The sequence below is a fragment of the Propithecus coquereli genome, unplaced genomic scaffold (genome assembly GCF_000956105.1).
Source record: "Propithecus coquereli isolate 6110/MARCELLA unplaced genomic scaffold, Pcoq_1.0 Scaffold7, whole genome shotgun sequence".
Classification (NCBI taxonomy): domain Eukaryota; kingdom Metazoa; phylum Chordata; class Mammalia; order Primates; family Indriidae; genus Propithecus; species Propithecus coquereli.
Genome location: NW_012153062.1, coordinates 13502298 through 13646476, shown reverse-complemented (window position 1 = coordinate 13646476; position 144179 = coordinate 13502298). Strand labels below are relative to the sequence as shown.

Genomic DNA, 144179 nt, shown 5'->3' with positions numbered 1-144179 from the left:
GAAAGGGTAAGTGTCTCATTTCTGGTTGCCCAGCTTAGGTGGGGGGACAGGGACTTATCCCCCAGGAATCCCGACCCCCAGTTCTGGACTCCTCTGGTGGAGGGCCAGAGAGACTGGAAAGGGCAGTAAATAAGGCCATTTGTTACGTGATCCAGGTTTTAAGTCCTAGACTATGGAAGCTTCAAGTAGGGAAGGAAAGGCATGGATGTGAAAGACAAGTCCCACAATCAACGTGCGTGGGAGACCGGGTGGACCCAGGAGCACCAGCTCTTCCTCCTGAGGTCAGCAGGGGCTAGTAAGAAACACTACACTGACCCTCCCACCCCAAGTCCAGTAACCCACAGACAGAAGGAACTGGACACTTTCAAGCTCCAGCACGAAGCAGAGTCACATTAGCAGACCCCAAAGAGGGCACAGCAAAGATGCAGGGAATGCTTTTACGAGGACAGTCCAGTATTGCGTTAACAAAGCAATAAAGGAATGAAGTGACAGAGCAGGAAGCAGAGACCTGGACTCAGGCTCCCGCCAATGGTCCCAGAGGAAATACAGCCCCGCCTATTAACATCTTCAAGACCCTGCTTCCAGGAAACTGGTAGAATCATAAATAAGCTCTGCGATGGCTCAAAAGGAATGTTTAGGATCTTGGGGTTCTCTAAGCACGCTTTTCAATTGTCAGGGTATTGTTACCCTGGGACAGTGTTACTGGAACATTGTAGTGACTCGTGCTTTATTACAATACACAGGTGATATAAACAGTAAAAAGGTTTTGGTGAATTGATAGTTCTTTTGATTCCTATGGTTTCACAGCTCATCTTCAAAGACACCTTTTAAAAGTTTTCAGATTCATGGAAAACTGTGATAGCTCTTATCCAGATTGTTTTTTCCCTGACTCCAAATCTATGTATCTTACTGCTTTCTGGACACTGCACCCATGAGTTCCACCCTCACCTCCAGTTCAACTTGTTCAAAGTGGAAACTCAACCCCTTTCACTCCCACCTTGCTCTTCTCCCTCCTATATTTTGTACCTGGGCAAAATGCCCTTTTACCCTTTTGGTCATACGAGTTCAAGTTTCCAACCCAAGAAACAAGCCCAAAATTTGGAGAGTCACCCTCATTCTTTTATCTTCTGTCCTGTCTCCTACCATCACTCTTTACATCCATATAACATCAACCACGACCATAACAATAAATTATAGTAGCAATCATTTTTTGAGTACCTATTACATTCTAGACATCTTAGATATATTATTGCTAACCCTCACAAATCCTGAAAAATTTGTATTATTAGCCTCACTTTATGGCCAAAGAGCCTGAGGTTCAGAGACATTATTTCCTCAAGATTCACCTGCTAGTAGGTGGCAGTTGGGGCCAGGATTTGAACCCACATCTGTCTGATTCTAAAGCACATGCATTTTCCACCACACGGGGCTGCATTCAATAGATCACCAATAGTTCTGGCAAATTTTCCTCAGTGTTACTAAAATCTGCCCACTTCTCTCCACGCATAGGGCTGTTTCCTGCTTTACTGTATGCTTCCACTAGTTCCTACCTGGACCAATGGCACAGTCTCCTTGCTGGTCTCCCTACCCCTGGCCTTGTTGTATTCTCTAGTGGTATATTTTAAGCTGAATGACCATAAACACGTTCCTGGGTGCTCACTTGAGCCTACTGAATCAGACTCTCCAAGCCTTCATGGCAGTCTCAGTAACAAGGGCGCCATTGATTCTCATGATGGGCCAGTATTGCCAAAGGCATCTCTAAGAAGGAAACTCTGGCCTCAAAATCTTCAGTGGCTCTTGGTCACCCACAGGATAGATTGAATACTCCTTAGCCTGACATTGAAGGGCCTTTTATGATTTGGCTACAACTCATCCTTTCTAATCACGCTGGCACATAGAAGTCACCCAGCAAACTGATGCATAGTCTGATAAGCAGAATAGTGGACACCAAGATGTCCACATCCTTATTCCCAAAAGCTGTGACTATGTCACCTTACATGACAAAAGAGACTTTGCAGATGTGGCTGAGGTTATGGACCTTGAAAAAGGGAGATGATCCTGGATTATTCGGGTGGGCCCAGTCTAATCACATAAGTCATTAAAAGCAGAGACCCTTTTCTGGTTGGGGTCAAAGAGACACCATAATGGGAGAAGGATCAGGGAGAGATAGAACACAAGAAAGACTTGACCTTTCATAGCTGGTTTTGAAAAAGCAGGAAGGGGCCATGAGCCAAGGAATGCGGTAGCCTTGAGGAGCTGAAAAAGGCAAAGAAACAGATTCTCCCCTAGAGCGTCCAGAAAATAATGCAGCCCTGCCAATACCTTGATTTTAGCTCATGTTGGACTTCTGACCTCTAAAACTGTAAGATGCTAAATTTGTGCTTTACGGTGCTAAGTTTATGGTAATCTTCTATAATAGTAATAGAAAGTTGGCCGGGCGCGATGGCTCACGCCTGTAATCCTAGCTCTCTGGGAGGCCGAGGCGGGCGGATTGTTTGAGCTCAGGAGTTCGAAACCAGCTTGAGCAAGAGCGAGACCCCGTCTCTACTAAAAATAGAAAGAAATTAATTGGACAACTGAAAATATATAGAAAAAACTAGCCGGGCGTGGTGGCGCATGCCTGTAGTCCCAGCTACTCTGGAGGCTGAGGCAGGAGGATGGCTTGAGCCCAGGAGTTTGAGGTTGCTGTGAGCTAGGATGATGCCATAGCACTCTAGCCCGGGCAACATAGTGAGACTCTGTCTCAAAAAAAAAAAAAAAAAAAGAAAGTGAATGCAGTTTTCCCACAGTGACCTGTCCATCCATACTTCCCACATGTACCACTTTCTCTGCCTGGAGTGCCTGACGGGAAACTCCTACCCACTCTTCAAAACCCAGCTCAAATGGCTGGTTCAGACAGGCATTTATGTAGGTTCCTTCCACTCTAGTAGCGCCCAATATTTATTCATTGTAAGTGCTAACGTCATCTTGCTTTGTGTTTACTTGTATGTGTATTTACCTACATTCCCCATTCCCCTTAGAGCTAAGATCTTTTCTTGTTCATTTTATATTCCCATACTGGGATAGTGCCTAGCATTTAGTCAGTGCTCAAAAATATTCTCTGGGTAACAACTATGGACACACTGAAGAAACTGTATTATAGAAGCACCTCATGTAAACCAATCAATGCTGGATTCTACGAATTTTTTATTATAATATCAGGGTTTGCAATATCAAAGGTAATAGTTTGAAAAATGAATCTCTTTGAGATGGACAGTTTATGGTTACCACTTACACTTAATTACTTTCTTTCAAAATCAGATTATTTTTATTTTCCTTATACGAAAAGCATTTATTTCTGTATTTGACTCCAGGCAGAAAAGACAGAAGAAAAAAGTTACTTCAATTAAAGTCAAGTCTGTATCCCAATGTCATTATCAAAGTTGAGTTTACACATGTTCCCAGAGCTTGGTTCTCGCTGGTGCCCTCACTCCACAGGCACGTGAAGAAGTTGGGGCCCTTGCCGGGGCTCCTCTACCACAGGTGAGGATACCCTTGTAGCTGGGAAAGCCCTACCCAGACCTGAGGTAACCAGACACTCCCATAAGGAATCTGTCTTAGTCTGTCTTCTCTTGCCCATAATAAAATACCCGAAACAGGGTAATTTACAAGGAAACAAACTTTACTTAGTCAACCAGATCAAGTCCTGGTTCCACTGCCTTCCAGTTACGTGGTCATAAGCAAGCTAGTCTCCCCAAGTCTTACATCTTCCTCTATGGAATGAGAGTAAAATCCATGCCCCACTTTCTTCACAGGGTTATTACAGAGACTAAGTGAGATCATGGAAATAAAAGTGCTTTAAGAGACGGGGAGTGAGGACTATAATGATTCACTCCCGTTTTCCTACCTAATAGAAGGAACTGTGGGGGTAGCGATTGGGTCAGCTGATCCCTGCTGGTAGAACGTACAGAAAGTACATCCTGGGGAAGGTGTCAGCAGCACCTGACCTCATTCCTCATCCCCACCTGGCTTCGTCTGTTTTCTGTTGCTTAGAGCAGAATAACTGAAACTGGGTAATTTATAAAGAAAAGGAATTTTTTTTCTTACAGTTCTGGAGGCTGAGAAGTCCGAGGTTGAGGGGCTGCCTCTGGTGGGGGTCTTCTTGCTGGTGGGGACTTTCTGCAGAGTCTGCAGGCCTCGTGGGGCATCACATGGCGAGGTGCTGAGTGTGCTGGCTCAGGTCTCTTTTCTTGTCCTTACACAGCCCCCGGGGCCACTCTCACGGAAACACAGTAATCCATTGACCCATGAGTGGATGAATGCATTCGTGAGCGCAGAGCGTAAGGCCCCGCCTCTCACACTGCCGCACTGGGGATTAAATTTCAGCCTGAGTTTTGGAGGGGACAAATGCTCAAACCATAGCAGAATCCTATGGTTTTGTCCCGCAATCCCTTGTTTGGTCCCACTTACTGTCGATAGGAGCCCAGGGCCCTGTCGCACACCTGCCTCGGGGGACAGGACAGGCTGTAAGGTGTCACAGGGACTTATTTTCTAAGTTACCTGGAGAACTGTTTTTGTTTGTTTTAACGAGTTGCTCATTTCTCAACCCTCTACAAATTAGAATCACCTGGAGGGCGATTACATTCTCATGTCACGGAAGAAATTCTTACCCACCTGTCTGTGATAGGTATTTTTCAAAGCTCCCCAATTGACTCTGATGTGCCGCCAGGGTTGTGATTGGCACCAGGGAATGTTTTTCAAATTTCTGTTGGAACAAGAATCATCTGGGCTGAGCCTGAGGCAAGCAGCGTGCAGGTGCCACTGGGCGCCCCAGACCGCCCGCCTCCCTCCGGATCCTCGTCAGCACGTCTAGAGTGGAGCCCGGAAGTCTGCCAGGTTCGTGTGCAACTCTCATGAGTCTGGCACGGGTGGGTCCCTGCCTGCCTCCCCCGACCCCAGCCCTGCAGCCTGCCCCGGGGAGCCCTGACCCTAGAGCCTACTAGTCAGTAGTGCCATCTGTAGGCCCAGCCCCACCGAGGGCTGAGAGGCCAGGACACTGGGAGGAGACACTTGGCTAGGGCCCCTGAAACAAAGGCTGAGGTTCCTCACAAGCACCTCTTTGTCTATACAGTGCTGACAATGCGAAGAGAAAAGGAAAAAGGGTGAGTGTGCGTTCTCGGTGCATTCTTGGTGCTTACACAGGAAACACCCCACCTTTGCCCCCGGCTGGTAAAAGTGAAGCAGGCCTTTATGACGTCCTCTAGTCACCACCAAGGCTTGAAATCCCAGTGCTGCTCCAGCCCCACCCTTTCTCCTAGTCACTGGGTCCTGCAATAACTTACCCTAAATTTAAACAGTAGACTTGAAAGGCTGCATCTCAAAGAAGAGTTAAAATGAGCATCTACACATTAACCCCCACCACACATTGCAAACATCCAATTGTTTTCGATTCATCCAGCTTTTGTTCACCCAGTTTTTATTCATCCAGCTTACATTTTTTAACAGAAATGAGGTTTTTTGGAAGTTTTTTTGTTTTGTTTTGTTTTGTTTTGTAGAGATGGGGTCACAATGTGGCCCACGCTGGTTTCAAACTCCTGGTCACGAGTGATCCACCCACCTGGGCCTCCCAAAACAGAAATGTTTCGACTTTACTGAGGTAAGGATAATGTAAATTTGTGGGTTAGTCACAGTCATGGACAAGGCTGCTGCCAGGCAGGTCAGCTCCACTAGGTAATTTCCAGAATGTTCACATAGGCAATTCTCCCCGTTCAGTGAGTGACACACAAGCATTTCCTTATGTGAGGCAGGACACAGACCTCCTCGCCTCTCACACTCACTTTTCCCAGCCACTCGGTTGGATGCAAGATGGCGTAGAATGAGTGAGTCAGGTCACCCTTCCTGCTGAGACCAGCTTCTGACACAACCAGATGATCCAAACGGAGACTGGAGCCAGTCACACAAGAGTAGGTCATCTCTAGGCTGACTCTGCTCCTGAGAACTCTGGCGATGGTGGACAGATAGCAGTTGGGCCAGGGGTCCTCCGTGACCGAGCTCAGCGGCACCAGAGTTTGTTAAGATCCAAGGATTTGAACTAAACTGTTCGTTGAATCTCCTACAGAAAGATTCAGGAGTCTTGGAATAGAGGTGGCCGTGGCTCATGGTGGGGTCATGGTCTTCAAGACATGTTGATACGGCCAGGCATCTGTGGATTTCCCCAGCCCTCTAGCCCTGGACCTGACCCACAGTGAGTGCTTATAACACAGTCCTTGTGGGCCACTCTACTTATAGCTACATGAGGTCACACCCTTCCCTTCTCCAGGGAAGGCTGTTAAACAGGAGCTACAGCATCGAACATGACGGCTGGTGTATCAGGAATCAATAACATCTAGGAAATCTGAAAGCGTAAAGAGGTGACTAATTGTTCATCTGAATACACTTCACCCGCTTGTCACTTGTTGGTTGCCACTGCCTGACAACCGCCACTGATAGAGTGCAGATGAACCCCGACTCTTTCCCTTCAGATTCTTACTGGCCGCAAGCCGCCTGCAACGTGTGGGAGCAATGTCAGGATTACAGGGGGCCGAGGGACTTGGAGGCATTTCTGCACACACTCGCCCAAGCCTCGCCGCGTTCCAAATTCCCCTGACGTGTTCCAGACAGCACGTAGGCGCTTGTGCTCGTTAATTCTTGACATTGGTTTGGATCTTACGTAAAGGAGGGGCAACTGCTTTACAGTAGCCGCATACCACCTGCACTGCGGATGCTGCGATATATAATCACTGAAATGTCTGTGTCTGTTTAGGAAAGGTTGAGGCTCATTCTTCTTTCCCAGATGTATTGTTCTTCATAGTTCCGTCCCCTAAAGCAAGAATGTCACGGTGACTTGCTGCATGCTCGATGCAACTTGAACTGAGGCAGAGACCATGCTTGACTGTCAACGGATCCCTAACTGAATAAAAGAACAAATCAACTCATGACAAGCTACGCATAACTTGGTTGTATAATCGTGCTGCCATGGTTTCCCAACCTACATGTGGAGGTGAGAATTCGAGGCATGCCCTAAATTCCACCAATAATGCAAAGGCTTCTACGAAACATTAGTGAAGAGGAAAACAGTGGTTTATGGAATCCCACTAAAATCCGTGAGTGGCAAAAGTCACATATTTGCAAACAGTTCTAACAAAATCACCTGGAGGCACTTTAAAAGGCTCCAGGGCTTTGTGAGGCTCTGGGTGACTTCTTGGCACAAACCTTTCGTGGTACTTTGACTTGTATTTTCCTGCCTGACAGGGCGCATTACTCAGAGCGTTGACATAAAGCTTCTGTGGTCAGCCCTGCGAGGACGTGTGCACACACGCGGAAGATGGAGAATTGAGACTATTTTAGTGCCGCTCCACAAAAGACATCTATTTTTAAAAAAAGTTTATGTTTGACACAAAAATATATTCCACTAAATTATGGCATGAAATGACATAGTCGTGGGCTTTAGAGGAGATCTAAGTTTAAATTTGGAGCTCTCTCTCCTCAATTTTATGAAAGCTTAGAATTGCCATGGGAGTAGGGTACCAATACTCTGTCCAGGAAGTTTGTCCCCTGGAGCCCCTCTGAGAAGGATGACCCGGCAGGGCTGCCACTGTTCACACATTATGCTTAACTTAAAAGTTTTCTCTGAATATGCAATACACCTTAATTATTTCTATTCTGTTCTATTCCATTTTTTCAAATGCTGGTCCCATCTACTACATTGATAACCTGAGTCTCTAATGGACTGTGATCTGTAGTTGGAAAAATACTGCGTTAGAGAAACGACCCCAAACTAAAGACTCTAACAGGAAGCCACAAAGACTGCTTGGAAGGTTCAGGAATGTTGTGGTCAGATCCATGCCCAGAACATACTCATCAACTGTGGCCCTGCAGCTTGTGGTCTGGGGTGCTGGCCCGTCTGGATGCACTGGGGTGGCAAGACCCCGGGCTCACAAAATGGGGACTAGGGATAGGACAGAGCTTTGCATTCTTTCTCCTGTAGCACAGTGTGCTCAGGGGCAAGCCATCACTTCCAGCGCTGAGTGGAGGCTCACAGAGCTCTGCCATCCCAGGAGGAAACCTCCCATCCTTTGAGTTGAAACTTAACTGTCACTGTCATAAAACTTTCCTTGACTCTTACAGTTGAAAGTCTTCCTTTATTTTCAACCCTTACAGCACTTAATTTACACCCTGCTTTGTGTACATAACACTACCTAAACTATGGATTAATTAGGCTTCGGGCTTATTTCCTTTATTGACTGTAAGTAGCATGAGGACTGTGATGTCTTATTTTTGTATGCCTGTGTCTGACACAGTGGCTTGCACATATTAGGTGCTCAATAAATATTTGGGACATATACAAAGAGGCCAGAGAATGTTTTGTCTTATTCAGTCATTCCTCAGTATCCATGGTAAATTAGTTCCAGGACCTCCCCTGCAGATACTAAAATGCACAGCTCCTCAAGTCCCTTATATAAGATGGCCTACTATTTGCATATAACCTATGCACACCCTCCTGTACACTGTAAATAATCTCTAGATTACTTATAATATCAAATACAATGTAAATGCTATGTATATAGTTGCTATACTGTGTTGTATTTTTGTTTTTTATTTTTTGGATACAGATTGTTGCTCTGTCACCATGGTTAGAGTACAGTGGCATCATCATAGCTCACAGCAACCTCAAACTCCTGGGCTCAAGCGATCCTCCTGCCTCAGCCTCCCAGATAGCTGGGACTACAGGTGTGTGCCACTATGCCCAGATAATTTTTCTATTTTTTGTAGAGATGGGCGTCTCACTTTCTCAGGCTGGTCTTGAACTCCTGAGCTCAAGTGATTCTCCTGCCTCGGCCTCCCAGAGTGCTAGGATTACAGACATGAGGCACCGCTCCCAGCCTGTGGTGTATTTTATTTGTATTATTTTTATCATTGTATTTTTTTTTATTTTTTTAAAAAACTTTTGATCCAAGGTTGTTTGAATCCATGGATGTGAAACCCATGGATATGGAGGGCCTACTGAACCTGAAAGGTGAAAATTATTTATCTTTGAGAAAGTGTCACAAAAATTCTGTAGAAGACTCACTTATCCAGCATTGGAATTTCCACACCTTTTACCTTCTTCCTGCCCACCTCTTCATCCATCCATCCATCCTTCCATCCATCCTTTTTTTTTTTTTTTTTTTTTTTTTTTGAGAGAGTCTCACTGTGTTGCCTGGACTAGAGTGCCGTGGCGTTATCTTAGCTCACAGCAACCTCAAACTCCTGGGCTCAAGCGATCCTCCTGCCTCAGCCTCCTGAGTAGCTGGGACTACAGGCATGTGCCACCATGCCCGGCTAGTTTTTTCTATATATTTTTAGTTGTCCGATTAATTTCTTTCTATTTTTAGTAGAGACAGGGTCTCGCTCTTGCTCAGGCTGGTCTCGAACTCCTGAGCTCAAACAATCCGCCCGCCTCGGCCTCCCAGAGAGCTAGGATTACAGGCGTGAGCCACCGCGCCTGGCCCTTCCATCCATCCTTGCATCCGTCCATCCTTCCATCCTTCCATACAACACTTATTAAGAGTCTACTGTGTTCCTATGCTAATCACTGTGGCTACTCAGATGGGCGAGACAGTCCATCCTCTGGATCCCAGAGTTGCGTGGGGCAAAAGACAAGTGAGAGAGTAATGACCACCTAGTGTGAGAAGTGCCATGAGGAGTGGCAGTGCTCTCTCACCATATATTTTTTGCCTGCTTCTCTCAAGCTTTTTGAACTCTGCCCCACCTACACGGTTTTGTTAAGCTTTATAGCCAATAGTCTGTATTATGAAAAACCATAGCTGCATAAAAATATTAAATTTTTATAATACTGAATATGCGTTTTTGAAATGTTTACATATATCTAAAACAACAGATGATAAAGTGAGAGCAACAATACAGTGTGGAAAACAAACTGTTTAAGTTGAATAACCTCACTCTACTGCTTAAACTCTTCATAGGCTTCCCTTTGCTCTAAGAATAAAATCTGAACTGAAGTCTGACCATGGCCTAAAGGTTTCTGCATGATCTGGTCCCTACAGGCTCTGGTCATACCCCTCTTCTCCCACTGTGTGGCAGCCATGCGGGCCTTTTTGTCCCTCTGCTTGGTATATTCTTCCTCCATCCCTTCTGGGGGCACGCTCCTTTTTAATCCTTCACGTCTCAGCCCAAGAGCTCATCAGAAGGGTCTTCCCTGCTCACCTTCTATAAAGACTGTCGTCCTGATCTTTTCCTTCATAGACCTAATCACAGCGTGTAATTATTTCATTTGTTTACTTGTCTGCCTTGCTAGACTATGAGCTCCACAGACTGTTCACCAGCCTATCCCCAGAGACTCATATGGGTTCTGGCACATGGTAGACACTATAAATACATTTTGAATAAATGCATGTTAGGGCGGCTCACAGAAAGAGCATCTCCTTGAGAAGGGAGGACTTCTTTCACCAGTGGCGGGGGGAGGGCGAGAGAGAAAGGGAGAGAGCGCGCGCGCGCCCCACGGAATCCAGCAGCGGAACAACAGCGACACCAAGTGGTCAGGCAGCGTCACCCAAAGCATCTGTTCCTTCCCAGAGATCTCAGGCATTAGGCCGCTGTTACTAAGCTTGTTTCTGTATTCATCTCCTCAATATAATAAAATCCAAATACTGCCCTCAAACATTTCCCACCACAGAGCAGGACATTTGAAAGCATGTGGCCTCTAGCTAGACAGCCTTTAGGAGTTGCTGCTGTAATTTTCCCTTTTTTGCTAACCATTTGGAAACCTTACATTTTCAAATCTGTATGCTTTGAAAAGGCCTGCTTGCTTCTACTTTGTTTCTCAAGCTTTGCTTTGATTTACTGTATTTAATTTGCTTCACCTTCTAATTTGTTAAATGACATGTTATTAAAATTCCCCAGGGAGCCAGCAGGATTCTGTGCTGCTGAGAGACAGAATGCATTCTGGAAGAGTCGATGATTCACATCCAAGCACCCCCTTACTAGGTTTAGGAAACCCATTATGTTATTACTGAGGAGCCGCTATGGGGAGAATCAGCACTGGCCTGGGAGCCGCATCAGACAACTCACGTCTTTGGCTAATGCTGAAAAAGCCTGCTCCGTCTTGTTCCCGCTGCTGCTGGTCCTCGGCGAGGAAAGTGACCCTGATTGCTCATCGCACCTGCTTGTTTTCTCTCATTAGTCATCCCTACAAGACAGAAAAACAGAACGTTCTCGCTCAATTAGAATCACGCTAAAATGCATCCCCGAGGTCTGTGCATCGCTGACAGGAGAAAGATACAAGCCGCAGAAGATGCCATTAGGCTGCGATGGCCAGGGCGCCGCCGGCGTCTCAGGACCGGGAAATGAGGGTGATTTAGTGGCGCTGCCAACGCAGGACACCATCGCTGCGGTAGGCAAATGGAAGTAAATGGAAGCGAGTGTTGAGTAAAGGAAATGCAGGCAAACAATGGTTACAGAAAGGCTTCTAATATTTATAGAGCTAACCCTGGAGGAAGGCTGGGGCAAAATTTCTGTACACGGTGAGAAAAGTAGATCCCAGTCCTCTCCTAAACGCTATCAGACAGCTTTAGGGGCATCTTGTCCCTCAGATAAAAATGGAGGCAATTTCTCCCAGCAGAGACCAAAGCCCTGGGGCCTCTTGGTTAATGGCATGTGCTTCTACCCACACCCCCATTTTGTTTTTAAAAATAATAAATATGTGGTAGTTGTTTTATCTGATGTATGTTTCTTATACAAGAAAAAAGTCACGTATCCTGGAACTATATATGAAAAAAAGAAGAGTTCCCTCACTTTACCCTCTTTCTACTCATTTCTCCGCAGGTTGTTTTTTTTTTAAGAGAAATTTGGTATGTGGTCGTGTGTGTGAACACATACCATATATAAATATATATGGATGTATTAATATATACATCTGTACATATACACACGTATTTGTGCTATTTCCCAAGTGCAGTTTTTATTGTTCCTTTGCTTTTGGTCCAGTTGGAATCTCAGGTGCACACCTTCTCTGTCTGTGCTGTGTTGGCCTGTCCCTGGAATCTGACTGCCCCAACTCCCCTGTGCCTAGTGCTGGCCTCCCTACGCCCCATTCCCCTGCTCCTTGCATGTTGGATTTGTGTATCACAGACATGCAGTCTGGATTTTGTGCATGCCTTCCTGCCTCCCTCTGGCTTTCTTTAAAAGCACATATCTTCCCCCGCCCCCCTGAGTCTCACTCTTGTCCCCTACAGCTAGAGTGCAGTGGCATCATCATAGCTCACACCAACCTCAAACTCCTGGGCTCAAGCGATCCTCCAGCCTCACCCTCCCGAGTAGCTGGGATTGCAGGCTTGCACCACCGTGCCTGGCTAATTTTTTTCAATTTTTAGTAAAGAAGGGGTCTTGCTCTTGCCGAGGTTAGTCTCAAATTCCTGACCTCAAGCGATCCTCCCACCTCGGCCTCCCAGAGTGCTAGCATCACAGGCATGAGTCACCGCGCATTCCTGACAGTGACCACATGCCCCCCAGAATCATTTCACCCCAGTACAGTCCACCCCTTCTTTTACCTCACCCACCCACCGTCAGTGTCACAAGTGTCCCCTGGCAGCTTCCAGGATGTCTCCTTACCTTTAGGTGTGACACAAAATTCCACCTGTATTTCTTGGTGTGTCTCCCTGTCCCTCAATCCACCTGCAAACGCTTTTTGCCAAGCTTGTTGTTATCTTGCTGCCTGGACACCCAGGCTTGGCTCTCTCAGCACGAGGGTTCCCAAATTTGGACAAGTGGAGGACACATCTACCCCACCACACACAAAATCTGTTTGGCATTTTGTGTTTATTACATGACGATGGCCACTTTGCTTAAGAATAAAATAAGAAAGAAATGAGTCATTATTGGAAATGTTGTCACAGTAGTTTCAGAATGAAATCATTTTGCTATTTGCTTCTAAGTGGGATTGTAATGTTGGCTTCTACGTCTGTCTGCCTCCCCCTCGCCCCCACTATCTTTTCACATCCTTCATTTTTTACCTAAAATTTCTTTCCCATCGATTGAGAAAATATTTACTCAGGGCACAGCCCCGCCATAGGCACCGTGAGGGATGTGAAAAAGCCATGGGGCCGACTCTTTTGAAAAGGTGCTAATTGAATTTCTCCCACATAAAACCCCCCAGAGCATTTTATTTCCTAACTCTGCTTCTCACAGTCAACTTCATTTGCCCATTTAATGCAATTTGCTCCTCTTGATAAGATTCTATTAAGTGATTATTAAGACATTCTGAGTTACTTCAGCCAAGTACGCGGGTAATCACTACCTGCCTCCTGGGGGTGGTGCGAGGTGTAATTAGTTAAAGCTCACTGTTTCCTCCCAACATCCGGAACTATGAGATGAGCCCACTTCCACACAGCGGCTCGGTCCGTGGGGCCTGAGTTTAGTCTGGCAGCCAGCCCGACGCATCCTGTCACGTTACCTAAATCCCACAGATGCAGGTTTGCTGGGAGCCAGTGTTGGGTCTGCAGGAACAGGCAGAATACTGGGAGTCACCTATCTCTATGTACATCAAATTGTATCCCTGAGGGTTGATTTCCTTTGGTTTCTAAAGCACATTATTTAATAATCCTCGTCTTAGTGTTAATAAAGCAAACACTAAAAACCTCCACTAAGAATTGAGATGTGCTGAAGCAAATCAACTCAGCACTACCCTCAAACCTCTTATTCTTTTATTCTTTCAGAAATATTTATGGAACTCTCACTGCCCGTGAAGCACTGGATTGGGATCTAAGGCACAAAGTTGAGAAAGAAAGTCAGCTCCCTCAAGGGATTTATAATCGGTAAATGACACAAATGGTAGTTTACCTTTACTCAAAAACCTACCTACCCTGGGTGGGGTGGAGAGTCTCCAGGTGGTTTAAATATTTCACTGATGAAAGTACTCAAATCAAATACCAAAGGCCCCAGGGCTCCTGGAGTCAGTTTTCTCTCTGCGAGCTAGTTTAAGTCCAGGGAAGATTAGAAGCATTTAATTAGGAGAGGGAGGCACACTGCTTCAGTAGGCACACAGGCAACAATGAGAAGAGCACACGGATAACATCCTTATAATAAAGGATCAGGTAGAAATACTGAAAAAAGAAATAAGAATTCATGGAGCATTGCAGTGTGGGAACACTTTGTACAAAAGCAAATAGCTTTACAAACCCCAGTAGCTCCTGAGGGTTCCTTGCGTTACGGTGCAGTACAATAATTTATTTTCATAATGACTCCAACACACTAAGAAAAGTTTACAACATGGCTACCAGGCTGGGGAATAGGTAATGGAGAATGATTTCCATCACAGAATATTTCTAGAAATTTAAATCGGTTCTTAAGATGATTTTAAACCAGTTCTTAAAGTAATTCCTCAGTAATAAGATGCAGTAGGCAAATTCTAGTTCAAATAAAGAAGTGCTTTCTAGCTATTTTAGCTTCCCTTAAATGGATTTGGTGACTTTGAGAGGTGGCGAGTTTCCTATGGCTTAGAGGAATTTAAGCGAAGTATGGACAGCCACCCGTGAGGCTGCTGCAGAGGGACTTCAAATGTCCACCTGTGGGTCAAATCCAGCCTGCCACAGGTTTTGCACAGCCTGAGAGCTAAGAATGGTTTTTACATTTTAAATGTGAAAAAAGCTTTTCAGTGAGAACAGTTGCTCAATTTTGCCTCTACCCACAAAGCCTAAGATGTCAACTATCTGGCCCTTTACATAAAAAGTTTGCCAACCCCTGCTGTAAAGAGTTGTTGTTTCCCAACGCTGAGGTTCTAGGGTCCGAAGCACACCTCATTTTCTGATGAAGACTTAATCAAAATGACTCTGTATCAAAACTCCTTCACTACCCGAGTAGAGGGTCCCTTGACAAGACACAGACAGTGTCTGGAAATCAACCTTGATCTAGCGTTAGGTGATGCTTGTTGGGATATACAAATACTGAATCTCCTACTTCTCATTCCTACAAATTCAATATTATACTTTCAGATTGTTCTTATTGGCGGGGGAGAAAGACAACTCCATGTGCTTCACCAGGCAAACAGAAGAAACGCTGTATTTCAAAGCCACTCAGATCTCCCCTCACATCAGTGCCAAATGGGACAACATTTCCTGGGGCATCCCGCACACAGAGGCCAAAGATCTTCGGACCATCATTAGGGGTTCCACCGGGGAAGGTGGCGGAGGTAAAGGCCACCTTCTCTCAATGGTGGGTGCAAGGGCCTGGGACCACTGTATTATTTTTACTCTGAAAGAGAAATGCCCTTAGGAAAACATATATATTCAAAATCTTCTAATTTTTTTGTGTTATTTTTTTTTTCTCCAAGTCTAGGGGGAAAAAAAATCTCAGCTTAGAGAAATGCCATCTCCACCCACTCTGCTTTTGCTGGGGATTAGCAACCCTTGGGAGGCTTTGGTCTCCAGGCATGCTGGGGGCAAGAAGGAAAAGGCTGGTCCTGTGGCCACCACAGGCGTGAGGCGGTGGTTTCAGTAATGTCAGCGTGATCCCTGGGTCTCTGCGAGAAGGAGAAACAAAGCGGAAGAAAAACCTGACATAGCGCAGTTAATCTTAGCTTAAGGTAATAAATACCACTGCTCAAGCCAAGAGAACAACAGCCTTCAGAGGATTTCATAATCTCCAAAGACAACATGTGTTTCGAGTTGATTTTAAAGATGTGTCTCTATATGTATGTTTGTGTCTTTCCTAGCATCAGTGTGCCTAGACACAGGCAAGTCACTCTGGGGACAACAGCACACAGTATGTGACATTAAGAACTACACATTGTAAGTATTTTTTAATTGCTTCAAGAATTGCACACACGCATGTGCACACACACCCCGTCCCAGCCCAGGGCTGTGTGACTTCTGCCCCTGCCTCCCACTCTGCTGTCTGTCCGATCACAGGGGCACAGAGCAAAGTTTACTGCACAAAAGGAGTCTAACTCACGGCACAAGCCCTGCGTGGATTCTCCATCTTCCATTTCAGAACCTCTGAGTAAAAAAAGATGATGGTCATGTCACATTTTACTAAACATTCATTTTGTGACCTGAAGTCACTCCTGAAAACACCATTTTCACTCACTGTGGGTGCTTTCACTCACTGTGGGTGCTTTCACTGTGACCGTTTTCATAAGCATCTGCGAGAGGCTAGAAATGTCCAAATATTATTTGGAGACAAACTGTGGTCAGGAACCTGCAAATAGTTTCCCTTCCCTTCTGCGTCTCAGCAACCCTGTCCCCTGCTCTCCCTCCCCTTCTCCTTACACCTCTGCCCTTCACTGACAGCTCACACCTACGCTCTCACACTCCTCCCAGACACCAGACGTGGATCACACGTGCAGTAAATGACAGCCTGGATGGACACATTTCCTCTGTCGCAGAACCGTGTCCTGTCTCCCAGCCTCTCTCCCCTCCCTCCTTCCGTGGCCCTGTTTCACAATTAGAATTCAGCGCAGAGTGGAAAGAGCTGGCACTCGGCAGATGGCTGCGGGCAGTACCTTCGCACAGCCGGGTCGCCCACACCTCGGCGGAAAGAACCGGGGAGGCATATGTCGTTGCCGCTGCTGTTGCCAGCAGAAGGGAGGCTTTGTTCTTCTGATAGGTTTGTTTTGAAAGGGGAACATAAATAATACACACCCTCTGCTCCTCCCCAGCAATCTGGGCAGAGCTTGCTGGCAGTCCTCGGGGTGGCTCGGAGTGCCCCAGTTGTTCCCTGAACACGGTTGGGTATGAGGGCTGGTCTTGGCCACCAGATGGATTAAGTCTGATTAATTGCCAATGGTAAATAATACTCCTGTTGCTTTTCTCATATTAAATCAGCAAATGAGCTCTTCCCTGAAATAATTATGTTTCGCTATAAAAATTCAGGTGTTTGTTTTCACACAACCCAAAAAGCATCACGCAAAGTGGTTTGGAGCGATGGATGCCCCCCCACCCTGAGCAGTGTGTGTTGGCGTGGAGGGGAGGGCCAAGGTGGGAGCAGCGGGACAGAAGGGAGGGGAGCAGAGTCAGGACGTCCTCACCGCTCTCCAGGAAGAGAGAGTCAGAAGAAGGAGCCTCCAGGTCTGTGCTGCCATCAGCCAGCCGGGTTTGTTTCTCCTACAGAAAGCTGCATGCTTCTGCGTCACCCCTTTCCAGCTGTGAGGGGCACCCAAAAGCCTGAGAAAGCAGCGCAGCCTTGCTCACACCTTATTCAGTCCTAGCAGTGTGGGGCACGCCATAAATTCTCAATAATTTCTGGTGGATAATTGAATGAGTGGTTAAATGACTGCTTCTTTGGTGTATTCTTGATAGTTTAAGATGTGTTTTGGGAACGCATTGTATGTGTTCGCAGACATGCGTGCACATGCACAGATATATATACCTATATAGAGACACAACAAGGATCTACGATAATCTATCCATAGAATGTACAGCATCAAGAGCGAACCCTAATGTAGACTACGGACTTTGGGTAATAGCATCTCAATGCAGGTTCACTGATTATAGCAAATGCGCCACTCTGGTGGAGGGTGTCGATCATGGGAGAGGCTGCTCCGGGGGTAGGTGGGAAATCTCTGCACCTTCTGCTCAGTTTTGCTGTGAACCTCAAACTGCTCTAAAAAATAAAGTATTAATTTAATAAAGTAACATAATCTATCCAGGGTATTAACAGTGTGTAATCTTATTTATTGCTGGTCTCTATTTTCTGCTTTTCATGCATTGCTTTTATTATTAGAAAAAAATTAGCCTCATTTGGAAAAGGAAGCAAAACATGTAACATCTGTCTTAGGAGTCTCAGGGCTGAGGAGTGTGTTAGTAGGAAGGAAAAACGAACCAAAACAGTATCAAGCACCATCATCATAGCAATTGCAATTTAAAAAGAAACTAGAGCGGTTGCCCTGTGTCAGGCACTGTTCTGAGTATTTTACATGCGTTAACTTGTGTAATCCTTATGACCACACTATTAAATAGAAACTATTATTAACCTTTTTCACAGAAAGAAAACCCATTAATACAAATGATTTATTTACATTGTCTTAAACAGTGTGCATAATGCAAAGATGAATAAATGAACACAAAATACAATGTACAACAATTTCTGGTTACTAGCATGTGACTGACAGCTGGGCTCTGAGGTACCAGCAATGTAAAGAAGTCCACCTGAACGACAGCTCCTGCCTTATTGGGTTTGCAAGGAAAAAATGAGCTATGAAAGTTCCAGGCACCGTCCTTGGCTCTGAGATGAAACTTAATGAATATAGTTATTCCCTTCACCCATCAGTCCGGTTTCTTCTTGGGATCCTTCCGGGAGTGAATGATAACATCTCGGGCTGCAGCTGCAGTATCTGGAAATACTAGCAACCATGACGAATGACCACTTGTGCGACCTGAGCATGGGCCAGCCCCATGGTAGTTGTTTTATAGCTGTCAGTCTATCCACTCACTTTGCCGGTTGAGTAGTAGTAACCTGTATCCATCCCATTTGCCGATACACTGATATCAGCTGGGATCTGTGTAAACACCATGAGATTGCCAAATGCCTTCTGAAGCACTACCACCCCCTAAAATTCATGTTCCATGCCATTGTTGTGTAAAATGGATTTTAGTTGAAAAATGTTACTTTTTTCAAAGTCAGTAATCTATACAGAGTTGTCACCTCCATTAATTCCACTATTCGCTGAGTTCACGGATCATGAACTCAATGAATAGGCGAGGCAGCTATGAGTTTTTGTGGAGTGTAGTGAGGAATCAAGTTCAGGAGAGTATTAATCCTGACTCTGCCGCTCACGTAGGGCTTCAGTTTTCCCCACCCTAACACCAAAGAGTTGACTGTTTATGGTTGCTTCTAGCTAGGACACTTTGTGAGGCTGAGCTAACAAAGCCCTTGGGCAAACAAGAGGCAGCAAACCTGAGACAGGGGTGTTATAACGAGAGCACAGTGGGCCCAAAGCCCACAGGTTCATAAGGCCGGTGCTCTGACATGACAGACAGTTCAGTCTTCATTATCCCTTGGGATAAACTTCTTAGAAGAGGCAAGTGTGGATGGGTTTTGCAGGAACAGAGGAGCAGAGCCTTTTTGTTCTAGTGGAGGGGGTTAGAGAAAGGAGCCTGGGAAAGGTTTTCCTGCTTGGAAAATGTCAAGGTCAGCCCAGCTGGGGCAGAACATGCGGTAGGGGAGCATTTAATAAAAAGAGGAACACCTTACAAAGGTTGAGTTCGGCAAACTTCTGTGGGGCACCTGCTGTGTGCCAGGCATAGGCTGGTACTGGGATGACAGGAGACCTGGCCCTCGCCCTCAGGGAGTTTGCCATCTGGTGCTCCAAGTCCCCTGACTTCCGGGAGAATGGAAGCGGTGGAGGTATCCCCACACTTTCCAAAGAGGCATCTAGAACAATTGAAAGATTACCACCCCAGAAATGAACTCTGAGTTGAATAGCCCTGGCAACGCTGGCAGGGAGGAAGAGAGTGAAGGGATTACGTCTTTTCCTTTAAGATATTTGATTCTCCAGGCTCCCCGTGGTGCACAAGCCCCTGCACCTGCACGCTGCTGACAGTCACTGTTCTAAAATGTGGACAGCCTTGGGTCACTCTGCACCGACACATCTTTGGCTCTTCATTTGCTGAGAGAAACTCCCAGCACAGCGTTTAAGGTCCTCACAGGATGACTTCAGCCTATTTTCCTAGCCTCATCCCCCAGCTCATCCTTACGCAGCCCAGAATATTGCAGGATGTGCTTTTATTCCGTTGGCTGTTGCTCTGCTCTTGCCCATCTCTTGATGATCTCTATTCCCTCTTCTCCTTATAGCACCAACTCAAATATTATCCTTCCTGAGAAGACTACCCCTAACTTACAAACTCGTTCCATTTAGCTCAACAAAACATCCATCGAATCCCTTTTCTTCCAGTACCTAGCACATTGTCCTAGACATGCAGGCATCCTAGTGAGTTAAATCCTCCAAATATGAAGGCATTGTGAATGAAATTGCTAGTAGGTGACTCTAATTTGCAGACCAGAGTTTTATCTTGCATGTCAAACCCTGTCAATTGACAGTGGCTACCTGGCGTGCTATGCAAAGGCTACTGATGCAACACTTGGTCTAGCAGGAGAAGCACGGTGATTGATTAATGATGTCTGCTGCAGTCATAGGAGTGGGTCACAGCATGCATGCCCTTTTTCCAAACTTCCACCGGACACTTCCAAAGGTCGCACACTTTTTTGTGGTTGTTAATATAATCTTGTCTCTGATTTTTTTCTGTTAATACAATAAGCTGTTAGTTGCTATGAGCCAGTTTTTCAGCTGTCTGTTGTCCTTTTCATTGACTTCATCCACATTTAGCCTATAGATTCTTGGAGGCTTCCATTTGCATGAAAGCTCCTAACATCCATAGCTCTGGCTAAATGATAAGAAAAAAAATGATAAGAAAAAAAAAGCAGCTGTATTAAATACCTTCCATTGATATTGGGAATCATGAAGGTATTAATATTTGGAATTTTTGTTTTTAATGCTCTGAGCTTCAAATGCTGATGGTTGTCTATGTGGCTAATCCTGTCTAATGCTGTCTTCTACATTCAATTAATAACGTGTCCTGGATGCTTAACAATGAAGTGCAGTCTGATTTCCATCCAGCTGTTTGGAGAGCAAAATGCTTTTGCAAAAGACTAATAGGGAAATTTGTGCCTGAAGCTCAAGCCAGGTCCCCCATCTCTGTATAGACAATTTCTAATGAGGTTTCTTTCTAGTACAAGTCAGGCGGCCACACAGTGTCCAATGATCAAAGTCAACTCGGGTTAAACAAGGAAACCTCCCGCGTTGAGGTTGAAAGCAGGTTTTATTCACTCTGGGTATTTTTTTACTTTCTCCATAGGATCTGAAAGTGATTATCTTCCCAATCAAGGAACAACCACTGCAAAGGAATGCGATCCGTGTAAAGCCCAAGGGCACACAGGTTTCTCTAACCAGAAACACTCCTAGTAGTGTGAGGGGCCACCTGGGATGTCTTCACTGCCAAGGGACAGGGCAGGGAACCAGAACAGAGCCTGGATGCCAAACGTTCTGCTGGCGGGGAGGCGGCTGCCATTTGAACTAATGCTTTTTAAAATCTCCTGCTGGGGAGAAGGCGGGGAAATGCTAATGGGTATAATGAACCAAGGCTCCCAGGAAGGGAGAGAGCACAGCCCCATTGGCTGGATCATTAAAACTAGAGCAAGGAAAGCGCTTTGGAAGAGAAACACAATGGAGCAAGAGGCCCAAGAGCAGTGGCCCAAGAAATGGGCAAGAGCCCTGAAACTGAGGCCTGGAAGTCAGCCCTTTATCCCTGAAATAAGGGATTTTGTCTATTTCTAGCACAGAGACGAGAGGTGGATGATTAACTCCAAACGTATGTCCCCCGTGTGCCTCGGGAAGGCCTCAGGGAGGGGAGGAGAGTTTGCACCTATAGGCAGCAGCGCAGGGGAGCAGGGAGAGCCGAGGGCAGTGGGGCCGTGTCCTCACCCAGACGCCCGCCCCGCCCGTGTCCACGTCCCGGCAGTCTCAGCCTTGTCTGTGGGCACTCAGCTGGGCACCTGCATCCACCTTGGCCCCCTGGATTAGTTTCCATTGCCACTGAACAAACTACCATAGACTGAGAGGCTTAAAACAAAACACATCTATTCTTTTATATTCTGGAGGCCGGAAGTCCAAAATGGGCCTTATTTGGCCAAAATCAAGGTGTGGGCGGGTTTGATCCCTTCTGGAGGCTAAGGGAGAGTCCATTCCCTTGAGTTTCCCAGCTCCTAGCTGCCACCTGCATTCCCCGGCTCACGGCTTCTCCCATCTTCAAAGTCAATAGTGTAGCACCTTCAGCTCTCTCTCACCTTCCTGCCCCCCTTTTCCCTTTGTAAGAACCTTTATGATTATACTGGGTCCACTCGTATAATCCAGGATAATCTCCCTATTTTGAAATTCTTAATCACAGCTGCAAGGCCCCATTTGTCATGTAAAGTAACATATTCACAAATTCCAGGGGTTAGGACCTGGATGTCTTTGGGGGCCATTATTCTGCCTGCCACATCCCCCTCCAGTCTCCCCTCAGCACCAGAGTGTGAGACAGCTAGGCTGTCCCAGGGGCTGGGGCTCAGGGGCCGGGGTGAAGGGGAGTCAGACGGGACGGGGGATGGCACTCTGGCATTTCTTTACCCTCCTTTCATCTACTGATCCCACCTGGTTTGTAAGTGGTAACTCCAGGAATAGCCTCCCACTTCTGCCGCCTTCCGGATGGACATTCGCCTGGAGCTTGGACCGTCTCCGCCCATGCCCATGAGTTTGCGCTCCCCTGTTATGCTTCAAGTTAGGGCTTGAGAGATACAGAGAATTAATAAGCTATTTTCCACACACACTCTTCCTCACCCACTTGCTAGAAGCAGCCCTTGAATCATCATGACACAAAGGGCCATCCCACAAAGGGTAAATTAAAATGCATTTTCCAATAAAAGCAGTGTTAATAATCACGGAGTGAAATCCCTGAAATTGTACTATGTTCAAGGTACATTACGTGTTAAACAAATTTGTCAGGTGGCTGAAGGCTGCCCTTCTCCTTAAACTGTTATTTCTATGGCGAAAATGCTGTTGAACAGCAGACATTCATCAGCCGGCTCTGCCTGAATGGTAGTTTTCCAGCTACTGTGCTGAACGTACTATTTCACTGCATTGCCTGGCCCACACTCGTGTCTCTGTGATTGCTCTACTAAATTGCTCCCTTCCTAGGAGTTTTATTGTTTCAATGGTAGCTTCAGTTCCCTCACTGTGCTGTAGAGACACTGCACGTGCCTCTTTGCCTTATAGAAAGAATTTACAACACTGGGACCTCACTGTAAGGTTAATGGGAAGAGCAGGGAAGTGCAACTAATGGTCAAGTTGTTAAAGTTGCTGTCGTCTCATATAGCAAATGAGAAAAGTAGCCAATGATAAATGAATCAGGGCTCAAGATTAGACTTCTCTGAATTTTAATCACAATTTTTCCATTTCCAACTGTTTGACTTGAACAAATAGAAAGTATAACCTCTCCATGCCCCAGCTTCCTTGACTGTGCAAGGCAGATACTAGTAATGCAGCAGAAACCAAGTAGTCGCCTACCCAAGAGCCATGCCCAGATCCATCTTCCTGCCTTGAACACAGCAGGCACACACTCTTCCATGTGTCTTCTGCTTTGTAGCTGGCAATGGCCTTGCCACCCGGCTCTAGCCAATGGGCTGCACATGGATGTCTGCTGGGGAACTTAGGAAATAGTTTCCTCTGTAATAACAGGAGGAGATCCCTCTTTCTCTTACCTTTCTCTTCCTGCTTTGGAGGCTGTCACGTGAGAATGTGATGTTTGGGGCCACCATAATCATGTCCCCAGGAAGGGAAAGCCAAGAGAAAGTAGAGACACTTAACTCTGCTGTAGCTACTCACCTCTTTGTTAGGTGAGAAGACTAAATGACTCTACGGTTGAGGCCACTGTCAGCTGAGTGTTCCAGTTCTCCCAACTTAGCATGTTCTAACCAATACAAATTCCTATCTCGGGGGTCATTGTAAAGATGAACTGAGTTAGGGGGTGTGAAGCGCCTGGCACAAAGCTATCATTCCATAAATGGTAACCTATAATTATTATTCTTAATAACTGGGGAAAATAAAGATGACTTGCTTTTTAATTCCCCACTTTTCATTATCACTAGCTCACCAATTTATGCTTGTGCTGGGAAATGAGGTGAAGTCTCATGGGCTCGACTGCATTTGTTAAGCAGTTTATATCCTTATTTGGGGTCCTAGAACATGAGTTCCTCAAGCCCAGAGGCTGTGTCTTATTCGTCAGTGAGCTCCATGTCTGGCACACAGAGTGTCTTCAGTAGGTGTTCTTGGTGTGTGGGTGGGTAGGTGGATGAACGGATGGGACAGACGGACAAGCGAACAGACCCCAGAGCCTTTGCAGAATCCCTTCCTCCCCGGCATCAGGGCTGGTAGCCTCTTGTTTTGTGTAATGGACACAAAAAATGAGAAGCAAAATCAGACTTCTGTGGGAAACTGGCACTTCTGACCTTAAAACCCTAACCAATGATGTCTTATAGTTCTACACATGAGGTTTCTACCTGGGCAAGAAATACAGTTCAGTGTTCTCCCAGCCTGGCATGAGCCAGCTTGTCTATTATTGCTTTGATGAAAAGTCTAAATATGCTGTAAGGCTTTTATATAATGTGACTTTTGTTTCCCCAAGAGGAAGGAGATGACTTGCACAGAGGAGTTTTTAGAAAATTGCTTACTGTAAAAAAAAAAAAAATGATGTTTTTATTATACTATCAGGGCCCCCCCAAAAAATGTTCCCAATAACCAATTTCTTTGGGGCTTCTGCTAGACAAGATAATCCAATTTCTGAGAGACTACAGTTATTCTCTCATTTGCAGAAAAGACTGCCAAATATGGGAATAGATGTTGCATCAAGGGTTAAGGATCAGTGCAAGATACTCATAGCATGTTTGTTCTTCTCTTGAATAGCCTGATAGCGCTCATCTATGCAAATGAATCCCTAGATGAGCCCTGATGTGTGTATGTGTGTGTGTGTGTGTGTGTGTGTGTATGTGTGTGTGTTTTCAGTCCATTCTTGCCTGCAAAGTTTCTTCCTTATGCATAGAAATTTTACAGGTCAAGACAAAGGGATTTCTTCTCACTGTTTACCCTGTGATGACCAGCACCAATCATCACAATTTACTCTCGCCCATGCCTTTCCACCCTCCTGCAGGAATTTCTATTGGCGCTAAAGACAGACTGAACACAATGTGTATTAAGTGTACAGCTTGGAGGTAAGTAGTCTAGGTCTGATTTGGCAGCTCTGCAGTGTATCAGGAACTCAGGTTCCTCCATCTCCCTCTTTTAGCATGGGTTTCCATCCTCAAGTCTGCCTCATGTTTCAAATGTGGCTACAGTAACTCCAGCCATTAAGCCTGCCTTCCCAATAGGGACGGATAGGAAGAAAAAAAAGAGAGCAAGGGAAGAGAAAAAGATCACATTCCAACTATTTTTCCCTCTTTACAGAGCCTTCCAGAAGTTCCACTCAGCAACATACATTTATGTTTCATTAGCCAGAAATTAGTCTGTGGAACTATCTGCAAAGGAAGCTGGGAAATATAGTCCTTTTTGCTGAGTATGTCACTGCCATGCATAAAACTGTAGCCCATTACTAAGGAAGTAGGAGAGAATGGATACGGAATGCAAACAACCAGCATATGCCTTGCCCTATTTTTTTTTTTTATTTAAAGAGACAGGACCTCACTCTGTCACCCAGGCGGGACTGCAGTGGCGTGATCATAGCTCACCACAGCCTTGAACGCCTGCCTTGCCCCATCTTTACTCTGTTTGCCCTGTTTCACCTCCAAGATCCATCCAAGTGTGACTTCTGATCTGTTTGAGTTTTGGTCTTTCCTTAAGTCCATGTTTTGCTTTCAATGTTTATCATCTATTCTCTGTATGGATTGGCTGTTTGTGGCATTGTTAGTGATGTGCTTTAACCAGACAGACTGAGCAACTCCACCCACCTAGGCTTTACTGGAACCTTAAACAGAACCTAATGCCTCCAAGGTAGACTGCTACACATTTGCCAATGCCATCAAAGACACTAATGTAGAAAAAGGCAAAGAATTTGTTAATTGAGCCTTTGCTGTGCCTCATTTAATCCTTCCAACCTACATCTCTATGAGGTAAGTGCCCTTATTAATTCCTGTTTTATAGATGAGGAGACCAAGGATCAGAGAAGTTAAGTAAGTTCCCCCAAATCACACAGCTGTTAGTGAAATTTAAACTTCGGTGTGTTTTATTCCAGAGCTTTTCCTACTATACTGTATGTTTTAATAATTTTTAGACTGTTTCTGGAAAATGAGGCTAGACCCAAACTGGAGCCCACAAGGAGTGGGGTCTGCCTAGAACACGCCAGCCCAAGCCTGGTGAGAGTCACTAATTTCAGGGGCTATTCTTGGTCGTTTGCCAATCTGCCAGATGCAAGCAGGAGGTCACCATTGGTCTGGTCCACAGCCTTGCTGCTGCCCAACTTCTTACCCACGGTGGCACATGTAAAGAGTGATCATATTTGTACAGCATGGGGGTAACAGAGGGGTCCACATCTTGGCCGGCTCCATGGCCTTTTCTCTTGCCATCCCCTCTGCCAGGAACAGTGATGTCCTTTTTCTTTTCCAGAGACCAATCCAGGACCCTACATTGCATTTATTTGTCACATCTCTGAAGTCTTCTCCAATCTGGGACATGCTCAGTCTTTCCGGACCTTGACACTTTTGGAGAGTACTGCTCAGGTATTTGTGTAGAATGCCTCTCATATGGTTTTCTCATGGTTTGATTGCGGTCACACATTTTTGGCAGGAACGTAGTAAAAGTGATGTGCCGTCCTCAGCCCATCATCGTATCAGAGTACATGATGCCAACACGTCTCATTCCTGGTGATGTGGACCTCGTTCATTTGGTTAAGGTGCTGTCTGCCAGGTTTGCCCACCATAAAGTCGTTATTTTTCCCTTCATAATTAGTGTCTTAGGGAAGATATTTAGAAGCTATGTAAATACCCTGTTTCTCTTCAACCTCCTGCTCACTAATTTTTTAGCACCCATTTGTGGATCTTGCCCGAGGTATTCCAAAGGTGATTTTATATGTCCCGCATTCCTCCTTTATTCATTGTAATTCTTCTATAAGGAAGATGTGTCCCTTCTCTCCCATTTATTTATTTATTCAGTTATTATTTATATCAGTATTGACTCACAGATATTTACTTTATTCTATGAATTATAATTTAATACTACCATTATTTATTTTGCTGCTCGAATTGTTCCAGCTCTGGCCATTGGAAGCTCTTTCAGGCAAGCTCCCATGCAATTTTGACATGTCATCATCCTTTTGAGGCGCCTTCTTACTTTTTGGTATCACCAAAGTCTTCACATTCATCTTGAATTTTCCCTGTCCCCGTCCTATAATCCGCCACTTCTCCAAAGGATCCGTGGTGCTTTTGTTAGAGAATGGTGTAATATTTAGAAAACAAGATCTGGGCACTGTGTGACGTTAGTTATCACCACAAGATAATTTGGAATCAAAATATAATCCCAATTTTAGAATGAGAAGTGTGGAGATTAATGAGGTTACATGATTGCCCAACATTACACAGCTCAGGAGTGGCAGAAAAAGTGCTCAAACCAGAGCAGGTTCCGCACTGCGCTCTTAACCTCTCCTCTAGCGTAAATGCCTCATTTATTGTAAACGTGAATTACTATTTGGCAGTAAATGTGCAGATGTGCCAGATAAATGTGGTTCTGGTTGACAGAATGTCAGATAAAGTAGACTTATATATAAAAACAAACAAGGCATCCAATAAATATTTTTAGATGGATTTTGTCGAATGTATCCTTATTATCCTCAAATATTTCTTGGTCTCTGTGGAATTTTCCTACTGTTCAGTTGTACTTTAATTCCTCTCTGGAACATGGTAGGGCATATACAAAATAATAAATTACATTGAAAAATGAAATAAAATAACAATAATGGCAGATTCACTTTCCCCTGGTCTTTGGATGGAAATTTGGTGGTGGAGTCCACCCTCCCTTTGTTGCTCTAGTAAACCAAAACACCAAGGCTTAGGGACATGAGCAACTTGTGCTTGGCAAGCGGTGAGCCGAGGAGCTAGAACCGAGGTTTCCCGGCTGGATCCACCTCTGCGTTTGACCCTCATGATCTGACCAATTAATGTTCAGAGTAGGACACCCGCTCTAAGCTTTTTTTTTTTTTTTTTTTTTGAGACAGAGTCTCGCTTTTGTTGCCTGGGCTAGAGTGAGTGCCGTGGCGTCAGCCTAGCTCACAGCAACCTCAAACTCCTGGGCTCAAGCGATCCTCTTGCCTCAGCCTTCTGAGTAGCTGGGACTACAGGCATGTGCCACCATGTCTGGCTAATTTTTTCTATATATTTTTAGTTGTCCAGCTAATTTCTTTCTATTTTTTTAGTAGAGACGGAGTCTCGCTCTTGCTCAGGCTGGTCTCGAACTCCTGAGCTCAAGCGATCCTCCAGCCTTGGCCTCCCAGAGTGCTAGGATTACAGGCGTGAGCCACCGCGCCCGGCCCCCGCTCTAAGCTTTCATTGGTCAGAATCCAAGACAAACATACCTAACACGGAAAAACACGGTGGCTTGATGGAATGAGATTGATCAGAATTAGGAGACTTGGTTTCTAGTCCTGGCTAGAGCACTAGAGCTTTGCACTTAATTGTTTGTTTACACCAGGCAAAATCTTTCATCTCTCTGAGCTCTATTGTCCTGGCTTTAAAAGAATACGGTTGGACTAGGTGATCTCTAAGGTCCTATTCCGCTTTGAAACCCTTGGTAGCTTCAAATTCCTTCCCAGATTTCCCTAAGAGGGGCTCAGACCAGCCGGTGTCATTGGTAGAGCTCTTGCGCCACCTAGCGGCTGACTCAGAGCCCTTTTTCTCCCTAAAATGCCTTCTGCTCACAGGTCCCGCCTCAACTGGAGGAGAGAACAAAGCCATTTAGCCCTTCCTTTGTAGGACTGCGGCAAGCTGCCAGATCTGGAAGGAACACATGTTTAATTCATGTCCTAGAAATATATGCTGTGTGAACACACTGCCACTTCCTATGGCAAAGGCCTTAGCACGGTGGGCATGTGTTTGCAAAGCCAGGCTCCTGATGTCAGGAACACCCAGCGAGGGCCCTAATTAATGCAACCCAGGGGAGATGTTTGGGTTACTCTCCTCGTGCTAATCTGTTACACGATGGTCCCTAATGCTTTCAGCTGCTCCCCAGTTAACACTCATTAAGCATGCATGCCGCGCTTCCATCCCTAGCCTCAGGTCTGCTGTCAGAACCCTCCTCCAGACATGGAAGCAAAAAGTGGAAGGGCCCCTTGGTTTTCCTGCCAATCTGGAAGAATCCTTCACCATATGGAAGGTCATTCTCGGTTTTTCCTTTCCCTGACATTCCCATCTTCAATAAAAACCACTTCTGACACCTGCCTGACCCTTAGAGTTTTGCATCCTGGTATTTGTCGAATGTCACTACTGATGCCGGAATCACAGCTGACTACCTGATCTCCCTTCACTCCTCTCACGTGACTGCTGTTCATCTGTGTCTGGAAGCTCCACGTCTTTTGCCTTTGGTTTCTATGTCCTGATGAGGCCAGTACAGACAGTATTATTGGTGCCCATTGTACAGGCAAGAAAACCAAGGTTTAAAAACAGGTTAGGTGACTCCCCAGGTATCAAAACAGGGAGTGGAGGAGTTACAATAAAGCAAAGAAAGTGTGACTCCCTTGTTCAATCATGCAGTGTTTGGGAATGTGAGTTTTTTAAATGGTCTCAATGAAGGTCTATTGGTTCATTAATTTTCACCAGGAACAATATTGAAAACCATTAATTGCCTGTGCTTTAAACAGCAGTGTGGGGTTTTTTTCCTTGCCAGGCAAGACAATGGGTATCAGCAGGTGGAGGGGCCACTGGGTTGGAAAGCAGAGAGCCTGGGCTCTTTTTTAACAAGTCACCACCAAGCTGGGGCCTCATCTGGCAAAGGAAGGGGCAGGACTGAGGTCCCTTCCCTCCCAGAGCTCCACATGTAAAAGGAAAGCACATTTCTGATTTTGGGTGTGTTTCAGTATCTTCAATCTTGGATCTCTCCAAATAAAACAATTAAATAGGGATATCTCTGCCTGGTAAAGAAGTATCATTCACCTGGTCAGTCCAGATTGTTCAGGTGGGTTTATTGCTTTACTGATTTTTAACCTTGTCTCCTTTTTTCTCAGATGACCTGGCCTGTTCTTGGTAGAGAATTTCATTCTCGGGTGATAAATTCCTTTAGGGCAGGGATGGCACATCGGTTTCCTCTTGAGTGCCCTTCACATCAGCGGGCAGCGGCTTTGTGTTGTGGCCTGTGAGGCCACGTTCTAAGGCTCCGTGGGAGAGTGATCGCTTAGCCACGTCTGCTGTGGGCAGGGGCTGGGGAAATGTGGAGGGCTGGGCGGTGCCTAGCTCGCACTGCAGGACTGGAGCCGGGCAAGGGACGCACGCCAGGCTCGAAGCCACAGAGCTGCTGAGATGCAGAGCGGGGGTCAGAGCCCAGCTGCCTCCCACTCAAGTCTCCTTGTCATTCAGTGTCGTGGGCAAGTAGGTGCTCAGAAGGTGGTGATGATGATGGTGAAATTGATGGTGCCGCGGCAGCAGGCTCTTTGCCCTCTCTCTCAGTAGAGATGTGTTTTTCCCTTTCTGAGAGACAGAAAGGCTTAACATTTGACAGCAGATTGACCAGATAACATCAATAAATGAGCCAAATGCTCCTGTCCCTATTAAGATATGCCTTTCTCCTCATGGCCAGTCCCAAGAGAGACTTCTAAAAGCTACGCTGTGCACAAAGGACAGGTAGCAGGACAGGAGGACCCCAGGCTGCAGGTAGGACGATGGAGGGGATGGGGGCAGGAGGACAATGGGCCCAGCCTCCTTTGCCTCACAGCGGGTGTCTGAATGAACAATGATGGCTCCTGGCCTTTCAAATGGAAAAGGCACATTCCCAGGGAGGCTGGCTGTGGAGGGCTCCCAGATGGACTCGCTGTACTGTGAAGGAACATTCTGTGTCCCCTGGCTGGCAGCGATTGCCCAGCCCATCAGCTTCCCCTGACTGCACAGCGAGGGCCATGATGGCATTCTCACGGGGCACCCCGGAGCTTCTGCCCGGAGCAGACGCCTGCGCTCTGTGTTCCCACAGAGCAAGCTTGCCTGCGGCTGCCATCCACCTTCCTCTCCTTCATCTGGGAGGCGGTGCGGCCAGCCCTGAGCTCTGCAGGGAGCTCTCTCACCGGGCCTGGGAGGATGCTGTCCAGGTAGAGAAGGCCCTGGAGCATGAATGCCCCTTTTGTTGGCAATGAAATAAAATCTGCCCTTTTACAAGGCATCCAACCTGCCAAAATCCCAGGTAGCAGGGGTGTGTTTGACTTGCTGCTAGGCAGGAATTCCTCAAGCTCTGTGGGCTGTAAACCTTCTAAAGGCAAGGCCTGGGCCTGCCTCTTGATGTTGATGGGATTGCTCTCCTAACACACAAACTTTCTTCCTGGTCAGCCAAGTCAGGAGTGGGGCGTCTCGGAGCAGTCAGAGGAGCTCAGGATTCACCTTCCGGCCAGTGCCTCAGGGCAAGGCCTTTCCCTCCTCTCCAGGGCACCACCTCTCAGCAGGGAGGGAGGCCCGGTTCACACTGGGCCCATCTGCTCCCACTTGGCTCTCTGAACTTTTGAACCAGCACAGCAACACCTTTACAGGTCCCGAGTCTGAAGCACCCAGGTGTCCGATAATAAGAGGAACCCAGTCGCTACTCCTGCTCCAAGGTGTCTGGCCTTTCTTTTGTAAGGTTCTTTTTTTCTTTGCCACCATCCCCACACTTTCCTCTAGCAAGGAAACCCCAAGAGACCAGAAGTCTGCAGCACGTAGGCTGTGTTTATGTCCCCACCATGATTAGCACCAAGGGGTTATAAACTGAACATAATTTGGGTCCTGATGGACCTTAAATCACTGTCAACAGTGAACTTATTATAAACCAGCTGAGACCAGGGACTAAGTTTCTATCTCCAAGGAATCCATGGAGGACCCTGCAAGAGAAGAGAACACACTCCATGTTTAGGCTACACTGAATTCCCACCACTGAAGCCATCCTTGCCTTTGGGATTGGATAAGGTAAGTTTTGCCAAGATTCCTAACCCAAGATGTCATATCAAGTTTCTTTACACACCTGGCCACATTTCATCCATCATGCATTTCTGTGCATTTTATGGATAAGGCAGAGGCTGTTCCTGTGCATAAGTGCACTCCCTGCCACCCTCAGGAGGAAGGTCCTCAGGTAAGTAAGCGAAAGCTCAGCATTCAACAAGCATATATTTAGCGTCTGCTAAATAGGACCCTGCCAGGCTCAGGGTCCTCCCTAGGTCCTTAAGAGGCCTTCGGATATGAAAAAAAGAGTATGAAATGATACAGGTGCTGTGTTAGAAGTATTGGGCTCAGTGGGTGCAGCGTAGAAGTGGTTATTTGCTGCAGTGGGAGAGAGCTGAACTGGGGGTGCAGGTGGGGGGTACAGGAAAGCCTCCCAACATCTGGAGTTGCTGTGGGAATAAAAGTTAAAACACAGAACTGTTACATATATTCCAAGATTCGCTTGCCAGGCTTCAGGTTGTCTGCCTGCCCCTCTGGTGGGGACCAGCATCTGGGCGATGGGCTGAGTTCTCCGAGCTCCCAGGGGATGGGCAGCAGCAGAGATGGCCAGTATCTCGCTTTTCCACAGCGGGAGCTGTGCATGCGGGAGGACAGCTGCCCGGTCAAGGCCATTCCTTCTGGGACAAAGCCCTACCCAGGAAACCTCAAAGAGAGGTTTTGTTCAGTAAGAGCTATGTTTGTCTAAGAAACACTCCAAGTTGGAGAGAAAAAAAGAAAAGAAAAGAAAAAGAAGAAACAATCCGTACATAGCCAGAGATCCGAACATTGTCCAGGAGATCCAGCGAGGTTTGTCCAGCGAGGCCGCAGACCTGTGCTTTCCGTGGAATGGCTAAGGAAGGACCCTTCACTGCACACGCGCAGGGGTCCACCGCCACGGCGTCACGGCAACCACCCAAACCCATGATTGGGGTTTACGGCTCTTAATGAGGCATCCTTCCATGCGCCTTATCCAGCACGGTCGCTGTCACAGTTAACATATACAGCACGCATATTAACATGGAAATAATGTCTACACCATGGGCAATAATCCATGGCTAAGGACGAAGGCAACTTCAACTTGTCTTGCCAATTTCACTGCTTGTAGGGATACAGAGAAATGAGATTCTCACGTGGATTATCACAATTGCTGGGTCACAATAGAGGCCATGCTTTCCTTTCTGCTGTTTATTATTTTATTTTATTTTATTTTTTACCTCGTGCTCAATTTCTCTGCTCCACGCAGGCGTTAGGAAGCCACACACCTGCTTATTGCAACCTCTGAAAGTGCTTGGAATTTCCAAGCCTTACATTTTGGGGAAACTCCATGCCCTTCAGAATGGCCCCTAAATCAGTCTCCACTGGGGGCTCCGAGGTGCTCATGGTGCTGCTCCAACTACCCCGTGTCTGCCTCGCCCTCCACCTGGGTCTTAACGGAGCCGTGAGACCGGGAGCCCTGGCGAGGCAGCGCCAGGACGTGCAGCACCCACCGACCCTGGTCACTCTGGCCTTCGCCAGGCAGTAAAGCAGCAACTGTTTGTCTACGCGGCTGCCCCACTTCTATCTACCACGTGCCACCCGTGGGGCTGTGACATGTGAAACACAAGCTGCTGCACCTCCATGGCCGCCGGTAAGGCCAGGAGAAAAACTCCCTTTTGCTCTTACTTATGGAAAATCATGCAATGAGCTATGTGCTGCCCCTAAAAAATAATTTCCGAGTTTAAAAGCAGTAAGCTATCCACGGCCGTGGGTTTGTTTTAAGACATGCTTTTGTCCTTGAGAAAGTTGCACTGCCCAATAACGCTCCCCAGGGCAGGGCGGGGTGGGAGGCAGAGGCTGGGACACACCCGGGCGCTCCCACATGCGGTCGCTTCAGGCTGTAACTTTCCTAGCAAGGAAAGCTGCTGAGCCATTTCAGATCCTCTCCAGCCTGGCGCAGTGACCACACTTCAGGGCTGTAGGGCCCCTGCAGCACAGCTCAGCGCCTCAGCGGGTCAGGCCTTCTTGGTCACTACGCTGGTGGCTCTGAAGGCCAAGCTTGTCCCAGATGTGCAATAGCTTCTGTAACCAATGAACGGTTTTAGGCTGTGCCGTTGCATGAACTCACACCCTATACAGGGCAGATGCCGTGTAGTCACATCTGTTCAGTCTGTCCTGTAGGACAGACACTGTGCTGGGCACCAAGAATCCAGGAGTGAACACACTTGCCGTCTTCACGGGGCTAAAGCTGTAGGGGAAGGAGGCAGACAATATGCAAACACGGGCATCTGTCATACAACCTGTCTAGTGACAGGTGCCCAGAAAAGCACAAGGCAAGGGGGTGGGATGGGCGCTGCCCTGGGCAGGTGGTCAGGGATGGTCTCTGGGGAGCCAGCCTCTAGCAAGGGGTCCTGACTGGAGAGAGAGAGCCCGGGGGCTGCTGGGGCCACACTTCAGAGGGAGCAGCAGGTGCTCAGGGGAAGGAAGAATCTGGCAGTGAGCACTATGGACTCTAAAAACAGCTACTAAGTGTGCACCATGTATCAAGCACTTTGCACACCTCTTACACTCCTGACAACACAGTCTATGTAATTGTCACAACAGTCCTGTGACAGATACAACGATCTCCCCATTTTCTAGATGATAAAACAGAGGCTGGAAGACTACCAGCTTTGTCTCAGATCAGAAGCCAGGAAATGGCAGAGCTGAGGTGTGAGCCTGGTCTAGTGTAAGTCTCGAACCCACGTTCCTAACCTCCTCCAGGGTGTGCAGCTGCTCGCTGGGAGAGCGCTCACAGGCCACCAGGCTTCTGGGGAGGAAAGGATACTTTTGAGGCCCAGTGTTGCCTGAAGATGCTTTGCTCATCATGTAACCCCTTTGTGATTGTTCTCTCTCTCTCTTACTTGGAAACATTGCCCAACCAAAGCTGCTTCTCGGGTGGCTTCCTGAGTCTTTGTTGTTTCACTGTTCTCTGTGGTGAATGTGGTTGCCACCAGGAGGACCATGAGGGCCACTTGGGTCTTTAGCTTTCTTTCAGGGCTTCTTGGGGCTCCATCAAGAACCTGGCACCTGGGACTCACACATGTGATGTTGCTTCACTCTTATGCTAGCCCTGAGATGAGAAATGCCCATCAGGGTAGCCACCTTCACATGTGCTTCATCCAGCAGAACTACAGGGGCACAGTGTGCTCCTGTGAGCACAGCAGTTTGAGTTCAGTCAGTTTGCAGATTAGACAAAAAACAAAACAAAAACAATAAAACAAAGAAACCAAGCGGCATGATCCTGAGAAAATAAGTCATCAGTCCTCTCTGAGCCTCAGGCTCCTCATCTTAACAATGGGAACAATCATGCCAACATCTGTCTACTCTTTTAAGCAGTGATGACACACCATGAGGACGTGCTTCTTATGAGGACACTCCTTCGTCCTTCCCCAGAGGAGAAGAGGAAACACGAGGTCAAACGCCTGGTGCAGAGCCCAACTCCTGTCTCCTGCATGTGAAATGCCTGCATGCTATAAAACCACCCTGGGATTTATCCATGCTCAAGCAGTGGTTTTGTGTGCTGACTGTCTGCTGTCCTCAGCCAGCCTACGGGAGGCAAAGTGAGGTCACTGAAGGATGTCTCTGCAGGAGAAGCAGCGCTGGAAGTGCCCTGACTCAGGATGAGTGGGAAACATCTCAATAAACACACTTTGAACATTCCCATGTCCCTGGCAGCACTACTCACAATAGCCGAGGCATGGAAACCAGGGCCCATCAATGGATGAACGGATAAAGAAATTGTGTTTTATATGTCTATATATAATGGAAAGTTATTCAGCTTGAAAATGAGATACTGTCATTTGCCACAACATGGATGAACTTGAAGGACTTTGTGCGAAGTGAAAGAATCCAGATACTAGAAAGAAACATACTGCATTTTTCTTTCCCACTTGATTCTTACTTGTATGTAGAATCTTAAAAAAAGTCAAATACTCAAGAGAGTAGAACGGTGGTGACCAGGTGTGGGGAAGGGAAGGAAATGGGGAGAGTCTGTCAAAGGGTACAAAGTTATATAGGATGGTTAAGTCTGGAGATCTAATATACAATAGGAGGACTGTAGTTAATAATATTGTGTTATATACCAAAAATTTGCAAAGAGAGTAGATTTTAGGTGCTCTTACTACAAATAAAGGGAGTAACTAGGGAAAGTAGGGAAGGTGACAGATATGTTAGTTTGCTTACCTGTCATAATCATTTCACTATGTACATGTATATCCAGATATCCTGTTGTATACCATAAATATATTCAATAAAAAATAAACACATTTGGATTAAAAAAGCAAAACCCAAAGCAACCCAAGATACAAATGTATGTATGGGTGGCTGTAGCTGTAATCAGTGGCTAAGGCATGGATTCTGAGCCAAGCCCTTGGAGTTCAGACTGCAGCTCTGCCGCTTTCTGTGAGACCTCCAGTGGCTTAATTGGCATCTCTGCAGTTTTATTTCACCCTTTGTAACCTGGGGATAATAATAGTACCTACCCTAGGGTTTTTGTGAGATTTAACAAGTAAACATGCACACACACACACACACACACACACTCACGAACACACAGATTGAACAGTTCCCGACAAATTATGCAACATTTAAGTGTTGGCTATTATTATAAGGTAAGGGCCAGGTAAATGCTGGCACATGACACTTGTTTATTAAAAGAAAAAAAGAAAAAGAAAAAAGGAAACAAGACATAGCCAAGGATCTACCAGTTAAACCCACCTAATTTAGAGTAAAAAAAAAATTCCAGGCCATCAAAAAGATGTTGTCAATAATTATTCAGGGAATGGTTTTCTCTAGGAAAAGCAAGACGAAATGTGCCCTGAAAAACGAACTCCTTGGCGGAAGGCACACGGTGGCTCTTGGTCGGGTGCGGATTAAAGTGCAGCTCCCGCAGCTCTCACGGCACAGAGGAGGAGGAACGTTAAGTGTGTGCTGCATTGTCGTTAATTAATTTCTCAAGGGCTGCCAGTAATCAGGAGGCGCATGAATGCGTTTCAGCCTGCCTTTCTTTCAGAGAAGGAGCAGTGAGTGTAAACGCAGTGCACTTAACAAACCTCAACAACCGTTCAGTGCTGTAGTGGGAGGGGAGAACCCGTGGTATGTCTCTAAGGAAAAGAAACAATCCACAAGGGCTTCTTTAATCACATGAAAGGGGAACAATTCTAACTCGACAGCAGCAGAGGCTCCCTGTGGCTTTTCAAAATATTATCATTTGGACCCAGTTGTTCCTCTGGTCCTCGTATGATGTTTAAAGACGCCACGCTCCATCCATATTTATATCGCTCCCAGCGGGGCGCGAAATCCCGAAGGGCAAATTCCTGTGGCCAAGCTTGGCGGGCGTTCCAGAGGGGCTGCCCTGAGCCCCAGGGATGTGCACGCAGAAGAGGCAGCGCAGAGAGGTCCCCAAAGGCACCCCCTACCGAGGACTTGGCTGAGCCAGGTTGGGGGCCCCTGGAGAGGGGGCAGTGGCTTCTCTATTCCTTCAAGGCCAACCCAGGGTTTCAGGAGCTCTCCCTCACGCTACTCCTACCTCCCCTGCGGAGGTGCTTGAAGCCACGTTTCAGAGGACCCCTTTCATGGACAAGGACCAGTTTTTCCCGGCGACTCCCGTTAAGTGTGCATAAAGCGCCTCACATGCAGTAAGGCCTCCGTACGTGCTTATCATTCTCGCGGAGATGGTGGCCTTAACCACTGGCAGTGGCTACAGGGCTTGGCGGGTGGGGCTGTCCCTCCGCTTCCCCACACTGGGCTTCCTGACAGTAATCACTCCACAGTCCAACACACGACCAGCCACGGCACCTCGGACTGTGACTGAAATCTGCATCCTTCCTGTGTCCCCATCCTTGTCCTTGGTCCACGTGGGTCAGTAACACCAACTCTCACTCTTACCCTCCCCCGAGCGCGGGAGGGAGGGGCCGGGCCCAGGTCCCCTCCCCTCCCCCAGAGTGGGATATGCCGCTGCCCAGCAGATGAGCCCACGGAGAGCAGAGTTTCTTCTGGGCGGAAAAGGGATGCCAAGTCATCCGTGCCATACTCCTCCTCCCCAGGGAACAAACACTTGAGTCATTTAACACATACACGCCTCCACTTTGCCCCACCCCATCTCTCCCAGGGGACCTCAGATACACAACCCTCTCATGTGACCCCAATCAACCAAACTTTCCTCCTAAGTGTAGCTCAACAAACATCTATTGAACACCTATGTCTTGGTCTGTTTGTGTTGCTATAAGGGAACCCCTGAGGCGGGGTAATTTATAAAGCAAAGAGGTTTCTTTCGCTCACAGTTCTGCAGGCTGCACAAGAAGCGTGGCGCCAGCATCTGCCTCTGGCCAGGGCCTCTGGCTGCTTCCGCACACCGCGGATGGCAAGCAGAGCCGCATGAGCAGAGGTCACCTGGCAAGAGAGAGGAAGCAGGAGAGAGAGGAGGGAGTGCCAGGCTCTTTCTAATAAGCAGTGCTTACGGGAAATGATAGAGTGAGAAATCACTTATTACACCGAGGACAGCACCAAGCCAAGCCATTCATGAGGGATCTGCCCCCATGATCCAAACACTTCCCATTAGGCCCACCTCCAACACAGGGGATCGAATTTCAACATGAGATTTGGAAGCGACAGACATCCAAACCATATGAACCTGCTGTGTGCCAAGCCCTATGCCAGTATTAGAGATACAGAATAAGACGTGTCTCGACTCTTAAGGAGCAATCTAGGGAGTTAGTCACACCCAGAAACACAATTCTAATAAATGGGAGCACAAAGCAGGGCATGCGGCAACCTAGGCTTCCTGGAAAGGCTCGGACCTGAGGTTTGTCTTAAAGGACAGTGTGGCAGGTTCCCAGGTACTGCAGAGTGGGTGGGAAGGGGACAGTGTGGCACATGCCGCCAAGGTGAGCTCAGTGCTTGGCACGTTGTAGATGGCCAGCACGCCCACTGAGCTGACTGTTGGACAGCGTGGCAGGTGGTCAGTGCTACCGCAGTGCGGGTGCTGGGCCATGGTGGGAGAAGTTGCTGAAGAGGGGCTGAACCCACAAGGGCCTTGAGTGCCAGGCTCTTGTCTTACAAGACCTTTCCTACAAGAGTTTAAAGCAAAGGGGTGACAGTGTCAGTTTTACATCTTCTTTGCTCATTATTCTACTCCCCCAGAGGAAGCCTCCTGAGAACTCTGAAGATTTGACTTTGAAGATCACAGTTTTATGTGACTAGTATCTCCTTGGAATACTGGGAATATACTACAGCCATATTAAAACCAAGTTACTCCTTCACTAAACAAATTTGCTAACTAGATATCAAATCTTGAGATATTTGGTGGAAAGTTTATAGGGTGAAATTTTCGGTCTTTACCTTAGCTCCTAATCTGTAAATAGAGCTTTTGAATTCTACTGAAATGCTTTCTTCTCCACGAATCTTTCCTATTAACAAGGTTTGTTCCCATCCGTAGTCATAAACATGCCTCTGCACACCGGAGTACACAGTCTTATTTATGGGCCAATATCACAATATTACAGCCTGGATTGACTTCTGAAATGCAATAAGCAACATGTTACAGCATAGAAAAGAATCTTATTTCCAGGCTTGGCCACAAATTGGGCCAAGGCTGAAATTCAAAGGGGTGGTGTTTATTGTATTGTCTAGTATTAAACCTGAATCATGCCTCACTCTTTAAGATTTTTTGCTACATTTTAATGATTTTTCTGAAAATTAAATGAAATATTGAGTAAAGTGCTTAAACATGTTTTACCTATAGTAAGCTCCTAATAATGTTGCCCGTGTTCATTATGATTAACAGCATAGTTCTGCTGAAGATTCAAGTCGTTTATACATCTGGGGACAGAAATTTATCTACTGTGAGAAATGAGTTTGGTAGTTTTTTGTGTCGATTGATTTGGTCTTATAACTTTGGTGTTCTTTCATGTTTTGTGTCTATGTCCTGGCCCCCAAGTTAGACTCTAAGGATTTTGAGGCAGGGATCTTGTTAGATTTGTATTTTTGTATCGTATACAGAATCTAGCACCATTCCTTACATGTAACATGAGCTCAGTAAATATAGATTGAGTCGATGCTAGGGCTCTGCCAACAGGTATTAAAATGTTAATCACCACAGTACTTGGCAAGTGATTATCTGCCCCACAGTCCTTTTCTTCGCCACTCCTTTCCACTTCAGGAAAATGAGCAGGGTGAGGGTTCGTGGGTGGGTAATGAGCCCAGAGGACTATAGACTCTGCCTGACTGGCTCACATGCCCACTATCACTGTGCCTCTCCTCCTCACACCACACACTGGCCCTGCAAACCCCGTGACCTCCTCTGACCTCCAGCCTCAAGGGAGCCAGATGTGGCAGCAGTTCCCCAGGCTGTTTATTGCGCTAAGGCGCACATGACTCCTCCAAAGTTCAGGAGAAGCACTGGAGAGGCGGCCCCTTTCTGAGGTATCACCTACAACAAGTTAGGGCAGACTAAGTTGGCTCCATCCTCTCTTTCAAATAATAGGCCATTCAGTCTTGGGGAGAGAAATGAATCAGCAACCTGGGGGCCATTCCAGTGGATCAGACAGCTGCCAGCTGGACCCCTCATTTCAAACAACCAATTAGTATGAGCATCACAAGCTGATTTGAGCAAATCCAGGCACCTCTCTCTGCAGGTACGAGACAGGCACGCATGTCTGCGTGGAAAATGAAGTTGTTTCACCTCTCGTGGCATTGTTCCACTCCAAGGAACAAGCTTTATTTATCTCAAAACTTGGTTTCCGTTGACTTGCCAGATGAAAAATGATGTGAAGTTACTGAAATCATCTGCTCAGGGAAATGAATCCAAGCACACAGTGAAAGACATTTTGCTGCTTTTTCAAAGCACATCAGTCAGCCTGTCTTATAAACAAAACAGAATTTTGCTACAACATAAAGACAGTAATTATTTCAATTAGCAATTGAATTAGATGTAGAAGGTAATGAGGAATAAAGATGCTGAACCAAGTCCAGTGATTCACTCCATATGCGTCTCATCCCTGTTCTAGCTAAGGTTGCAATAAACAGAGTGAATTCAGCTGTGGGATGTTAGCTTTTCCCCCAAATGGGCTGAGTCACAATTCATCATTCATTAACTGATGACCCCTCTTCAGCATGACACAGACACACGATGCTAACAGTACTCAGTCCAACACCACCCTCGGTGTTCGGTGACCCTGGTGGAAAATGGAAAACTACCAAGTTCTATGATAATTAGCAAAACGATATATTTTCAGCTCCATTGCTGAAATAAATAAGGAAGTTTCAAGGACCTAGATGATTTTTATTCAGCATCTTCTTAGACCATTCTTTTGATTTTACATGTATGTTTCTGGAACAGGAGGAAGGAAGAGATGGGGAGAGAGTGCGGGAGCAGGGGACCCCTTGTTCTGAGAAGACTTTGACCAAGTTGGGCTAATATGATAGAAAAACTGTCACAGCTGATAGTCTTTTTTGCACATTTAGCACATCTGAAGTTTCTGCTTTGATTAGCATCTCCCCATGTTATCTGAAAAGTCTATCACTAAAGCAAAAACTGACAGTACTTCAAGGAGTAATGACAAATCCATGATCAGAGTGGGAGCTTTAACACGACTTTCTTAGTAATTGATAGATCAAACAGCCAAAAAATTCAGTACAGTTATAAAGATTTGAACAACATGATTAACAACATGATTATTAAGTTTGATAGGACTTAGCTAGAGCACTACACCCAACTGTTGAAGAACATACATTCTTTTTAATAATTACATATTACCATTACAAAAATGAATAATGAATTAGGGCATAAAGCAAATATCAAATCTTGACAAGTCTCAAAGAATCAATATTAAGTTAGAAACCAGTGAAAATTATAATTTAGAATCCCCCTGCGTTTTGAAATTTAAAAACACATTACTTACTAATCCACAAAAACAGCAGCTGGGTGGTCGCCAGGGGCTGGGAGGAGAGGGGAATGGGACGTGACTGTGTTTAATGGGTGCAGGGTTTTCTTTTGCGGTGATGAAAATGTGTTGGGCCTAGATAGAGGTGGTTATGGCACAACATGGTGAGTGTACTAAATGCTGCCAAATTGTACATTTTAATATGGTTAGCTGTAAGCTATGTAAATGTCACCTCACAAGTGCTTATATCTCTGTTTAAATCCTAATGTGTGGATACATGAGTGTGTATAGTTTGTGAAACTTTCTCAGGCTACACACGCATGTGCACTTTTCTGCATTTTATATATATATGTTTACATTTTCTATATTATGTAAGAAAGAGTTTTAAAAATTTTCAAAAACATATTACTTAATAACTCATGGGTCAAAAAGAAATCATATTGTAAAATATAAAAAACTAAGAACTATGTGACTACACCCAGAATTTGCTGTCTGCGGCACATTCATTCAGACCAAGGGATGTGCAGGTGGGAAATCGGCAGTGGCAGAGGATGACGGTGGGGTCCCCAGAGTATAATGAACAAAGATTTGTAGCTTTAAATGTTTACGTGGAAAAAACATGACTTAAATTAATAAACTAAGCATCAAACATAAGAAGGTAGAAAAAAACAACAGAATATTCCAAAAGAAAGTAAAAAGAAGAAAGTAGCCTCAAATTAGAGAAACAGATACAGGAAGGACAGTCACCAAAGCTGAAAACTGACTGTTTGAAGAGACTAACTTCTGGAAAGATTGAATAAGGAAATTTAAAATATATAAAAAGAAAGAAGGCAAAATTATATTAGGAATAAAAAAAGGAATACAAAATGATCAAAAAGATAATAGAAATAGAAGATGGAAAACCTTTATTAAAAAAACCTTATAAAGCCAATAAATTTGAAAATGTGCATTAAATGGACAAATTTTGAGAAAAATTACCAAAATTGACCAAAAAAGAAATACAAAGCCTGCATCAGCAGCAGTAAAAATCTTCCCACAAAAGAAATCCTGGGCTTAGAGAGTTTTATTTGTGAGTTTTACAAGATTTCAATTACAGCCTCAGATTATACCAGTGCATTAAATAACAAGATTCATGGGATGTGATCACAAAATTTATTGCCGTTTTGTCTCCTACTGTTTCAGTCTTCTTGGTGAAGGCAATTCTTTCCTTGCCATTGGATGAAAACTCAGCCAAGCCCCTTCACTTTTACGACTATTATTCAGTAATAGAAATAACTATATTTACTTTTAGACAAAAACCCAGACTCAAGTTAGTAACTTACAATGTCCAGTCCAGACTTTCAATTTAAAAATTAAGACTTCAGTCTACCTTCTCTTCTCCCAACCGGGGGCTGGGCAGGCTAACCACCAATTTGGGGGAAAGGAAATGGAATCAGAATCTTCTCTTTTTCTCTCTCACCTTCTCAATCACCCCTCCCCTATACTAGTCAGGGGACAGAAAAACACACCAGTTATTTGAGAAAGAATTTAATATAAAGAATTGCTAACTAAAGGTAAAACTACTAACCAGGTAACTGAAGAAAAAGTATCAAACAATTTCAGGAAGCAGCTACTATCCCCATGGCTGAGGGAATAAAAGGAAGAGAATGGAATTCTTAAAACCTAGAAGCTTAGACAAGGGCTCCTGCTGAGTCAAAACTCTGACCCTGAGGAGGAGGTGACACTGGTGCTAGTGTCTCAGCTCAGAGGAGCTGCCAGCGAGGCTGGGGCCCAGCTCTGAAGAGTAGGCATGGCCAGCACATAGCAATGTCTCGGGATGAAGGAGCGGTGAGATAAGTCTGGTCCTGGAAGTTTTGTAGAAACTGCAAACTGGATCAGCTGCTGCTATGGAAGGAACCACCACCGACCTGGAGAACATGCAGTGCTGGGGTGACACCCACTGAAACCAAGAGCAGACAGGAAGTCCACAGGGAACAACTAGGGGGACCATGTCCCTTCTGCTCCTCCAGCCTTCCAGCATCCCTCTGGCCCCCAACTGGCAGAGCTCAGTAGGGAACAGCTCTGGCCCTAGCTAGCATCACAAAGAGAATGAAAGGGTGGACTTGGAGCTGAAAGACAGTATCTTAGTAACTGACACATCCCCCATCCTGGTTTGGGAGATGGGGAGGGAAGCGGAGCGGAAAGTCCTTACTTAACTGGTACTGTCAGAAGAGTGCTTTGCTCTCCCTGGGTCCCCAGATAATGAGGCTGATTCTCTCTCATGGAGTGCTTCCATGTGTACTTTGGAGAACCTGTCTTCTTACCCCGTCACTGCGGATTTCCTTTGATCTGAATGAATGCACTGTATTCTGGACGTTGTATATTCATCACCCCTTAATGCCAAGGAAAGCAGTATCCACTGCCAGCTTCTCCTGTAGTGAAACCTGTTCACCTCCCCAACTAACGTGACTCTATTTGCAGTAATCTAGGATGACCCAATGTCCAGCTCTTTTGTGCATACCTAGCCGTGTACGAGCCAAGTGCTACATGCATCCTTTGCCCAGGCAAATGTGGGGACTACAAGTTGATTCAAGCCCAGCAGCATCTTTCTTCCAATGCATCAGCAAACCAGCCAGCCAACCCTTTCTTGCCTTCTGTGTTCTAGGTGGGAGCCAGACACAAGTCCACCCAACCTGCTTAGCTGCAGAAGACACACACGGAGGTCTCCAAGGGAAACTACTGAATCCCTTCTTGGCTGGCTCAATTCATACCAGAATTGTTTTCCGAAGAAACCCTCTTGAAAAATCTCCATTAAACTCCACTCTCTCTAGGCATTGACATGCTTGAGAGGGTGAGGACTTGTTGGTGTTAAGGAATTGATTTCTCAATATTTCCTTTGAAAAGGCAATCTTGGTCTAGCATCTCACTTCAGAAGTTTATATCTTTTGAATCTTGGTGCTTTGATTGAAATTTAACCTAATATCCTTTAATGTCAATCTTAAATTCTTCCCATTCATCCTAAGATTAGTATAACATTGGTCCTATAATCAAATAAAACAGTACCAGAAAAGAAAATTATAGGCCAATCCAGCAGGGTATGAAAAAGATAATCCATCTTACTAAGTTGGGTTTATCCCAGGAATGAAAAGTTGAGTTAATATTATAAAATTCATTAATGTAATTCCTTACATTAACAGATTAAAGAAGACCATTCAATCGTTTCAACAGATGGAGAAAAAGTATTTGAGATAAAGTAACCTAATTTCTGGTAGAAAATTATAATTAAGAAGGTAACTTTTTTAACAGGATAAAGGCCAAAACCAAAAACTTATGACACATATCATTCTTAATGGTAAAACTTACAAGTATCCTCTTTAAAATCAGGAACAAGTTGAAGATGCCCAATATTATCATTCTATTCAACATTTTTCTAATGATTCTCATCAGTAAAATTCAAAATGGAAAATAAAAGGGTATATAAATTGGAAAGAAGGGCATAAAATAGTCAACATTAGCAAATGATATGAAAATGATATGATTGCCTATGAAGAGTATTCAAAAGAATCTATAGTCAAATTATTAGAATTAACAAGTGAGTTTAGCAAGGTGGCTGAATATTCAAAAACCAATTACATTTCCATATAGCAGCCCCCAAAATTATAGTAGTATAATTTTTAAGAAATATCATTACAATAGGAATAAAACTATAATAAAATAAGGGCAAGGCCTTTGTGGAGAAAAACTTTATCAAAAAATATTAACGAAGATCTGAACTAATGGAGAGATACGCCATGTCCATAGAGAGACTCAATTTCATAAATATGCCAACTCTCCCCTAATACAATGCAAGTCAGTATCTCAGTAGTTTCTTGTGGACCTTATTAATCTGTTTCTAAAATTTACATGGAAGAGCAAAAGTCCACAAATAATCAAGATACTCTTGAGGAATAAGAACAAGGTAGGGGTGTGTGTGTGTGTGTGTGTGTGTGTGTGTGTGTGTGTGTACGTATGTGTGTGAAGGTAGGGGTTGCCCTGCAATTTGGGGTAAATCTATGTGAATATGACAATGTGAAGCAGGGATAGGCAAATAGACCAGAGGAAAGAATAGTGAGCCTAAAAACGGATCCGTGAATACATGAAGACTGATCTGCCGGCATTGCAGAGCAGCTGGGAGGTGTGTGTGGGAAAGCGGGGTGAAGGGCACGGCAGAGAACGAGCTGTTCAATAAATACTGTGGGAACAAGAGTTTATTCAGGCTGAAATACAATGATACTGGATTCCTCCCTCACACCATGTGTAAAAAAAAAGCCCAGGTGAAATAAAGACTTAAAGGTAAAAGGAAAGACTTTAAAAATTTTATATGTCAATATAGAAGAATATTTTTAGAACTTTGGGTAAGAAAGTATTTTCTGAACAACACCCAGAAAATACAAACCACAAAGGAAAATATTGATAAATTAGAGAAATTCAGATTATAAATTTCTTTTTCTCAAAAGATACCATATAGAAAGTGAAAAGACAGGTAAACATTGGCAGGGTGTATTTCCATGCATATAATTAACAAAAGATTAGTATGCAGAATCCATGAAGAATTCCTAAAAATCAGTAAGAAAAATACAAACAGTGCAACAGTAATAGCCAACAGAAATAAAAAGCCTTTTCACAAAAGAGAAAACATAAATGGCCAATTGTCATACAAAATGCAGCTTAATTTTATTAGTAATCAAGAAAAAACAAAATGAAATCACAATGAGAGATATTTTTACACCCATCAGATTGGTACGAATTTAAAGTCTGACAATTTTGAGTGTTGGCAAGGCTGCTGGTACCATGGGATCTCCTAAATACTGATAATGGGTGATACATTCACTTTGGAAAACAATTTGGCATGATCTAGTATAGCTGAGACTGCACGTCTACTACGACTACTAGGAATATGCCCCCAAAAAACATGAGTTTGCGCATGAGTACCAAGTAACAAGTGTGAGGCAGCATTGTTTGTATTAACAACAAACTGAACGCAACCCAAATGTTCACCAACAGGAGAATGGAAAAATTAATTGTGATTATACACCAAACAGCTGTAGCAGTGAAAATAAACCAACTACATCACTGAATATCAGATGGAGAATGTTGAGAGGAAAATGTATGAAATGTATTTAATAAGTTAGGAAAACAAGCAAAGAAAGCAATATTTTGTTTATTGACACATGTAAATGTGGTAGAACTATCGACAAGAGCAATGATGATAAAGCCAACTTCGAAGCTAAGGGTTATCTGTCAGGGAGGGGTCAGGGACCTGTGACTGGCTAGGGTCTCCAGGGCAGTGGTGGTACCAGATAAAATACAAGAGGCCCAGGCAACTTTGAATTGAAACAATGAATACATCTGTTAGTATAAGTATGTCCCAGATAGTGCATGAGACATACTTATACTAAATAATTACTCATTGTTTATCTGAAATTCAAAGTTAATTGGGTGTTCTTTTTCACTGTTCTGTTGATTTTTTGAGGGTTTTTGAATAAATCTAGCAATCCGACTTGGAGAGAGCCTCAATGATATTTGAAATGTTCTATTTTTGTTTTTTTTTTTTTGATGGTAGGTTCATGGCTGCTCCTTATTGTATCTAAAAAGAAAACTTTAAAGCAAGTGTCATTGTTTATATTAATAATTCCGCTTGGTGGATCCAAACCTTTTGCTAAAAAAAAAATAAGTAGTAGCAATAGGCTGGGCTGGGGTGTTAGGAGCTGGTCGTCCCTGGCCACCTGGGGATATGTCAGGTTGCTTTAGCTGGGCTTTCTTCTTATCGCTGTCTCTGTGGTGTGTTGGTGATTACCTCAACCCACACCACAACTCAGCGGCTGCTATTGGGAGCCCCCGCTAGCCCACCATCTCCTTTCACGATGTCTGCAAGTGTCGGGATCCACTTTAAGCTCATATTCCAAGCCATAATAGATTTTTTAACAATCAAAGACCCCTCCTATCTCCCCAACTCACATCCCTCAGAGAAAACATCAGAAAAGAGAACACAAAGAACACTCAGATGAAAGAGGCGATTAGTTGCAAAATCACTCTCCCAGTCCCATGGGAAGGAACTTACTGAAAGGGAGAAAAGCCTTTTGATAAACTTACGTGACAAAGACTCAAAACCTAAAGACTCTTCTTGAAGCCAGCACATAGGCAAAGGGGAAAGAAAGACTGCAAGGAACACTAAGGACCCAGAAACAACAGCAGGACATTCCAGCATAGCGCAAACAGCCAGGAGGAGGGGGGAAGCTGCTCAGAACACATAGAAGAGGTTCAGACCATCTGTCATTAGGGAGCCCGGGGAGCGTGAGCAGGTCTGTTTAACTCACTGCTGTATCCCCAGTGCTTAACCCAGTGATTGGCATAGAGTTGTCCTTAATAAATCTCTGTAGGTGAAATGCATCCAGGTGTAATGAATGAAAGAGGGAGCAAAGGGAGTATGGAATGTTATTATCAGATCCTTTAAAAGGTAGAATTAAAAAGTCGCATCAGAATCTGCTGATTATCTTATAAACTTCCTTGTGTATTGGTATGTAAACTGTTTACTGTTTTTAACACAAAGTGTGGGTTTGTAAAGCCCTAAATTGAAAGAACCCCTGCGTGAAGCCCATCTATCTATTCCAGTCAAGAACCTGGTACACAGAGTGGGAAGAATTGAAGAAGCAGACCCTACCAGATGCCACCTTAACGAGGCCTGCTTTTGCCGGGTTTGCATGGTCAATGGTAGTACTGTTCTGTATGTACACCTTTGGTTCTTTCTGGCAGACCTTGAGAGAGGATAACGAACCTCCTGACACTTTTCCTTTTGACACGAGGTACTGATGTGCTGGCCTTCTGCATCAATCCTTGCACTTAATCATTCCTTCAATAAACATTTATAAAGCACGGGCCTTTATAAAGGTACTGTGCTAAGCCCTGGAGGTTTAGAGGTAGCGTTTAGTGAGCACTTACTAAAGGTCAGGCAGCACTTAAGCCCACTCTAAATTAAATTAAATTAGATTAAAATCTGAGGATTTTCCAAATTACCACGGGAACACAGTGTATGTTCCCAAACACCTGAGATGCTGTTCCTAAGCACCTGTGTTAGTTATCTTTTGCTGCATAACAACATTACCACCCAATTAACAGCTTAAAACAACACACATTTGTTTTCTCACAATTTCAATGGGTCCGGCATCCAGGCATGTTTAGCTGGGTCCTGTGCTTCAGGGTCTCATCTGCATGCTGCAATCCAGGTGTCGGCCAGCGCTGGGTTCTCATTCCTTGGCTTGACTGGGTGAGGATCACTTCCAAGCTCACGTAGTTGCTGACAGCCTTCAGCTCCTGTGGGCTGTCGGACCAAGGGCCGCCATTTCTTCCGGGCTGTCAACTGTTGGCTGTCCTCTATGCCTTGTCATGTCACCTCTCATAGCTCAGAACTTGGCAGCCTGTTTCTTCACTGCCAGCAAAGGAAAGGGTCTCCTAAGAAGATCGGCACTGCTGTCTTACATATTATAATCCAGAAGGGACATCCTATCACCTAGGCCATATTCTATTAGCTGCAATAAAATCACAGGTCTGGCCACACTCAAGAGAAAAAAGACCTGACCAATCGGCCGACTTGGAAACAAATGGAGATTTTCAGATCAGCAGCAGGTACACACTACAATGAATGGAACTAAAGCACTAAACGCAGAAATGGTTACCGCTTCACAATAATCTGCTGTGGTCTTCTCTGTGGACACAGAGTTGTTTCCTCTAATTAAACAAAAGAAACAGAAAATCAAACTCTTGTCTGGATGCTGCGCTCACCACACTGTCTTGCGGAGGGGAAGCGGGCATGAGCGGACTTCAGGCTTTGATGGAGTGAATTCACGTTATCTGTTTGGTCACTAGAGGCCTTTGGACCTGAGGTTCCTCCACGTGCCAAGGGACACTTTGACTCAGAACAAAGGCACTCACCAGCGAAGTTCATGGCCTTCTGCTGTTCTGCCCACAGAATAGGTCACCTTCGCGCTGCCCCAACACCGCTTCCCTTCTCCCGACTGCCTCTCCTGCTCTCCTTCCTGAAGGATGGAACAATTAGAAAGTTTCTTTTATGTTGCTTCTATTAAATGCGAGCTTTTTGGTGTCCTCGAGGGGTTTTGAGAGCAGTAAAAACTATTCAGAGGTCAATGTTGCTTTTAGAAGTTAATATTCCGTTTATTAAAGTTACAGATTAAGAAACCAATATTTTTCCTAAGGCTTTTAAGTTTTGTACCAAATCTTATTGTTCCTTGTATATTGTATACAGCCTGTCATGTTTTTAAAAACTATGTTAAGGACCTTCGAATAATATGTGCTCCTATTTGTAAACTTAGCTAATTTAACAACTTCAAGCATTTTAAATTGAATTGATAAATCAATGTATTCTATATCTTTTTAAATATTACTTCAAATTTTTTTAATGTGAAACTGATAGAACATATAAATTACTTCAGTGTTTTGATTAACCTAATATAACTTTCCCGAGTACTTAAATAACACAGAACACCAATAAATCAAACTCTTACATAAGGCTAAGCATACTTCTTTTAACTATTTCAATACTGTATACAAACTTAGTAAACTTAAAAATCTAAATCAATTATTCACACATTATAAATTGGAATTTAAAAGGTGTTAATTCTAATATTAGGCCAGATTGTCTTAATCATTACAAGCACATAAGATACCAAATAATGTGCTTCTCTCTCACGCAAAATATTAATATACAATAGATTAATTTCCTTAAAAGCATCCATACTTAAATCTAAATCAGCCTGGGGTTGAGTGATGCTTACCCACTGTACTGTATTCGTTTTCTAGGGCCCTGTAACAAATCAACACAAAATGGGTGGCTTAAAACAACAGAAATTTATTCTCTCACAGTTCTGGAGGTCAGCAGTCTGCAAGCATTGTGTCAGCAGTGCCACACTCCCTCTGGAATTGCTAGAGAGGAATTTTTCCCTACCTCTTCCAAATTTTGGTGGCTGTCCACATTCCTGGGCTTGTGGCCACATTGCTCCAATCTCTGCCTCCATCTTTGAATCACCTCCTCTGTGTGTCTCCTCTTCTGTCTCTTATAAGGACAATTTTTATTGGATTTAGGGCCCAGTGAAGTATTCCAGGATAATCTTATTTTAGGATTCTTAAATTTATTATACCTGCAAAGATCCTTTTTCCAAATAAGGTGACATGCACAAGTTCCAGGGATTTGGACATGGACATATCTTTTTAGGGGCCATCATTTAACCCACTACACACACAAAACAGCTGTCATTCCAGTAAGTCATGGTGACGCCCAGAGGTAGTGGCTAGGACACTACCTGCCTTCCTGGCAGCAGCTGCTGGGACATGTTCTGTTTATAGCAGCACTATCAATGTCCTTTAGATGAGGTTGTCTCACATGGCCTGAAGTTCACATTCTACTTTACTGGATTGCTCTATCTCCTCACGGAAGTCTGCACCTCCCCTCCCACCTCCCCACCCTGACCCCGGACTGTGTACTTCACCCGACTAGGTTTTGCATTTATTACTACCGAACATATACAGATATATTTTCTAGTTCTCTCTAAAGACATTTGAACCTGACAGAATTCTGCATTCTTTTCATATCCTTCCAATCTGTTAGGATCACTGATTCTTAGGGTTATTAAAATGGTATCCAGTTGAATTCTGGCATCTCTCTTATGGTTTTGCCTGACTAGTTGGTCACACTTCTGAAGTCTTTCCACTGCCAGTTTCAAACATTTGGGTAGGGATTTTCTCAGGGCTTTGGACAAACTGTTGAAAAAGGAAGTTCAAAGAACCAATTCTGACAATAGGTCTTTGCTTAAAGGCAACAATTCTTGCCTCGTGGAGCTTAAGTTCTGGGGTTGGGGGAGCATTTTAGAAGATGATAATTACTATGAAAAAAAATGGAACAAGGGAAGAGGGAAGGTCAGAGCCAGGAGTAGGGTGGTTTGCAATTTAGACAGGATGGTCAGGGGAGGTCTCACGGAGAAGGAGACATTTGATTATGGACTTGAAAGCAGTGAGGGAGTAACCATATGTAGATACAGGGGGAGACAGCATTTCAGGCAGAGGAACCAACAGTGCAAAGGCAGGGATGCTCCTAAGGATTAATAAATCCTTTTTTAAAAGGATTTGTTCTGTAAACTTTGGATTCAGTCAAAAGGCTGCACTCAAGGATCCAGAGGCCACATGTGTTCCCCACCCCAAGGCTGCAGGTCCCCCACCCCTTACTGGAAGAAACTTAGCCACTAGTGTAAGTGCTTTTTGAGCTCAGGATCCATTTTATTTCCCTCGGTATCTTTCTCAGTGCTCAGTACACTGGCCATGGTAGGTATTCTATAAAAGTTTGCTCTATGACTGATTGAATACTACATGCTGCATCAATGAGTTACTTAAACTAAAAAGACTTTGTTGGATAGAAACAAACTCAGACAAGCGTAACAATTACGCTTAGAAGTTGCCTTTTATGTTGAATTTTTTGAAAACTTTTTGATTAGGTCATTTGTACTCCTTTTTTTCCCCCCCATAACATAAAAACTCAAAAGTAAATGCCCTCCACATAAGGACAGGCAAGACACTTTCTACTTTATTTGAACCACATATATTTCCAAAAGGAATAATTAGGCAGAGAGAGGAGAGATATAGCTTTCTAATCAGCAGTACCGTTGAGGATAGATGCTAATTTATTTTCCATATACCCCAATTTTTTTTGCTACCATTTCAGGAATTATGATTTTCCACATTATCAAAGTAAAAAAAAAAAATCTCTGTGAGAAAGCAAGCAAAGCAACGCCATCACTGAGCATATTACACAGGTGTACGTGACAAGCTGTATCCACTGGCCATAGGGACATAAAATAGAGTTATTCTGCAAACCAATCAAAAGGGCCATTTCTATGAGCATCCAACCTATTAGATGCATAATCAACAGTCTACTTAGGGCCTCTTTGTGTGGGGGAAGTAGGGGAGATAAAGATTTATTTTGTCAGCATGTTGTAGTTTTTCATATGATTCTTAGCTGTCTCTAGAATTTTTTTTCCCCACTCAGACAGACAGCTATAAAATTGATTGGCTTGAAAGCCAAATAAAATAAAACACAGTAGCCTACTTTGTCATTTAATACTAGCTATTTATTATGAGCAGCGCTGTGTTGGAATATCGACCCTAAGATTAAAGCTGGGGAAATATAGATTCTGAGATTCTGCAGACACATAAAGTTCCCTAGCCATGGTGACAGATGATAATGAGCTTATACTCAGAGGCCATCTTTTATCTCCATGGATCCCAACAGCTATCATTTTTTAAAAATAATGAATTGCACAAACAACGCAGGGAACATTCGCTTAGCAGTTCTGCAATGCGGCTTCCTTGGGCCCAAGTATATTGTCAGATGCCTAGTCTTGTGGCTGTTGAGGACAGACACTCTCCCAATTCATTTGTTGGTTGGTTGGTTGGATCATTCATTCTTTCATTTATTTCAACCTATCCGGCCATAGGAGGCATGTTTCTCTGTCTATTCTTTGTATTCATCATGTTCTTTCCTGCCTCTAAGCCTTTTTTCCTCTAGCTGGGAAGCCCTCTTGCATCTCCAAAATCAAAACTCTGCTTACTCCTCCTTTAACATACAGCTCAAGTCTCACATCTTCCACAAAATTTTAAGCAAAAACTTCACAGTAAATTGGTTCAAATCCTGGCTAACTCATTAGCTGTGAAGCTATGGGCAATTCACATCACTATTCTGAGTCTCACCAATTTACTCTAAAGTAGAGGTTAAAATTCTTATCTCAAGGGTTGTTTCAACACCAAGCATATAAAGTACTTAACACAATTCCTAACCCATAGTAGGTACTTAATCACTGTTACTTCCCCCTGCTTGGCTCCTGTTCTCTGAATTCTGATAGCAGTTAAATTTATAGCCTGCACTTAGGTAATTAAACATACACGGAATTTTTCACAGCTGGATTTCCTAGATTTCAGGCTCCTTGCTGCATCTTCCCTTCGCCTTTTGCTTTAATTTGGGGTTCTCAACCCTGGCTGCACTTGACAATCACTTTGGATGCACCCACGGCTGGGCCCAAGCCCCAGAGATTCTGATTTAACTGGTGGAACCCAGACATTGCCTGACAACACAATTCAACTCTCCGTCTACACCACGACTAGAGCCAGGGAGCTAGAGGGGCTGGAGAGAAACACATGACCTTTCTGAATGGTCGCACCTTAAATCTGTGTCCTCCAGACTCACTGAGTGGGTCTTGGTCTGGCAACCCTACAAAGTCCCCTGGTCCACTCACTGCCCCACTCCTCTGGACAGTGATTTCTCACCTTCTGTCTCAAACCTCCAACTCCTCCTGCCTTATCATTACTCTCTGCTAATGATTGGGGCACTCATTCACCAATAAGATGGTAGAAAAAAGTGAACCCCCCCCCACCACATCTTCCCTGCGTGAATAACCTGTCTTCCTTCCTCTTATAATGAATGGAATGTCCCTGCTCTGGTTAAAGACCAGACACCTCCACTTGTGTATACCCTGGAGCCCAATCCTTCCAGCAATTGTCACCTCTCCTCTGAGTTACCACTTATTCCATGTGGGTACTTCTCATACTGGACGATTCCCATTGGGAACTAATGTGCTATAGTAACTCCCACCTCAAAATAAATCTCTCCCTTGACCTCATGTGCCCTTCCAGCTACTGCCCCATATCCGATCCCTTGTCAGGAAAAAACAAACACACAGCAAAAATTCAAAAATAGTCTGTCCTCACTATCTCCAATCCTCTCCTCTTGTTCTCCCTTGAACTCTTTACAATCAGCCTTTCATCCCTTCTGCTCCACTGAAACAGCTTTGTCAAGGTCACCAAAAACCTCCAAGGCCAAATCAACAGTCAAATTTTAAGCCTCAACTCGCAGTATTTGACATTGCTTACACTCAGGTCTCCACCGAGTTCTGGTTCTCTTCCTACACCACAGGCTTTGCCTCATTTCTCTGACCTCAAACATTGGAAATCCTTAGGGGTCAGTTCTCATACCTCTTATTTTCTCTATCTACATTCACTTTCCAAGTGATTTTTGTCTAACCTCATGACTTTATAGGTCCTCCAGATACTGGTGACTCCAAGATTAATATCTATTATCCAGATCTCTTCCCTGAGCTCCAGATCTGTTTATCTCACTCCTTTCTTGACATCTCCACCTGGTGTGTCTCTGTGACATCAAATGTCACACATATAAAATGGAATTCCTGATTCCCACCCCACATCAGCTGCTCCTACCATCTTCTCTATCTCAGTGAAAAGCAATTCTATTTTTGGAGTAGTTCAAATCAACACCCTTGAAATCGTCCTTAAAACACATATCTTGCTACCATATCCAATACATCAGCAAATTCTACGATACATGTTTCTCAATGTTATTAATTATTCATACCTATAATTTTAAATTGCTAATAGAATTCCATCAACAATAACTATACATACACAGTGCCCAGCACCATTCTAAGTAGTTTACATGAAACTTAATCTCCACAAAAACCCTATGAGATAGGTGCTGTTGCCATGCCCATTTTGTAGATGAAAAACCAAGGCATAGAGGAACTTGCCCAAAACCACATAGCTAGTAAGTAAAAGAGCTAAAATATAAATCTAAGCAATGTGGTTCCAGAGTCCATGTGCTTGACAAAAGTACTTTACATCATCCTGTGCTTGAATAGATTGTTTAGAAGTTTCCAGTTGCTCTAAGTCATGTTGTTTTAACTACCTTTGTATACAAAGTCTTTCCCTAATTTAGAATCATTTCTTTAGCATACATTCTCAGAAGCTGAATTACTCAAAAAGCACAAACATTCTTAATCCTTAAAATAGACTCACCTATTATTAGTAACCACTGGCTCTTCGAAATCTGAATTTATATACAGTTATTAGGAAGCTAATTTTTCCTGAACAGAGAAGAAGATTTAAAGGAGAACTTACAGAGTGAAATTTGATCCTTGATTTAGTCGCTGTGTATCTTAAACACTCATTCAATCTTGTGGTCATTATTTTCCTCATTTGTAAAATCAAGATAATCCCTAAATTACAACTTCCTTACAAGATACATTAATCAGGCCCACATTTCTATCACAAGAAAAAACATTAGTGTTATTTTCCCCCAAACAAACCACAAACTCTGAAACTTAGATCTCTTACTGTTCCTTTCTAAAAAGGGACTGAGCCATTGCATCTTTTACGGTCACAGGAACACTGAATCTGACTTTTAAGTGACTTTGCACATCCAAATTTTACATTTATCTTTGCTCATTCATTATTGTTCCAAGAAGCTATTGTACTCCCCACTTGGAAACCTGAAGGAAGGATTACATAGTGATGCATTTGCCATGGTTGTATAGCAACTATGACCATGCATATTCTAGTTCTCATGCTCTCATCTCAACTTTCATGTCACAGATTTGGATGATGAATACCTAATAATAAGTGAACTATGCTTTTATGTTCTTTTTGGTTTTATTTCCATTCAGCCTTTAGAAGATCCCTATATTACAATGTGGAATTCCTATATGTATCAACACTTTATTTTTTAGAGAATTTTCGCCCCTTACTCTAGAACTGTTATAGTATCTTCTTCCCTCAGTCAAGAAAAACTAATAAAACTGGTATCTTTGAAAGGGAAAAGTTCCAGAAACTAAGAAGATCCCTCTCCCTTTCCTTTTTTCCTTTCTCTAGGTGCTGGCTTGTCTGTTGACAGTCAGTTCCATATGCTCTCCCCTGTATGTGAAAGGCCGGAAGCCTGGGAACTACATTTCCCAGAATACAAAGCCAGTGAATATCTCAGTTTAGGTTCTGCCAGTGCCACACAATTGTGGGAGATGAAGAGGGCAGAAGGAAGCAGGGGCTGTACTCTTCCTCTAGCAGCAGATTTGAGATTTGAGATTTTGCAGTGGCCTCTGGTGACATTCCACAGATCATTGGCCTTAGGAGACAGTTTCCAGAAATCCCTGACCTATGTGGCTGTAATTTCCTAAAAATTAGCTGCAAACCTGAGAGCTAACTATTGGCTTCCCTTTGTTCCCTCTAGCCTTTCCAACTGTTTTATAAGCATTGAATTGCCTGTTTTAAATACCTTCATGATTCGCATAGCCAGAATGGTTTCTGTTTTTCTGACTGAAGACTGAGTGATATGTTCCATCTCCTAGATTTGCATAAACCTGTGGTCAGGCATTCACCTAAGCAAAACAGAAAACAAACAAATAAGTCTAGTTTAGATTATCAGTATCAGATCCCCCACCCATAAAATATAAAATGTTTTAAACCCAAAAAGTAGCCTGTTTATATGATTTATTTTTCTTGCCCAGGTCTTGGAGAGTTCTATATCAAGAATTGTTCTACAGAGGCCAGATCTAAAAAATACACCACCAGTATCACCAGTGTTCCAATGGAATACCTTCAGGATGGCTACAGTGATAAGTTCATGTCCATCCTTAATATTTTCAGCTCCCTTTTGCTTTAGTTTCCATATTTGTGTATATGTTTACGGTTTTATTCATTCTCATAAGTGGAGGGGCTTTTTTTTGGCGGGGGGAGGGCTTTCCCAGCACCTAGAAAATATTCAAAAGATGTAGGTTACATTTAAGTAAAATAAAGGCATAGTTTTCTACTTGCCTTGGTGGAGTAAACAGCAGCTTACACGTTTCAAATTTAAGTTTACTGTTAGCAAATATAAGCAGATCATCAAGCCTCTTAGGTTCTCCATATGGGTTATCAGTTCCATTTTATACTAGAAATCCTTTCTCCCCTGTATTGATGATGGATTTATGATGACAGGTTTCACACCTGCCTCAAACTCATAGATTTTAGATTGTCTCCCTAGTTGATGCTTATGCATATTAAGGCTTAAGAACCACTGCAAAAATGAGAAAAGAGCTTCTTTGCTTTGAAATCCCTATGCAAGGAATAAGCTGTAAAGAATCCAAAGACTTGGGGCTCTTTCCAGGATTCCCATCTAAGAGATGATGCATAGGATCAGAATTTTGGAGCTGGAAAGGTCCTTACAGATCATTCAATTTAAGCCTCTCATTTAAGAGATCAGCAATCATTATCTACAGTTTCATAGACAGTTTAGAGCAGAACAGAAATCAGAACCCAGGTATTTTGAATTTCAATCCAGTGCTTTCTTTAACATGGTCATCATATACGCTTGAGTGAGTGGTGAACAACACTACACATGCCAGTCACCTGTGGACAGGCATATATGCTAACACAGTTTTCTAGCAGGTAGCAGTAAAGTTTTTCCAATAGATGCAAAAATGTCTTGAGGAAGAGACACCATTTTCTAATACACACAAAGATGTAACATGGACTTGTGGCAGGAATCCTCTCCCTTTTTTTTTCAATATACCTTATTATTAATGTACAATGTACAGGTTCTCAATAACAAATACAGTACAGGCGCATTTTACGAAAATTTGAATTGTTCAAAGTTGAAGTTGCTGATATAGAAAAATATTATGAACGTTTGCTGCATAAAATTGCAACTCTCTAAAAAGTTGTCAAGAACTGCAAATTCCAAGTCTGGCTGGCCCAGGGAATTGCAAACTGTGTTCATGGATTGTCATACAGAGGTGCTAGATCACATAGTATGACATGACCCACACTTTTATTGATATGACTGGAATGTCCACATGTGATTTCAGTGACTGTTGTGCTATTGTTTGCACTATAAACCTTTAACTCAGAAGTTATAGGTGATATAACACTCTGAACCCCTAAAAACTGGCATTAATAGCTTGCCATCTGTTAATTTAGGACAGAACACACTCTAAAAAGCATTGAAGAGAATGGTGTGAAGATAAAATATAGCATTAGGGCAAAACAAAACAAAACAAAACAAAAAACCCACACACACCACAACAGTATCTCCCATCTAATATTCATTTCTCTGTGAAAAGTAGTCTTAAATTATGAGTATTTTAAATTATGTGATGTGTTTAGGAGAGCATCCTTCGCACAGAATGCAACTTTCCTTACTTTAAAATTTTTTCGTGTGTCTACATGATTCTAACCCCAACTTCTATGCCTGAAAGACAATGGGTAAAACTGGAAGGAGCCCCGGGGGTTCCAATTCAACATCACATTTAGTGGTCCACAAAGGGGATTAATTCTTTCTCTGTTAAGCTTCCTAGAAGTCAGATCTGTTTTTGCACGTTTTTAATTCTTTTTAGTACACAGTGAAATGCATCATGATGTAGGTTATTTTTCCTCTGGTATGACCAGGGCTTGAGTCTCTAAGTCACCTTCACGGATATCTTCACAGGGTTTATCTTCATTATACCTATTCAACTAATTAAAAAAGAGAGCCAAGTAATCTTATTGCCTCCCCCTCAGAATGATTAGAGGATTAATGAGCCAATAAGCACAAAACACTTTCAACCTCATGTTTCCACAAACCTGGAGCATGGCACACCCTGTGGTCTATGTGGGTGACACCTGCGGATGAAGAGAGCTGCACCCTGTGCCACCTGATGTTCTGGCTGCTGACTCCCCTGGTCCTTGGTCCTGGACCATTCAACCATGGTCTGAACACGTGCTCCACCTGCCAGTGAAGCTGGGGCACCAAAATTTCTGAATTTTGATTTTTTAGTATTTATAAAAAGCTTCTAAGTGCTAGTTATAAAGGAAAATTAGAATTTTGTCAGAGGGTTACATTTATTTTATGGTTTAGTATTGTTTTTATTTGGAATTATGCAAATGGGGGCAGGGTGCCATGACGATTTCCATGCTTAGGGCTTCTAAAGGTTAACAAACTGACTCCAAGTCTGCTACCCACTTGGAAAAAACATTCACCAAAAAATTTCAACAGCTTGTTTCCCAGAAGTTCTTCTTTCCAAGCAGGCTGTCTTCATGAAGGACTGAAGTCTCTTACCATACAGATTTGTTAGAACACCTTGGACAGTGCTATAAACCTAATAAGAAAATGAAATCTCATTTAGCATGGGAGTAGCCCATGCTTTGATTCAAAGTTTGAAGAGGTCTTTGATTCAAGGTCTCAGTATTAGCTTGGGATCTTACAATCTAAGGAGGAAAATTATTTCTTCTTTTTGTTTTTTTCCAATTAAGGACTAGGTTTATTCAGTGAGCTCCGTGACCCCTGGCACTTGTCATTTCTAAATATACCTGACTTCTCTATTCTTGCATCCTCACTGAGATATGTGTGTGCATTAAAAACAAAAGCTATATATTTCTACCCTGAGTTTCCACACTTTGGACCCCCTCCAGACACCATTCTGAATATGGCACTCTGCTACAGGATACTAAAAATGTTTCTTTCCTCAAAATAAAACCTGTAAAGATCCCTTAGTAGCTATTTGGGGACTGGAATTCAATTTCAATTCTCTACCCTTTGGCCAATTGTAGATTCAAAATGCTTACATAAAACATTGAGAGTATGTACTTCATGGCAAATCTGATTTTTCTTCTGCAATAGAAATGTGTGCTATAGTTACCACAAACTATATTTTTACTTAGAAAATACACAAAGCAATGATGCACCTCAACAAGAGAGAACAGATCTTTTTAAATTTTATTTTATCGGTAGCTTTGATATAAGCTTCAGATAGACCCACTGACTACACAGAGTTTGTGAAATCTACACTTTCAAATCATAATATTCTCTATTTTAGGCTATTATATCTAAAAGCATGACTTCTCAAATCCTTTTATTACAAGTAGTTCTTGCACATAAATGTTACATCACAATAGCAAAAAAATGTAAACTTCTTTTGCAAACTACATAAATACTATAATATCTGCCTTGAAGTTATTCTTATTTTAAATCAGAATATACTCTAAATGCTTGACATAGAAAACTTTGGTCAGTAGCCTATATGTATAAAACATTATTTTTCTTTCTTACTGACTTGCCTTCCATGTTGCCAACTTAGGTCTTTGAAGGAGAAAAATTCAAAACAGAACCCAGATCAAAATTCAGTTCACAAGCAAAACAAGTACTAGAAGTATATTGATAACCTTGGGCAAAATGAGATGTGAAATTATTCCACACACTAAATCCGACAAGCCACCAGTGGTATGGAGGTAACTGAAAAATAAGGAGTCAAGCTCATATTTGATTCTAATGGAAGGCATCAGCCTGCTTGTCAATACACCTCCTACTCTGCTGTATAAAAATGTCTATTTTCAAGTGAACACCTCTTTCTCTATTCTTTTAGAGCACAACAGGTCATATCTACAGCTGTAGTCCTAGACTGGAAAGTCTAGGTGGCCAGTGACTTTACTTCACCATTGCTGTCCTTAGAGTCTTTAAATACCAAGTTCGATTGCATAAATGTACACATGCATATACACACATGCGCATGCTTAGAGGACCACGTATCAAGGCCTTCTTCACTTCAAACAAGGTTTTGAATGTTTACCTTCTTTGTTGTTATTTTTTTTAAGTGTTTTTCCTCAGAACGTTCTTTCAGTTACAAAGTAAGTTTAATCTGGAGCCCTTACTGATTTATTCTTAGATTCCTATTGAACACCTAGCTACTGGCCATAGTTTCTTGGAGGAAAAACATACCGTTGCTGAAGCACTTCTAAAAATTTTAAATGCATGCAGAAAGAACTACATAGGCTTTCCAAGCAGCTACTTAAGGTGGCTCAAGTAACATTATTAATTATTTATTTGGGCCTAAGCCCTTTTAACAACATCTTTTTGAACCACAGAGAATGGCTCCGAGATGGGGGCCAGCCCCAAAGGCGCCCGGGCTGGCGGGCTCTACGCGGTCCCCAGCACAGCAAGCGGGAACCCACTGTCTCCTCCCTTTCTGTGCATTTCCTCTAAATGCATCGTGTCCTCTCTTTACTGCCCATGCTTTTAAACTGTGAAAAATTAAAACAAAAAGTCTAGCAGTGATTAATTCAGACCTCAAATAACACTGTGCATGGGCTTTGCTAGAGACAGGTAGCCATGCCTTCTTAATAGCTCTTTCCCCAGAGGAGGCCTGGCTGTGCGGAGAGGCGTCGGCGGCTCAGGAACTGCTTTTATTGCAGACCGTGCCTTGGCTTATACTGTCTTCCGTGTACTGGCTGCCCGTGTCGCTCCTGCTGAGGACCGTGGAGGGGACACGGGACGGGCGCCTCTCCGGGTTCTTCTCCTGAGAGAAGCAGCAGATCATCTTCTTCATGGTGCTGTACATGTCCTCGTCCTTGTACGAGTAGATGATGGGGTTCATGACGGAGTTGAGCAGCGCCAGCAGCAGGAACCACCGCTTCACGTGCTGCACGCCACAGTGCGTGCAGTTCAGCCCGTCGAGGAGCAGAACCACCAGGCCTGGCGTCCAGCACACCACGAACGCCCCTGGAGGAGAGAAGGGAAAGCAAGTGAGCTCAGACCTTAGGCTGCTTACTCAGCTTCTTCCCACCCAGCCTTCAGGCAGGGCTGTCAAGGGACCATACGCATTTGTTTTGACAACTGCGAGGCAAACTTACACCCTTCATCTGGGCGTCTGAGACCTGGGCTTGTTAGAGACAAACAGCTGGGAACCTCCTGGACTATCACACACGGTCTATTTCACTTTCTTATCTGCTTACCCAGGTCTCGCGATCACGAGGAGCTCCGATTTATCGCCTGCGTAGGAAGTAGTGCGCATGCGTGATCTGTCAGTTCTCTGAACCACAGAAGGAGGCTGCTGCAGTAATTATCCACATTTGACAGATGAGAAAACTGAGGCCCAATTCCAGGGGAACGTGTGGGGAGGCGTCTCTGACTCCGGGCCTTACATTTAACCCCACATTGTGCTGTTCTCTAAATCAGATTTTCTATTAATAAATGCTTTCTTGAAAGTTAAGACACACTGCGTGTATGGCATTCCGACCTAGTGGGTTAAACTAAGTCACTTGCTCAAAAATTTTATTCTTCATCAATCCATGTTGATGCTTAGTAAGCACCATATTCTCTTTGACACATTCACAGGCCATCTGCTTAATCATCTGCTCTAGATTTAGATTTTTTTGGTCAGAAATAAATCTTTCATGATGAGTTAGTTGGAAATGTGCTTTTTAGACACTGCAATTGAACATGAACAGTAGTTTCTTTGGAATCTCTAGCTATTGGATCATACTTATCTCATCTCTAGACTTCCAGATATTTTTCCCCTAAAATATAAGACATAGTTTCAGTATCCTCCTACTTAGTTATCATAACTGCAGATAACAGTAACATCTGACCTTTATGCAGTGCTCGCTCTTGAGCCAGACAATGATATAAACACTTTCCTTGATTAACTTATAGGACCACACTATAAGGTTAGCGTTATTATCATTCCCAGGAAACTGAGTCACAAGAGAAGTTAAGTAACTTGCCTGTGATTAAATATCTTTTAAGAGACACCTAATTTTGAACACAAGCAGTCTTTTCCCATAGGCTGTGCTCTTGGCCACTATGTGACCCGCCTCTGTAGTGTGATATGGTTGCTTTCTCCCAGCATCCTTATATCTCAATGCACTCGCTTATCCATTCAATAAATACTCATTTCAAGTTTATAATGTGCTGAGAACCGTACTAGACAGTGAAGGAGGTGAGGACCATCAACTCAGGGAGCTAAAATACTAACAGATGAGACGATAAACAAGCAAATCTATAAACCATGTCACCAACTAGTTACTCTTAGTGATTAGAATTAGTGCTGGACAGTCTTTCTCTTGTTGCTTCATCTTCCTTCTGAGAGATATAATACTAAGCAAGGCAAATCAAGGATTACAGACATGTGGTATAAGGTAGGGAAGTGCCATGAGCTCTGGGGCCAGACCCGAATCAGGCAAAGTACGTCACTTCTCTGAGCCTCCAATCCCTGCTTTATAACATCGAGATAATAAACCCGACTGTGTAGGGTGTTTGTGAGGATCAGAGGTGATGGAAGTGGTGCCCAATGCTGTGCTGGGGTCACTAAGCAGTAATTATCATGAGAAGTATGATGTTTCCCCCAAAATTAGATATCTAGGAGATAGCAGGAAGGTTTAATTCTCCATTCCATAACTACAGGTCACCAATGGCTCCCTTTTTCCTCCATCTTGTATTATTTTTGGTCTGGCTGACATATGTGAATAAAGAACTGGACTTGGATTTGAGAGATCAGAGATTCAGGTCCTAACTCTTTACTTCCTGAACAACTCTGGGAGACCCATGTCACAACTCTGGGCTTTGGCTTCCTCAGCTGTAAATTGAGGACTTTAGGGTAGGTCTAGGTTTTTCAAACTGTGGGTCAGAGCCCCTTAGTTAATGTGCAATCAATTTAATGAGCTAAGACCAGTTTTTCGTTTTAAATGAAAGAATAGAATGCAATAGCTCAGAGTGCATTACACAGATTAAGTGAAGTATTGTTTCATGAAAGTTTTGTTTCAGTTTTATAAACTATGTTTACATGTGAGTTGGCTATGAAGTAAAGTATATTTCTTACTGTTGGGCTTGGTCAAAAAGTTTGGAAAACACTAGTTTAGATAATCCTTAAGGCCCCATCCAGCTCCAGTGGCCTGTATTTCCCATAACTAAAACACTTTTGTTCTCTTTGCTTCCCAAGAGAGGGTTAGTACGTTGTCAGGAAAGAAGAATGAAACAAGCCAGACAGCAAAAGCTGTAACTACGAAAGTTTCTATATGAAATCCCGTAATTTCAAAGAAATCTCAGTGGGAGTGTTCCAAGGTCCTCATGGTAACGGGAAGGAGGGAAAAACACTCAATAACTCTATGCTTTGTTAAATGCAAAGCTGAAATTTAAGAGTCTATAACTTCCAAACCAATGGAAAAATGGAACTAAAGGAAAGGAAAAAAAGATCTCAGTACAAAAGAAAGCAGGGTGAAAATAGTGAAACATAGACAAAATGGGACAGATAAAAAACAAAATAAGATGCTAGAAATGAATCCAAACATATTGATAACCAAAGTCAATGTAAAATGGTGATATAGTTTTAAGAAACAGGCGAATCTAAACAATAAGATGTGTAACATTACATCCATATATGGTAAAACCATGAGAAAAAGCAAAAAGATGATTAACACAAAATTGATGATACAGTTATCTCTACAGGAGAGAGGCCACCTGGGTGGCACTAGAAGGCTCTAAAGATATTGGTAATGTTCTATGAAATTGGGTGGCAAGCATACAGATATTCTTATTTTTTTATTCTTTTATGTATTAGTCTTTAAGGTCTACACATATTTTATATAGCTTTGTTTGAATGATATAGAATACACACAACCCAAAAACACATTAAAAAAGGATAAAAAATAAATTGTCAATTTTTTCCTAAAACTCTACTCCCCTTTTTTCAGATGTGATTTTTTTTTTTAATCATGAATTTTTTTTCCCCAGCATGAAACTCTGGCTTGAATTAATCAGGTGACCTAAACACTCTAAACAAATCTTCAAATTGATGCTCTGTTTTTCATAATATGGTAATTCATATATATTTTCCCTTTGCATTGAATTATATAAAATAATCATTCAATTAAAACTTGACAAACTTTTTATTGAGCAATGATTATGTGTCAAGTTCAGTTCTAAGCATTTTATATGAATTGATCCACTTAATCTATATTACAACCCTTGGTTGGAAATAGGTCCTAATATTACACTCATTTTAAACTTGAGACCACTGAGACACAGAGAAGTTAGGTGACATGTTCAAAGGTACACAACTGGTAAGTGGCAGGGCCAGGATTTGAACCCAGGCAGCCTGGCACCAAAGCCTGTGCTCCTGTCCTTATGCTAGGCTGCTTAGCCATGGGTCACAAGCATCTTACTACTAAAGTGAGTAAAGGGTGAGGCAGGGGGTGCTTCTGGACTTTAAAGTCCCCTCTATAGTATGTCATATCTGACTATGAAGCTGCATTTATCATGTCATTCTTTGGTTTGCAAATAGAAGGATTTTCTGGGAAGACAAGGGAAAAAGGAAGGGGGGAAGGGAAGGAAAGAGAGGAAAGGAGAGGAAAAGAAGGAGAAGGAGAATAGGGAAGGAAGTGAGGGAGAGAGGAAGAGGGAGAGGGAGAGAGGATGGGAGAATGGAAGGATGGATGGGAGGGAGAAATCCAACAAAAATATTGGCTGGCCATAGGGTAAGAAGAGAAATAAAAAATCTTCTGCCCTTATCTTTATACTATTTCCAATGAACAAACAAAAGTGAGTGTTCTTTGACAGAATACACCAGGCTGCTAACCTGGACAGTGGGTTCTTCAGAGATGTTGCCTTGAGTAGATGGTCACACTGCCTGGCAGTGACCCTGGGAAACATGCCAATCCGAGACTCCTCTGCCAGGAGGCCTCTGCCTGGCTCCACACACACCTCAGAATGGATGCACAGCTTATCCAACAGCTCATTCTTTGGGTGTTGTTACTGTACGTCAGCACTTAGACATAAACACTCCCCCCCCTCCAAAAACACAAACATAAAAAGCCTTAAAAGGTGAAGAAAATGTCAGGAATGGTTTTGGCCCTGGGAATCCGTAATCTTGGAGACGTCTTAGAGAAAGTGGAGATGTCAGAAACATAAATGGGCAACTGTACTAATTCTAAAAACTGTACTAATTCTTAAAAGTGAGGGAGAGGGGGTATGTTTGTGACAGATCCTGGAAAATATATATTAGTCAATCCTCTATCAATCTTCCATAAATTCTAGAAGAGAAAATTAGAAGGAGTGTATTAGAAGGAGTATTTAGCCTCAGTGCTCAGACTATGACTGCTAGGAACCAGCAGGGTTCAAAAATGAGTTCATGCCAAGCCCAGATCACTTTTTTTTTTTTAAATCAGGCATTAATGAATAGGAGTGGGTCCAGAGGTGTCCATCTGGGAACCAGTGGAAGAAATTAGGTGTGTTTCTCCTGGAGAAAGGCTAAGGAAAAACATGATGTGCTATTAATTCTCTCCAAAAACCTGAAGGGCCATCATGTAGAGAGGAAGCACAGACTTATCCTGGCCCATTCCAGAGGGTCACTCAAAACAAATGGAAAAATACAAAGAGGCATAATTTGGATGTAAGATTTCTTTTTAAGTAAATAAAGGTATTTAAGTGAGGAATCCTCTGTTCAGCAGGCAGAGAGACTCCCTTGACCAGAGTAATTCCTTTGCCTGGATCACCCTGAGGTGTATAAAGGGAAGGGATTTTTCTGAAATGAAAGATAGGGCTAAGTGGTTTCTGAACTCTTTTCTAAATAGAAATTGCTAAATTCTGTGAAACTATGAGGCTGGGCACGGTGGCTCACGCCTGTAATCCTAGCACTCTGGGAGGCCGAGGCGGGTGGATCGCTCAAGGTCAGGAGTTCAAGACCAGCCTGAGCAAGAGCGAGTAGAAAGAAATTATCTAGACAACTAAAAATATATACAGAAAAAATTAGCCGGGCATGGTGGCGCATGCCTGTAGTCCCAGCTACTCGGGAGGCTGAGGCAGGAGGATTGCTTGAGCCCAGGAGTTTGAGGTTGCTGCGAGCTAGGCTGACGCCATGGCACTCTAGCCCAGGCAACAGAGCCAGACTCTGTCTCAAAAAAAAAAAAAAAAAAAAAATTCTGTGAAACTATGAGTTTCAATTCCCCATAAAATTAAAACAAATTTGACTTGTTTCTCAGACACAATTATAAGATGGTATGGTTAAAAATCTTATTAAGATGAATTCTCTAAGCTGGTGGTTCCCAAACTTGGCTGGCCATCCCAATTACCAGTGGAGCTTTCTAATAATGCAGATTCCTTGGTCCCACATCAGACCCAATAGTCGGAATCTCTAGATTGGGATGTAGAAATCTATAGGACTAGAATGTGTCTGGGGTGATTATGATGCACAACCAGTTTTGTAAACCATTTCTCTAAGCTGACCCAAAATGCTTTCATCAATCTGGCTTCATCAGCAAAATTGTAGACTCTATATAGACGTAGCAAAAAGCTGTGGAAAGGACAGAAGGGGTAGAATTCTTTAAAATGAGAAAATAAGCATCTCTAGAGATCAATATCTTCACCTTGCCTTTGGAAAAATGTTTGAACATGAACACATAAATAAATATACAAACACTAGCGGTGAAACTAGTCTCCAGGCAAGGTATATACGCAGTCCTCCGGGCCTCTGCTGGCTCTCTGACTCACCCCACCAGGAATGCCTTCCCACCTCCTCATCTAAGGCCTACTTTTCTTTCTAAACTTAGCTCCTATTCCACCTCCTCCACTGGAATTCCCCCATCTCTCCAACCCATGGTGACCATTCCCTGCTCTCAACTCCTGTGGCGCTTTCCGTCTACAACATTCACGTGGCACTGAACACATTACCTGCTCAATTCCACTCTATCATTTCCAGAGAGCTCTGGGCCAGGCAGTGTGCTCAGGACTTTACATGTACTTCCCATTTAAAAATCACACTTTGACAAGGTTGTCACTCTTATTATTATGCTAGTCTGACATACAACAAATTTGAAGTTTAGAGTAGTTCTATAGTTTGTCCTAGGTTCACAAGCTAAAAAATAGAAAAATCATAATTTGAACCCAGGCCTGACTGCCCCATGCAAACTCTTGAGCATTGTGCTACACTGGAGATAGTTTTTAATACATATGTCCTATCTCTTAGGTGCGCTATAAGCTCCCTAGGCAAGCATACTGTGCCGCATACCTATTTGTATCCTTAGAACTTAGTATGGCACCCTACACTCAGTAACAAAGGAGATGAGTCAGGTCAATGCAACTGGTTTATTAAGAGCCAACACAGGGCTAGATACTGTATTAGCTGCAGCACCTGCTCACACGAACAGTGTACAATCTGCCCTTCAGGGATGGACAGGGACAGAACTGGACCCGATGACTCCAACTACTGTCCAAGAAGGTCTCAGTTGAAGGGCATGAATGACTGTGCCCAGGTGAGAAACAGCATGATGCATTTGGGGAATTCCAAATAGTTCAGGATGGTTTAACCCAGGTGGGTGACTGAGGAAGTAAGATTAAGTCCAAGAGGTGAACATGGGCCAGACCCAGAAGGGCTGTGTGTGTAACACTCAAGAGTTTGGATTTATTGTGTAGATCAGACACTAGTAAGCCTTTTTCAAACATGAGTTCATCCAGGGAATTAAGTCTGAATGCCCTTAGGCATCCACTGTATGTAATGAATTAACTTCTCTCCGAAGCACCTAGAATGGTATGACTTATGTACCATACTTGAGAGGATTAAGAAAATATTTCTATGTTCCATGGTTCATAAAGGAACCCCATTGAAAAAGGCTAGATCAAAGGTTTTTCAGACTCAGTAGCAACTCAGTGGGTTGTGAAATCAATTTAGTGGGTTGCAACCAGCAATTTTGTAAAAAAAACGAAACAGAACAGAAAATATCAGATGCTTCAAGTATAGTAAGGTACATTTCATGAAACCTGTTTCAATTACACACAAAAACGTGTGTGTACTGGGCCATGACACAGAATGTACACTATTTCTTACTGTGGGTCCTGATTTAAAAAAAAAAAAATGAAAGTTTGAAATCCACTGCTACAGATTTGTGGTTTTCAAACCTTTTTTTTTTTTTTTTTTAACATAGAGGAATACTTTTCCCAAAGGAAATCTCTTGTTAACTTCATAATCAGAGCTGCTCTGACTAAAGAAAGAGACAGAGGCAGCGGGTGTTGATTAAAGCCCTGTGTAGTAGGATTTGCTCTCATCTTCATACTCCAAATGCCCCCTCGCCCCCCCACCCACACACACTGAGGAACCCTTGGCAAATCCACTGACCGCAGTTTAAAAACTACTACTATAAACTGGGTGCAGTGGCTCATGCCTGTACTCCCAGCTACTCGAAGGCTGAGGTGGGAGGATTGCTTAAGCCCAGGAGTCCAAGACCAGCTGAGCAACATAGCAAGATCTCATCTCTAAAAGAAAAAAAATGAAAAAAAAAATTAGCTAGGCATGGTGGCATATGCCTGTAGTCCCAGCTACTTGGGAGGCCGAGGTGGGAGAATCCCTTGAGCCCAGGAGTTCAAGGCTGCAGTGAGCTATGATCATACCATTGCACTCCAGCCTAAGCAACAGAATGAGACCCCATTGCTAAAAAACCCCAAAACAAACCAAACCCCACCCCCACCTACTGCTATAGAAGGATAGTTCTTTGAAGATTTCTAATCAGGGGTGTGGATAAATCTTAAATTTTAGAGCAAAGTTTTATCTGAGTGCTCAGGACTGACTAGAGGTATATGTGAAACTGGAAGTGTGCTCCCACCTGCCTCAGAGTCACCTGAGCCACCTGCTTAAAATTCAGATTTCTTAAAAACCTCGTCCTGCTGAATTAGAAACTGAGGAAGGTATGATCGGGCACCTCCAGTGTTAGCTCCCTTGGGAAGTGCTTTAGCGTGGTAAAATCAGAGAACCGTGGGCCCAGGTAGGGCGACTCAGCTGAAGACTGGCTAAAATCCAGGTGAAAATGATCAGAATCTGAACAGGCAGTGGCGGTGGAGATGGAGAAAAACACATGGTCAGACGGCCACTGAGGAAGGAACTGTGTGAATACTTGAATCTGGGAAGTGAGGGGAGGAAAGAATCCGAGGTGAGGTGGCATGTGGCTGTGATAACCAAGCAGGGACACAGGGATGGGGTCGGGGTGGGAAACAGGTGTAGAACCCGGAGACAGCTGTTCAGTTCGAGGCTTAGGGCATTATAGGATCTGTGGCTACTTCACCTGGAGACATGTAGAGGCAGCCAGAAGCGTGGGTCAGAACTCTGAGAGCTCCAAATTGAAATGTTGACATGGGAGTCATCAATAGTAGGTGGTAGCTAAAGCCATATGTCATTCCATTAATAAATATTTACTAAGCAATCGCCTACCATTAAGTCTGGATAACAAACCTATTTCCTTCTATTGTCAAGTGATAGGTCAGTTATATTGAGAAGAAGCAGTGATTTTTTTTACCTTAACGATGTTCTATGTTCTTTCAGTACCTGTTTAAGAGACTCACTAATAGTCCAATTAGACTATAAATGAGCTTTCCTCTAGCAATTAAATAAACTAGTTTGAGTTGGGTACTCAAAAATCAATGAGTTCAATGTTAATATTTAAAGTATAGTGAATAGTATACTAGAATATTCAATTACAGTGCTGAGATGATATCTTAATGACTGCAATTTAAGGTAATCAGAAACATCAAATTAAAGAACGTGTAACACTTTGGAAGGTAAAATTACAAATGAAAATATTGGTGACAAGTGAAATAAAAGATCTCTCAAAGTCCCTAGTCAACATTATTGTTTAGATAATCTATAGCCACTCCCCACCTCAATTTGGAAGTTTACAAAACATCTCAAATGATGCCCTGGTTAACATCTCATCTCAACATTATAGGAAATAAGAGGGGAGAACTACATTCCATCTGGAGAAGCAGTCCTCACTGGGATGTATTTAAGATAGTTCAGCATTCCTGGGGTTTTGGTGACATAAGATCTCAAGTTACATGAAGCTTGTTCTTCAGGACACAAACTTTTCTGTTCCTTCTAGTTAGACTTGTAGCCATATTTTCATCTGTTTAAAAATTCACACATGCAATTAACAAAAAAAATCTTGACATGTGAAGGGCACACAAATAACACATCTGCAATGATAAAAACAATCACTCACACAGAATAGTCTCACTTTGGCACATGGACTACTAATTTCATCAAACAGGAGGATATATTTTAAATCTGTTCCCTCTGTTATTCTTTCTTTTTAGTCCAGGAAAAAGCAGCAGGGCACAAGCAATAATATGAACCTAGTAAGCCACAGGGCTGTCTGATTTACTAAAATAGAAAATTACAACTCTGCATAAAAATCAGGTTGTGGACCTCATCCTAGGAAAGTGCTCTTCTCATTTGAAAAGAAATTTTAAAAAATTTTTAAAAATTCAAAGTAAACATCTATTTTTGGTCAGAAACATTATAACGTGTAAGTCACACATTAATAGAATATTCAAGTGAAAATGCTCTTATGACATTAAAGAATTTGTTCAAGAGTTTAAAAATAACACTTCCAGATGTGATGTGCAGTCAAGTTCATATTCATTTACCCACAGTGTTTTGAAAGTCCAATAATTCAGAAAATAGATTGTCACATATGTGAAAGGAATGAAAATACATACTTTTAGTAAATCTGACTTATTTTTACTGCAGAAAACAAAACACTAAGGTGATGAGCAGTTAAACATTCCATAAATGATTCATTTAACACTATTGTTACTACTATTGGATCTTTTGACTGTAACAACTGGTTTTAGACACTTGTTTTAAATTTGTGGCCAGCTTTGGAAAACTGAAAATCTTGATGCCAAGGGGTTATGAGATAAAATCTAAAGCAGAGGCATACCAGCTAGAACCACTGCCCTAGACCTAATTCTAGTGTTTAACTCTGGGCAACAGCTGGAAGTCATAAACTGGATAAGTAAGAAAACACCATCTCCACCTCCAGATTCTTCTACTTTAAGCGTTATATGTATTGACCAACAATACCTCAGTACCTCACTATTATATCAAGGGCTCTCTGGCAGCTAAGGAAAGGTGTGAGGTCCACTGTGTGTATTGGCATAGTAGCAGCCATTTGCCTGGTATAATCTTAAACACTGACAGATCTCAACTAGCCTTCCCAAGGATCTGAAATTCTTTCCACTGACAATGCTCGTTTGGATTAGGAAGGCCTCTGTTGTACCTTACCTAGAAATGCTAACATACTAAGCTGTAGGCATGTAATATTTTATCACATAAACTGCCATTAATGTAGAACAGGGCCCTGGTGGGGGGATGTAAAAATGATAACTTGGATGAGGTTGAAAATTTTTGAAAGGACTACGGCATGGGACACCACACAGGAAAGTTGACCTGAATAGGACACAAGATTCTGGACATCTAGATGGCAAAAAATACCATTCTGAGCTCAGAGGAAGGCAACAGGAAGTAGCAGGCATTGAGGGAGTGGGTTGAAAGACTCTGACTTACAGAGAGATGGGCCTGGAGGAAGTACAGCGTGGTGTATAGTTCAGCAATGACAAAGTCCTGACATAGGCTACCACTTCCCATCCTACACCTATGGCCACCATTCTTAATCAACCAAGCACTACTTGCTTCTGAGCCCACATGTGACCTAGTATCCTTTGCAGCACGATGTCCCAAGCAGCCTCTAGCAATCAAATGGAATTTGTCCTTGAGATGAAACCCACTTGCTATCCCTGTTATAGTCAAAAGAGCATAGGCTTGAAATCAAGCAGACCCTGAGTTGAAATCCTGGTTATGACCAAGGGCAAGCCAGTTCACCCCCCCAGGCCTCATTTTCTCAGTTATGGAACGAGCATGATGACACGACCCAACAGGATTTTCATGAAAACTGAATGAGATAATATGTGGAGAGTTCCCAACATAGAAAGCTGCCCAGACGGTGCTGTTTACTTCCCTTGCTGTTTATAAGCAGATGTGGGAGAGTGCTTCAGTTGCTGCTATGTGCCCACACGTGTGTGTACACACGCACATGCACACACATTTATTACACTCTGCCCTGTTCTGCATGCATTTGGCTGCTCTGCTAGACTGACATCCTCAGGGGAGATCTCTTTTGTGTCTGATTTAACTTGGGATACCCAGTGCTTAGCCAAGTGCCACACACCTAGTAGGTGCTTAATAAACGCTTGTTAAATGAAGGAGTGAGGAATCCAGACCCCAGACTCCAGTATGATTTTTAAAAGGTTATTGTATTTCTCTCCTCTCAGTTTCTTCACCCATATATTAATGGGACTGGACTAGATGCCCTGTAAAGTTCCTTCTGGCTCTTACAATTGATGATTGTGGGTTTCTGTCATAGCTTCCTTTAGTCATAGATAATGTATAGTCCAAGTAACAGAGGTGAAAGGCAAAAGTGGATGCTCTGCATGGTGATACATGAGATAATTGTGCAGTCAAATTGAAGATGCCTGTCACATGACTCCAACAGAAATGGGTATCTTGATGGAGTACCCAGAATGCTCTCAGAAATTCAATATATATTCAAGTAACATACAGTGAGCATTTGTTAAGTGTCACACACTGTGCTCATCCCCGGGAACAGCAAGATAAGGAGACAGAGGAGTAAATGATGCCACGCAGGGTATATGTGAGATGATGTAAGGGAATGCTGCCTAATGGTCCCCTGAGAGTTAGAATTCATGTCCTCTGGAGGTTCACTAAGAATTGTGTTTCTGAATGAACAGAAATGTTAAGAATACCTATGGCTGTGCATTATGGATAAAGGTGATGCAAAGGAGACCACTGAATTGCTACTCTTCCTCCAGGACTGTCCTTTTTCTCTCTACTCTATTATCCCAGTCATGAGTCTATGATCTCCATGCTATGTTTATAAGCTCCCTCTGTTTAAAAGTACACCATTAAACAAAATGAGGTTTTCTAACTCAAACAGAAAAAGGTCCAGGAGGCAGAGCCTGGCCTGCCTTGGTCAACAGTGAAGTGGGCGAGTCCTCAGGATCCCAATTCTCCTTTACTGTGGGTATTCAGAAATATTTGATAATGAGTAAAGGAATACATGAATGAAAAATATTCAAAAGTTACAAAGCAATCAGACTAAGTACTAATAGAACCCTACGGGCTATTTAAATGATGTGAAAACCAGCATATAGATGTGTACTGTAGTATTCCAGAAAATGTCATTCACAGAGAATATAATGATAATGGTGTCCCCTGGAGTTGTGCAATGTGATGACCCTGCTAGTAGTAGCATCACTATTCCATGGCTCAATAGTTATGTATATATAAACTATACATAATAATCTATAATATGTATTATAGCTCAGTGGTGCTCAATAGCTATACCAAAAAAATGGTAGATGTGATTTTTACACATAGTCTGAAGAACATCTACTAATTCATTTCTCCATGCTAATATTTGTCACTTTTGATGAAATCTTTATCAGAAGAATCCAATAAGAACTTTAGTTAAGATTTTAGGCCAGAAACATTCTGTGAATACTGTGGTTTTGGAGACTCTTTTTCTTTTCTAGCTGAGGTTTTCTTTGAACGTCTGGAAGCACTTGGTCTTTTAAAAATTTAAGATTAGAAAACCCCTCAGAAATCTAGTTATTTTATTAAAAATCAGAGGAATTTTCTGAAAAAGCTAGAGTTAAAATTGGGTTACATCAATGAAGGTTTGGCTAAATAAATTATTATTCATCTAAACAGTGACATACTATGCAGCTATTGAAAACAATAATAATATTGATATGAAAGATGCTCATAATATATTTTTTACCCAAAAACACAGGTTACAAAACACTATGTATAGTATGATTCCATCCTGACTAAATTAATTATTGATTAATTAAACTGATTAAGTTAAGCATATATTTGTACATGCATGTGCTTAGAAAAGATCTCTAAAAATCCTAGCAGATATAATCTCTGGGCAGTAAGATCAAAAGGATTTTTACGGGGGCGGGGCTCGGTGGCTCACGCCTGTAATCCTAGCACTCTGGAGGCCGAGATGGGCGGATCGTTTGAGCTCAGGAGTTCGAGACCAGCCTGAGCAAGAGCGAGACCCCGTCTCTACCAAAAATAGAAAGAAATTAATTGGACAACTAAAAATTGCACATACAAAAAATTAGCCGGGCATGGTGGCGCATGCCTGCAGTCCCAGCTACTCAGGAGGCTGAGGCAGGAGGATTGCTTGAGCCCATGAGTCTGAGGTTGCTGTGAGCTAGGCTGATGCCACGGCACTCACTCTAGCCCGGGCAACAAAATGAGACTCTGTTTCAAAAAAAAAAAAGGATTTTTACCTTCTTCTTTACATCGTTTATTGTTGCCTCAATTTTTTGCCATGAGCATGTGTTTTTTTCAAATAATACACCCTCACTGAAACCATTTCTGTTTCCATTCTGGGAACAAATACATTTACATGCACTAGATTTCTATGACAAGACACACTGTAAGATTGATCCCACAAGCTGAGAACCTAGAAGGTTATGACTGCCTCTCCCAATGAATCTTTTATTTGCAGTTTCACTTCATTTTATTTACAGTTTACTAAACAGGAAAATGCACAGCAAGAGTATGAGTGAGTCATTCAATGGTAAAACCATGACATCACCCTCAAAGTGGAACCAATAAAAACCAATTGTGTAAAATGAAAAGTTTGTTATTGCAATATTAATTTAAAATTTTTTTCTCATACTTGTACATTAAGTCACAAAAAACACAAAGGTAAGGACAGGGAAACATACTGTGCTGTACACTGAGCCAGAAAGTCCCAAATGATCACATCCCCTCCCCCCAAGAGCACAACTATGACTGGTCCCCATCTGAAGACAGGGCTGGGAGAGATAAAAGCCACCACAGATTATGTATTGTGGAGGTGAGGTTGTTATATTCCTGCATTTACCTATTATTACAGGATGAAGGGCCACATAAGCCCATCTTCTGGATAATTGAAGCTTTAAAATCTTTTAAATAGGCCAGGTGAGGTGGCTCATGCCTATAATCCTAGCACTCTGGGAGGCTGAGGAGGGAGGATCTCTTGCATTCAGGAGTTCAAGACCAGCTTGGGCAAGAATGAGACCCCATCTCTACTAAAAATAGAAAAATTAGCCGGGTGTGGTGGCATGCACCTGTAGTATCAGCTACTCAGGAGGCTGAGGCAGAGGATCTCTTGAACTCAGGAGTTTGAGATTGCAGTGAGCTATGATGATGCCACTGCATTCTAGCTGGGGTGATGAGGGAGACCCTGTCTCAAAAAATAAAAGCAGCTTTTCTTCTGCACTGCCAAGGAAACTATCATTAGAGTGAATAGACAGCCCACAGAATGGGAAAAAATATTTGCTCTCTACACATCTGATAAAGGGCTGATAACCAGAATCTATCTAGAACTCAAAAAATCAACAAGAAAAAATCAAACAACCCCATCAACAAATGGGCAAAGGAAATGAACAGAAACTTTTCAAAAGAAGGCAGAATAATGGCCAGCAAACATAAAAAAATGCTCAACATCTATAATCATTAGAGAAATGCAAATCAAAACCACACGGACTTCGGTGGGGGGGGGGGAACCAAGGGCAACACACGTAACCTAAACACATGTACACCCATAATTTGCTGAAAAAAAAAACAAAAAAACAAAAAACAAACCACAATGAGATATCACCTAACCCCGGTGAGATTGGCCTCTATCAAAAAATTCCAAAACAACAAATGCTGGCGAGGATGTGGAGAGTCAAGAGCACTCTTACACTGCTGGTGGGACTGCAAATTAGTGCAACCTCTGTGGAAAAGAATTTGGAGATACCTCAGAGAGCTAAAAATAGAAATACCATTTGATCCAGCAATAGCACTATTAGGCATCTACCCAAAAGAGCACAAAACATTCTACGATAAAGACATCTGCACCCGAATGTTTATGGCAGCACAATTCACTATTGCAAGGCTGTGGAAACAACCCAAGTGCCCGTCAATCCATGAGTGGATTATTAAAATTTGGTATATGTTTACAATGGAATATTACTCAATCATAAGAAACGACAGTGATCTAGCACCTCTTATACTTTCCTGGATTAAACTTAAGCCCATTATCCAAAGTGAGGCACCACAAGAGCAGAAGAACGGGATCCACTTGTACTCGCCATCAAATTGGTACTAACTGATCAACACTAGGTTGATCACATGGCAGAAATACTCTCTAGGGATTAAGGGGATGGGGGCGCAAATCTACAGCTAAAGGACACGGGGAGCACTAAAGGGAGGGAAGGGCATGCCTTTAACCCGCACTTGGGTGAGGCAAAGACATAAAGTGTAACTACAATGTTTGTACCCTCACAAAACCCTGGAATAATAAAAAAATAAAAATAAAAAAATAAAAACAGCTTTTAAATAGAGGCATTCCCTTCCTTCCTTGAGAAGTGGAGCCTACCACCATCAACACTGTCACCCCCAGAGTGGGTGATATCACTGGACAGCTGCCCTTCGCTTATCCCCTAGTGATGGACCCACAGCCAGCAGTCCCTGTGACCCTAACGAGTCCTGCTGCCCGCCCCATTCAGTGTGCTGCTTCTAACATACCGTGTGGGCTCAGAGTGCAAATAACCACGTCTGGTAAGAACTGCAATTGAATAAAGTCAATAGAACTCTGAAGAATGACATCAGGAATAATGCACATTGAAAGGCTTTGACATTTGTGTTCAGAGGACCTTTCCACCTCTTCTGGGTGTAGGTACCAGGAGATTGTTTTATAGATTAAATTTAGGGACACCAAGAAAATACAATTCATATCTATATGGGCTAATTTTAAGAATTAATTCTGTCCCATGAAAGATGGAAAACTAACTCAGCACCGTTATGACTATTTAAAATCAAAACAGACCAAAAAAGAAGAAAAAAGGGTTATTCAGCAAGTAGTTTATAGCTCAGTTACAGAGTTTCATTTGAGATCTGGACACTGATGCTAAGACACAGGGAAGCACATCCGTCTCTTTTGTTGCTATTCCAAACACTCACAAGGCAAGCACAGGACACACACAGATGCAGAGACATTCTGCTGGGAGTACACCCTGCTAATTCTGAAATGGCCAGCTTCCCCAATAACTCCGTTTTCTTTTTTTATGCTTTCTGCTGCCAAGAGGAAAAAAAGTCCAAATGAAAAACATCTATAGTTTTAACTTGGCAAGGGTATGATTCAGAGCACCATTCATATTCTTCCCCTTGGTACTTCTGATCATATCTAACTTTTCCCTAAATTAATTGGTATTGGTATTTACCACAATTTGTTTCAAAGGAATGTAATGTAACACCATCCTTGTTTTCTAAAGACTTCTTTAAAAAGTTTGCATTGTAATATACAAAGCAATGCTAGTAAGACCGCACTGCTCAATCCCAATAACATGGCAATAATTACTGATTAACCTTTTAACTGGCACTACGTAATGCCAGAGGGGAAAATGTGGACTTGTTTTTTTCCTCTCCTTGTTCCTCAGCTCCTTAGCTGTCTCACTTCCCTCCATGGCCTATTCTTCTCACATGCTCTCCTTTATTCACTTTTCTTCATATTCTGCAAATATCCTATTTGTGATAGCAACCCCTCCTAACTTAGTAGCCCCTTTAAACTAAAACAGCACTCGCTTGAGTCCATTGTTCAGATCAACAATGGAATGGGTACAACATGACCATCCAAGGACTTCATGCATCATCCAACAAGTATTTATGGAGCTCCTACAAGAAGCCAACATTAGCGTTAATTGCTCAGGACACAGGCAAACAAGATAGACACGGGCTCTTTCCCAGTTCCTCCTTCTCATCGTTTAGGTCTCAGCTCCAAGTGTACCTCTTTGGAGAGGATTTCCTTTGTGCCATATAAAGTAGCACCCAGCCTGGCCATTCCCTAAAATATCATTCTGCTTGATTTCCTTTCATCCCTCCCTGCAGTTATTTTGTTGATTAGTTGATGGATTGATTTACTAATTGCCATCATCCCAGGTGGAAAGTAAACTTGAGAATAGGGACTTTGTCCATTTGATTTACCTACAGGCACCTTCCATGAATACGATGCTATCTAGTTGCCCTCTGGAGTTTCTGATTCCGTGTGTCTGGAATGGGGCCCAAGAATCTGAATGTTTAACAAATGCCCCAAGGGAGGCTCATGCTCATGTGAATGGGGGAAGTGCTGGATTTTATATAAACCCAGATCTTTAACTCATCTGCCAATCCAAAAATTTCATGACCATATCTACTTCCATCCCACTGGGAGAACGGTTTCATGGGGATCCTTCTGCAGGAAAGGAAAGGATCTCCAATGCGGATGTCCTCTGGAGGCTCGTGTGAAACGTAATTTGGTAATGATGAATGGCATTGGGCCTATAGGAACTTCTAAAATACCATATAAGTCAGGCTTATGCTAAAGAAAAATAAAATTATTGGTAAGGCACAATCTGGTTAATAATTTACTATAATGAACAAACTATGCAACCAGAAAAAGGAAAAAAAACATCATTTGGAAATGTTTTCTTACGTTGCACTGAGTAAACTTTCAAAATTTGATAGAAGGAATATGAGAGAACAGGTGGTGCAAGTATAGAGTAAGGATGAAAGCAGAAAGAAGCTGAGTAAGGCAGAGGACATAAATAGAATATGAGTAAAGATAACAATGAAAGGAAAGTAAGAAGAGACAGAGCAAGCAGTCCAGGTGATGCCATCAAGGTATCCCACAAGAGCCTGGCAATGAGAGAAGAAACATTGCTCTTTGAGTTAAGCCCTAAACCAAAGTCACCATGCAGAGATATTATAGTCCCCAGACCTGCAAAACCTTTACTGAAATCTGACTGATGCCAGTAACATCTCAGGAGAAAGAAAATCATCGGAGCCAGGGATGTTTGGAAGGACCCAGGGATGTTTGTAATTCCCAGGGAGAAAAGTTCTTAGTCAAGGTCAGTGTCTTTATCGTTCTGATTCTGTTCAAAAGGCAACCTCTGATTGTAACTGGACTTGCTGGGTATTGAGTACCTGAACCCCTTAAACCCCTTGATAATTATATTTCATCTGTCCAGATAAATACATCCACATTCTAGTTAATTACACACACACATACACACACTTTCTCTCTCTCTCTCCCCCCAGAGAAAGGGAAGGGGGAAGGAAAGAGGCAAATTAGTTCTGATGTGCCATTCTTTGTTCATGTTCTTCCCTCTGCTACCATCAGGGCCGGGGATCTCCTTTTCTTTAAAGGCCAGCTCATCTGCCACCTCTTCTGTGAAGCTTTCCTCAGTCACTCTCCCCTAGGCTGAGTCAAATGTTCCCTGTTCCACAGCACTCTCCGCACACTATTGTCGAATAAGACACCATTAGTGGAGTATCCCTCTGTCTGGCCAGCCAGACTGAGAGCACCCCAAGGGCACCAACACTGCCATATGCACCTTGGATTCCCAACAGCTGATCAGACCGGACACTTAGTAGGTGCTCACTTTTCAGAGAGGCAGGAAAGGAAAGCTGAAATGTCACAAAGGGGAAACACAGAGGTAACACAATGGAAAATTAAATGTGCTCCCTGCTAGGTTTTCACATTAAATGGCTCACTCCAATCTACTGTTTTCAGACAGAGCATTTCTCAAGCAACCAACCCTGATCACCTTTCAGTGCTCTCAAGGTAAGTGCAAGGCTACAGCCCTGCAGCAGACTGCCTTATGGATTGACTCAATGGCCAATTCTGTTCTAAGCTTTGCAAAGTATTAGACTGAATTCAAAATATACTCTGTCATATGTACACTGATACGTGTGACTCATAAGTCACTCATAAAAGCCTGTTTCACCTATATATAATCAATTACTTTATAGGTAATTCCAGACTTAGAGCAATTTAATTTGTAGTGGTATTTTTCATTGATTTGTTCTTGGCCAGTTTTACCCTTTTTACCTTTGCTAATATTTAGAAGAACTTCTAATAATCTCCTCCCAAACTGTGAGGCTCACCTTACATAAGGCCCTACCAATTCCTTCAAGGGGCAGGAGAGGTGTGTCTCTGGTCCTTTTGGTTATTTCTTCAAGACCCCTCAGTCCTTTCTACCACTCTAGATACATCTTCTACCTCTGTATTTGAAAATAAGCTAAATTAAATCTTAAAACATATAACTGATTACTTTACTCTCTTTACTCTGTAGAGTACATATACATACACGCACATACACATGCACACTTTAAATATACACACTTGCTTTATGTTATATACAAATATATAATTCAGAGTTGATAAAATAGAGTATTGGTAAAAATTCCCATTAGAGAGATATTAAACATTCCAGGCCCTTGGGTGGGAACACAGTTCCCTATTAAGACATTGTTTCTACTGAAAATTAGATTGAACTTAGTTTCTCTCCCTTTATTCTGGAAACCGTACAGCAAGCTCAGCAAGCTCAAATACAAGGACCACCTATGCTAACAGAGCTGTACTGCTAAACCATCGCATAGGAAAGGTCAGTCGTGGTTCCAATCTGTCTTGTCAATCATAAATAGGCCTCCTCCCATCTAAGAACACTGATACAAAATTCTCACATGCTTTTTCTCTCGTTTCTTCCCATAACTATCAACACATTAATGAATCACAGGTTGGGGTCACTGAAGAAGACATAATGAAGACAGGTCTTGAGGGGGTCACCAAGGAAATGCAGGAATTGAATTATTAGGGGGAAAGAATACTCCCAATCTGCCTCCCCACCCCCTGCCAAACACATAACACATAAATACACCAAATGCTCTTGAGATCAGGCACCATACTTCGGCGCTATATTAACAAGCTGGACAACTCCCAATGCATGTCATTCAAAGAACTGTAAACCAAAGGAACTGTTATCACAGGTGCCTGGGAAGCCAGGGGCTCCCCCTCTAATTTTGGATGGTTTTTTATAATCTAGAACAGAGGAGTCTGAGGCTCTTCTTACATATTTTTCCCTATTTGAGTAAATCAAACACATTTAAACCGCATTACATCATAGTCTGAAAGACTCCTCTGTTTAAAAAGTTACTTTAACTATTCTAGTAATCAAATGAGATTAGTAAGTCAAAATGTGTAAACAACAATAAATATTTTGCAAACTGTTAATCAGCGAAGAAGAAACTTCTAAGTCACATAAATACAGATGCTGAGCAAGATCAAAGTTTAAAGGAATCTTTCTTTGAATTAGAGATTGGCTATCTTGGTCTAGAATATGGGACAAATCAAACACCCTAAGTCCAACACCGGGAGCCTGGTATACGATCTCCCTTACGTGGTAGAACTAAAGACACCACGATACTGAAATAACAAAAAGCTCATCTTCTTGTCCCACAAGCTTCCTCTCTCCTCCCCTCGGAAAAACAGTGAAACTTCCTCTTTCAACATATTCTTTTTTATTTTCTTGAAGCAAATGTGTTTATTATTCTGTACAATGACTAATTTGGTATTTTACCTAATGATATAGATACGCTGAAGGATTTACTAGTTAGGTAAACTTGGATAATACCTCCTAAGCCTTGTTTGCTCATCTATAACACCGAGACAATAAATCCCCTCCTGTGGTTGGTGAGGACTGAGTGAGAGAACGGACATAAGGCATCTAGTGTTGGGTCATCACCATGATCATGATATTAGCTCTTATTGTCCAGGAAAGGCCTCTTGTGGTCTGATGTTAGAGCAGCATTAGTCAGAGGGATGATAGGGCACACCGATTTAACAGCATGGCCTCTAGAGCCAGACCGCTGGGTTCAAATCCCAGATCGACCACTTCCTTGTGGGTAACCTTGGGCAATGTTTATGTAACCCATTAGCCCACCTGCACCCCAGTTACCTTATCTGTCATGCAGGGATAGTAAGAATACACACCTGCTGGGGTGGTTTAAGGGCTAAATGACTCATTATACATAAAGCACCCAGAATAGTGTGGGGTGCAGAGCGAGGCTCTGTGTGTTAGCCATTCTTGCTGCTGATGCCGCTCTCTAGTTTTAAAGATGGTCAGAATCAAACTCAAGAGTTTGGGAAGAGTTGGAAAAATCCTTGGAAACCAGAGCTATCTGAGATGCAGAAACTAGCTGTTTAAGTAATCCCAGAGGGGCAGCAATTTTTTTAAAAATAGATTTAGTCATTTAGAACTTAGCTGTCCAGATGGAACTAAGTGAAAAAGGCCTGAGTGGCAGAAGTAGTATGTTGAGACCTGTCTGTTCAGCACACAGCACTAGTCATGCTGCAAATGTTTTATTTTCATGTCCATTTTCTCAACTAGTTCATATGTATCTCAAGGATTTGGACTATATATAGCCCATTTAATTTCATATTCCCAGTTTTTAGCATAATACCTGTCACAAAGCAGGCACTTAATCAATATTTATTAATGAGTAAGTGATCAAATTAGTGAATAAATGAATGGTCTGAAGATTCATGTAGATATTTACCCTAGTAAAAGAAGACCTTTGAATTCTAACAGTAGTAGACTTTAGCCCTTGGGTATCCAGGTAGGAGCCAATAGCAAATGAGAAGATAGATGAATACGAGTGATGTTCCTGGAACCTGGAGCCTCAATTTTATAGTTCCTATGGGTCTATATTCACTAAACAGAGGTTTTATTACAAATGATCTTGTTTGCTTGGTAATTCTAATTAGTCCAGCCGGAGCAAACATATTTCATGGGGCCTTTGGCAAGATCGTTTTGATTTACACAGATGATTCATACCAGTGCAATTAAAATATTTAAATGTTTGTGCCTAGTTCAAATGAGATCAAGTCATCTTCCCATACTTACAAAAAATCTTATCAATAAATGGAACAATTTTTTTTTTTTTTGTAGAATCACAAACCCTGAGACTTTCAGGAATTCTTACAGTTTGTCAATCTGTCCTCCCACATCATGAAAGAATTCCCTAAATAACACTAGATAGGAGGGTCCTTGAACACTGTGGTCCCCAAACCCTGGGCTGCCAACTGGTACCAGTTCATGGCCTATTAGCTGTTAGGAACCAGGCTGCACAGCAGGAGTTGAGTGGTGGCCAGGGAGTGAAGCTTCATCTGTATTTACTGCCGCTCCCCATTGCTCACATCACCACATAAGCTCCGCCTCCTGTCAGATCAGCAGCGGCATTAGATTCTCACAGCAGTGCGAACCCTACAGCAAACTATGCCTGCAAGGGATCTAGGTTGTGTGATCCTTAGGAGAATCTAATGCCTGATGATCTGAGGTGGAGCTGAGGTGGTGATGCTAGTGCTGGGGAGCGGCTGCAAATATAGATTGTCATTAGCAGAGAGGTTTGACTGCACAATAAATGTAATGTGCTTGAATCATTCCCAAACCATCCCCACACCCCAACCCCAGTCCATGGAAAAACTGTCTTCCATGAAACTGGTCCATGGTGACAAAAAGGTTGGGGACCACTGCTCTAACATCTACCTTAGCACCTCCAACAAGAAGTTCACTCTACTCCACTAGGCTGCCAGCTCCATTGAGGAGTAGCTCTAATTCTTAGAGAAGTCTTCTGATAAAGAGTTAAAATATCCTTTCTGGAATTTCTCCCCCTTGGTCCTAGTTTTAACTTCAAAAAATCTCAAATAAATTTCCTTTTCCAGGTAAAAATTCTTAAAATGTTTTAAGAGAATTATTATGTCCCCATTTCTTTTCTTTGGTAACACTTCCCCAATTTTTTCATCTGTTCTATATCCTTCAAAACCCCAGTTACCCTCCTATAGTTGTTGACTACACTGACTAAATACCTCTTAAAATGCAATGCCTAGAACTGGTCTTAAAGTGCACTATGGTCCTACTTGTGCTCAGAGAAAGCAGCACAATTTCTTCCCCAACATTGGATTCTACACATTTGATTAACATTCCTACAATTGCATTTTCCCTTTTGGACACCACTTGGGCATGATGTCCTCCACACCACAGCAGTTCTGGTTAACAGAAACTCTTAGGTCTTTTGTTTTCCCTAAACACGTATTATTAAGGAGGTTTTCCTCATCTTTGTGTTTGTGTAGTTGCAATGTGCAAACGTGTGTGTGTGTGTGTGTGTGTGTGTGTATGTGTTTTAGCCAAATTTAATGACTATATCTATTTTTTAAAAATGCAGTTCTTGCTTATTGTGGCATATCATTCTACCATGTTGATGGTTATTTGAATCTGGAACCTCCTACCTGTTAACTATACTTCCCACATATTTTATAGCCACTCACATGCAATATTTTTAACATCTTCTATAAGACCAATGTTGCTATTTTGCTGAGGAAATATGGACCAAGTGCAGAGTTCTCTGGAATTCTTTGAGATTCTTTCTAGGTTGACCTTAATCCTGTCTCTAATTACCAACTTTCAGTTGTAATTGTTTAGTTATTGATGAATCTTCTGACTGTTCTAGCACACAGTTCTTCTTGATCACCAGAATATAATGTCCAGTCATCAAAGGCCTTCTGAACATCCACATACTATATACCTTCTATAGCATTCTCTTTACCTAACTAGCAATATAATCACAAATGTAAATTAAGTTACTTGTTTAATTTATATGGTGTCTTATGAGACTACTTCATTTTTTTTTACTTAAAAACCCATTGACGAGAAAATGTTCACAGCTATATATTCAATAAAGGGCTAATAACCAGAATCTACAAAGAACTCAAGCAAATCAGCAAGAAAAAAACAAACAACCCCATTAAAAAGTGGGCAAAAGACATGAACAGAAGCTTTTCAAAAGAAGATAGACAAATGGCCAATAAACATGAAAAAATATTCAGCATCACTAATCATCAGGGAAATGCAAATTAAAACCACAATGAGATATCACCTTACCACAACTTTTATTAAAAAGTTTGAAGACAATAGATGCTGGTATGGATGCAGAGAGAAAGGAATGCTTATACACTGTTGGTGGAATTGCAAATTATTACAACCTCTATGGAAAACAAGTATGGAGATTCCATAAAGAACTAAAAGTAGACCTACCATTTGATCCAGTAATTCCACTACTGGGTATTTACCCAAATGAAAATAAGTCATTTTATCAAAAAGACACACATGAATGTTTATTACAGCACAGTTCACAATTGCAAAGATGTGGAATCAACCCAAGTGTCCATCGGTATATGAGTGGATTAATAAAATGTGGTATATGTTACTATGGAATACTAAACAACCATGGAGAAGGATGAATTAAGGCCTTTTGCAACGATTTGGATAGAACTGGAGACCATTATCCTAAGTATCTAAAGAATGGAAAAATAAACACCACATGTACTTGTTATTAGATTGGAACTAACTGATGAGCACACATGTGCACAGAAGGAAGTAAAACTCAGTGGAAATCAAGCAGGGGGGAGGGAGGAGGAGGAGACAGGTGAAAAGCTACCTAACAGGTATAATGAACACTATCTGGGTGATGGACACACTTATAACTCTGATTCAATAATAACAAAATCAATACATGTAATCAAAAATATATCATTTTTAATCAGCAATAACTTATTTTTGACTTAATTTAGGAAATTAAAAGCCCCATAATCTTTTTACAATTTTTTAATTAATATATTGTAATTGTACATATTAATGGGGTATAATTTGATGTTTTTATACATATACATGTTGTATAATGATCAAATCAGGGTAGTTAGTATATCCAAAAGCCCTATATTCTTCAGGAAAAACAATTCTATCACTAAAACACCTTATCACTTTAATTTTTAAAAATATACTTTATATGAATACAGAATTTTATTTATTGAAAGAAATATAGAAGGCTGAGTACAGTGGCTCATGCCTGTTAATCCTAGCATTTTGGGAAGCCGAGACAGGAGGATTACTTGAGGCTAGGAGTTCGAGACCAGCCTCAGCAATATGGTGAGACCCCATTTCTACAAAGAATAGAAAAATTAGCCAGACATGGTAGCTCATACCTGTAGTTTCAGCTACTTGGGAAGCTGGGACAGGAGGATCCCTGAGCCCAAGAGTTAGAGGCTGAAGTGAGCTATGAGGATGCCACTACACTTTAGCCCAGGCAACAGAGTGAGACCCTGTCTCAATTAAAAAAAAAAAAAAAGACAGAAAATTCTCTGAGGCGGATCCTACATAGGCAACAGATACACTTTCCTGCAGATTCTGAGACAGTCTGGGGCCAACGAGAAGAATTTGGGGTCCTTTCCCATTCTAGAAAAAAACAAGGGGACATCAACTCTATGATAGAGTCACCAGAGGAGTATATAAAATGCCAAAGTTGGACAGAAGTTTCTCATTATAAAATATGGAAATATGGTCCATTAGTAACATCTTTTTTACATATGTTGTTATACATTCACACATAATACTCATATGAGTTTGTTGACATCGAAAAAGAGGGCTGAAATACTAATGGTGGCAATGGGACAAAGAAAAAGGAGGGTAGTAAGTCTGCAAGAGTTTGTGCAGACTATAATCAAACTTCACTTTCCTATATATACCACTTCTTATCTGGCCCATGTAAAATCAAAGGGGATACAGTTTCTACCTATGAGTAGAAACTTATGCTGTCATTTTCACAAAAAGTAGGATGAAAAGAATGTTATTTGCAGTTGGAAGAAAAATGATGCAATTCAGAAATGGTATCCATAGAATATAACATATTTAGTACTATGACATCTGCTCATGAAATATCTTGGGATGGTTGAACTAGATGGCCTCTAGGGTCCCTACTGGTACAACATCATGTGATTTAAAAATCTTCTATTAGAACACCAGAGCTCTGAAAAACTCAGATCTAGCATGTACTGGGCCATAAAGAGCATTAGGCCAGCTCCTGGATATACAACTGTGCTTACCTCCCACAGGGGCAGGCCCTGGATGCCCGGGAACAAACAGGGGATCCTTGGGGCAAAAGGTATCTGAGGATGAGGATCACTGTTGACAACAGCCCTGTGCCAACAGTTTGGTCATTAGACTCTATGCATGAACACTAAAAAATCTGTGCCAACCAGGATCGACACCAAGATTCATGGTGGATCATAGCTCACCCTCTTGCCTGGTGTACTCTGCCATCTTCTCATGGTCCCGTTCCGGTGATTACAGAGTCTGCACTCTTACACATAGGTTACGTGCCTTGAGTTACTAAAGTGAACAGTATCGCTGTCTATCCAGCTGTCCAGACCAGAAATGTGGGTGTCATCTTTGACTTCCCCCTCCTCCATCCCCAACATGTGAACAATCACTAAGTACTGTTGATTCTGCCTCCTTAATATCTCTCTAATCCATTTATTTTTTTCCAACCGCCCATCTCTCTGATGGTGGTTACATCAGACCACTATCATCTCTAGTCTGAATTAATTTAATAGCCCTCCAAATGGCCTTCTTGCCCTCAGTCTCGCCCCCTCTAATTCACTCTCCATGATGTGGGCAATGATCTTTATACAAGGCAAGTCTGACAGAGCCACCTCCTTTCTTAAAAGTCTTCTGGTTATGGCCCAAAGTCCACAGCCTGATAAGCAGGTCTTTGTGACTTCTCACTGACTGACCCGCCAGCCTCCTCGCTCCCCTGCCTGACCTCTCTTTTGATCCCTTGTTCCCAACTTCTACGTCATCTACAAAGCCCTGAACTGACCGTGCTGTCTTGCATTTCGGGTCTTTGTCCCTGCAGCTCCCTCTGCCTTCGTGTGCTTTCCAGGAGCACACTCCAGTTCCCCACACAGCTCCACAGTTTTCAGCACTTGGTTCAGTAAAAACAGCAGCTTACACTTATTGTACGGGATTCGGTCAAAGCACTTTTACACATTCAGCCATTTAATCCTCACATCAACCTGTTGCAGTAGGTATTATCGTGGTCCCCTTTCGTAGATGAAGAAACCAACACAGTTTAGGTATCACTTGGTCTGGAAAGTGATAACTAAAGTTATATTTGCATGATCTCTCAAAGATAGGTTATTACCTCTTCTATGTGCTCCCAGAGCTCCCTGTGTTCATTATAAAAATTATTAAAAATTATAATTATGTTTTCATAATGATCTTTTTTCCCAATTTTTTGCACCACAGACTGTAGGTCCTTAAGGGAAAAGACATGTCTGACTTTTGGTGGCCTCCTAAATAAAGCTCAATAAATGTTTGCTGAATTAATAAATGATGACCATGCTCTGCGATATGTTATAAGGGGTCAGGTGCACACCCCAGGATCAGTATGTTTGTGTTCAAATCTCAGCTCTTCTAATTACTAACCGTGTGATCTTGAGCAAGTTATTTAACTTCTCTGCCCAGAGTAGGGATAATGATACTACACACATCATGTAAGAATCAAATAAGTAAATATCTGCAGAGTGCTTAGATGAGCTCCTGGAACATACTAAGGACTATTTAAATGTTTGTTATTATTAGTATTAGTGTTTATGAAAAAACAAAGCACTTGTAAAACTGAATGACTATCATTTGCTCAATTTTACAGGCAAGAGGAATGGACAAAGATAAAGTAACAATTCTCAAATATATGTTGGCCCTAAAATTAAACATCATCACCCAAAGATTTGTTACAAAACATCCAATACCTAGCTTAAGGATTTCTTACAAAATATCCTATCAGTAGACTTTTAAAACAACAACAAAAGAAAAGCAGATGAATGAATAGGCTCCTAACAAACTCTGAAGAGGAAACTATGCAGGAGCATCATTCAGAGAACGCCCCTTACTTGTGTAGAAGATAAACCCCTATACGTGAGGACCACATTTATATGAAAGTGACAAGGAAATGTTTCCTCAGATTTCTGAGACTGTTTAAGACCAAAGAAATTCCATTTTATGAGGAAACTTTTCTGAACAATTTACTCACTGACAGTGAAATATAAATTGCATCCTCAGATTTCAACAAGGGATTTCACTGTATACTCTTCAAAGAGAAGCAGATGTCTCATTAAAATAATAATTTTGTTTAAGAAAAGATATAACCAAAGCAATCAACAGTGTGCCAGGATTTTCTGGATTAGTTAAGTATTACAACCCTTCTCAGGGACACAGTCTTTTGCTCAAAGATTATTGGAATGGAGACCCCATTTCCTGAAAACAGTGGCTGGTTTTTACCGAAGAAGACACAGAAATACAGAAATGTTTTATTCAGAGTAGACTTTCTGCTGAGCAATGCAAAGCCTTGTTCCTCATGTCTGGGACACACTTAAATGCTCACTGGAATGTCCTTGGGAAGAAACAGTCACCAGAACTTTTACTATGAATGGTAACCAGCCCCTCAGCTCTCCATAGTTACCCGGCCTTGGTCAATGAAAGTATGTATTCACTGAGGTTCGTACTCTTTCTTTCTAGACCACAGGTCAAAAATGAATTCCTGAAACTCCTTTCCCCATTTTTGTGATATATATTGAATTCTACTTAAAATAATAGCATAATCATGGAAATCTTTATTTACCTGAGAAGTTTGCAAGGACAACCAATGGCTCCTTATGACAAATAAGGTGTGTTTTATTCATTAATTATTCAAAACATTTTTAAATAACAAAACCCCATTACAACTAAAAATCTGGAGAGTCTTTGGGTTTTACTGTAGTGGAGTTTGTCCTGTAGAGGAAAGTATAAATGAATGAAGTTCCCACGAGATTCTAGGAGAATTCTCAATGACTCCTCTGTCCGTCTCCAAGTTTATACATCTACACTTTCAGGTCATTCAATGTGTACAGCTTCATGTTTTGAGACTGAGATTAAAATTGACACCTACAAGTCAAAGATCCCCCTTTCTATGGTAATTGCTTCTACCCACACACCCTCTCAATTAATCAATCTGTCTCATGCACAGGAACACAAACACACATCCTCTGTTCACATGGTTACACAGGTGAGGCTCCTGACAAACCTGATCTCACTCCTGACCAATATTGATTGCTTTGAAGCACCTGACCCAGACTGGATCGGTCGAAATCCCCTCCCTAAACTGCAGCCTCTTAAAAGGCCAGACTTACATGGTCTAAGGTTGGCACCTGATTCCAGGCTGGATCAGCTGAGTCCCTTTCCAAAGAATTTGTAAATGGGAGAAAGACAGAGAACTTGATATATATGTACATTTAGGGGCTACTGGCTGCCATGTTTTGCACAATATAAGCAGAAGAAGAAGGAAAATAAAAGTCTTCAGAGGAAGAATAAAGTCAACATGTGACAAGACACTCAGATGAGAAGTGAACAGGAAGAATTTCCTGGACAACACAGGGCTTTCCAATCCCTGGTTCCAGGCTTCCCTCAGGCATGGTAATCTCCACACCCTTGAGCAGTACGAGACACTCTTGTTCCTCTCCTTTTTCACTTAAGCTGACATGGGTTAGCTTGTAGGAACAAGCTTCGTTCTTGTTTTTGCAATCAAAAGGATAGTTAATACATAAATAGAATCCTACATTTAAGAATAGGGCCAGAAACTGAAATATATAATTTCTTCCAGAGACATCATAATCACCACTATCAGATCAATCATTTGTTATAAATTTAGAGTCCCAAACAAAAGTATTTCAGTCACTGGTCAAAAGCCAAAAAGTTCCCAGAGAGTTTGACAAAAACTCATAATGGATGTTACAAAAGTGATTTTAATGATGTAAATGAACTAGCAGAAATGATTCTCCTTACATTTCCTCTAGCTTCATAAGCTACACGTTTGAAGACGTGGTTTAAAAGACATGCACTTAAGCAGATTAGTTTTCATTTTGATAAAAAAAAAGTATTAGTGCGAATTATAAACCTCATCAGCCTGCTTATTCATACCACTCTTAAAAAACTGTCCTTAAAAAATGTATCCATTAAAGTACTTATTAGTAAGCACATTTTTTCTTTATGTAGGTAAATGAGGAGAGACTTGGGAGTTCCTTTTAAAAGGAAGAGATAATAATAACAGTCCTATGTTTGAATTTCAAGTTCAAGATCACATTTGGCATGGATTTCAAAGTCTTCCAGGGGTGTTGTTTTGTTCACAAGGAGGTTTTTCTTGTTTGAGCCCTCTTGCATAAGACTCTCGGAGCACAGCGAAGAAAAAAAAAGATTCCCTACATGTTCAGACGTGGAGGAATCAGCCAGCAGGAAATGAAAACCACCCAGAAAGCAATGCTTTGGTCTCTATAAGCTTTCCATCAAAGCAATTTCATGCTTTCCTTGAAACATGAGGTCTAAAAGGATGGGACCAAGCGCTGAAGAGAAAGTGAGCTCCCGCCTTCGTCCTTACAATGCTAAAAGTCACGCCTGGGGTGGGTGACAGGGCTGAGCCCCAAGTCTAGTGCCCACAGAGGCTCTAGCCTGCAGAAAAGTCTATCTCCTGTCCTTATCCTCACACTTAATATTGTCTATTTTCTTTCACCCTGTCCTCTTTTGCCCTCCACACAGTTATCCTTCACCTCCTCCTGCTGTTCTCAGCCAATGCTAGAGTCCTTGAGTAGGGGCTGGTGACCTGTCCTCAGACATCAGAGTAACTTCCCAGGCCTGGTGAGTGGAAACTTCTCTCTGTGACCCCCTTCCCACAAACTTCGTTTTCAATGGTGATTTTTTTTCCTCTACAGAGGTATTAAAACATAACTAATAATGAATTGGGTTCTTACCAGGCAAAGAAGCAGGAAGGAACTGTTGGGCATAAGAGTGCGTTCGTCTAGCCTTTTCCATGCTGGAAGTGAGCTGGGTCTATTCTACACTTGTATAAATTTCAACATAGGCAGTCTTGTGCTAGACTGTGTGAAACACCACACCTGTTGGATGTTGGCAAAGACTTGCTGATGGATTTCGGTGGGTAAAATTCTACCGTACTAATAGCATCACTCTTAAAGAGACCTAAGCAGTTCACAAGTTCATTCATGTGAACATAGCATTCTACAAAGAAAGTAAGTAGCCCAATTATCCTCCCTGGCAAATCAAAAGTCAGCACAGCCTTGGGGCTATTTCTGGAACCTGCTAAGCTGGCTCCTTTCTCAGGCCTTTTGCACTTGCTGTTGCTGCCTAGTTGGATTCTCCACCCACCACCCATGGTCATTGGGTCAGTCTGCCCTGGATCTGGGTTTCTATTCAAGAATCACATCAGCAGAGAAACCTTCGAGGACCATCAGTCTGAAGCCTCCTTACCCCTGCCTTGCCACCCTAATCCCTCTTTCTCTTTTATTTTTTATCAGAAGTCCTAACAGTACTTGCCATTATATTCTAACTTATTTATTCATGGTTTGCCCACACTAGAATGCAAGCTCTGGAAGGCAGGGACTCTGTCTTGCTTATCACTCTATTCCTAGGGTCTAAAGAGGGCCTTGCCCATTGCAGACCTCATCAAATGTTATCTGAATGAATGGATAGGAATGGAAGCCAAATAGCTCAATTTCTGGCTTAACATGTGTTCACCTATCTGTCAGCTTTAATTTACCCCTCTATGCTTCCTGCCCTTGGTTTTACTGACAGGGGCAGACAGATGGATAGCTCTTGTACTTTCAAATGTCTTGTACTGCAGAAGAAATGCTTCCTTTAAAGGTATGTGAATTGTAAAAACCTGATTTGATGGAAAGCGTAAGGAGAAAGATTTACTGCACTGTTTGTGAAAGTATAGATTGATGCCAACCATTGGAAGACAATTGAGAAATATTTTAACAAAATTTTAAACAGGCATTTTCTTGACCTACTAGTTCTCAAATAACACAGTTCATAAAAATAGTTCCAGGAATGCCTGGAGATGTATAGACAAGGATGCTCATTGCAGCATTATTTTAATGGTGAAAAATTAGAAATAGCTTATAAAATATCAACAATTCAACATGGAATACCATGTAATCTTATATAGCCACTGAAGAGAATTAGATATATATTTATAGTGACGCGAAAAAATATTCATATATTGTCAAGTGAAAAAAGCAAGCTGGAGAACTATTAACAATACTAAGAACACAATTCTGTACAAAAATCATTGCTATGTGTGTGAGTAGTGTATACACACACACTCTTTTATTATTTGCAGGGAAAGTGTTTGCAAGATGGTGTATCACACTGTTTACAGTGGTTCTAAAATCTCTAAAGAGAGAACTGAGGGGGACTTGTACTCTCTAAATCATAAATTTTGTAATGTGTACATGTTAGCAACAAGCAAATTATATTCATCATAACAAAAATAATAAAGACTTTAAACTTCGTTTAAATTCTGGAGCCACAGCACTTTAATATTTATAAAATTATTTAAATTCTGAGCTCTAGGCCTAACACTTAGATTAACAAATTCTGTCACCTTTCCAGGCATAAAATGAGGGCAGGAATGTTTGTCCTGTCTATCACTCAGGGTTATCAGGTGGCTACATCAAATTCATGGGAAGAACACTGAAAAACACTTCAAAACCACTAAGTAAATTCCAGGAGGCCAGTATGTCTATTGTTTAAGTTTCTTGTTACAGGTAATGAATTATACCTGTATTTCATTGATTCCTAAGAATACACTCTAGGAGGAATTTGTGTTATAACTTTTACAGATGAGGTAACTGGAGTATAGAGAAATTAAATTTCTTCCTTGGAAAGCAGAACTAGAATCAAAGGCTCGGACTTTAAACTCTTGTTTCATCTCCTACTCAGAGAGCAGGTAGGTAAAAAGGCCCTGTAAACTATAAATCCGTTCAAGATGAAAGGGAGTAGGGGTAAAGTCAGGAACAGTAATAAGCACCCTTTGAACTATAAAATAAAATAAAACTGCAATGAAAAAACTATATGTTTCTTATCCTTCAAAGTGTGTTGACCCATCATTATCATAACCAATTAATCCTTTAACTTATGTTCAGATTATATGCTTTTATGGGCCCAAACCAGAAACCAGAACAGTTTAGGAAACTTCCTCAGAAGAAATATTCAAGATTTTACAAAAAGAAGTAAAGAAAATATAGGCTATGATAAAATAAACATATTTTTACTTGAAGAGAAAAATGAGACTTTTAGAAAAACATAGCAGCAGTGAATTCACCAAGCTGTGAAAGGAATACTTTATCCACTTGGAAGTTTCTGCAAGTTTGCTTGCTACGGGAATACTGCTGTTACATACAGACAAGGTATACAAGCACAGGGACAGGACAGCATGTTCTATCAGTTCCACGCAGCCACAAACCTAAATTATTACTCTTACCAAGGCTTCAAATAAGAGGGCACATCTCTAAATAAGGTGGGTGGGCTCTGATTCCTTCAGCTTCAAGCAAGCAAATTTTAGTCCAGTATTACAAAGTTCTGTCAATTTCACAGCACTACACATCCAGTAAGATGATAAACAAATTCAAGATAGTAAGTTTATTGATCATAGAATACCGTCAAAAAGAATTCCCGGATAAATTTTCCTAAGTGTTAAAAAAAAAAAAAAGCATTTTAAAGATGTTTCAGCTATAAAATGCAACAGAGAACTGCCAATCACATTGCCTCAGTTAAGGTTAGAAATGCTCTGCCTACTTTGCATTTCCTTGAAAGTTCCACTCCTATTAGAGAGTCTCAAAACACAATATTGCAGAACCCTGTACAATTTTTATTTTCATGATGCTATAGTGGCAGGCTCCTGTGTCCAATTCAGACACCCTGGTGACATGCTGCTGGCAACCAGCCATCAGATTAATTCTTCCAAGTTTCTTCTCCCCTCTCATTTATAGCTCCTTTATATTTCTCTGCTTTTCTTTATGACTTTTCCACATGAAGCATTCTCTAAAATATTTTTGGGCAAAACTTCATTCCATGCTTCCTCAAGAGTGCAATAATATTGGAAGCACAGTTTGCAGGTCACTGTGAGAGGTCAGTGAGAAGTCCCCTGGTGTTAATAGCTTGAGTAATATTGTTTTCTCCTTCAGACCACACCATTAAATTGTTTTCATTACCCACAAAGGGATTATTTGTGTCAGAGCAAATGAGATCTCATACAAATTCAAACTGGCTAATTTCAACCTAGCAAAATAGTTTATTTCTAATAACTAGAAGAACAAGACAATGACAAAAAATTTGTAATGTCTTTTTATGATATACAAGCAGAAGAGAAGAAAAGCATTTTTAAAATGAGTCCTACCAAATTATGCAGCTTCAATGCGTTATCTGGAAATTTTGGAGGGCCTATCCGGTAGTTTACTCTCCTAAACATTGGGATTAGGGGGTATTTTCCAAAGGTTTTAAATTGTATTTTATGTTCCCTAGGAATATCCCATTCCACTTTGGGTCTCTCTGTTTCATTGACCTTCCTCCATTTCTAAACTGTCATTTTCTTTGTTCTTTTAGTCATTGAAACTTAAAACTTTGAAGCTGGATTCATCCATTTGCTACTTCCCTCATGTTCAATGTGTTGCCACCTCCTGAGGCTTCAATCATCTTAATGTCTTTTATTTTTTTTTATGTTATTTAAATGTTTTTATTTTTTTAATCCACCCATTATTTATTTGCTATAAAACACCTTTATCCCATCAAGATATTGTGATTGAGTGTTAGAAACAATGTGGAATCAGATGTTAGCTCGTCCTTTCCACAGGAATTTCTCCATGCTTATATCAATGTAAAGAAAAACAATGCTAGAGATATTCCCTAAGGAGGGAAAAACATAATACCTTTGGGAATAATGAAGTTATCTAAGTAAAAAATAACGGTGCTTTCAATTTTCCTAATTGAAATAAAATAATTATCCAAGTTTTATCCATCTTGTCCCAAAGGGAACAAGATATCTGTATCTTTTCAATATTCACTCCAAGTTTTAATTGGAGGGAAGTCTATGGAAGAAACTTCTTCCTTTTTTTTTATTTTTTTTATTTCAGGGTATTATGAGGGTACAAACATTTTGGTTACATTTTATGTCTTTGCCTCACTCAAGCATTCTTCTTCCTCTCTCACTGCCTTCACAGTTACTTTTGCCTCCGAAATGTTTCTGTGTGGGATGAGGGCATTCAGTATACCTGGATAGTCTCTTCAAAATATGCCTCTCAGGGCTCTCCCAGCAGACCACTGAATTAGCGTGTGTGTTTGTGTGTGTGTGTGTGTGTGTGTGTAAGGGAGGGAGAGCTGGTGCATATGTCAGACATGCTGCCCTGGTAATATGGATACAAAATGCCACACCCCCTCCTGAAACCACATTTCCACAAAGAATTGTGTGGACCCTGTTTTGGCAACCCTCCAAACTCAAGTGCTTGGAGCCCATCGGAGCCCATCCACAGGCCCAGGCAGCAAGTCCATCTTGGCCCAGGAGGAATCTGGGGATTCCCAGGGGTCAGCTGTGCCTGCTGCTAGGACCTGGGGCTCTGCTCCATATCTCGGCCTCACTAATTAGTGTCTCCAGGCTTAACCTGACTGGCATTCCAGGTCTGCTGATGCTGGAGCTCTCCCTGACTCCTTCCAGAGAATGTATCCGCCCACCCCGATCCCCAGCCTGGCCCACATCAATGGCCAGGCCCCATTACCTGCTGCCAGGCCTCCTTGCCCCTGACTTCCAACTACCCAGCCCACAGTGGACTTAAGCACCTGGTTGTTGGAGGGAGTAGCATCTGCTGTCCCCAACTCTCCTGGCTGGATCCCAGCCCTTCCTTGGTGGCTCCTGGGCATTCCAGGGTCTTTGCTATTATGGGAACGGCACAGTTTTGTCCCATCATCTAGGAGCTGCCACTTTACATTGATCAGTCTGCGGCACTCCCTCAACACCACCTTAAACAGCAGGCGCAGGCCTTTGTGAGTCTTCCCAGATCCAGCCAGTTCCTTTTCCCCACTGAATCACCCGACAAGCCTGGCCACAGCCTGGCAGCCAGCCCAGCCTTCCACCTACCGCAGAGCTCAGACAGTGGCCGCTGGAAGGGACAGTGCTGTCCATTTGGATGTGGTCAGCCTCCATCTGCACTACTTCCTTAACCTCAAATGCAGAGCCTGCCATCACTGTGTGACCCTGGTCTGGAGTGTCAGAGAAGCTCCCCCAAGGGGACCCCCTCAGATCTCCCCACATCCATTTCCCCACCCTGCAAGAAGCCCTGAGAGCTCTCTAGGAAACTCACCAGGAGCCCAGAGATGCTAGAGAACCTCATCTGCTGTGGGGAAATTAATGCTGTGATCCAACCCTGCACGCTCACCTTATGAAGGGCTATCTCGGCCCACTAGCCCCACTGATAAATACGGGACACATATTAGTGTGTCCAGTAAGTCTTCAAGGGACCTTAAGAAAATGAGGTACAGAGCCCTCAAGCCCTAGTCTGCCCTCTTCTCTGTTATCCAAGGCTGCCTCTAGCTGACGAGTCCCACGGCTCTGGCTCATCTGTGCTCTCTGACCCCTCCAGGACCTAGCTGAGCCGGTCTCTAAATGGTGCAAGATGGCCACTCTCTCCTGAGGCCTCTTGAGCTGCCTGTAATTTCCCAGGTCCCCAGAGTCTAGCCATGGGAGCTTGGTAGATGCTACTGAGTCAGGTCTCAGTGAACTCCTCAGTTGAGAAACCCCATCCTCCCTGCCAGATCCTGATGGCCATGGCCTCCACACTCCATGATCACTAGATCCCCCAGGCTGAGCCCAACTCCCTCCCTTTACGCCTGGGCCTGGCTCTCCCATCCAGCAGGAACTCTCCTCTGTTATCTCGTTCCTGAGCTTAAGGGAACCCGAGAAAGCCTTCACTGTAAGAACTCCCAGATTGTCTCTGCTGATCCCTGAGGCTGGCCACTCTCCTACCCGGATGACAGAATTCCGGAGTCCAGTGGTTGGCTCTTGGCATCATCCCTGTGAGCCATATTCAGAGAGACTTCCTGAGTCAGGAAGCCCTGTGTGGTCCCTCACTACGCAGAGGCCAGTACAGAAAAATCAGGAAGCCTGAAGATTCTCCAAGCTCAGATAGATCCTACCCTTCCTGAACTGCACTCTGCCTTAAAGCAGAGAAAAAATATTTCCTTTCCAAGTTAAAACAAAGGAGTGCAGTTATCACCCCATAAATTAGCATTAACTTCTTATAGGACCACCTATATGGCCTTCTGAAGGTCTATTCCAGGCAACTGAAAAGACAGTGTTTTAGTTCTAAGCTGCACACAGATTCACTCAGAGCCTGCAGAGCAATTTGAGTCCTCTGTGTCACCTCGGCATCTTCAGTGTCTCCCCCAGTTCCAGCAGAATACACTGAGCTCCACTCTGAGACAGCATTCACAGATTTGTCATGTGTGTCTAGAGTCACAGCAGGACATCCGAGCCGTCACGCAGATCCTAGGAACTTTGCTACACGTTCGCAGCACCCGGACCTTCAGAAATAAACTCAGTACAATGTCTCTGGGGCCTAGGGCCTTTGATGGAACATTAGGCCTAACTATGAGAAGTCCTAGGCCCAAGGAGCCTGGGCTGAGCCCATACTGACCGTCCAAGGAAGGAATTACTCAAGTTGCATGAAAAGTCTTGACCTTTGGTCTCAGGCCCATCTGTAGGGTTATTGAGTGAACTCAGTCATGAGGGGGGCTGTTGTGGATACAACACTTATATCATAAGCCTTGTCTTGGATGCAGATAGGCAGGCTCAGAACAGATACAGAGCAGGGACAGACTGGCGAGTCCAGTTCTGAAGGCTCAGGAATGTAGAAACCCTAAGGGGAGTCTCTGGGATTCACTAGTTGCTAAGATAACTTGAAAGAGATCTCTGCCACACAGTACCAATGGTACCTCCCGTCAGTGCCCAAGGTTAGTGATAAGGAAAAAGATACTAGCTCTAGAGAAGACAAGGAAGCTTCTAAGAAAATACTTCTTGCAATCAAGGAGATTATTCACGTGACAACGCACACAGTACACCTCATAGTCCTGGGGGAGCTAACTGAATGAGACCTGAGTCTCCCGAAGTGCCCTGGTTCACAGCCAGGCTGGTCCTGGGCTAGTTAAAGCCAACAGGTTGAATCCAGGAGCCAGTCCCTGCCTCTAGGGTGTGTGGCCCTGTGTGGTCACTCAGGGTCAGGGCTCAGAAGGGCTCGTGCTTGGTTTAAAGCTTTGCTGTCTTGAAATCCTCAATAATCTTATCTTTGAACTTGTTTTTTTAAGGGAGCCAAGGGAGCACAAGGGTGAGCAGAGGAGATGGGTGGAAGACAGAAAAGAGCTTCATGTTTTACTGTAGTACCTTTAGTGGTACTTTTTCCCTGTCTTTTAAACCAGGGACCCTCAAATTATGTAGCAGGCCTGTTGGTAGCCCTGACATAACTCCTTCCCCAGTGAGTTACGAGTTAATGACTAATAATCACCAGGGACTCTGGAGATCCCTGGACCTCTGGTCCCAACCCCACCAAAGAAATCTCCTTTCATGCCTTAGGGTCACTCATGAAAGTCAATTCTAGTCCCAGGCTAACTAGGTGCCCTCCTCAGACTCCCGTGGCTCAAACAAAGATGACCACTGGTGAGAACCAGCACATAGGCAGCCTGGGTTCCAGGAAGCAAATCATGTCATGATATCACAGAATTAGTAAGAAGGGTACTGAGTGACGCAGAGCCAGTCCCTGTGGCTCTGACCAGGCAGGTGTGACCTGGGGCAGGTTTTCATCTCCCTGAGCCGCCATCTCCTCATATTTAAAATGGCAGCAGCAGTGCCTGCCTTGCAGAGCTGTTAAGAAAATTAAGCAGAGAGGACATGAAGTGCCTGGCACAAAATGGTACCCAACTAAATAAAATCCTTTTTTCCCTCCATAGGGCTGTTATTAGCAATGAGTTGTTACTAGAAATGAGACAATTATATACAAAAATGCCTGTCAATTGAAGGTGCTTCATAAATGTCGATTCTCTTCTTGTTCTCCTTCCTTGTCCCTCTTACCTTTGTTCCTGTGACCAACCTTTCATTGACCCTCAGTCCCTGTCCCAGGACTCACCCAAGGGAGGGGGTCTTTTAGTTCATTATATAAACGCTCATTGGGTGTTGAGTCCCTACTGTGTGCCAGGCACCATGGAAGTGAAAACAGACAGACACGGTCCTGTCCTTGATCGGCTCACAGTCTGGTAGGAGACACAGGCACTTAGAAAAGAAATTATAATAAAATAGGTTAAATACTCTTATGCATGTAAATAATGTGCTGAGGAAGCACTGGATCGTTAACTCTGCCTGCCTAGGGGAGTCAGAGAAAACACCATCAAGAAGGAAGACTCTTGAGCCGGATCTTGAAAGATGGATAGGAGTTTGCCACGCTGTAAAAAACTGAGAGGGGCAGCGAGCAGTTGCTAGAAATGTGCAGGGCGTGAGAACTTGGCACGGCGGAGGCGGGGGCTGTGTGGGAGGGGACCGCTGGAGAAAGGAGGCTGGTGCGGAACTGGGAAAGGTACCTTCTAATCCCAGCTAAGGAATTTGGGATTTGTCCAGCAAGAGGAGACAAGAAAAGAGCAGAGTTAACTGTGCTTTTAAGGAAAATGCCTCAGTTGGTGGTGAGGAAGGCCTGGGGCTGCAAGAGCCTGGAGAAGGGAATCCAGACAGAGACTACCACAGCTTTGTCCAGGGGTGCGCAGGAGGACCTGAGACACCGAGGAAGTAGATGTGGTGACTAATTAGATCTGGTGACTACTTGGTGACAGATGGTGAGAGCTAGTGCTCCCCAGCTTTCTGGCTCAGAAGGCAAAGCAGATAGAATATCCCCTGCAGAGACCCAATGGAACAGGTGGAGCAGGTAGTATGGAGGCAGCAGAAGTTCGTGGTGCCTGCAGGACATCCAGGTGTGTGTGCAACAGGCAGCTGGAAATAGGGATTTGGATATCACGAGAGAGGCTGAGGACGGAGACGCTGCTTTGGGAGGCCATTCACATAGTGGGGTTCGTTCAAGCCACAGGAGTAAGATCACCTGGAGAGAAGTTGGGGAGCCCAAAGGAACAAAGGGCATTTCAGGATGGTCAGAAACAGAAAATAAAGGACAAGAGACAGAGAAGGGACAGGAGGAAGACACCATCAGAGGGGAGCATGAGGGTCACCACATTCAGCAACTAGGAAGACAACGGTGGCTTAACCAAGCAGTCTTATCAGAATGGTAGGGGAAGAAGCTAGCTTACTATGCTTTGAGGTATTAAGAAAACAGGATAATCAAGTGTAAAAAAATCTGGTAACGAGGGAAGGAGAGAGACAGAGCAGTCATTTGAAGAAGAGGTAAGGTCAGAGGTTATATTTTTAATGGTCCAGCACACAGGAGAGCGAGAATCAGGACAAGAGTAGGCTCTTGGCTGGAAGCGACAGATCCCAGGAGAAGGCTAGAAGGAGAGGATGGGGCCTTCCCAGGTGGACTGAAGTGGTGAAGGGGGAGAAATGGGGGAGTTCATGCCAGAGGAAGGAAGCAAGGCCTGGGAGGTCAGCTGGGACATGACAAAGGTCAAAGCTCTGAGGCCTTCAGGAAAGTGGCAAAGTTGGATTAGGTCCAATCTTGTTGTCACCTAATCCTGCCTCTGGATTTTAGTCCCTAGGATGGATCTCCGCTTCCTGCTTTTTTGATCTCTGCCCCCACCAGACTTCCACAAGCTCATGCTCGGCTGGCCTGCTCCTCGCTCCCCTGCAACTCCTGACTGGCCCCCCAGCTGCTGCTCCCTCCTGGCACAGACTCCCTACGCAGATCTACCTTCCACAGTGTCCACCACGATGGGCCAGTTCTTCCTCCCTGGGCATCTGAGCTGCCCACCATGCCAGGAGCCTTGGGCCTCTCCTGGTAGTCAACTGAGTGATCTCTCCCTCTCCAACCCACCTCTCTTCTTTCTAAAACTCCGCTTTGCATTTCACAACTCCCAGCTTGCTCCCAATCCATCAATGCCCTCAAGATCCTACAGGCGCTCTTTATTGCCAGGCATGGCAGTTTAGTTGGGGGCTGGAGACTGGCCACAGACCTATTCAACTTGGCCTGCACAGTTTTTTAACAAAAATGGAATTCTAGGCCGGGCGCGGTGGCTCACGCCTGTAATCCTAGCACTCTGGGAGGCCGAGATGGGCAGATCATTTGAGCTCAGGAGTTCGAGACCAGCCTGAGCAAGAGCGAGACCCCGTCTTTACTAAAAATAGAAAGAAATTCATTAGACAACTAAAACTATATATAGAAAAAAATTAGCCAGGCATGGTGGCACACGCCTGTGGTCCCAGCTGCTCGGGAGGCTGAGGCAGAAGGATCGCTTGAGCCCAGGAATTTGAGGTTGCTGTCAGCTAGGCTGACGCCATGGCACTCTAGCCCGGGCAAGAGAGTGAGACTCTGTCTCAAAAAAAAAAAAAAAAAATGGAATTCTGAATGTCTTCCCATAGGGCACGATCTGTCCAGTTAGCCCCAGGCGCCACCCCTCCCTGCTGATTACACCCATTCCAGGCCCAACTCACATTCCCATGTTATCTGCCTGGTCCCCTGCTAGACATTTGACAACAAAGTCCACACGACCTTCAAATCCAAGGCCTTCCTTCCATTCTCTGGCTCCAGTATGCGTCTCAAACCAGACTGTCATCAGCATCAAACCCCTTATTCCAGAAATCGGTCCACCTGGTCCCCCCTTCCCACTACAGCCCTGGCACAGCCTCCCTAGATACATGTGTGCCTGTCTCCCGCCCCCTTTCCTCCCATCTGCAGTGCCTTGCTCTCGCCTCTCACCTGTTATACTGAAGTCCAGCTTACACCTCTCAGAGGGGGCCTCCATGGACCATCCAAATTCACAGCATTTCTTGCCTGGACCTCCTCATTTGACCCTTGTGTATATTTCTTTGTTCCTTTAGTTATCTTTTTTGGGTAAGCTTCTCATTTCCTCAGATAAGCCCATAAGTAGGGTTCCCTATAAGTCATACATATGAAAAGTCGTACAGAACAGATCTGCCTCTGTGTAATCTATATCTTACGTGACACGATCGTCGACTCATAAACCTTGGTTATCTCCTGACAACCACAGAACACTGCAGCAGACACAGTTCACAGTGCCTCAGGGTGGAGGCCGCATCTCATAGTGAGTACACAGCCTAAAGCCCAGTAGATGGTCAATAAATGGTTATGATGAGAAAATGTAAAAAGCAGAAATCTCTTCTTGTTCAGAAAACATAAAGAATAAAATAGGCCCACTGTTGGGTAGTGAACTCTCTGACCTGATGAAAACAAACAGATAACCCTTGTTGTGCATCACTGTCAATGAAGCATCCAAGGACAGGGATGTTTCACCAAGACAAGAAGATGGGACCCGAAGCAGGAACTAGGAAGTCCAGAGCTCTGACCACAGCACTGGCAATAATATACAAGGGGGATTTGGGAAAACCTCTCAACAGATACTGATTCTTCAAAGTTATGGGATCTTTCCTTCACATACTCTGCAGAGCTAGCAATAGCAATCTGGTGGCAATGGAGAGTGGGTGGCTGTGCTGGAGGGACAACTGTCAGTGTACGAGGGAAGGGCTGCTCGCCTGTGGTATGCACCAGCCAGTACCTCCTGGTTCTCCTGCCCTATGTCCCAGCTTCTATTCTGATCCCTAGGTCTGTGGCAGGGCATGATTCCAGCAAACACCCTTGACTCCTGGTCCCCACCCAAGCTCTTTGCCTTAAACACACACTGAACGCAGCAGTCCCCAGTTGAAATTTTCAAAGTATAAACAATGTTAACGTGGAATTTGATAAAATTCTACCCTGGGTCGGCACACACCAGACCACTCCAGGTGCTAAATCAGCCTGGTGGTGTGACGTCTGAGTCACAGACCATAACCACATACTCCTCTGGCAGAAATCAAGGCCCTAAGAGAGGGAATTACTGAGTTCTGGAACTCTAACCCTTCCAGGATCCTGGGTGTTGGCACGGCTTGGATGTAGCTGGGTAATGGAACTTCTCCCCAAACCTTCTTCTCAAAGAGGTCAGATTTGAGAAATGTTTCTGTAACTTGCACTCAGAAAATATTCAATAATTGTTTGTCGCAGCCGAAGAAGAAGGTTTCAGGTTTCTAAAAAGAAGAAAAGCCAAATGAAAGTTCTGAAGAAGGGAGTGTGAAAGGGAAATAAAAGAAGCCTAGTGCACTTGGTGCAACAGAACCGAAGGGGTCTGTGGAGGAAACGGAAGCAGGAAAAGGCAAAGCAGTGGTTATGCTGGAAACAGGACAATGATTTGCAAAAATGACTTTGAATGGGCTGCGAAAGGGAGGCATCCGAAACAGTGAGGTGGGAAAAAAAAGAAAAGAACCAAGAGCCAAACTTATGATGACAAACGGCTGCATATGGCAGAGGCAGCAGAAAGAAGACAGACTCCTGAAAGTGTTCTGGTGGAAGAGGTGTCAAGGTGGTGGTTGAAAAGGTGGGGTGGAGTGCCATGCAACGGGGATTTTCTTTTTTACTTTGAAGCTGTCTTCCTTCTAACGTCTGACACTGATGTTAGACCCCGTCCTTCTCAGAACAGGAAGGGATGTATTAAGAGCATTGTTGGGGCAGCAACTGAGAGGGAACTGCATTTTCACACTCGCTCATTGACAGCCTACCCTAGAAGCAAATGCCTCCCTCCCATAGGCCCTGCTGCAATGTCGCAAAGCACACAGGACAATCACCTGCAACAAAGGTGCTCCTGTGACTAGCTGTTTCAAGACAAAAGTACGAACACCCGTGGACTCAATGTACTAAGTATTAGTGCCTGGATGGCTTGACTCTGAAAAGAATTAGTCATTCTCTGTCTGATATGACTCTCTGCACAGCAACAAGAGGGCTCCTTGTGCCAACAATCTGTTCATTTCACTCAGCATTTCTTAAGGCAAAGTTTCAACTTTTTTTTAAACAGATATTTGATTACTAAGGTATGCAAGGCAGTGAACATCGAAAGCAGGCTTCTGTACTGCAGAAGCAACTACAAGGCCACAAAAGCTGAAAACAAATGTTTCTGAATTCCCAGCAACTCTGGTTAGCCTCTCCTGCCTCCTGGTTTCAAAGCACGTGCGCGCGTGTGTGTGTGTGTGTGTGTGTGTGTGTGTGTATGGACATGCCCACTTTATTTTTCTTTCTTTCTCTCTTTTTAAATGGAAGAAGGACAGTTTATTGATGAAGCCCATGAACTATATCAGAATTACGTTCTGATCCTGATTCTTTTCAAACACAGGGCAAATTTCCCAATCCTAGCAAAGGTGATAATAGCGGTTGACTAACTAGGCACCCTGGTAGGAACTGTTAGCAAGAAAGGGACAGTTTCCCAGGAGAAACGTCCTATAATATAGGTCTATGCACAAGATGTTGGTGCTGTATTACAGGACTCCTAGGAAGCTAATGCTTGGTGGTCAGGGTCTTGTTTACAACGTTTTATTCATAAATGTTGCAAAAGTGAAATGAATTATTAATGCAAAGATCATCTGTCAGACACAGGAATCGTTAACAGAATTTCCCAGGGGAGAGGGTGGTGTACAGGGACTCGCAATGCAAGCTCGCAGCTTTTCAGTTCTGTGGCCACCACGTGTTCAGATTGTCCTGGGTCTCCAGTAACAGAGCTGGTACCATCTGCCAGCTGTTGGGCAGCCTCTGCAAAGCACACCCAGTCAACTTCCTCTTGGCTACTTGTCCACATTACAAAATCTGCCATCACCGTGGCACCAACAGTAGGCCTCTAGTCCCCATCTCCAGGGAATTTGGTGACATTACTGGGATAAAAGGGCACTATGCTGGAATACAGGGCAAGACTCGTCAGAGTCAAACTAAGGCCTAAGAAGAGTAGCTAATATTTACTTAGTGCTTACTACACACCGAACACTATGCTAGGGACTTTATGTTCATTATCTCATTGAATCCTCAAAACCTCAGCAAGCTAAGGTTTGCTAATATTATCACCATCTTACAGATGGGAAAACTACGTCACAGAGAGGTTAGGTAAATTGCTCAGGGTCACACCACTTGGAAGTGGCAAAGCTAGGATTTAAATCCAATTCCTGCTCTGACCCCAAAACCCCTACTCTTGCCAACTACTTTAATAAGCATCAAGTTTGAAGAGTACAGAGCTCTCATTTTCCAGATGTTGTCATAATTGTCACTACTGTATTATAAAATCTTCGGGACAAATCAAAAGTGAGCTAAATGTTGAGAGAGCATATGACTGTAGAAATAAAATTAAACTTCATAAAAATCAAAGGAGATATAAGTTGAAAATCTAATGACTTGGGTCCACATCATTCCAGCCCCATCACTTAGGAGGAGCTATTAACTGACTGTGGAGAGTGGAGTCTGGAGCCAATCTGCTTGGGTTCAAATCTCAGCTCTGCTACTAACGTTGAGCAAGACACTGAACTTCTCTGGGCCTCAGTTTCCTCATCTGGTAATAATAACAGAACCTCCCTTGAGGGTTGTCATAAACACTAAATAAAATAAAACATGTAAATTGCTCAGAACCATATATAGCCCATAGTGAATACTATCAATATTTTTACAGTATGGGTCTTTGGGCAAGATGCTTAAGTCCATCTAAATTTCCTTGTCTATAAAACAGACCTATGTAGAGTCATTAAGAGGTTAAGTGAAATAAAATCTTAAAGCATGGAACATACTGATCTCATCACAGGAGGCATTCAAGAAATGCTCATTTCTTTTCTCCTTCCCAAGACAGAACTATCCCTTAACCTTCAGAGACCTCGGTTTCTCATATTATAAAATGAGATACCCACCCATGCCCCTGCCATTGTCTACCTCACAGGCAGGTCCCAGCCAAAGACTGTCACAGGCCAAACTGGAAGTGGGGAAACCTGGGTTCTACTTTTGGTTCCAGATTTTGAAAAGCCACTTAACTTTCCTAAACCTCAATTTCCTCATTATAATATTCATAATATTATTATCTCAACAAGTGTGTGCCAGATAGGGTGCTCCACGTATATGCAAAGGTACACAAATAAGGTACAGTGCCTGAATTCAAAATGTGCACACTCCAGTTCAAAATAAAGACATATAAACAATTAAGTGCCTTGACTGAGATATGGACAAGATTGAGAGGTGGCCCCAAGGAGAAATAATCAGATTTACCCAGGCAGGGTAAAGAAAGATTCAGGGGAGACAGCCCCTTGGGTTGGGTCTTACAAGAGGAATGGAAGTTTCCCAGGCAGAATGAGAGGAAGGTATCCCAACAGGTGCAAAGGCTTAGAGAGGCAAAATGTAGAAGTGTAAATAATTCATTATAGCTTGAGTACAGGAAGCAACTAGGGGAGAGGCAGGAAAATAGGATGATAATATCTCCCTACTTACTTTGCAGGATTTCCATGGGAATGATGTATTAAAACACTGAAGAAGACATAGTACCACAGAAACATTATGCATGGTTATTATTAGTATTCTAGCAAGGCTCTTTATGGCACTTAATTTTCACTCATTTCCTCTCAGCATGGGTATTGCTAGAAACTCCAGGTATTGTTTCTTCCCTTAGCACCACTCTGCCTCCTTCCTCTCTCCTCTAAGAGAAGGAAAAGGATGATTTAGCAGCAATCTAAGTGGAGAGGGGGGAGGAAGAAGTGAGAAGAAAAACATCCAGCTCTTTGTTTCAATTACCATAACCCTTTCAAAGATGCTTAACGGATAATGTTTCATATTTTAAAAGAGTTCAGTCCTTACTGGTCAGAAAAGAAACCTTGACCCTAAGATCACGGCTTTTCAAACATTCTTGACCATAACCCATGATAATTATCATTTTATATCACAATCCAGTACACACACACAAAGGTTATGAAACAATACTTATTAAATGCAATGTACTCTGAAATTTTCTCCTTTTTTATTTTATGTCATCTTTAAAGAGTGTTGGTTACAATCTTACTGGTGGGTCACAATTCACAGTTTGAAAAACATCACCCAAAAGAAAGGAAGGTTCATGGAAGACTTCAAAAGTATGGTTTGCAAATCCCTTCACCCTTTCTTTTCTTTTGTATTTTAAGACATGGCAAAATAGAAGAAAGTCCAGCCCACTTTCTGGGAAACAACAAAATGCCTGTGTGCATAGTTGACCTGGTGTGTTGTTTGACAATAAATGAGAGGTTTCCACGTGGGGTTTCTTGTGTGTTTGGTTGCTGTAGCTGATTAGGCTTGTTGACAAGTAGGATTTCAAAATTTTCTTAGGCAGGGCCCCGGTCCCCTGTGGAAAGCTGGATCATATGTCTCCAATGTTTTTTCAATGAGAACAATCAATAAGCAACTTCCTTCATGTAAAGGGCCCCATCACACATCATAACCCAGAAGTGAACAAGCAGTCTGCCTCAGGGCTGCTGAAATGGGGACATGAGGCCTAGGTGCTTTTCCAATCATGTACACATTTAAAACTCACACCACCATCATCATTACCACCACTCCCCTCAAGGACAGAGTCTGCTCCCCATCCGGCCCCATGTGCTCCTGTGTTCAACCAAAATCCTAAAGCCGGAAAGGAACACAAAGGGCATCTGGTCTACCTCTCTCCTTCCAAAGAGGGTAGCCAACTAAACTTCCCCAGCTCACAGTTGAGTTACTTTCCACTGCACCACAAGTATCTGTGCTCCATGGGGCCTTCTTTATGGTACTACACGAGCTTTAGATGTTTCTGCAATCACACTTCTGAGTGTGTTGTTTCTCTTCCTTAGAATGTCTTTTCCTCTTGCCCATACAAATCCCACCTATCCTTCCAGATTACATCCCAGCACCTCTAAGAAGCCTTCCCCAAACTCTACAGCCCCCGTCCGTCCTTTCCTCTTGCTCTGAAATGAGGTTAAGCTCACTGAATTCATGCAACCATTTGCCTCAGAGATGCTGTTTAATAGACAATTAATATATATTTATTCACTGACTTTCTAATGTTTAAAAGCAGAGGGTAAGAAACTTCAGGATTTAATCTTAAATGAAGTTTTCTTATAGGGTATGTATCAAAGAGTAAATAGAAAAGTTTAGCATTTTATCATGAAGATATTTAAATCATGTAATCATTAAAGAAGTGAGTATCTCCAGAACCACTGACTACAATGATAGTAGATGCCAGCACTCTTGATTTTTCTAATATACTATCATTTGGGAGACGCTTGTTTCAGGCAACATGAATTCTTACATTTATTAGACAGAGCAACTGGGAGCTTTTCCCTAGGAATATACTGGATCCTGTAGTAGGTGATCTCATGGAAAGCTCTCACGCACAGTCAGAATCCACAGAACTCTACTGGCTGCTGCCTCTCAAGATTCTCTCTCCCTCGGAGAACGCCCTGTAATACAGATCTATGCACAAGATGTTGGTGCTGTATTACGGGACTCTCTCTCCACACACGCACGCACACACACACACACACACACACACAAACACACTTCTTTTTCATTTCTACCTTTGGCTACTTACTGTTATAATAGGATCATTAAACTTTATAACTTGGAAAGAACTTAAAAATGACCTATTCCACCTCAGAGGAGGACACTGAACCAAGAAAATGTGAGCTAATGTGCTTCAGCTCATTCTTGTAAAAAATGTAAGAGTTGGGGTAAAACCCAAATCTTCTGTTATCCAGAGAAATTGGGAGCAAGAAGTCATGAAAACTTACACCACCTAGATTTTCAGTTTCATTTCCCCCACCCCTTCCCGTCTTCACCAGATCCCTCTGTCTCACCGCGGAGGAACTTCCCCGCGTTCTAGACACCAAACTGTCTTCCTTCCATTAACCAATTCCTCAATCTCAATCCCACCACTTCTCTTATCCTACTTGGAACTTTCATTGTTTATTCTGGTTTCTCTTTTACCTAACACCACATCTGCCAAAACCACACAGGTCCTTTACCTAAAATCCCTCCAGAACTGTTCCAGACAAAATTACATACAAAACTGAAGCTAGTAACCGTGGCTATCTCACAAAGAGTCCTGTTCTCTCCACCTGGGATTACAGAAGCCTTTTCTAGCTCATGTGTACTATAAATGATATGATGAATAAAGAAAGTTTTCTCTTTAAGCAAGCTGGTAATTTCTTATGACACATAGCCAGGCAAATGATTATGCCTACAAGTTAAACAGGGAAAGTGGCATGGCCCATTGTCACTATCTATAAACACCAAACCTCGCTTTTTACCAAAAACATCAATATCCTCTCTATCCTTTCAAGAGTGGAAATAATGATTTATGTGAACCTTTCCTTTCTGTTCTTGTCCATTTTCTTGTCAAACTGCTAAGCGAAGAATGAGGTGGTCAGAACAGAAGACAGGAAAAATAAAAGACCAGTAAAAAGTCCAAATAAATCAAAAGTAGTCGCAGAATGTTGTGTTAAACACAGGGACTCTGGAGGCCAGCTGCAGAGTCTTGGTTAAAAGCTGTGTGACTTTGGGTGCATTGCTTAAACTCTCTGCTACGTTTCTTTATCTGGTAAGTGGGGATAATAGTAGTCCCTCCCTCACAGGGTTGCCGTGAGGATTAAATAAGTTAATATTTGTGAGAACGCTTGGGGCAATGCTTTGCATATATTAAGCACTACATAGATATCTGTTAAATAAACCTTCAGTTTGAAATTTTTTAAATAATCATACTATGTGTCTACTGACCTCCAAATCCTACCAGCAGTTTCAAGACCTAGAGACAAGGTGATGGTTCTACACCACACCACACGTACCCTGCATCCTCTAATAAGAATTGTTTCCCAAGAATTAACTCCACAAGCCCTTCTCATTGGGACTCGACAGGAATACATCCCTGGGCCTCTCTCAGAAATGGTGCCCACTGCTGCAGCCACATACGTGGTGAGAAATGGCCTCTCTGCCTCAGAAGGGCTGTGAAGGCACAAAAGTTCTTGTTTGCCCGCATGTCACAAATTCTACCTGTAACCCAGAACTGGAATTGGGGGGCAACAGGTCCCCTACCACAGAGAAAATAAAACAAAGGGAAAAATCTACCGTACCACATGTGTCTTCTTGGTACAGGGCTCACGGTGTGAAGCAAACTCCTCAGACCTGTCCAAACTCTCTTAAAGCCTCTCCTCCCTCCCTTTCTAAATTTTACTCCCATCAGGCTCTCCGCTACACCAGATTTGATCTTCTCAAGGCTCAGTAAAAAGCCACCACTTTGGTAAACCCAGTAGGACCTGGTCTCACTCCACCCGTCAGCAGTATTAACACTAACACCCCCTCTCCCTGACTGCTCTCTCCTCTTGACTTCTGGGACCCCACAGCCTCCTAGCTTTTCTGGCTCCTCCTTCTGGGGCTCCTTTGCTGGCTGCCCCTTGCCTTCCCCACCTCCTTACACCAGAGCACCCTGGGGCTCATTCCTTGGTTCTCCTGTCATTTACATTCACGTCTGCTTTCACAGGGAGCTCACAGCATCCTGTGGTTTAAAATACCATTTCTTCCCCCCAGTGACTCTCAAATGCATATCTCCAGTCCAGACCTAAATCCTGAATTCCTAATTCAAACATCCACCAGCCTACTCAATAGGATCAGCACTCCACCTGGATATCTAATAGGATCCTAAATGCAGCTTGTCCAAAACCAAACCCTGAACTTCCCCCAAAATCTTCTCCTCATTCGTCTTCCCCACCTCAGTTAAGGACATTCCCCACCTCGCCTCCTCCTCCCCCCTGCCCCTATATGATACCCATCAACAAATCCTTTAAAAAATATCCAGAATCTGACCATCACCACCAACTGCCCTCTGGCTGCTATTATCCCTCCCAAGTACTGAAATGCCCCTTAAACAATTTTCCTGCTTTTGCCATTGCTTCACTACAGCAAAGAGTAGCCAGAGAGACACCATTAAGATGTAAGTCCAATCACATCAATCCCTTGTTCAAAACCTTCCCATATCTTCTCATCTTACTTAGAAAAGCCAAAGTCCTTGTCAGTACGTGGCCGACTCCCACCCCATCGGCTCTCTGGCCTCATCTCCACTCAGCCACACTGGCCGCCTTGCTGGCCAGGGCTCGTGCTCACTGCATCTTCCACCAGAGCACCCTTCTCCAGACACCCACACGGTTCACTCTCCCACCACGTTCACTTCTCTGCTCTGAAGTCACCTTCTGGGTGTCCCTCACAATGCTTTTTAAAATTGCAAACTATGTCTGCTTAGCACTTGTTTTCCCTTCCCTGATTCTTTCACATATAAAACTCATGTATTATAAATTTTACTTATTTTGTTTACCCCCATCAAAATACTTAATTTTTTCTTCCTCCATCAGAATCTAAGCTCCAGATGCGTGGAGATTTATGTCCGTTCTTGTTCACTGCTGCATTCCTACTGCCTAGTAAGTGCCTGGTACACAGTAGGTGCTCAGTAGAGATTTGCTGAATGAATGGGACTAACGGCTCACTTGGTTCCTCTTACCTAAGACAGTCATCACCGTCTTCATTAGCTTCATGGGTGCCCTCCGGCGGCTGATGGAACCACTTGTATGTGGAGACAAGACATTGGTTTTCCTCTTGACATACATGTAGATCCGCAGGTATACCACAACCATGATGAAGAAAGCCACAAGGTTGGACACAGTCCAGAAAATGAGGTAACTCCTGCTGTAAATGGGGGCCAGGGAAGAGCAGGCAGAGATGTTGCAGAGGCAATTCCAGCCCAGCGTGGGGACTGCCCCCATAAAGATGGCAATGGCCCAGATAAGCAAAATGAGCAGTGTCACCCTCTTTTTGGTCAGGTTGCTGTGGACTCGCATCCTCATGATTGACATGTGCCTCTCCACGGCAATAACAAGCAAATTGGTCAGGGAAGCAGTCAAGCTAGTGTCCAGAAGTCCCTGGCGGAGAAACCAGCGGTTGACAGTCAAAGTTTTTGAAACTGGGCCAGTGTTAAACATCAGGAATACATAGGCAATTCCAGCAAACAAATCTGCAGCAGCTAAGTTAGCCAACAGGTAGTAGAAGGGGAAGTGAAACTTTCTGTTTTTGATCACTGCTGCGATGACTAGAGAATTAGAAAAAAAAATAAATAGGCAGAAAAAAGTTCCAACACACAAAACAATCACAAGCGTCGTTCCTGTCCACTCATCAGCAGTGTCAGCGTTGCTTCTATTATAAAAAAAGTCCATCTGCTTATCATAGTAACATTCATTCATTGTGGAGAAGAACTGAACATCCTAGAAGAAATTTAGAGAAGAAACAAATATCACTATTTGTAACATCAGTCATTAAACCACCAATTGCCACCGCTAAGCCTCTTCTTCCGGCTAACTCCTATTAATCCTTCAGGTCTCAGTGCAATTGCCTTGTGCTCCAGGACACTAGCCTCTGACTTCTTACCACACCATTTAGCTCAATTTTAATTGTTTATTTCCCAGGCTAGGCTGCGAGCTCAGTGAAAGAGGGTCTGTGTCTATTTTGTTCACCATGATAACCCCAGGATCCAGCTGCCCTGTCTGCCTCGTGACAGGTGATTGCTGAATGGCTGACTGGATGAACGAATGATCATGGAGCCATCAACAGCCCAAATGTGCTGAGCCCTGCAAATCCACTCTGCATTGGTAATAATTACCACACAGTATGTTTGTTAATGCTTTCTTCTGGTTTCCAATTCATTTCTTATTTGTGGGTTGCGTCCAATTAATCAAGGGCAGGTTGGTAATTCCAGGCACATTCTTGCCAAGAATGGGGGTCGAATTACTCTTCATAGAACCAAATGGCTTCCCCAAGAGATCAATTTTCCACCACTTCTGATTCCACTTCTGATCCTCCTTTTGCCATCTTTCGGTTTCAAGCTACAATTACAATATTCACTTATTAAGCATGTGGTGTAGGGATGGAGATTTTGGTCTTAATACTCCTTCCTTACCTTTTTGTTCACTTGTTCCTTAGTCTCCTAATCCAAACTGTACCAATGGGAACTTGTTTATTGGATTTTCCAGCACTCTTCGACATGGCAGATGGTGGAGGATCAGGCCTCCATGGGCAACGCTGAGATTTGGAGTTTGGGCAGATAACACCCAATGTGGATGTTGGAACATAACTACCAATCAAGGGCAAGTCCTCGGGACACATGTCTGAAAGTAGATCCCAAACTGGGGTATCAGGCAGACAGGGAAGACACTGACCCTCTCAATAAAAGATCTCTTGTACCCCAAAAGTGAGGGTTCTGGCCAAGGAAGGGCTGGGTGGGGACTCCAAAGATTCCCATCTGTCTGTGTTTGGGGGGATACCAAGTGTTCTGCCTCACAGTGGTCTGGTGCCATGAAGGGTCCTATCAAAGAAGGTGGGGTCTAGGCCAGGTCTTCTCGGTAGAATGATTGCAGGCTCTCTCACAAAGAATGAGGCTACAACTTATTCCCTGGAGAACCAGAGATCCAGTAGGCCCGGAAGCTGAGCAGTCCACTGGTGGGAATGAAGTGGTTCTAATAGCAAAAGCTATTTAAAAGATTTTAAAGTTCCCGCAAATTCTGAAATCTAATCCTATGTCCAGAATCAGGATGAGCAAACCAGATAACAATTTTAAGTAGTACAAAATAGAAATGTACCTCAATCTTCTTTTTAATTTATATTTTAATGGTATAATGGTACTTCTAAATGAATTAGATATTGTCTCTCTGCCATAGCAAATGGGAGGTAAATGTCATTTTATATGCTTAAAATAAACAAACTGGGAATAGTCTCAAGAGAAAAATGGTTCCTGTGCCTTTCAATTACAAGCAAGGAAGACTCAATTTTACTAATGACAAAACAAAAATTACTCTCCTTGGAAGACATTCACTAATATTTAACTGTAAATATCAAATAACTTCATACAACCAGGCCACTATATCATTTATCTATACTATAATTATTTTCCCAAATTAAAAATATAGACAGTATGGTAATTTTAATAACTTCACAATATTCCATTATATGAATATACCACACTTAACTAATCCTAAATGTTGGACATTGTTTCCAGCATTTCACTTTTATAAACAAGGCTACATTCTTGTGCATTAATCTTTACATACTTGGCCAATTATTTTTTTTAGAAATAATCCATAGATTTAAAATTGAGGTTAAGGATATACATTTATTTAAAAGGTTTCTGAAACATTTTCTTGTCAAACCGTGCTTGAGAGAGATTGTATTTTTAATCCCACAAGCAGCAGATGAGCTTTAAATGGAATGTACTAATCTAGTAAAATTTAATTTAAATATCCAAAGATAAAATACAGCTTTCGACCATGTTGAAAGTATGTAGAAACTCAAGACAAACAATCCAAGAACCACTTGCTATGGTCTGAATATTTGTGTTCCTCCAAAATTCATGTTGAAACCAAATCCCCACTGTGGTGGTACTAACAGGTTGGGCCTTTGGGAAGTGAATGGGATTAGTGCCCTTATAAAAGAGGCCTAAGGGAACTTGTGAGCCCCTTTCTGCTATCCCATCACATAAGGACATGCATTTGCCCCCTTCTGCCACGTGAGGACACAACATCAGGTGCCATCTTAGAAGCAGAGATCAGGCCCTCACCAGACACCAGATCTGCTGGTGCTTTAATCTTGAACTTCCCAGCCTCCAGAACTGTGAGCAATAAATTTCTGTCATTTAGAAATTACCTAGTCTAAGGCATTTTTGTTATATCAGCAGGAACAGTCTAAGACACCACATGAGAAATTTTAATAATACATTTATTATGTGTCCTTTCACTAATTAAAAATAATTTATGTATTTTATTCTGTTACATGCTCTAGACATCTAAAAGAAACATATTTCTAATTTAAACATTATATTATCCTTGACAAATTTATTAGAAATATCAAAATTAATGTTACAAATACATTAGAATTAAGATAATACAAAAAAAATATTGTTAAAATTTTCCTAAGTTTCTTTTGAAAGGGATCTTAAAATTTTAGTTTTGGTTCTTAACATGTGTCTGAATTTGTAATTGTATCATGAAATGAAACCTCAATGATTTTTCTTCAAAAATCTTCAAATTCAACCTTCCCCCACAAAAACCAAAATGGCACATTCTTAGACATGTTTTAGCAAAAATTGTCCTAAGACTGCAAAGCAGTTTTGTCTTACAAAGTTGAGATATCACAGAAGAACTATGATTGGCCAGAACTTCCTCTAAGTAGTTCCCTAAGCCCTGGCCCTATATTCTATTTTGGGGAGAAACAGTCAAGGAAGACAAAAATGTTTATATAGAAAATTGGTTAAAAAAAAAAAAAAGGAAAAAAAATCCATGGAATATTATGCAGAAAATGAAAACAATGTTCACTATGAAGTTGTGGTAATATAAGAAAAAGCCTATGTCATTATTTTAATCTCAAATTATATACATACACACACACACACACAAATATGTGTGTTAACTATTTTTAAAAGATATAGAAAAAGATAATAAAAAATTGCCAAAATGTAAATAGTTAATTAAGGATGGTAGAACTATGGGTCATTTTTTAAAAAAATCTTTCCAGCTTTTTGTATATCCCATGTTTACTATAATAAGTAAATAAACAGATGTTTAAGCACTATTTTACAAATTGTCTTAGGAGCACACATTCTACCTAATGTGTTCTACCTTTCTTCTACAATTATAGCTCTGAAAAATCAAAATTAATGTTCAAAAGAAAAGCCTCAAATATTTGCATACCTAAAGCCTTACTTGCTGAAACCTGACCAGATCAGGACATACTATAACTTTTACCAATTCTCCTACATTTCCTAACGCCATCACCTCAGAGCTGCAAAAATGAGTAACTCAAAATTTTATGCATTAGTACTTTTGATTTTTTTTCTCCTCTGCCATATGCTACCAAGCTTGTTGGCAGTCCCCAGTACATATTAACTAGAGATCATCATCTTTCCTAGCTGGAAATTACCAAAAACTTTAGCAAGCTTGTAACAAATGACTGATTTATCATCTCTTGACCTCCCTTAAACCTTAAAACATGATTCTGTGATTTTCTTTTTTTTTTTTTTGAGACAGAGTCTCACTTTGTGGCCCTGGCTAGAGCGTGGTGGCGTCAGCCCAGCTCACAGCAACCTCAAACTCCTGGGCTCAAGCAATCCTCCTGCCTCAGCCTCCCGAGTAGCTGGGACTACAGGCATGTGCCCCCATGCCCGGCTAATTTTTTCTATTTCTTAGTTGCCCGGCTAATTTCTTTCCATTCTTTTAGTAGAGACGGGGTCTCGCTCTTGCTCAGGCTGGTCTCGAACTCCTGGGCGCAAACCATCCTCCCGCCTCGGCCTCCCAGAGTGCTAGGATTACAGGCGTGAGCCACCTCGCCTGGCCCGATTCTGTGATTTTCAAAAAATTAGTAAGTTTCTTCAGTCCTAGCCTAACCGTCTCCTCCACAAAGATACTTCTCCAACAAATTCATAGTAGCCCTGAAGCTGTTGTTCTCAGAGAGCTCCGGTTTAACTTCATCAGAGCTACCTAGCAGCTCATTTGTCACCCAGTGTTCTCTTTTGTGTTTATGTATTGACCGTCTCTCTCCCACTCGGACCGTTCCACTCTGGCAGAGCAGGGACCTGACTATTTTGCTCACTTCTGTAATATCAGCATTTGTTGAATGAATGAATGAATCTCTACTCTACACTACCTTTTCTCCCTCTAAAATAAAAAGGTTCGGTTAAGGGCCTATGGTGACTTATATGTCAACCACTAAATATGACAATTAGAGAGCTCCATCACTTGGTTACAATGCGTTCTCAGGTAAGTTACATGTCATCTCCACTTTATTATTACTATATTTAATTACTAATATTTGAGTATTTACTCTGTGGCAGGTGCTGCACTAAACATTTTACATGGATTATTTCACTTAAGTCTCCCAAGAAAGATATAGATACTACCATTACGTCCATTTTGCAAATGAGAAAACTGAAGCATCCTTGCCTAAGGACACACAGCTAGGAAGTGGGAGACCCTGGATTCTATTCAGGCAGCCTCTCTCCACAGCTTGCATGCTTATCTACAGGCTATGTTTTCTCTCCACGGGCACATGAAATACCAGACAGAACCAAGAACTACAGTTATACTTACAATAACTATAGAACTGCCAAAATAGAATGAGCTGATCAAAATCACATTCAGACTGCCCCACACTATAAAAAATTGGGGACATTCTGAATAGCCATTTGTGGTTTTTTTTCTTAAACAGTCCTGAGAAGGGTAGAAAAGGCACTTTTCTGAAAATATGTTTTCATTATGGTAAGTAGGACACAATGTGGTCAATTTCAGGACCAGGTTAACATTGCTAAACTTTACTTCTGCCAAATCACAAGTTGTTGTTTGTTTGTTTGTTTTTATACTAAAGGCTAAAAGGGTTTGATAGTTCTGACCCAGAAACAAAAGATGCTAAACTTTGGAGCAATTACCGCAACTTCAAACTTCAGTAATTTAAGACTTCATAAAATAATGGTTTAGAAAGTCTATATGTGGAATCCAAATGAAAACTTCACATGCAAAGCTTTCATTTAGACTCTCCCAAACTTGCTTCTCTAAAAAAAAAAGTCCAGCCAGCCCAGAATGTGGAAACAATTATGAAAATTAAGACATTTGAAAACCACTCAAGCAGCTTTTATTTCTAGCTACATCTTATGAGACAAGTTGCTGCCTGGCCTTTTAGGTGAATTTCAGTAACATTCCTCTTCCTCCTAGGAAGAAACATGGTGTGTTGAAGACAAGGTCGGTTGATGCTGGGTGTATTTTCTTTCTCTATGGTTCACAAATGTGGAAGAGTCCTCTCCTCTCTGAAACCCCATCCAGATGGGAGTTAGTTGGATGCTACGTTAGTCGGTACCCTAGCTACCAATCCTGCATATGCAATCAAGCTTGTTCACTGAATTCTTTTTAATAATTCATGTTAATGGAAAAATTGGGATAGCATGGAAGATTTAAATTCACATATAATCCCTGAGGTTCATTTTAGCCATTAGTTTCAAGGCCTTTGCACTTGCTTTTCCCTCTGCCCAGAAGCCCTTTCCCCCAGGCACCCACAGGGCTCATGTCTCTACCTCATTCCTGCTCACAGGTCTCTTCCTCAGAGATGCCTTCCCTGCCATTTTCCAAAGAGCACTCTAGTCCTCTGCTGCACTTAAGCCATTTACCTTGCTTTATTTTTCTTTATGGCATTTCTCACTACCTGACACTGTCTAGTTGGAGTTATGGTCTGTCTCCCCAACTAGAAGGTGTGTTTAGGAAGAAGACAGGGACTCTGGGTTGTTGGTGCATCCCCCAGTGCCTGCGACAATGCCCAGCACACAGCAGATACTCAGTAAACGCTTGTTAAACGTACAATCAAATGAAGTCTCATTGTGCGCTCACACTCACATGCCCCAACCTTTTACCCACACGGAGCACTGTGACTTGATTCTTCATATATTCTCCAATTTGGGTCTCATAACTCTTTCACTTCCCTGGGTAGCGTTGGCTCCAAGTCCTGTTGGCTGAGAGGTATGAGGAGTGGTGTTGCTACCCTGGAAGAGCAGCTTCCGCAGAGCAGACAATCAGGGTGGTCTGAAGGACAGTCCCATAATAGAGACTTCTCCCCTGTTAGTGTGGACACCAGAAACCAGGATTCCTCTTTTAATAAAACTTCAAAAGAGAGGGGGACCTAATGGCCAAAATTAGAACAATTTGAGCAACAAAATAAATAAAGTAGTATGGGATTATAACTCAAAGTATAAAATAAATGTCCAAGAGTCCATACTGACCAAAAAAACCTGACTAAATAAAAGAACGATGGGAAAGAAGGGACAATTCTCCTGGGCAGAAGAATCCCAAATAAACCACACAGATATTCCACCCTAAAGGAGCAAGAGCATAACTGCCCACTTCTTGTGTGTGGGCTGCACATAGTGACTTCCTTCCAAAGACTACAATACTGAAGCGGGGCAGGGACTTCTCAGTGAAGAAACTTGACAAACACTCCTTCAGCCAGACGATCAAGGTCAACATCAACAGTGATGAGCCACGCTGCTAGTCTGTAATCCGGATATGATTACACCTTACTCTGTGCTCTTCCACCCCCAAACCCATAACCCCAGGGTAATCATGAGAAAAACATCAGATGAACTCGAATTGGGGAACATTCTACAAAATTCCTGTCCAGTACTCCATACTGTCAACATCATCAAAAAGGAAAATCTGAGAAATTTTCACAGCCAAGAGGAGCCTGTGGAGACATAACGATTGAATATAATGTGTATGTGGATGGGACCCTGGAACACAAAAAGGACACTGGCTACGAACTAAGGAAAGCTGAAAAAAGTATGGACTTTAGTTAATATATCCATATCAGTTCATGAATTATAACAAATCTACACATTAATGTAAGATTTAATAATAGGGGACATAAGGGAAGGGGTATAATATAGGAACTCTCTGTACTATCTGTTCAATTTTTCTGTAAATACAAAACTATTCTAAAAAATATATTAAACAGACTTTAAATAGTAGATGATGTTATTTACTATACTGAAGCAATTTTAAAATAAATAAAGCCCCTGTGTCTCCTAAGCAGTTATTTTACTCTTTGCTATGGTAAAATAAACAGAGGAGTAGCAATTTGCTCAAGATTAAACTTAAAGAAATATTGTCTGCAATAGAGTATCAGTAAGCCTCTGATATTCTTGGATAAAGCTAGTATGTTTACTGTAGGGGTGCTTGTTAGGGGTGGAGCTGTTACAATTCTGCTTTCCTATTTTAACACTCTAGATGATTTCTCTTGAGAAAGCTAAACCCTCAACTTTGCTAAAGTTTGCTTACTCTGTTTCTTAAGAATGAATCTTAAACTCCCTCACCTAAAATTGCTCTGATCTAGATCCTCTGTTCTTCACATAGCCACCAAGTCTCCATGATACACCCTCTAGTAAAGATCCCAAGGGGGCAGCCACACAGAAGAGAGGCAGCCTACGCTGGGTGTGCTTGAGAAAATACTAACACAAACGTGAAGCTTAAGCTCTCAAGTCGTCTTCAGCTCAAAGATGGTGATACATGGGGGAAACTGCAGCCTGAGTTTAGCTGAATAAACAGGTTGTCATGTTGGTGCAAGTTTATGAATATGAACCCATTAGGCGGGGAGGACCGCCTGTGGCACGTCAGGGGGTTCACCTACTGCTCTCTCTCCCCCATCAAATGAGATTTATAGAAGCCTGTGAATATACACACAGCTTCTACCCTAGGACTTGTTTAATAAACAACTATAATCAAAGATATTGTTCCCCAGATGTTCCTGATGACTGAAGACTGTCTTAAAGCCCTTCATTAAACAGGAAAGCAAATGTGAAAACATACAGAACTAAACCAAAGAGGCAACACATAGATTTAATGTGACCAACAAATTCCCTGACTTAGTTTATCAAAACATAATGTAAATCTTTAATTGTTTTTGCTGTATCTATTATAAAACTTTAATCTAAGTTATCTAACTCATTAGATTACTAAGATGACAGATATGTTTTATCCTTTGACCCTCATAAAAGATGTTAATCAAAATGCTTAAAATTAATATTTATATATAACTCCATATGTTCTATTATATAGCAAATAATCCTTAGACCATCGTGTAATCGCATTTCAGTAACTTTACTCTTTGGAGGAATCAAAAATGTCAGAATTTAAAGTGTGGACATTCACAGCTGAAAGAGATATTCTTCTTGTACAAAGAACTTTGTCATCTATAAACATGTATTTTGAAAAATTTCGAAGTGCTTGTTTATACCAAATGACTTCTTCTATGCTTTGAATGTATCCCCCAAAGTTCATGTGTTGGAAACTTAATCCCCAATGCAGCAGCATTAAGAGAGTGGGAGCTTAACAAGTGGATTAATGGATTAATGATGTTATCATGAGAGTGGATTAATTATTGCAGGAATGGGTTCCTGATAAAAAGGATGAGTTTGGCCAGATTTTCTCTCTCTGTCTTGCATGCTCACCTCCACCTTCCGCCCTTCTGTCTTTCCAATATGGGATGATCCTGGCCAGATGCCAGCGCCATGCTCTTGGACTTCTCAGCCTCCAAAACTGTGAGAGATACATTTCTTTTCTTTATAAATTATTCAGTCTGTGGTATTCCTTTATGGCAGGAAAAAAAACGGACTAAGACAATTTCCCCTGAGGGGAAAATTCTATTTCTTTACATTGTAAAATTCACAACAAAGCTTTTGTCCAAACTGTTTGTCCTAATCCACCCGTGATACTGTGTTCCCTTGCTCCTCCACTTTGTGGTCTGTCTTCTGCCTCCAGTCCTAAGGAGGATATTTAAGAGTCTCTTGTTCTACATGGTTTGTTCCAAATAATCCTGTTACCAGAGACAGGTCAGTAGTGATCTGCAGTGACGCCTTCTTGCTTCTGGAGATCATACCTGCCCAGGTTAGTGCCTGACTGAGTCCTCACACTCTATGTAGAAAGGAAAATAATATTTTAAAAGCATGTGGCTGTAGTGAGAAATAGTTCTTCTAATCCAGGCTTCAGAGATCCTAAAGGAGAGCACTGTTATTGCTAAACAAATGAGTCAGAGGGGCTCCTGCAGGCATTCCATGCTTTGGAGGAAGGATTCAAAGATTCACTACTAAAGTGGTGGCGGCGGCCATAAACCTCCACATTCTGCCTACCTTCCTCTTCTACCCTGTGCCCATCTGGTAGTAAACATGGCCAGGTCATGTAAATGGAAATAAAAGGCATTTGAATGCTGTGCCTGGTCCCATCGGTTGCCCCGGCCAGCTCCTCTCCCTAGCCTTCTCCACTTGCTCTTTATTTTGCAGGGCTGGCCCTCAGGGACTTCTGCCTTGCTTTCCAGCTTCCACGACTGAGGGGCACAGCAAGAGACGGGAAGGAAGGAAGACGGTGACGTTGAGATACTGGTTTCTCCTGCTCCCTTCCCTCAGGGTTGCTTGGACTGGCTGGGTTAGCCACCATCAGGCAGCCCTCTTCATACAGGTAGTCTCCCCTTCTCCCTCCCCTTCACTTTTAAGTTGAGGGGTGTTAACTGTTCTTGCTGTTTCTAGCTCAAGGACACTGTACCATATCTTGGTGATTTATATGAACTCTTCCTTACTCTACAGATAGTATCCCTCAACTCCAATTACCGGTTTGACTTTATCATCTTCCACATGTGGAACTCTACAGATGTCTTAAAAAGGACATTATAATACAATAAAAACAGTTATTTGAGATGTTATAAATACTATGTTATGAATTTTTCTTAAATATTTTAGAATTATCTAGTACACAATAACATTTCCTAGTTATAAATATAACAACTCTCAGAGAAGGAAAGACGATGACTCATAATCTTAAGGGCATGGACCAATACCGCAATTCTTTTGATGCCCTGAATGTCCCCTCACACATACCAAAACCCTAGTAAATTTCTCTGCACATAGTGATTCAATAAATGAGTGATCTACCCTTGGTTATAGGAGTTACATAACACAAAGATGACAGCCCTGGATTCCAATAGATTCCTGCAAACTGAAGTTTACCTCACAAACGTCCTTCAAAGTAATCCAGGATCAGTTCCAACTCTATCTGTATTCCTGGCCTCATATACCATGGAAAGTATATGATATGGATTCAAGTATTAATTCCAAGGAGTAGCCAGGTTTGAAGTAAGACATTGCAGAGAAGAAAGCAGTAGATTTTTCTTACAATGCCTGGAGGAGGGCAAGGGGTAGGGTGATGACAACCTGAGCCCAGGAGCACTGCAGTCCCACACAAGGCAAAAGCAGTGTAGATGTGGCTACTAGATCATCATCTTGGTGTACACCATTGGTCCATCTTCCACAGTGGCATTTCCAGTGAGTGGGCATTTCCACGGGGCGTGCTGGACAAGTGTTGCTCTGACAAAAGGTCTGTTGCTTGCAGCCTTGGTGGAACTACTATAATGGCAGATGATCTTTAGATCCTGGGGACATGAGCCAGACACAATCCCTGAGTAGAGAAGGAAGCTTACGGGTTCAGAACACTGAGAGGGGGGGCTCAGGATAAGCTCTTCCTATTCTACCAATACCCTCATCTTATTGTAGCATTCTTTTTATTTTTTTTAAAGCCAGTCAAATTTAGCAGTGGGGGATTGAATACCAACTTTAGTGACACTAATGTTAATAAACTCTGATGATCCACTACCATCGGACCAGCCTATTGTAGCACTCTTTTTTTTTTTCTGTATATTTTTAGCTGTCCAAGTAATTTCTTTCTCTTTTTATGTAGCATTTTTTTTTTTTTTTTTTTTGAGACAGAGTCTCACTCTTTTGCCCAGGCTAGAGTGAGTGCCGTGGCATCAGCCTAGCTCACAGCAACCTCAAACTCCTGGGCTCAAGCGATCCTCCTGTCTCAGCCTCCCGAGTAGCTGGGACTACAGGCATGCGCCACCATGCCCGGCTAATTTTTTCTATATATATATATTTTTTTAGCTGTCCAGATAATTTCTTTCTAATTTTAGTAGAGGCGGGGTCTCGCTCTTGCTCAGGCTGGTTTCGAACTCCTGAGCTCAAACAATCTGCCCGCCTCGGCCTCCCAGAGAGCTAGGATTACAGGCGTGAGCCACCGCGCCCGGCCTAGCATTCTTAACTTCTGCTCTTCTACCTGTTCCTTCCAATCTGAATGCAAATGTGCTTGGGCAAGATCAGAGGAAATCCTCAACTTTGGAACCTTTGTGATCTGTACAACTGGAACTTTCCATACATGTGTTAGAGTAGGAGACTAGGAGACAGGGCTGAGACCAGATACAGGGGCTTGAAGATTGGGTGCAGTTGTTAAAATAAACAACCCTCAGGCAGAAGCTAACTGGGGCGGGGGTGAGGGGAGGCTGATAACCACAGGCAAGAACTAGCTTCAACAGGCTTGTCAGCTATCTCTGTCACTGTATGTGAACTTTGGCTAATTATAATATCATTTACATTGTTTTAAAATTTCTCCACCCTTAAAATCACCAGGACAGTTCCACAACAACCATATAAAGTATGAAAATAGGAGGGAACCTAATTCTAGGAATTACTACCTAAATTCTTAATAAAAGCCAACCCCTTCACCTTGAATATTCCTCCCCTCAACTAGTAAGACTTCAAAAGACCAAAACCACTTTCTTCCAGTGCAGCTTCTCTTTTCGAGCCTGCCCACTCTCTCTTGAGATAGTATACTTTCACGTTCAATCTGTCAATAAAAAGCTGCTCGCTTGGCTTATGTGGTGTGTCCTGAAATTCTTTTCTCCTGATGATCACCAAGAACCTGGAAAAACCTCTACTTGGATGCTGCTAACACATGTATACATTGATTCTCCTAAAGTGGCTTTTTATTTACTAGATTCAGACTCTCGTTTAGCCCCTGGTGGGGTTGGGGGGAGGAAATCTCCTGATATTTCACTCTGTTAGCATTCTCTGCCCTGGTGTCAGCCTTTACCACCAGACCATGACTTCTTAAGGGCAAGAGCAGTTTCTTACTCATGTTTGTGCACCCAATGTCCAGTCTAGTGGCATGTAGTAGACGTGCAAATGATGTTTAATCAATGTGTTAGTTGGTTACTTTCAGTTAGTTGGTTGGAAGTAGAGGATATGGAAAACTGATCACATTGTGTTGAATAATGCTTGGGTGATAACAGCAGTAGAAAGAAAGCATAGACCATTCTTCAAGAAAAATTGGCTGAGAAATACTTGGTACCTCTCCTATGGCATTCAACATACTTTCATTAAATATTTATTTGTCTTAATCTTAATTCTAAACTTTTTGGGAGAAGAGTTGTATCCTTCTGTCCTCCTGATATTTAAACCACAAATACAGAATCTAGCTTGTAATAGACACAAATTTAAAAAAGAAAAATGTGCTCAATTTGATTGAATAATTCTCAAATCCTCTTTTTCCAGTCCTCATATTTGTTGTTGTTGTTGTTTTATTGTGGAAGTTGATAATAGTTATTCCCTTCTTGAAACTCCCCTCCTGCTACCTCTGTGTCTCAACTTTCCTGGTTCTTTTACCACTGTCCTCAGCATTCCTGTATTTTGTTCTTCCACAAAAGTGTAGACGCTCCTACACTTGGTTCTTAGCCCTCTCTTCTTTTCCCTTTAAATTTTCTTCCACCAAAAACATTATTGCTTAAATTATTTTCTCTATGTGAATGACCCCGAAATACTTACCACAAGCCCTTACACTCTCGTGCCTTCTCTCTCATGCTAAGCTGCCACTTGCATATCAGACACCCAACATGTCTTGGAGATAAGCAAGAAGAAAATCACCATGAAGACCGCATGTATGGTCTCTGGAACTCTCAACCTCCCTCAGCTCAGCTGTTGGAGATGATGAAGCCACAATAAGGAATAAAGTTTTAAATTTAAACACCAAGTTTTTGATATAGAGAGTTAAAATGATGGTGATGATGACTTCAGGCCCCACTAGTTGTTTGTATTACAGCATTAGCAAGTTGGCAGGATGGTTTGAAACAGGAGAGCTTCTGTCCAACCTACACTGGCCAGGACCTTTTGTTCTCCCTCTTTCTGGTGTTTTGCTTGGGCTCAGAGTAGACTGTTAGAGCCACTTTCCCTGATGCCCCATTGGGTCCTGACTACTACAGTGCTCCCTGCCTTTGGATCTGCTCCTGACCAAGGCCTCTGGACACAGCCTTGGGAATTCTAACTCAGCACCAAACCTGGGTAACTTTCCCTGGAGAATGGTCCTCAGCCTCTTCTCACTTGAATTTCCCATTGTTAACCTTACCACATGACTGGTCCCTAACCCTCAGGCTGCATTAAAGGACGAGCAGGACCCCAGACGCCATTCTAAGGAGTACTATTCTGAGTAGTATGAACTGAACTCATAGTTGTTCTAACTCATTTGACCATAATTATATATTACCCTGTGACTTCTCTTGTAATTATATATTGCCCTATGACTTCTCTTATTCCTCTGTATTATGACTTAGCTTTGTGTTCTGTACCATAGACTGCTAAATGGTGTTTTCCTTTTCTTACAGAGTAACAGACTTGTAGCTGGGCACCTGGAGGCTCCATTTTCCAGCCTCCTTGCAGCAAACGGGGCTGTGTGACTAAGTTCCTGCCAATGGAATGTGAGCATGAATGAAGTGTGCTACTGCCAGGTGAGTGCTAAAACTCTGTGGGTGCACTCCTACTTTCCTTTTTCCTACCTGCAAGTTGGAAGGAAAACAGGCCTGTGATCCACATTGAACATTCAGTCCAAGTAGTTCAGTCCAAGTAGTCTATGAACTACTATAGTTTCCATCAGCAAGAAAACAAGTACAGAAATTGAGAATCAACACTGAAGAAAAGTTTATAGCAATTTGACATTTCTGTGAGATATAAGTGCATGATCGATGGATTTGTCTCTGAACAGAGTATATGCCGAAAGTATTGGTTTTTGACAGAAATAAAGAAAACCTGTCTTTCATCACAGAGAGTTGAGAAGCACTACCCTAGTGGAGGCCAGAGAAACAAGATGAAACCACTTTCCCTCCACGGATGCTTAAAACAACGCAGGGAGGCAAGAGTAGAAAAGGGGAAGCGGACCCGCCAAGCCTGAACCACTCACCTCAGGACTGTTAACATGAGAGAAAAATAAACTTCTGTTTTCTCAAGTCGCCGTCTTTTGGGGCCTCTTTGACCAAGAAGCCTGTAGCTCTAGGTGAAGGAGCTGGAAATAACCAGAACATGAGCCTATGATGGCTGCTCCTGGCAGCTTTTAGCAAGAAATTGCAAGAAAGAGATGAGTTCAGGCAGGAATTGTTTGTAGGTTTGCAAGCAAAGGTGGAAAGGGATGGCAGTGTCCAGAAACTGAGGGCTTTGGAGGATCAGAAACATTAACTTCTCCTGTAACCCCAAAGAGCAGAAAATAGTATTACTGCTCACACCTTCCTCAAAGGCCTCTCAATAGTACGTTGCAGGGAAACAAAGGAGGGTAGACCTACAGCAACGATCAGAGCAAGGGTGCATCTTACCACCCAAGTCCGTGTTTCAGAGGACCTCAAAGTAAAGGCAACTGAAGAGAAGAAGAGAGAGACAGGCCAAGTGCAGAAGCTGGGAAGTAGGCATGCTTAAGAAATTGATCCAGAATGGAATTTGGATGTGGTAACTGGCAAGTGGAATTGACTAGAAGCAAACAGACCAGAGCCTATAAAGATTTTAAGGAATTATATTGCCGGGAAGCCACAGCTTAGCCTGGAAAGCCCCATGTTCATTCTCCCCCAAGGAGCACACACATTCCAATAGCCACTTCAGATGTGGCCACAGAGGGTAAAGAACAAGGACGGACTTCCCTGGGGACAAAGCCAGGGCCTCTGGGAGGCGCCTCCCAGAAAGCAGAAGCTGGGACCAACCACAGAACTTACTCCACTGCCAGGGCAGGGAGGTCTTAATAATTCCTGCCCAGCAGGGCTTCTTTGCTTTTAGGCACCTGTGACTACTGCATATTTCTGATTCTTCTGAATGGGAGTTTTTATTGTGGTTTTCTTGTTTCTATTCTTCCATTGCATAGTGGAGATTTATCAGTCAGAACTGAAAGAAAAAGATATTTTAGTGTGAATATTTAAAAAAAAAGGTTAGAGAAGGGAGAGAAAGACCCATGGAGCTCTGGGGTAACCTACACCCTTCAGGAAAAGCATGGCAGGCTGTGACACACAGTAGGGGCAAGACAGTGAGGGGAGGGCTGGGGAGCTTTGGCATCAGCTGGACCTGGGTCAGATGTAGACTCGTCACTCTCTGCAGTGGCTCTTCCTTGGCACACCGCTGATCTGGCCAGAACCTGTTCCTTCTTCTCTAAAAATGGCATAATCACTATGACAGCTATACAGGATTGTTGAAATGATTAAATTAAAGCAACACTTCTAAAGTGCTTAGCAAGATGCTTAGTACATAGGAATTGCTCAATAAATGGTAGATAGTACTTCCCAAGAAGGTTAGATGACTCAAAACTTCTAAAAAGTTCAATGAAACATACAACTGGCATTCTGGGAAATTAACTGTTCATGCTCTAACACCTCAATTTAACAGGGAAGGATGACAAAGTCATCTTATAACTACATTAAAATAACTATAGTTCAGGAAAGAATTTCCGCTGCCTTAATATGGCCTCAGTGCCACAGTGACTGAGATTAAGACACTGCCATTTTCCCCCCACTGCTGCTTGAAACAAAACAGGGAGGCAAGAGCGGAAAAGGGGAAGAGGAAGGAGGGGAGAGGCAACGCAGTGCAACAGTATTCAGAAGAAACAGGATTCAGATTCTGGGTTCAAACACTAGCAGATAAGCAAGTGAGTAGAGTGGTTAAAGGGCATGGCCCTCACAGCTAATCTCACACTCAACAGTGAAAAACTGAAAGCTTTTCCTCCAAGATGAGGAACACGGCAAGGATGCCCACTCTTGTCACTTCTATTCAGCATAAGTACTGGAAGTCCTAGCCAGAGCAATTAGGCAAGAAAAAGAAACAAAAGCATCCAGACTGGAGAGGAAGAACTTATTTCTGTTAGCAGATGACACGATCTTACATGTAGAAATCACCAAAGACTGCACAAAAAAAAATCTGTTAGAATAAACTAATTCAGTGAAGTTGCAGGATACAAAATGCGCATACAAAAATCAGATGCATCTCTATGCACTAAAAATGAACAATCCAAAAACATAAATTAAGAAAACAATTACACTTACAATAGCATCAAAAAGATCAAAACTCTGAGAAATAAATTTAACCAAGGAGGCAAAAGACTTGTACACTGAAAACTATAAAATGCCCATAAAAGAAATTCAAAAAGACACAAATAAATGAAAAGATATCTCATGTTCATGGATCAGAAGACTTAATATTTTTAAAATATCCATACTGCCCAAAGTGATCTACAGATTCAATGCAAGCTCTATCAAAATCTCAATGGCATTTTTTATACAAATAGAAAAAACAATCCTAAAATTCATATGAAACCACAAAGGTCTCTAAATAGCCAAAAACAATCATGAAAAAGAAGAACCAAAGCTGGAGGCCTCATATTTGCTGGTTTCAAAACATGTTTTAAAGTTACAGTAATTAAAACAGTACGGTACTGGCATAAAGACAGACATACAGACCAATGGAACAGAATAGAGAGCCCAGAAATAAACCCATGCATGTATGATCAACTGATCTTCAACAAGGGTTCCAAGAATACACAATGGAGAAGATAATCTCTTCAACAACTGGTGCTGGGAAAACTGGATATTCACCTGCAAAAGATCATGGCCTCTGGACCTAGTCAGCCTGAGTTTAAAGCGTTGCTTACCAACAAGTTCGTTAAATTGTCTGTGTCTTAATTTTCTCATCTACAAAATGAGGGTAATCATGGTAACTTCTTCCTAAGGTTGTTGGGAGATTTAAATAAGATGCTTAGAATAGCCTCTGACCTCTAATCTAATTACTGTTATTGAAATAGGACCTAAGAAATTGAGCCTCACTTTCCTTTGTTGTAAAAGGGAGACAAGATCTAACCTGTCCGGTTGTTGGGATAAAGTGAGTAATATACCAAACGTAAAGCCCCCAGTCCACTCCTGGGTCTAGAGGAGTCAGAGGAAGTCCAGTAAGCTCTAGGGTGAGCCCATTCCCAAGAAGTGGGGGAGAAGGGGTTCCCAACAGAGATTAATGAGGAGGGGAGTCCAAAGGAGGGATCCCTCCCTCACAATGAGTGGTTCGCCATGACAAGGCCAAAGCCAAGGGCTTTTCTCCTCTACCACCCTGTTCAGAGTCACTCGCTGGTATTTTTCACTACCATTGAAAACATTTAGTCCCAGATGAATATGTATAATCAGGAAAGAGGGGCTTAGCCAGCTGAGTTTCAAATCTAATGTTTAACATTCTAACTATACTGTACTTTCTCTAGACCTGCAGACCCCAACCCCCAGGCCGTGGCCCGGTACTAGTCCATGACATGTTAGGAACCAGGCCGTGCATCACTGCCTGAGCTCTGTGCTCCCCCCACCCCCTTCCCATCCATGGAAAAACTGTCTTCCATAAAACCAGTCCCTGGTGCCAAAATGGTTGGAGACCACTGCAACCACTCCATCAGGATCTTAGAATCAAAATGCATTCATTTATATACACCACTGGAAAAAATTCCAAGTGAGTTCACATGTCTTTCCCCATTTGATCCCATGGTGAGATGGGCAGTGTAGCATTCTCCACTTCACAGAGAAGAAAACTAAAAATGGGAGACTGATTCACTCTGACCAGCTCTCACCCTTCTGGCCCAGGGCTCTTTTCGCCACACTGACCATTGGAGCCCCTTTTTGGTAGCAAATTCTCCTCCCCTGCCTTTCCCACCCCACCGTGAGAAATGAAAGAGGCATAATTGTTTTCCATAATGACATTAACGCCCTTTGCAAACATTTACTGATTCTCAAAGAAATATAATCTGATTGTGGCAAATGTCAATAAAAATTTTTAAGTGCATCTTTCCTTAGAATTGTTGACAAGAGTTTGTAGGGGAAAAATCCATATACTCGAATGAAAATATCAGAATAAAACTCTAATTACATAATAGAAAATAGCAATGATTAGTCAGTTTGCCTTTTTCAGAGAAAGCTCAAAAGAGAAGAAATTCAGTTTATATCTACCCTGTTGAATGATGTAAATTCACACCTTTTCCTAAGGCATTTTCCTTTCCCTGTCAACAAAATAGAGTGTATCAGTTGAAATAGGCCACAGACTTCATTATCTAAGAAACTAGGGTGGAAATGAACTGAGAAAGCCTAGTAATAACCTGGTAGCAATCCACTGAAATTTAACCTTGCTGTCATTCCTTTTCATTTCCTTCTGTTGGATGGTACTGGAATTTGCATATGTGGAGAGTTGCGTACTTGTAATGGACAAGTTCCACTGATCCTGTTATAGCAGATTCTACCCAACCACTGATTCTTCTCATCCCTGTTCAGTTAACACATCCTCACTGTTCACAATGCACAACATAAAGACAACGATGCACAAAAACAGGTGTAAAGATGTAAAAGGCCCTTAGGAAGCTCATAAGCTAGAGTAGCCAGGTCTAATCATCTCCTCCTCCATGACTCATTGATGTTCTCCCAATAGACACTACACCTGATCCCTTGCTTTGGTCTTCAATAACTATTATAGTCACTGCCAATGGCCTTAATTTTGGATTTCTAGCTCTCCTTGGGAAGTGAATGTCTCTGACCGGCCCCACTGTAGCATGGTCTGTTTGGGAGCAACTTCAGAATTCCTACAGAGGATTGGCTTTGGGATGGCCTGGCTTAAAGGGAGACCAGGGGCTTGCCTTAAAGCTTCATTTACAAAGCAAGTACACTGCTTTCGTTTAGACTGCATATTTGCTTGGATGGTCTTTGGGCAAACTGGTGGGTTTACGGAGGGGCTAATGTGCCCTCTAACCCAGCGCTGTCACTTGCCACGCCATCCCTTGATAACACCCATGAATCTGTACATGGCTGAGTCAAGGCCAGCCAGTAGAAGGTCCATCCTAATGTCCCAGAGAACAATGAAGACATGGGACTAGGTGATGAGTAATTAGGGGGGCTGATTAACATCCTTAAGAAGGGGTGGGGCAGGCTGTACTGGGTGTGTTGCCTTCCAGAGTGACACTCAGTCTGGCGTAGCCTGAGATGTATGAATGATTCACATCTAAGGAGGGGAGACAAGCTTCATAGGAGCAGGGCAGTGCCAGGGGCCATGGACAAGGGAGGAGTTCAAGATGAGAGGCAGGTGGGACAGGAGGCTAGAGGTCAGGCACTGCAGAAGCCAGGCAAGGAAGGGAAGAGAGAAGAGGAACACAGAGGGGGACAGAGGCCTAGGGGTGATGAAGAACAGGTGGTACAACCCAGGATGTTAGGACTTTCTTCTCAGTCGGTACTACTCTCCTGGCTTGTCAGGTCAGGCATAGAGCAACAAACATCTTTCAGACTGAATTAAATAATTGGCTTAATTGTATTAGAGGGAGCAATGCCTTGAGTCACTTTAGGGCTTTGTAGAGTGAAACTCAGAGAGCCAAGTTAGCAAGAAGGCTCAGGGGAGTGAGGATGGTGTGGGTGCACTCAATTCAACATGCGATGATTGCCATCACCACTCTCCTTCTGACCTATGCGTGGGTGGCTAGCTCTTTGTTTTTGTCCACCAAGAATTGAGATGAGCAGACAGTATGGGAAATTCTAAGAGGGAATTAAAGTTTCTGTGGAACTTTGCCCTGTACCTTTGATCACGCAGTGTTAGGCAGTCTCAGTCCTGAAATGTATCTCCCGCTTGTATTTCCCACAGAGAACTTTCTCAACTTTTGGTACAATTTCCTCCTTGAAGTCTAGAATGACATCAGATGTCTGGAGAAAGGGATGTGGAGAGGGTGCAGCAATACCCACTTAGCACTCAAGACACCCAGAGATCCTAATACCCCCAAATAGTCAGTGCCGAGTGAGCCTGCTTGGGATGGCCCACATCTGGATGCCCGGGCTCCTTAATTCCAACATTTATATGACCTTTCACAGGGCACAAAGCTCTTCCACATACATAACTTAATGAGATCCATCAACAATCCATGCAGACAGGTAGAAAAGGAATTACTATCTCCATTGTATAAATGAGAAAACCGATTCAAGGATAACAAGTAATATATTCAAGGTCACAAGAACTCACAAAAGTGGGGCTGGGATTAGAACCCAGAGCCCTGTACTCCAAGTGCCTCTAGCCCATCATTTGCATTTGCAAAAGCACAAACACTCAGTGCAGACAGCCCCCATCCTCACCACACCTCTCTCCTCCATGGCAGGACTAAGTTCCAGGAGACTCCTCCACTTACATACAGAATCCAGGATGAAGGACAAAGGATCACTAAGGCTAGAAAGGAGGAGGCTCAGTACCTGCAGGAGGAACAATGAAGGGAGGGGTGAAAGGCTCATGGTCAGGAAAGAGGAAAGCAAGTAAGAAAAATGTGCATAACATCTCTAAGGCACCTACGACTTGGAAATCCATCTTTGCACTCTTCCAGGAACACTATACATTTGCATCAGTGTTTACAGAAATGTCAATACTTTAATGTTTACGTGGAAGAAAAGAAAGCAACCAGCATTTAAGGAGTACTTCCTGTATATCAGAAACCATGCTAAGTGCTTTCTCTTTTAATCTTGGGAGGTGAATATAATCTTCATTTTAACAGACAAGGAAAGCCTAGACTGGAACAAAAAGCTGGTGTGACAGCAAAACCTTGCTCTTCCCTTTATACCACATTAATAATGCCTTGGGCCTGGTCTTCCATTTAGAAGCTTGCGATCAGACTTAACCACTCTGTTGGGTATAATCACAGGCCAGAAAGCATTTGAACTAATGTATACTCCAAGGAGAATGGCTAATGGGTAATTTGAGTTATCGTAATTCCCTTTTGAGTTACAGTGATTCCCCTTGCCCTAGCCCAAAGAAATAAGAGGTTGGGCTTAAGTCATGGTGAACTGCTGCTCCTCAGCAGGAAGCTGGGGAATGCGGAGGAGAAGCAGCCAGCCTCAGGCATGTGTGTACAGCTGTCTCTGGGAGTGTGTGCCTCAGTTGCTGCCTGGCTGCAATGCTGTGTGTGCATTTGTTCCTCTGTGCATGTGTGTTTTTGAAAAATGAGATGGTTAACCTGTTATAGTATCTCAAATGGGTTCTGGTGAACATACATGAAAAACAATAGCATATTTTAATGTTTTCATTTCAGTCTTCATTTATAGAAAACATACAGACTTGTTCTATCAAACATCTTGTAAAATTGTCAGCTACCTAAAATAGATCTGATCTGATATAGAGCATCTGGTAGTTGATGTATGTATTTGCCAGATTTACAAAAGTGGAGTGTCCCTTAAATCAAAGCTACAAATTTTGAATTCTAAAGGCAAAAAAAGGAAACAAGAAAAATTTGCCAAAATAATCTATTTTCCTAGTTACACGGTAGTGACAATCACTGTAACTGTTGTCCAGATCCTTAGATGTCCAGGTCCCTATATGATAATAGGTCCATACAGTCTGGAAGCTTATCTTAAGTACACAACACAGGGTTTGCTTGCTGGTCTTTTTAGAATGGTCCAGTTTGTTTAGATAAACATGGTGTTAAAAGAGCCAAGGATGTGTGTTTCTAACTGTATCACTTCTGGCCAAAAAAAAAAAAAAAGGAAAATTCTATTCACTAGACTCAGACCACCATAAAATTGGATCCGATGTCTCATAGGAAGGTTTAGCAACTATGGATAGTTCACTGGAAAACCCAACAACTCTACTTAGCTACACAAAAACCCATGCATTAATGAAATGCTGCACAGTGCACAGAATAATCACCTACTTATAAAGAAAGGATTGTCTGTGACCAACGTTTGCGTTACTCTCCGACTTATAAAAAGTAGGAACTGTGAGAAGTTGAGCGGCCCTTTACTTCTAAAGTGACATTCCAAGAGCAGGTAACACTTACTCTAGGCAGCAAAGGAGTGAGGAGGGAGAAGAGTGTTGTTAACGTCAATAACAAATTACGAAGGACACATTTCGTGGAAATTACTCAGGTAAAAATTGACCTACAAATGCTTTTGAGGGCTGTTCTAATGATTACCTTAATAAGACTAAATTGTTTCCAATATTCACAGTCACTCCTCAAATTACATGCTTGAGAAATTTCTAAGCGATTTTGGGAGTTGCAACTTGCTGCCGGAAAGCAATAAAGTAACACTACTACAGAACACAGCATTTTGTCTGCCAGTGGTGAGGGGGGTCCCGGGAACTTTCCAGTAGCTAGCACACCCCTGATTGTGTTACTAGTTAGCTAATAACTTTTCCCCAATCTTTACATGCCTGCACAGGTTCAAGCTGTTCCCCAACGGACACATCATTGCACCGGGTGTAACTGGAGGCTGGAAATGTCATACCCCTTGGCTCCACGGCAGAAGCCCAGTTGCCTAATTACCATCGACGGCAGGAAGACCGAGTTTGGGAAACAGCACCTGTGCAAAGGCAGCGTGCAGCCTGTGCCGCGCTCTCGGCGCCCCTGAGCTCTGCCCACCAGCCCACCCGATTTTGCATCTGTATTGTTTTTTGCTCCTAGGGGGGAAAAAAGTGGGGAAAGGGCGAGATGCGCCACACACCCGCCCTAAGAGTCCTGTCCCAGGAGCGTGGAGTGGGTCTGGGGCCCAGGCTGCAAGCAAGCCAGGCAACCCTGCAAAGCCGCGGGCTGGGCCCGGCGGAGGCCCCTGCGCCCCGGCCTCCCCACGCGCGTCCCGGCCGGCCGTGGCTCCGGGAACCCTCCCGCGCCCGCCACCTCACTCACCGTTCACGCTCGCCCGCGCCGCCGAGCCCGGGAGCCGGGGCCCCTGCCGCTGCCGCATGCCCTCGGGGCCGAGCGCGACGGGGCGGCCGGGCGCCGGGCTCCGGCCGGGCGCCGAGGAGCAGCGGAGGACGCGGCGGATGGGCGGCGGAGCGCCTCCTCTCCAGCGGCCGATGAGACGCGCCCGGAGCCCGAGGAAAGTTTGGCGGGGCGAGGGAGGGGGCGGAGGGCCCGCGTCCCCGCCCTGCCCCGCCCGGTCCCGCCCTGCCCGGCTCGCGCACCGTTCCCACGGGAGGGCGCCCCACACCGGCCAGGCCAGGATGTGCGCGCAGAGGGCCCGCGGGAGCCCAGGGAGGCCCGCTCTGCTGTAGATGCGCTCCTGCCTGGGACTTGTCCCCCAGAGGGTGGCCGGCCCCGAGGGGGTAGGCACCCACTAAAGGACCGCTAGCGCCCACAGTCCTGACAGAGCCGTACCTTGGAGCTCCGTATTAAGGTGCAGTCCCTCTGTCCCTCTCGCCTCAGAGATTTGTTTGAAGCGGCTGCGGGAAGTGCAGCCCACACCCACCGCCAGTGGTAGGTAGGCAGGCTCACTGCCAGGCCCAGACCTAACGCTCCACAACTCGAACCGAAAGCTGCTGGGGGGTGCAGGCAGCCCTTCCTAGGCATCTTTTTATTGCAACGGAGAACAAAAAATCTTTAAGGTTCTTGTAAGAGGCTTGTTGGCTGCCCAGGGTAAATAGTCCTAGATACTTTGTTTTTCAAATCTGAACTATAAAGCCTCCACTGACCCACCTTTGGTAAAGAAGAAAGATGCAAAGTAAAACAGATGCCAGGAAGGCGTTGTTGTTCTCTCTGAATTCTGCAAAGTAATAATAACGAAGTCACAGAAATGCTCAAAGTTGGTCTTTCTTGGTGACCTCATTAAGAAGGAAATACTGTGAAGTGAAAAGTCCTTCCCACTCAGGCTTCAAATCCTTGGAAAACACTGAGAGCGACGTACCCAGAAGTCCTCCTGTCGCCTTTGTGCTTCATTCATTCATTCTCTGTGCATTCTACATGAATATTGGGCCCTTCTGCGTGCCAGCTAGCAACCACAGCCTAGGAAACAACCGCCAGTCTGCCCTCTACCATCAGAGACTCTGCTCTCTCTTAAGACAATGTTTTAATAAGGTTATATTCCTTATGCAATGGATCTTATCCCATAGACCATGACAGCCTAGTGTGCCTTAAACCTTCACAGGGATATGGCTAAATTTTGATCAGAATGTACGAATTATTATTGCTTCATCTGGGTGTTCAGAAAATTATTATGTTGTCTTGTGGATGAACTGTGTAGAGAGCTGTACAACTTGCAAAGCCAGTGCTAAAGAAAGATCTTATGTTTACCAGAACAAGCAGAATCCTTGCATGTGATAAAGAGACCAGGTCAGGAGAATAAACAGCTCAAATAAAATATCACAGTGCCAGAGAGCAACCCGGTGAACACAAAAATTCTCAACCACCGGCACTCGGTGAACACTTGACTCAACAAATGTGTAGTAAGTATGTTGAGCAAGCAAGTTGTTGTAGGCTGGGCTGGGAACTGTAAACACCATTTAGAGCCTTCTTTTGCTGGGAAATCTGTTCCGAGCTCCAAACAACTTACTAACAAAAGCACTTTGGAAATATGTTTTGTTGTACCTGGGGAACTTCCTGAACTTGAGCATTGCAAAGGCAAACAGGGATTCTGTGGGGAGCCCCTGACTACCTTTAACACACGAATCCTTTAAAAAGGAGGGAGGAGAAGAGTTGTACTGGGAACTGTGTTGCAAAAGGAAAAATACATTCTAGCTAGATGGTTTTTAGCAAATATGGGTCAGATGTGAGGGGAAGGCAAGAAAGTGATACTGAAAAACAGATTTGGGGGGAAGGAACAACAATAAAGACCCACGGGCAGGAGCAGGGAAGAAAGGACAAGAGGCAAGGGGCAGCTAAAAGGAAGACATGACCCCCAAATGCTAGTTTTTAGAAGGTAGCTCAGGGATTATCCACCAGAATCTTCTATACATTCTTTTCAGTCTGTGGTGTCTTTCTTCGCCCTCAAAATGGTTTTATTAGTAAAATCAAATTAAAATTAACATCAAAAATGGCAAGTATGAAGCCTGAGGGTATACTTTGCCTTAGAGATCTCTCACTGGAAAGTTATTCAAAACTTCTTCAACAAACATTTGCTGATCTGCTTCCTGTATATAAATGTTGTGTTTTGTGTTCCTGGGACACAATGAGTTAGAACATTGTTTCTATAATATAAGGGGGGGAAGGGGCATTTCACAGTGTTTGATGAGTGGAATTGTGATGGCTGAAGAAACAACTGTGGCCATGGAGAACCTGTGTCAGCCAGAGTTTATGGGGCAGGGTATGGATGCTGCAAGATAAACAAATAATAATAAACAAATAAAATTTAAAACTGCCTGCCTCCTGCCACAGTGAGAAGCAATGTGGGACTCACAAGACTTCTTTCTGTCTGGATTTATGGAAAGAGGCCATGTGCATCTGTCCCCAGCTGAGCTTGGACCTACGATCCTATGGACAGGAATTCACAGATTTGTTTTCCTTAACTTGGAGAAGTATCTGAACTGAATCTCTGTTGAATTTTGCTCATCGGTACTAATTAGTGATGAGGATGCCAACAGCAGGTGAATACGATGAGAAAGTGGAATGGTAGCTGTAAAAGTGATAGATTAAGTGGCACCTGAAATAACAGCTAGCTAGAAGGTTTTGAGAAAAGACTGACCTAACAGTTAACTCCATAGAAACCATGGAAATGTAGAGATAGTGTGGGCAAGATAGGTGGCCCTGTGGAGTATCTCTCAACAGTATGGAAGTAACTTCAAGTCAAAGTAATGGAAATAGTCCATAAATACCAAAAAAAATCAAAAATCAAAATTAATAGAAGTTCATTTAGATTGAGCAAACCATATCTCATATGAAGTATAAAAGAACTTTACATATGAAGAAGTAAAAATACTTCTTAGATATTCATCCTATCACTGCTTACTTCTGCATATTTTTAGGGTTCAGAAAAGAGTGATCAGTTTTGAAAATAAGGCATGAAGGAAATCTTGCTCTGACAGGTATGAAAATACATAAAAAAACCATAATAACTAAGGGGGCCTGTGCACTGGTTTGTCCAGGACAGTATAGATTTATACCTGTCACCTAGGCATAATTTACTTGCAAAAGTATCTAGTTTGGTTGCTAAATTATATAGTCACCTTAATTAGCAATTAAAACAATATGCCACTAAAGCAAGAATAGACAGACAAAGCATTAGACCAGAATTGCTATCCCATGTACAGAACCTAGTAAATATAAAAGTGCTTGTATTTGAAGAAGTTGGCATCTTAAATCAGCAGGAAAGGGAATGCTTAGTGAGTGACACTGGCACAAGTCATTGACTTTTGGGGAAAAAATAATATTAGATGCTTATCAAAGTAATTTTCATAGACATTAAATAGTCAGTTTCTTAAAAAGGAGAAAAAGTGAATCATGAAACAATTAGAAGAAAATAAAGATTAATATTTATTTGATTTCAGGTTTGGGGAGAACTTTTCAAAACATAAGAGCAAGGGAAGAAATCACAGAAAAATGTTAATTAACTTGACTACATGCAAATAGATATTTCTGCACATAATAAAAATAATCCCATAAATTTTAATAAAAATCAAACTAAAAACTAGGAGAGAAAACTATTGCAAGATATGATAGATGAAAGATTGACAGCTTTCGTACATCACTTATTGAAAAGCATGTAGAGAACTATTGATAGTTAAAAGAGTAATGTCAAAACAGAAAAATAAGCCAAGAATATGAGCAATTGGCTGAAGAAGAAACATGAATGACAAAATTTATGAAAATAAATCTCAACTGGTCTAACAATAAAAGAAGTATAAATTGAGATACCACTTGTCACCTATCAAATTGGCAAAGGCTTTTGATTATAGAGATTCCCAATGCTGACTAAGGTTTAAGGCAAATGAGTAACTTTGTGTGGGAGTACAAATTGGTAAAACTTCTTGGGTGGGCAATTTGCAGTATAACATAGTTTATTCATTCTCAGAAGTACTTCTTTAATATCTCTAAATTAAGATGTGTTTTGTGGTCATTGTTAGCCAGGCAAAAGTTGAGGCTTAGCTGTCATTACCAGACCATGTGCACCAAATTTTAAAGAATGGATGTCAGTGGTTGAAAGAAAATCCTGGAGCAAAGAGAAAAGCATATTTTTTTAAAGGCAGCATACAGTGCTTTTTATGGCACTCTGATCACATACCATGTGGAGTTGTAAAGTGACTCAGAAGAATGAGGAAGTTTAGGGGTGAATACTTTCACCAGGGTTTTTTGCTTCTCCTTTATGGATATACAAACATAAAACATAAACTACTAATTTTATGTTTAAATAAGTTAAGAAAACTCTTTCAGTACTTATTAATATAAAATAAAAGGTGTAAGTAGTAAGGAAGTATTATATTTAATTTCAATTGGCATCATTTTCTTTCTTAGTGTTAAATAAAATAATAATGGTGCATCTTATAATTTATGAGTTCTTAGATATGATCAACTGTGATATATCAAGAATCCTAACAATGTTCATACCATTTAACCCAGTAACTTCACATCTAGAAAGTTATCCTAAAGACACCATTGGAGGGACACAAAGATTTTAATATAAATATAAACATTTCAGTATTATTTATACAATTGAAATGTTAAAAAGAACCTAAAAAGTCTAACCTAATAGTCCAATAGAAACTTGATCAAATAAATTATTGTACCTTCACAGGATTGAATATTACGCAACTATACTAAACATGTTTCGAAAAATATATGATGACACAGGAACAAATTCAAATTCAAATTAAGTTTTTTATAAAAAGCAGAATGCAAAACTATATAATCAAATCTGTGTTTCCTTTTTAAAAAAGTGAGTATTTGAAGGAAAAAAATACTGCAAATAAATACCCATATTGTTAACTGTAATTATTTTGGGGAGATGGGAGTATGTGTATTTTTAATTTTTTATATACTTTTCCATGTTTTCAAAATTTCTTGCAATGAACATGTATAACCCAAATTTTTAAAACATAATATTTTTAATGGTGAATTCTTATAAGTAAATAGTCATGCCTTTTCAAACAAACAATTATAAAGAAAAATGTATACAGCTAAATGGAAATTTGAGTTTTTGTTAAATTTAAATGGTCCAAGAAACCAGAATCTAAGTTGAGCTTCCTGTTTTACTGATTTTCTGCTTCACTGTAATTTCATTTGGATTGACTTGAGTATTAATTTAGTATACCTGTGAGCTTGGCTAGTGCAATACCATGGGCAAACATTATAATTCTCAAACGAAAGATTCCAAGCAGAAAATAGAAAGCTAGCATTGTAAATCCTTTACAAATCCTTTACAATGAGCCTTAGAGATTATGGGATGGGAGACGATAAGGCACCACCACCAAGGTAAGCATATTTTAGATAGTCACTCAGGACAATTCTCTAAAGCTCCAGCCCAAGCAGCCTTTATTTTAGCAGCCATGTCACCTACTTTCCAGTTGTGATGAAATTCTACTTGGAGACAATAATTGAGGTTTTCTTGTACTACCTTAGCCCACTGAGTCAAATGCATTTATTGTTTCTGAGAACATTTATGAAGGAAGGACACAAAACAACAAAACAAACAAAGCCAATAAATCTTTTGTAAAAAAATTAAAAACTGGAAAGACCAAAAGAAATCAATTCTCAACTCCTAAGCTCCTAAATAGGTTTTCTGAAATTCACAGCAGAAAAAAATAATCTTAAACACCAAGGTTTATGATTTGCAAAAGAATGGTTCTCTGGAGCTTCACAGGGCTCGATGGGGAAAGAAGCTAAACATAAACTTTTTGTCCATCAATAGTCAATTAGAAGAGAACAGGTGGAGAACCAGACCTCCCTCCCTGAAGAACAGAGTTTCCTGACCTGGGAGGAGAATCTGAGTTGGAGCAGAAACAACACTGAAAGCCACAGGTATGGGTTTCTGACACCTCTTCACTCACTCCTCAGGCTGTTATTAGAGACACTTGGATCCTCCCTTAAGTTTAGGAACCCAGAAATAAATGTGGTAGGTTACGTTACTATTTAAAAATATAAGCTGCCCCTTTCCAGAGGAGAATTAAACTTCTCTGCCCCATTAATGTCAGGCTTATCCATTAACTTGCTTTGGCCATTAAAATGTGAGCTTTGCTAGTCGGCACGAAGTTCACTTTATTCTTCTCCCTCTACCCTGATACGGGGGTAGCAATATTAGCAATGGAGTGGTATCAGCTCCATCAGGCTGGATCCAGGAGTGAAGAAGGCATGGAGCAGCACCATGGCTAGCCCAGGAAGGCCAGGTGAGTGAGAAATAAGGCTTTGTCCTTCTAAGCCACAGAGATTGGGGAATGGGAGGACATTTGTCAGCACAGTATTGCCTCCTTGCTTGTCCTGACTAATGCAATAGAGTACTATGCCCTGCTTTCCACCTGAGACTTGGATAGGAAATATTAATGCATACATGCTTTGTGCCATTGTGCTATGGGAACAGCAGTGTTCAAGTGGTGACATGGCATAAGCCGACACAGGAGGGACAGAGTCCACAGTTCTCCCTGGCCCCAGAGTGATGCAGAACAGCACTGAAGTCAGCTGTCTGCTGATAAATACCCAAGGGGGCGGTGGCTCTAGCACTCTGGGAGGCTGAGGCAGGAGGATTGCTCGAGGTCAGGAGTTTGAGAATAGCCTGAGCAAGAGCGAGACTCCATCTCTACTGAAAATACAAAGAAATTAGCTGGACAACTAAAAATATAAAGAAAAAATTAGCCAGGCATAATGGTGAATGCCTGTAGTCTCAGCTAATCAGGAGGCTGAGGCAGGAGGATTGCTTGAGCCCAGGAGTTTGAGGTTGCTGTGAGCTGGGCTGATGCCACGGCACTCTAGCCCAGGCAACAGAGCGAGACTCTGTCTCCAAAAGAAACAAATACCCAAAGGGAAACGTTGGCAGTGGACATAGCAGGGACATAGGCCAGCATCCAGAGATTGGGAGGCAGAATCGCCCTCAAAAGAATGT

At 42.7% G+C, this 144179-nt stretch overlaps 1 protein-coding gene across 1 annotated transcript; it reads right to left on the bottom strand.

Annotated features, from left to right (window-relative positions):
- Positions 1-61221: 61221 nt before the first annotated feature.
- Positions 61222-137266, bottom strand: LPAR3 (lysophosphatidic acid receptor 3). The gene is made up of 3 exons (XM_012661083.1): positions 137066-137266; positions 113218-113974; positions 61222-61995 (listed from the first exon to the last, which is right to left on the bottom strand). The coding sequence occupies exons 2-3, from the start codon at positions 113951-113953 to the stop codon at positions 61667-61669; spliced, it is 1065 nt and encodes a 354-aa protein (XP_012516537.1). The 5' UTR covers positions 113954-113974; positions 137066-137266; the 3' UTR covers positions 61222-61666.
- Between the last annotated feature and the right edge of the window lie 6913 nt (positions 137267-144179).

What these genes read in the sequence shown, in the direction of transcription:
- LPAR3 (XM_012661083.1), bottom strand. Translation starts at nt 113,953, where the DNA reads ATGAATGAATGTTACTATGATAAGCAGATGGACTTTTTTTATAATAGA. An exon ending in GACGGTGATGACTGTCTTAG is followed by an intron (nt 61,996 to 113,217) that starts GTAAGAGGAACC and finishes TCTCTCCTCCAG; the next exon opens with GGGCGTTCGTGGTGTGCTGG.